The sequence below is a fragment of the Dermacentor variabilis genome, chromosome 4 (assembly GCF_050947875.1).
Source record: "Dermacentor variabilis isolate Ectoservices chromosome 4, ASM5094787v1, whole genome shotgun sequence".
NCBI classification, from domain to species: domain Eukaryota; kingdom Metazoa; phylum Arthropoda; class Arachnida; order Ixodida; family Ixodidae; genus Dermacentor; species Dermacentor variabilis.
Genome location: NC_134571.1, coordinates 200965421 through 201109599, shown reverse-complemented (window position 1 = coordinate 201109599; position 144179 = coordinate 200965421). Strand labels below are relative to the sequence as shown.

At 47.2% G+C, this 144179-nt stretch overlaps 1 protein-coding gene across 2 annotated transcripts; it reads left to right on the top strand.

Moving 5' to 3' along the window:
* The first annotated feature begins 26598 nt into the window (after window positions 1-26598).
* On the top strand, window positions 26599-69676 carry LOC142578130 (uncharacterized). 2 transcript variants are annotated; one of them, XM_075687534.1, is made up of 5 exons: window positions 26599-26661; window positions 27638-27755; window positions 45364-45450; window positions 65902-66000; window positions 69566-69676. In XM_075687534.1, exons 1-5 carry the CDS (start codon window positions 26614-26616, stop codon window positions 69571-69573), a joined length of 360 nt encoding a protein of 119 aa, XP_075543649.1. In that variant the 5' UTR covers window positions 26599-26613; the 3' UTR covers window positions 69574-69676. The 2 variants fall into 2 exon arrangements, with proteins under 2 accessions (XP_075543649.1, XP_075543650.1); XM_075687535.1 differs by lacking the exon at window positions 26599-26661 and adding an exon at window positions 26866-26913.
* Window positions 69677-144179: the final 74503 nt, after the last annotated feature.

The window sequence follows — 144179 nt, the reverse complement described above, 5'->3', positions numbered from 1 at the left end:
ACACATTGCAGTGCTGTAGAGTATCAAAGGAAGAAAAAATGCCGTAAGTTGGCATTTTGGCCTTCTGTACAACAAAAATTAAGAACCAATCAATTACATCCACAAGTACAAAAGAACTACAAGAAACGGGGGTTAAAGGCACGTATACATTATGATAACAGGTGTAGATGGTGAGAATTCTAAGAGAAAGAACTATTAAAAACTAGGTACTAAAGACACATATTAATTATAATAGCAGAAATATTTGCAAAGAATTTGAAGAGACAAAAAGAATGTCTGTTCAAATCACTCCACCCCAACATTCATCCATGGCTCGATAAGTGATCACAGATGGTGATGCTGTTTGAATAGATGGTAGGTGAGCCACAGCTGTGAAATAGGTAGAACATGTAGAGGGGTCACCAAAGGTTGCACGCTGGTTGCACAGCAGGTTTGATCTCCGGAGTCACTCGAAACTGATGCGTTGAGCCTGGTTATACGTCGTTCGCAAGAGGCCTGGTCCGAGTGTGCGGCATGGCTTGGGTAAAATTTCGAGGCAACCTGAAAAAACACAGATCCATATATTTAAGCACCAAAATATTCTGTACCACAGGGCAAATCTGAAGTTTACCATCTGCAAATAGCAGATGATGAAAACAGACACAAGTCACCAGAGTCAAGGCATATAAATGTGCAAAAGTGTAAATGAATGTGAAGAGCAGCTTATAGGATTGAATCCTTCATTTCGTCTTTTGTGGATCAATAATAGTATCTTAAATAAAGTCAAGTGTACATGACCCTCCCTATTTGTGTAAGTAGCCTATTCCATGCCAGGTGTTCCAACCTGGCACACGACCACTTGGAATTTCTTTTTGAAAACTGAGGGCCCTTCAATACAGAACAAATCTCAATTTCACGCAATACTTAAAGCAAAAAAATTTTTACTGGCATAAACATTATGTCAAATTTTGTGTAACGCACCAAAGTATGCATCATAAAATGGCATAGCCAAAAATTTGGTTCCTTCATTAAGAGGGCCCAATTTTTAACGACAATGAAGAGAGGCCTCATACCAAAAACTTAACTGCTTATTAGCCACTGCTCAGTTTATTACGGCTGATTAAAAATGGACAAAATAGCTTATTAACTTTATTTTCACAGAAGTGACCTACAGCAAAACCTGCAAATTTCTGCAATCCATATGTTTAGGACTTGTGCTGCGTGCAAGAATGGTAACAGAAAGATGCATTATGCAGCAGTGCAGAGAGAGGAGGATAAACTTGGAAAAGAAGTCAGTTTTGGTGTACGTTTATCGGCCTACTTACCATTGAGGCAGCCCTAGTAAACTTATGCCAAATACCATGCATGAGAGTACATTGTATTGTTTTTTTAAATTGGTAAAGCGTTATCAAAGTAGTCTTTGTGTTAAGCAAGAAAAAGAAAATTGTACAAGTGGTCTCTTGTAGTTTCAAAATTTACATCGTATTTCGTCTAATACACATAGCCTCTTGGCAGCTAAGACAAAATGCACGGACTTGAGAATCCCTGCACAGATAGCAGGGAGTCTAAACTGCTTCGAAGGGACTTCTTTCATTGCTGAGTGACTACAAGCCATTTCACTCAAAAAGACGCCACTTAATTACACGTATTTACCTGAATCTCTCTGTCGGCTGTCAGCCTGCTGGCATCATCACTAAGGCTGCCAACTCTTTAGTGGACGTAGTCGGGACATGGTGTCGGCAGGATGCAGTGGCAGAAGCCACCAAAGGCTCCCAACTCCCTAGTGGACGTAGTCAGGACAGGGTGGTGGTAGGACACAGGAGTAGGAGCCGCCAGAGTGTACCTGCAACAAATTTGCACAAATGTTCTTAGTCCTACCATGTCACGATTTCCAATAAAAATTGAGCTGTCTGTGTAACACGGCTACCAATACAAATAAAGGTAAACAGTTAGGTCCTACGACACAACTACAAGCCCGACAAAAAAGAAACGGTACTTATGTTTATGAAAATCTAAACAATGAAAAAAAAAAATGTGCAACCGATTTGTGCGTGGAAGCTCGGTTGAAACCTGAGCTCATACCATCAAGTGATCTGCTAGTCAACTGCAAGCCTGCCACCTTAAAATGTCATTGTAAATTCTTTTACATGCATTATTTTAAGCTGCATTATTACAAGTTCAAAATCTCTTAATATAAGTAAATCACAAAGCTAATTAATTTAACGCATTCCAGTGGTGGTTAATGCAACAAAGTGCAAGCTCGGAATGAAGCTGGCCAAACTGGGCTGTGAAAAATAACAATTTGGTTCTCTACATCTTGTTTTCCTGGCTTTCGCTCTAGCAATGGAATATACAAGAATTTTGACATTCCTGATATTTCACCCTGTTAATTTTTATGCCATAATACTTCAGCAAGAGCAATAATGCTTTCTTTTAACTGTAAATGGTGATAGAACAGGAAAATTCATTGGAGGCAACGTTCTGAGAAGAAAAATCTCCTTCTCTTTGTCGAACTATTGGCTCCAGCGAACTTTGTTCTATGGCTCTTCATCAGTTCAAGTCTGTCTTCCTGTGTACCTCTGTACTTTCAATGTTATGTGAATGAAATTGTAATAACGGATCATTAGTAAATGTAGCTGATGAGGAACTTGGGCTTGTTGGTAGATAATGACAGAGTAACTGCACAACATAGAGATACAAACAAGGGAGGCTTGTGTGTGTTGTCTCCTCCAGCCATGTCTACCCTTTGGGCAATTACTCTGTCTCAATGTAAAACTGTTACCCTTTGCACAATAATAGTGAAATGCATAAAGACAGGAAAGTGGACACAAAAGTTACAACAAATAGCATCATGTGCTAATGAAATATGCGAAATTGCCTGCTACGATTTGTCTCACCCATAACGTGCTGGATAAGATGGCACCTTCTGGCTGCTGCCATTTCTTGGATACCTAAAATAAAATACATTTCAAAATTTAAAAAAATACACAGGACAACAGCAGTAGCCGAGGACATAACGCAGTGTTTAGTGCAAGAAGGTAAACTAATCTCTGATATCCCCGCAGGGGCGTCTGCGCAAGCAGGCGTTTGGTGTGTTGCGACACCACGTACACGAGCACACGAGGGTTGGACCCTCCCGCGTGTAGCCGAGCGCGGCTTAGCCGTGTCTGAGGAAAGGGGGATCCTGGGGGTTGAGCTGATGCTGGGCGTTTCCATATTCGGTCATAGTGACGGCCATAACCATATTCGGTTATAGTGACGGCGTACGACTGGCGTCGTGCAGACCTGTATGCAAGCGCTTCCGCGTCCCCTCGTTGGGCTCCGTCGTGGGCGGTCGGCGCTGTTGCCGAAAATATACAATTTTTCATGGAAACTTCTTTCTCCTCCCTTGCTGATCGTCTTCAGAAACGAGGGCGCACCGAAGATGTCTTCAAGTTTTTCGGACGCCAAACCCAGAATTTTCCCCGTTTTCACGTTATTCATTCTGAAAAGCCAAACAAAGTAGTCCGAAACATCTCACCATTCCTTGTTTCAAAATCCCTGACTGATGTTTTTGGTCCAGGTTACAAGCTGTCGAGGATGGCAAGCGGCGACCTCCTCTTGGAGCTCCGCGACGTAAAACAATATGAGAAACAACCGCAACTAGTGTCATTCGGGGAGACCCCTATAACAGTAACCCCACACCGTACAATGAACACCACCCGTGGTGGTGTGTCAGATGATGATTTGCTTGAGCTGACTGAAGCAGAACTCCTGGAGGGCTTCAGCGAACAAAATGTGATCAATGTCAAAAGAATTAAAATGAGGCGGGATGGTAAAGAGATTCAGACGAAGCACCTAATTACTTTTGGATCAAGTATCTTGCCCGAGTCAATCGAGGCCGGGTACATCAAGCTCCGTGTTAGGCCGTACGTGCCAAATCCACTCAGATGTTTCAAATGCCAGCGTTTTGGCCACAGTTCGCAGAGCTGCCGAGGCCGCCAAACTTGTGCGAAATGCAGCGCGCATGAACACTCCTCTGAAGATTGTGAGAATTCTTTCCACTGTGTAAATTGTGATGGCGAGCATGCCGCATATGTTGCATACCTTCCTAAGACCAGCTTTGCCGAAGTGGCGCGTCAGGGGGCAGCGTCACAACGGCCTCCGGTGGCTGTTCGACCCACAAGCCGTGAGTCGGCAGTTACGCCATCTGCCCCCGCGGCGGTTGCAGCTAGCGCTGCTCCGTCTACCCAGCAGACGGGGCCACCGACCCCGAAGGTGAGCGCAGCCGAGGCTGCCCCACCCTCCCTGGCCCCTTCCAGCGCTGGCAACAGCCGGCGCAGCGAAATTCCTCAGGGAGCCCCATCGACCTCCGGGCTGGTGGGCGCAGGGGTCTTGCCCTCCAAGGCGGGACTCTCTCTGAAAACTTCTGGCTCGCAAGAGCACGTGTCCGGCGCCTTATAAGAGGCAATGGGCACAAAACCTATCCTCAAGGCGCACCAAGCGCCTAAGGAGCGGCGAGGCTCCCTCGAACGCTCCAGAAAGAGCAAAGCTCCCGTTACAGGGCCTCGAAAGGGCTCTGTAATTTAATCACTGTAATTTCCATAATCACTACTTCTGTTTCTGTACACACAGCACCTATTATCTCCCAATATGGATACACAAATAATTCAATGGAACGTCAGAGGTCTTCTCAGAAACCTTGATGATGTGCAGGAACTTATACAAAAACACAATCCAAAAGTGCTGTGTTTACAGGAAACACATTTAAAAAACAAACACACAAACTTTCTTCGACAGTATCTAACTTTTCGCAAAGATCGCGATGATGCCGTCGCATCATCGGGCGGTGTTGCCATAGTCACTCATAGAAGTATAGCGTGCCAACCTTTACAGCTACAAACGCCCCTTGAAGCAGTGGCGGTTCGAGCTGTCCTACTAAACAAACTCATCACCATTTGCTCGCTTTACATACCCCCGCATTACCAACCAAACAAACATGAATTTTAGTCCTTGATAGATCAATTGCCAGAACCCTATGTTGTTCTTGGATATCTCAATGCGCACAGCAGCCTGTGGGGAGACTCTCGTATTGATGCGCGAGGTGGCCTCGTTGAACAGTTCCTTTTTTCGTCCGGTGCGTGTCTGCTCAATAAGAAGACACCCACATATTATTCTCTCGCAAACAGAACATTTTCTTCAATTGACCTCAGCCTAGTTACCCCTTGTATACTGTCTGAACTCGAATGGGAAGTTACCAAGAATCCTTACGGAAGCGACCACTTCCCCATACTGCTAAAAAGACATAAAGAAAAAGAATGTCTACCACAGGCTCCTAGGTGGAAGATCGATACAGCCGACTGGGAGAAGTTCCGAAACTTAACTAATATCTCATGGAATGACATGTCTAGTTTAGGAATTGATGCTGCTGTGCAGTGTCTCATAGCCTTCATTATAGATATTGCATATAAATGCATATCAGAAGTAAATGGCTTGGCATGTAAACGGCGGGTCCCGTGGTGGAACGAAGATTGCAGGATCGCTCGTAAGAAACAAAACAAAGCGTGGGGATGCTACGCGCTTCTCCCATTGCAGAGAATCTAGTCAACTTTAAGGAAGTAAAATCCCAAGGCAGCAGAACCCGCCGACTGGCCAGAAGAGAAAGCTGGCAGAAGTATTTATCGAGCATTAACTGGTTTACAGACGAGGCCAAAGTGGAACAGGGTAAATAGAATTAGAGGGCGACAAACATATTCACTCCCTCTGGTAAATACACAGGGCGATACACTGAAAGATCAGGCAGACTCACTTGCGGAGCATTTTCAGAGCGTGTCAAGTTCAAGCAATTATTCGCAATCTTTTCTCATATATAAACAAATAGAAGAACGTAAGCCATTAACAAGAAAAAGTCGAGAGAATGAGCCTTACAACCGTCCTTTCAGTATAGCCGAATTGAGAGCTGCCTTGAGCGCATGCAAGAGCTCCGCACCAGGATCTGATAGAATCATGTACGAAATGCTGAAAGACTTAGACAATGACACGCAAGTGACACTACTTACACTTTTCAACACTATCTGGGACGCAGGGTACCTTGCGACCGCATGGAAAGAAGCTATTGTGGTCCCCGTTTTAAAACAAGGCAAAGATCCTTCCTCAGTGGCAAGCTACCGCCCGATAGCCCTCACAAGTTGCATGTGTAAGGTATTTGAAAAAATGATAAATCGGCGACTGATCCATTTCCTTGAACAGAACAAAATGCTTGATCCCTATCAGTGTGACTTCCGAGAAGGGCGCTCCACAACCCACCATGTTGTACGTATTGAAGGAAATATCCGGGACGCATTTATACATAAACAGTTCTTCCTCTCAATATTTCTCGATATGAAAAAGGCGTATGACACAACGTGGCGATACGGGATCTTGCGAGACTTATCGGAAATGGGCATTCATGGTAATATGCCCACCCTAATAAAAAGCTACTTGTCCAATCGTACCTTCCAGGTGAAAATCGGCAATGTGCTGTCCCGTCCTTTTACACAAGAAACTGGTGTAGCCCAGGGAGGCGTGCTCAGTTGCACACTTTTTATTGTTAAGATGACAACGCTTCGTGCTTCCTTACCACCGGCCATTTTGTATTCCGTCTATGTGGACGACATTCAAATAGGCTTCAAATCCTGTAACCTCGCAGTATGCGAGAGACAGGTACAGCATGGTTTGAACAAGGTGTCTGAGTGGGCAGAGAAAAATGGTTTTAAAATCAATCCTCAAAAGAGTTCTTGTGTGCTGTTCACAAGGAAGAGAGGTCTGGTACCGGATCCTTGCTTGGAAATATGTGGACATCAGATACCTGTAAACAAAGAGCACAAATTTCTAGGTGTTATACTCGACAATAAACTTACCTTCGTCCCACACATTAAACGTCTTAAAAAAAAGTGTCTGACAACAATGAACCTAATGAAACTTCTATCCCAGACTACGTGGGGTAGTTACAGGAAGTGCCTAATGAACCTCTATAAGAGCCTCATCCTGTCGCGATTAGATTATGGTGCCGTGGTGTATAACTCTGCCGCCCCGAGCGCGCTAAAGATGCTAGATGCTGTTCACCATCTAGGTATCCGCTTAGCCACGGGCGCTTTCAGAACAAGCCCGATTGAAAGCTTATATGCCGAATCCAATGAATGGTCTCTCCACCTACAGAGGTCATACATAAGCGTTACATATTTCCTTAAAGTACGCTCTAATCCTGAACATCCATGTTTTGATACCGTTACAGATATGACGTGCGCAACACTTTTCAGCAACCGTCCCTCCATAAGACAGCCTTTTTCACTGCGTGTAAAGGAGCTTAGCAATGAAATGCATGTCCCACTCCTCGAGCATCGCTTAATGCACACAATCAAGCTCTTACCTCCTTGGAAGTGGCAGGTGATACAATGTGACATATCCTTTATAAAAGTTACAAAGCACGCTCCTGAGGCTGAAATAAGAATGCATTTCCTAGAACTTCAGTACAAACACTCCTGCGCAGATTTCTACACAGACGCTTCGAAGTCAAATGCCGGGGTATCCTATGCAGCCGTCGGCCCATCCTTCTCGGAATCCGATGTACTACATCCGGAAACAAGCATCTTTACGGCCGAGGCCTACGCATTACTCTCTGCCGTGAAGCATATAAGAAGATCAAAACTTTCAAAAGCAGCGATCTATACAGACTCCCTAAGCATCGTGAAGGCCTTAATGTCACTCTACAAACATAAAAATCCCGTATTCAATGAACTGTATTCAGTATTATGTAAAGCGTACTCATCTAACCAGAAAATCATAATATGCTGGCTCCCTGGCCATAGGGGAATCGAAGGTAACGTTCTCGCGGACGAGACGACCACGTCAATCACATCGCAAGCTGTTAACCCTACCGCTGAGGTGCCTGTCACAGACCTGAGGCCTTTCTTACGAAATAAACTGCGAAATCACTGGCAGTGCACGTGGGACGCGCAAACAAATAACAAACTGCACGCTATAAAGCCCCAGTTAGGTTTTTGGCGCTCCCCAACAAAATGTCGGCGAACAGATGTCCTATTCTGTCGCCTCAGAACAGGACACACATTTGGGACCCATCATTTTCTACTTACTGGAAGTGAACCTCCAACCTGTGGTAGATGCGGTGAGAGGCTGACCGTCCTCCATGTCCTCTTGGAGTGTCGGAAAGCCGAACCTGAAAGAATCAAAGATTTTCCGCTTGCATACCGTAATTACATCCCTCTACACCCGGCTATGTTTCTTGGTAAGGAACCGCTATTTAACACCAAGGTAGTCCTCGACTTCTTAAAGGATGTAGTTCTACACGTTATAAGCCCATTAAATTCGTAGAGCATCCTAGCTCCAGAGGATGCCGCTGCGATAATTGTTTTGTATAGCACATGCCTCCAGGCCCTTGTGCTTCAAGCGCTCTAAGGAGGTAGTAGTGCTCCAGCATTTCTTATAATCTGATGTATTTTACCTATCGTATCATTCTTTTTATATGCACCTAAATGTTCATAGTACAAGCCACACATCATCGCCATAATTTTATTATACAGATTTTATGCACTTTAGAGCGTATATTTTAAGGCCCCTTTACAGCCACGTCACACTAATTTCACAGTAGTAATATTTACACAGCAAACTCATTACCACATACATGGCGCCCTTTGGTCATACCTGGCCCTCGCGCCATAAAACCCCATACATCATCATCATTATCATCAATCTCTGATACACGGCAGACGAAATTTCCTTTATTAAGTTAGTAGAAAAATACACCACACTTCATTTCATTCAATACTGTCAGCGTTTCTTGGTACAAGAAAAAAGGTATTTCTGTATGGAAGCAGCAAAATAATAAATGGCCTTCTACTTTCACAAAATATGCTCCAGCGACTAAGCCAACTACTGCAGTATATACTTAAAATTGTTGTATGCACATTACAATAGCCAAGACAGGATAAACTTGGATTCATATGCAGCTCACTGGAAGGTACAACTTTGCAATCAACTCATTTCTGCTTGGCAACTATACGCACTAACATAAAACTACAAATAAAAGGACCATGTTTTCATAAAACACCGCACTCAATATGAAAAATCAAGTAGCAATATTACAATTTCACCACATAACACAGCCACGTTTTGTAAGCCTAGTAGGATTTACTATATAAATGTTGCAGCATATTCATGCTTTTAAATATTTACAACCGTGAAAATAAAGATTACGTAAAAATAATACATTATATATAGGCTTAGATTGTCAGCTAATGTGTTTTGTGTTTTCTACTAACAGCCAAATGCACATAAAATTTGTTCTGTTTCAGCGCTTTGAAAGCGCTGTGTCTGTTCACTTGTGCATGCAGCCGCTTCACCACTCTTAAAATATCTGTGCTGCCACATCGCCTGACACTTCCAAACAGCGTTGTAGCGCTTTTATTATTCGCAGTAATATACTTAAAGCGCTAGTAAATCTTCAGAATACACAAGCTGTCGTTTCGACTACCTGTCTTCGCCAGCGAAACTCACACAGGTGCTAGTATTGTATCTACACTTCAAGTTACACCATACTTGATATTCTACGGATTTTTCGATGCGACAGACCGCTCGTCACTAGAGTCGTTAAGAATGGTGTTTCTCCTGGCAGTACATCTTTGCAATAATTTCAGATGCTCTCCTGAGGCTTCCGTCTGCCAGTAGCATTTTCGCATACGTACGCGCACGCATGCCTAAGAAACATCTGTGAACTGCCGAGAGAAACGTGGCGCAAAATGTAGCCATACCGGAAGGGCCGAGTACGCGCCGTTAGTAAACTCGAAACAAAACCTGATATGCTTACCTGAGATGTTAAGAGAAATATGGCACAGGTCACAGGTCCCCGCTGGTAGTGGTTCGTATGCATCTGGTCGTCTCTGTCCGTTGCGATCTCCCATATCACAATGAAAGATGCAGTGCAAACCGCAGCACTTCGAGCGCTTGTGACGGTCTGGCGAGCTGCACTTGCTCGATGTCGGCAAAGACGAAATCGGCGATACGCTGCTGCTGGCGGCCGTCCCCTCGTCGCAATCACACGGCACGGACAGAAGCTCCCACCGTAACTTGCCGCAACGCTTGGTTGCAGTCGCCCCTAACGCAGCGATTTCAGAACCACTCAACGACAACGTAGTCGCGCGTGATGCAGCGCAACTTCAAAATGGCGTCATGCTATTGACGGCTTCGGCTTTGGATCATTTTGTATCTGCACAACTGAGCAAAACAGTTGAGCTAGTTTCGGTTTTGTTTCCTCGCGTTGAAATAAAAACTGGTTTGCTCACTGATAATTTTACGTCACTTAAGTAATGTTCACGAATGAAACAGCCATGAATTTAACACGCGTGTTGAAATGCCCGCTACGTTCACTTGGCAGAAGCAAAATTTGCTCGTCCGAGCGTGGTTGCGTTTGAAATATCTATCGGTGGGCTGTCGGAGCATGCTCGAAGTGTGAAGATGCGGTGTAATTGTCCTTAATTTGCCTAGCTATAACAGTGCGGCTGCCCTTGATTTCTGTCGAGTGCAGTTTGCTCTGATGTGAGGTAGAGCTACAAAGCCGCCCATGTTACTGAATGATCTAGTGCACTTGAAGCTGCCAGAACTACGGTATTTCCTCCACAAGTTCTTGCGACTGTGTGCCGCTGTCACCAAATGCGAGCGTAGTCATTTGGCGGAGATTTAGCAGCACATTTTCTAGAACTATCGTTCGCCGCTCTCTCAAGACATGGAGAAGCAGCGTGGTTGGTCCTTAGTAAAATTTTCTATTTATTGCGAATTTTGCCATAGCAATTATATGGACACAACTGCCGAAATAGATCTGTCGGTGTTGCCGTGAGCTTACGTATCAAGTCAAGTGCGATAAGGTCCTATCCTGCGCCGTTGGCTGTGACTTGAGTTGAGTTGTTTTAGGCTACTGGTGGGATTAGCCTTGCCGGCAATTGCTCCACCGTGGCGACACTTAAAATAAATAAATCACATAATCAGACACAGACCTCCCAATTACAAATGGTCACTCCTCAGTTCACCATGTGGAAGCCAAATCCGTGTCCTGTAGGTAATTTAACAGAAGGCGAGAGACCTCCTTCCTACACATTCGGTTCCCGCGCGGGAAAACAATGTCCTGAAGAGAGCTGTGAGGAAGTCCTGTGTTCTTGAGGGACCCGAATAACACCCTCCTTTCCGCGTTATACACAATACAGCACATTAGGTAATGTTCTATGTCACTGCACACACCAGACGTTGAACATAATGGTGATAACGCCAGGCCAGTCTTATACTTCCACGCAGGGGTACGAGCAGAGCCCGTGCGAATGCGGAGCAGTAAGGTGGCTTGGTTTCTTTTGAGACCCTTGATCACACATGGCTTGTGAGGTGAGCTCCACAAAGAACTGAAGTGGCACGACACCGCTTCTCTGAAGAGTCTCTTGTCTTCTTGAGGCACTTTTCTCAAAGGATTCCCAGACAGCGCTCTATGGGCGAGGCTGTCCGCCATCTGGTTGCCTATGATACGTATGTGTGATGGCACCCATTGGAATCGTATGGAGAAGCCTTTGACACGGAGATTTTGCACCGAACGTAGGGAGCTTAGAGATAAGGGCCTGCTTTAAACCATTGGGTTGAGGCATAACAGTGCGAAAGTAAACACGGGTGCTTGTGTTTGCGTGTGTGTGCATCTGTTAAATCCTTTAGTCTTAATTTTCTTCCCTTGGGTTTCATAAGTATGAGGCACACCATATTGAAATAATTTTGAATTCCTGGTGCTCCTTAACATTGGCAGAATGCACGGTACACAAGAATTTTTTCGATCATGCCCCCATCGAACTGTTACCGCCTCGGCCGCCATTGAACCCGCATACTCGAGCTCAAGATCGGGGTGCCATAGCTGCGGGCTACCGCGGCTGGTTTATTTATTTTTATTGAAATCACACTTCGATGTTTTATTTGTACGAATGTACTTTTCGCAGTTGTTCTACTTTTGCATGATGCCGAATGGTGTTTTGTCGTTTGCGGGGTTAAACGAACGAAGTTTAATACACAAGAAAGGGGCTGTCAGCACGTTCTTCATCATTGCTCTGATATTTTAGTATTAACAAAGTCATGAGTTCCTGACGAGTTGTGTGACTTTAAAATTTCCCGACACAGCTATGTTAGTATATGAGGTATAGTTCATATGGAACAGGAGACTAGAATTGAACGTAGCAGTGCACACACGCAAAGCACTATTGTGTGAAGCAACACCTGCAAAATTTTTCCAAGCAACCTATAAATTATGCGTGTGAGAGTAAAGAATGTGAAAAACTGGCACGCTGTCGCTTTCTTAAGCAGCTTTCTTGCTGTGCGGCGTGACGCATGCGAAATAAAAAGAAAAGGTTGCCTGTTATTCGCGTATTCTTGCGATTGTGACCTGACGCAACCTGGCGCGGGCGCACGTATTCTCCCTGTTCTTAACAAATTGTTGCTGTGCGACATGACGTCCGCGCCAATCGTCTGCAAGTACTGCACGGCGTTGGCATGACAGAAATATGCTTGCCACTGGGGCAGAACAAAACCTTTTTTTTCGAGAACTTTCATTTTTATATTGTTCGAGCACACCAGAGATCTGGTATTTGCGATCATCGAATACATACACACATACATGTGGCCCGTTATATCATTAAACGTGTTTGACGTAGCTCTTGCAAGGTCGACCCCATCGAAGTAGATTAAGCTGCTTCATTTAATAAATGAGACATATATATATTTTTGAAGCTGCTCTGCCGTTCAAATGTTGGGCATATCCTGTTTAATGAGATGAAGATTTGGTTTAGTGGTGGAGCAGCCGATTAAATCTACACGGTACCCTTCCAGCTGTCATTCGTGTTGTCACGTTGTAATGATGGTGAAAAACATAGTAGCAAAAACTGAATTAGGAAACTAACTTTTTACTGGGTGAACCTGTGCCCAGAAAACAGGTTAAACTCCAAGCACAACGATAGCGGCGAGCACAGTCGGCGATCGTCGAAAATCTCATCTGCGGTTCAAGGGTGTGGTCTTCTATGCTTGAGTCGTCGAAAGTTCCGGCGTAATTGCTGGTGCCCGCGTGCCGTCCACAAAGCACTACAGATGTCGAGTTGCACATATAAACAGGGGTTCATTACGTAAAACAATGCCTAAATTTTGTTATTCCGATCCTGCAATCAGCACTCCTCGATTGGTCAAAAACTTTTTTGGATCACCCCCACCTAACGTGTCTGTCATCGACGTCACGAAAACCACGATAACTCCCCATCTGATATGATATGCCGTGTAGACACTGAATATGCATGATTTGACCAAATAAAAGAAAACTTATTTCTGATTGGACGCCTTTCGCCATTAGCCCTCGGCTATTGATGAAAAGTTTTCTGGCTGCACCCACTTCAGCTGCTTTGACGCGACATCACAAAAGCGCAAAAATCACCACGTCAAAGTGACGTGTACGCGTTAAAGATACATTTATGTGCCGCACAATACTGAATTTTCTTTTGAATACCAGCAGGCTGCCCCGTTTCGCAAGGAATAAAAGATGACTGCAGCCGATCGCTCAGGCACTGGCTACTCGCACCTGCCGGAGCGCATGAGTTTATTTGCCTATAATAAAACTTCTTGCGCGGCAGTGTAACGTTTTCGAGCACTTTTGGCACGTTGATGACCTCGTTCTACCAACTATTCTTTGCTGAGAATCCATTTGAGCGTCATTCTTAAGCTTCCGTTGCACGCCGCCGCGATTTTCGATGAGCCACCGCAAGCTAAGTAAGGGAAAGCAGACCAATCGCAGACGCTGGCACCACCCTCTTCATCCGGTTCTCGATTATCAGTGCAGTTGCTCGGCCCCAGCGAATTCTCTCCACTTGAGCGTACTCCTCGCCTCTTATCAGCCAACTAGATAACACAAGCCGCTTTGTGTAGGCAATGTTATTCGTTGTTCAAGCAAACAAGAGTGACCTCCTATGAACGAGCAGTGTTCAATTTTTCTGTTCAGACAACCGTGCGGGTGCCCGCCCGATGCTTGCGTCGGCGGCTACGCAAATTTGACGTCAGGAGATTCGATTAAAACATATTGGAATAGTTTTACGTTATAGGGGAGCTATAGCGTAAAAATATTCCAAACTTTTCTATTCCAATCCTGCAAGCGGCCCTCCGCGATTGGCCAAATGCTTTTTTTGACCATCCCCACTTCACTTGTCTGCCACGCGAGGTCACGAAAACCGCGATAGCTCCTCATCTGATATGACGTGTACACACGCATTATTCATGATTTCTCCAAGGAAAAGAAAAATATTTACTTCTGATTCGACGCCTTTCCGTCATTAGCCCTCGGCTATTGGTGAAATGTTTTCCGGCTGCACCCCCTTCACCTGCCTGTCACGCGACGTCACAAAACCGCTAAAACTCACAGCGTCAAAGTGACGTGTACGCGTTAAAGATGCATTAATATGCAACAGAAAACCGAAAGCCCCGTTCCGAAAGGAATAAAAGATGGCTGCCGCCGATTGCTCAGGCACGGTCTACTCGCACCTGCCGGAGACCATAGGTTTATTTCTCTATAATAAAAATTTTGCGTGGCCGTGTAACGTTTTCAAGCACTTTTGGCACGTTTACAACCTCGCTCTGCCAACTCTTGCTGAGGATCCGTTTTAGCGATATTGCCTTTCGCTGCACGCTGCCGCAATTTGCAGAAGCAGCCGCCACCTAAGAAAGGGAAAGCGGACCAATCACAGGTGCCGGCACCACCCTCTTCATCCGGTTATCTATGTTCAGTGCGCTGGCTCGGCCCCGTTGAAACCCTCTCCACTTGAGCGTGCTCCTCGCCTCATGGCAGCCAATTACAAACGAAAAACACTCATTGTAGGCAATGTTATTCGTTTTGAAAGCAAAGGAAAGTGACCTCCCATAAACTAAGAGAGTGTTTAATTGGGCTGTTGGGGCAACGCTGCGGGTCACTGACCCATGCTTTCGTCGGCGGTTACGCAAGTTTGACGTCAGAAGATTGGAATATATTGGAATAGCTTTAGGTTATAGGGCCCAGGCCGCCAGATTACAGACGGTTCAGTGACAACGGACAATGGATAGTGTGATATTGCATTAGTGACGTCGTGCGGTGACGCACCAGCGAAGCCGTGAAGCTTGTGCCGTTATCGTATCGACCAGCTTGAGCGCAGATAAGGGCGCCACTTCACCTCCTTAAAGAAAGCACGCTCGAAACAATCTGTTCTTTTCTTACTGGCTTATCTGCTGTCCTGGCGTGAGTTAGAACCATCGATAATATTCGAGACGCTTCCGATGCATGTAGGGACGTCGTGCGCCGGGCGATAACGTTTGGTAGCGGGTGAAAGGCGGTGAGAGAGAGACAAAAGGGAAGGAAAGACAGGGAGGTTAGCCAGTGTAAATATCGGCTGGCTACCCTGTGCTGGAGAAAGGGGTTAAGGAAATAAAAGGAGAAGGAAGAGAAAAAAAGCAAGAAAAATGCACACAGTAACGCGATGTTACGCGCAACAATAGTCAAAGGCGTTCGCACAATTCACATGTCCTTAAGAACTTGAGCAAAGCCCTTAAGGCCTTGAGTGCCTAAACCCGTCTGGACCAGTGTCCTAGAACTTTCTCTTCTGTGAAGGGGCGATTGTCCAGTTTTTCGAGCATGGTAACGAGCACTTTTCTTTGCAAATTGTAACGTGGACAGTTACAGAGGAGGTGCGCGATCGTCTCTTCGCAGCCGCAGGTGTAGCAAGTAGGGCTGTCGGCCATTCCAATGCGGAAGGAATAGGAGTTCGTGAATGCCTCGCCGAGCCATAGGCGGCACAGAAGTGTTGCTTTCGCTCGTGGCAACCCTGGTGGAAGACGGAGTTGCAAACTTGGATCGAATCTGTGAAGACGTGTGTTCGTGAATTCACTAGCTTGCGTTCGAGGGAGCGAAGACTTTTGGCTGCATCTGTTCTTGACAGTGGTATGGGTACAATCTGGGCACCATCATGGGCCGACCGGGCAGCGTCATCCGCACTGTCATATTCCGAAATTCCGCAGTGACCCGGTATCCACTGGTAGATGATGTTGTGTTCCTTATCGATTGCGTAACGGTGGAGTAGTCAGATGTCTGCGACTAATTGAACATTTGGTCCGTTGTTGAAAGGGGACAGCCGGCACTGGAGAGCTGCCTTTGAATCACAAAAGATGGACCATGAATGTGGTGATTTGGACCTATAAGCTCATGAGCAGTACGGATAGCTGCAAGTTCTGCAGCCGTCCATGATGTAACGTGAGACGTCTTGAATTTGATAGTGACAGATTGAGCGCGAAGTACCACTGCTCCAGCTGAACTTTTACAGGAGACAGAACCGTCCGTGTAAACGTGGGTGCGTTCGTTGTGCTTTTCATGTAAGAATGAAAGGACGGTTTCTTTGAGGGCGAAAGATGACATCTCCGTTTTCTTTTTGATGCCGGGAATAACAAGAAGGGCCTGGAGCTGATGCAAGCACCACAGCGGCAGAGATGGTCGTGCTGCAGGTGTGAAGTTTGACGGTAAACTTCCGTGGTTGGCGGCAATAATTCTGCTAAATGCTGAACGAGGTCGAGCGGCAGGAAGGGAAGCGCGATGATGCGATGGAAGTCGGGCGAAGTGCCTGATGTGCACCCTTAAGGAGTCGACATGAATATAAGTATTGATAGGGTGGTCATGCGCTATGGCTATTGTTGCTGCCATTGATGCACACCTGGGAAGGCCAAGAAAAATACGCAGAGCTTGAGCTTTTACAGATTGGAGGGCCCGGAGATTGGTCTTACCGGTCCCACCTAGTGCAGGTAAGCTGTAGCGTAGAAGACCCAAGAACAGTGCGTTATAGAGTTGGAGCATTGCACTCACGGACGCACCCCATGACTTTCCTGCAAGAAATCTGATCACGTCTGTTATGATCACTAGTTTCCTTTTCAGATAAGAGACGTGAGGACTGCAGGAGACGTTTCGATCTATTATTACTCCTAGAAAACGGTGTGTCTTCTCGTAGGCAATAGGCTGTCCATTAATTCTTACAACGTATTGTCTTATTGCTTTGCGCGTGAAAGCGACCATAGAGCACTTCTGGGAGGACACCTCCAAACCTCGTGCTCGAAGATAGCTGGATGTTAGTGTGGCCGCTTTTTGCAGTCTGGCGAGCACCTGTGGACGCGTCGCTCCTGATGACCAAATGCATATATCGTCTGCATAGATGGACACATGGACGGATTGTGGAAGGGTGTGAACCATGTCGATCAGCACGAGGTTAAATAGCGTGGAGCTCAAGACTCCGCCTTGTGGTACTCCGCGGTAGGTGTTGTGTTGTGTTGTGACGATGCGCCATCCTCTGTTTGCACGAAGAATGACCTGTCTGTCAAGTAGCTGAATATCCATCGAAACACAAGTCCCCCTAGGCCGACATCGCCCAAGGCGTCCAGGACGGCTCGATGTGTTACGTTGTCATAGGCGCCTTTAACGTCCAGGAACATCGCCACTGACAGTCTCCTTAGGCTGTTTTATGTTGAACAGACGAGCCAAGATCTATGACGTAATCTACTGAAGAGCGTCCGTGTCGGAAGCCTGCCATAGCGTCAGGGTATATCTTGTAGTGTTCTAGATAGCACTCTAGACATTTCAGCACCATCATTTCCATCACTTTTCCTAGACAACTGGCCAGAGCAATGGGATGGTAAGACGCCACATCTAGGGATGATTTACCTGGTTTGAGCAGAGGCACAAGGCGGCAGGACTTCCATGCAGCCGGAAGCACTCCTTCCCGCCATGAATTGTTTTACACCTCTAGAAGAGCATGCCGGGCTGTTTGACCGAGCTTGCCAAGAGCTGCGTAAGTCACCCCGTCAGGCCCAGGCGATGAGGAACGTCTACACGCTGCCAACGCCGCTTGTAACTCATCGATGGAAAACAGATTGTCCATACGAGAATCCTGCGAGATCGGAACGTCAAGGGGGTCATGTACGGGAAACGAGGATGGTAGACCCGCTACCCTTAAACAGGAATCTTCCGCTACGTCGATCTCTCGGCGACCTTGACAGAGAGCCAGGCATTTGAAGGGGTGGCGTTGTTGTGGTGATGTTCGAAGACCGCGCACCGTTCTCGATATATGTGATAGGGGTGTATGTCGATCAAGGGAATCACAAAAAGTCTTCCATCTCAGAGACTGCAGGGAGTTGATCCGACGCTGCATCTTCTTCTCTATGCGTCTCGCTTCCCTTAGGTCGTAGATGGACTTGGTGCGCCTGTACCTTCGTTCCGCGCGACGGCGAAATGCTCGAAGCCGCTCCAATTCTGCTTGGAATTCAGAAAATTTAGGAATAGGCCTAAAAATTCTTGTGGCTTCTCGAGCAGCGTCGTTAATGAGCTCCTCGATGTTGCCAGGTGGACATTGTTGGATCTTTTGGCAATTCTTCTCCATGAGCAACGTGTATTTAGGCCAGCCGATGCGTTGAAGGACTGTGGTAGTGTGTGACTTGCGTATGCCATCGATCTTAACGTACGTTGGAACGTGGTCACTACCATGTGTTTCGTTGTCCGGAAACCATTTCACACTGGCACTGAGGCTTCTTGAAACAAAAGTTAAGTCCAGGCAGCTACTGTATGTCAATCCCCGCAGAAACGTGGCACTGCCATCATTTAGGCAGTAGAGTTCATGGTCCGACGCGAAGCATAGTACATATTTTCCTCGACAATCCATCTTCAAGCTTCGTCATAGCGGGTGATGCGCATTGAAATTGCCGGTAAGAATCCATGGTCCAGGTGTCGCTGTTAAAATTGTACTTAGTCTTGAGTTGTCAAATCAACTCAAGGGTGAAATGTAGGAACCTGCCAGCTTGAGTGAAACGTTCTTGCATTTTATAGCCAAACATACGTACTGATTGTCGTCATCAAGTGCCACTGGGTGTAAAAGATAAGTGAAATCGCATCTGACGTAGACGATGACTTTGCTGCGGTCGGTGTAGGTGGCAGACATGAAAGCTTCATATCCTGTTAGGCGGAAGGCGCTCTCAATGTTTGGCTCACAAATGAGAATGATTGGAAATTTGTGCTTGATAACAAACGGACGAAAGTCCGAAATGCGGGATTTAGGGCCTCTGGCATTCCACTGGAAGATGAACGCTTCCTTGACTTCTTTAAGGAAGGAGTGCTGAGGAGCAGCCATGGTGCTTCTCAAGACCGGACAGTACCGGATTCAGAGCATTCAGTATTTCAAGTGCACCTCGAGCCGCCGGGGTGTGTATGGCAGTCAGTAGTACTCGTAGCGTGTTCATAAGGGCCTCTGTCATGATGACGACTTGTTTGTCGTCGTCTGGGCTGCTACCAGAAGGTGAAGCATAATTCGGTGTGCATGGTACATCTTGCTGCTCCGCTGGTTCGTCTAGCCTTGGCAATGGTTGCCACTCCTCGCATGAGGCAATGTTATTCGAGACTTTCTGCTTAGGAACCTCGTGCTAGTATTCCCAGTTGTCTGTGGAAGTTTGTGGACTGTCAGTGGACGCGGCGCATCTTCAGCAATAGCAGTGCGTTTCCTAGATCCCCGATGATGTGAACGCCGACGTCGCACTTTAGCGGCAGCCTCCCTGTGTGACGAACCACCTCTGACCATTTGCCTCAAGACTTTAAGCTCATTTTTCACACGTGGGCAATTCTTTGAATATGCATCATGAGAGCCTTGACAATTGGCGCACTTTTGGTTTTCTGCACGACATGCATGGGAGCTGTGCGACCCAGAGCATCGTGAGCACACGGCACCATTTGTGCAAACAGCACTAAGGTGCCCTAACTTTTGACACTTCCGGCACTGAAGCGGTCTTGGAACAAAAGGCCGTACTACCCGTCGGAAGTGCCCGACTATGACATGTGACGGTAGGCTGTGTCCTTTAAGTGTTAGCTTCACACAGTGCGAATTCCCCAGGCGTCGGGCTTGCAATATGGCAATTCCCTCTGTTGCTGGCTTAATGAGTATATGTAGGTCAGCATCGCTGATGGAATTGTCGACGTCGTACACCACACCGGCCGTAGAGTAACGATCGTCTTGTTTGTAGCAGCGTACGTTGACGCTGTCCAGCACCTTCACGTTACTGAGAACGTCTAGTGCGCTGCGGTTTGTGACATATATAGCGAGAATGTTCTTTCGGGCGTTGATCCTTATATCTTTGATCTGAGCCGGAACAAGCGCCTCGAGCGATACAGATCTAGCTTGACGGTTGAGCCGGTTTAGGTTGTCGCTAGCAGCCACAGGCACAAATAAAATTGTGTGGTCCGATGACTTTCGCCTCAGGACCATAGTTGTCTTACTTGTGGAAAGAGATGTCCTGACGAGTCTTCTGTTTGCTTTGCGCATTGCTACGGGCACGAAGTCACTGTCATCCGAGGTTTCATCACTAGTCGTTGAATAGATCACAGTGTCCTCGCTGTCGGTGTCACTCGGGCGACTAGACCACTTTCTCGGAGGGGCCGCTGTTGACGTGGAAGGACTCGGCACCCCTCCAGGTGACTCCACGTCCATCGCCGTAGTTAAGGGAACGGAGTCTCCCACAAAGTAGCTTGAAATTAGCACAGACAGAAAAGCAGCGTTCCACACAGCACACTTCGTCGTCGTCGAATTCCATCTCATAGAAAGGCGGTGACCGTAGAAAGAAAACTAGTAGATGTGTAAATGCCCTCCCCTTACAACGCATAGTCCCGATGCTGACGAAACAAATACGAAAGCGAATAGAAAACCACCAGAAGTAAAGAAAAAACAACCAGGCAACGAGGAAACAAAGTCCCAAAGTTCGTCAGCGGGAGCCGAAAGGCCTAAGGCGCATAACAAGGACTATGTCAGGTTCGGAGTGGCGCCGCTGTAATTTTCAATATGCCATCTGGCACGACCTCGTATGCCAGTGCGCCAATACATCGGATGATCTTGCAAGGTCCGCAATTGCGTCGCAAAAGATTCTCACTAAGCCCTCGTCGGCGTATCGGAGTGCAGCTCCAAACATGGTCGCGGGGCTTGTACTCTGCGTAGCGTCATCGAACATTGTATTGCCGACTTTCAGTCCTGTGCTGGTTATTGATGCGCCGGCGGATGAGCAGTCGAGCTTCTTCGGCGCACCGGAGATAGGCCGCGACGTCGAGGTTGTCTTCCTCGGTGAAGCTCGGTAGCGTGGCATCGAGAGTCAGTTTCTTCCTTAAACCAGCTTCAATGCCGTAATCTGTGTTTTTTCTAGCACCGCCGTGTTACAAGCGAAGCTTATCTAGGGAAGCATCACATCCCAGGTATTTTGTTCGACGTCGACGTACATGAATATCATGTCGACGAGGGTCTTGTTCAGGCGCTCTATAGCGCCATTCGTCTGCGGGTGGTAGGCAGTTGCCCTGCGATTTGTCTGGCTATATTGCACGACAGCTTGCGTAAGCTCCGCCGTAAAAGCAGTTCCTCTGTCGGTAATCGGCACTTCTAAGGCAGCATGTCGTAACATGATGCTTTCCAAAAAGAATTTCGCCACTTTGGCCGCAGGAACTTTGGAGAGGGCTTTCGTTTCTGCGTTGCGGCTAATGTAGTCGGTAGCCTCGACGATCCACTTATTACCATCTGTTTACTTCTTAAATTACGAAAAAAGTCCATTCCTATCTCATAGAATGGTCGGCAAGGCGGCTCGATCTGCTTCAGCAATCCCGCGGGCCTTGTCTGTGGTGTCGTGCGTAATTGGCAGTCTTTACATATCCTGACGAAGTAGGCAACTCGGCGGTGAGGCGCGGCCAGTAATACCTTTACTGCATTCTCGATAGCCTCCGGGACCACCCGACGTGCAGAGTGGCCGGATCGCTATGTAGGCCGTGCAGTACCCCTGTGTGCAGTGCATAGAGAAACACAATGTAGTTGGTGTGGACTTGTGAGAAGTACTTTACGAGTACGCCGTTTTGCAAGGAAAACGAAAGAAATTCTCGCCAAAATGCCCTAGGGAGAACGTCAGTATTACCTTCTAAGTACTCCACGAGGTCCTTTAGTTCCGGGTCTGCTCATTGCTGTTCAGCGGTGTTCTGTGCTTATTGTTCCCAGAAAGGCGTCGTCATCCTCGTCGTTTTGCGGCAGTGGGTCAGTGGGGGCCTGTGATAAGCAGTTGGTATCAGCGTGCTTCAGGCTCGACTTTTAGACGACAGTGATATTAAAGCCCTTAGTTTCTCGACACTCCTTCGTGCGAGGCGTCCTGAAGGGTCCTTTAATTTGCCAGCATACAGATGGCATGATTGTCGCTTACGACTTCGAAGGGCCTGCTCTACAGGTAAGGGCGGAATTTCGTAGTAGCCCAAATGTTATCAAGTGATTTTTCAATCTTTGATTAACTAGCTTCTACTTTCGACAGTAACCGCCTAGCGTAATCAATAACCCTTTCAAATTCATCTTTGGGCAAAGACGGCATTGAGGCCTACGGTACTCGTATAGGTGTGGGTTTCGATGTCGGCGTCTTCATCGAAGTGGACGAGCACCAGTGCAGACTGCAGGCTTCGTAAGCTGTTCGAATGATTCAATTTGCGGCGTTTGTGTGAAAAGTCTGACCAAGCATCTATAATAACCACACCGTAAGTAATCTTCACACACCCTTTTTGTCAGCGGGTGGTGGAAAGTCAGCAATGGCAGATGTCTTCTGCGTATGAGGGTGTACTCCAGATTCGCTGATGACGTTGGCCAAGAATACCAGCTCGTCGTAAGCGAAGCGGCACTTTTCGGGCTTCAGAGTGAGCGTTGACGACTTGACGGAATCTAGTACTGTCCCAAGCCGCCTAAGGTGATCGTCGAAATTTCTGGCGAAGGCAACAACGTCCTCTAGGTATACGAGAGAGGTCTGCCACTTTGACCCTACTTACACCATGTCCATCACACACTGGGACATTGCAGGTGTCGAACACAGTCAGAATGGCATGACGTTGAACATTTAGAGGCCGTCCACCGTCATTAAGGTGGTCTTCCTGCGATGCCAGTCGCCAACATATATTGCCAGAAGCCAGCCATTGCGTCTCCTATCGGTGGGAGCGCGTATAAGTCCTTCTTCGTGGTCTTGTTCAGGCGACGATAATCTGCGCATAAACGCAGGGTTTCATCCTTTTATCTTCGCCAAAACTATGGCTGACTTCCACGGGCTTCTCGATTTCGTCGCGTAGCATATCATCGAGTTGTAAATTTATGACTTCTCGTTCCCGCGTCTAAACTTGGCATGATGTCTGGCGCAGTGGCCGAGCGCATTCGTCGATTACAATGCGATGCCTAGCAGCTAGTGTTTGTCTAATCCTCGATGACATCGAAAAGCAGTCTTTGTATCATTGAAGAAGACTTCTGAGCTGTTGCCGGTTACTCATAGAGAGAATCGGTTTATGTCGAATGCTGGTTCACGAACCAGCATTCGACATAAACCGATTCATCATCTGCTGTCGAGGCATCATCTGCTGTCGAGGCAGATGCGGCATAATCCGAGAAGAGAAACGAATTGCTAGTTTCCACAATTTCCTCTATATATACGATAGCCGTGCCCTTGCTCAGGTGCTTGTACTCCTGGTTGAAGTTTGTCAGCAGTAATTTCGCTTTTCCTCCAAGCAGCCGAGTGATTCCTCTTGGGCCGGAAATTTGGTGGTCTTGGAGTAGGTGTTGGTTGCCTTCGATGATACTTTCTACGTCTTCAGGTGTCTTTGGTGCCGACGAAAATGATGATACAGGTGCGAGACAGGATGTAGACACTCTTCAAGCAAACTGGAAGCATGGTGACTCAGAGAGCTCTCTGACGATAGCACATGTTCTTCGTATAGCCTTGTCGACTTGGGCTTCAGGTGGTTGACTGCACCGTGATGGCTCAGGAAGTCCATGTCGAGAATTATGTTTAGCGAACACTGTTGGAAGACAACGAACATCGCAGTTTAGGTCCGGTCATGAACAGGAGCTCGTGACAAACAGATTCCGTTCAGCATTCTAGTCAATTGAATATTCTAGACGGCTCCTTGTGCTTTGCATGACAACACGAGGCACTGGTTCTGTCATTTCAGCTCTTCGCTTAGCCTTGATCATCATCATCATCATCATGCTTTATTTTCCTCCCGACATACGCATGGTGTCGTGGTGGTCTTCCTGGAAGTCTCCGACAGAAGTCCTTGGTTCGGCGGTAATTCTTGCCGCCTGGGATCAGCTCTATGATCCGTGGCGACGTGGACGATATCTTAACGGCTAGAGCTTGCAGGAGGTTTCACTTACACAACGAAGCATCTCCACCACACGTCACATTGTAGTAACGGCGCAAGACAAAGTAGCGAATACTGTGAATGACTAAACTCTTTACTCTTCCAACCTGTACCCATAAAAGCAGGTTACATTGAAAGCAAACGATTGCGGTGAGCACGGTTGCCGAGCGTCGAAAATCTCATCTGTGGGTGAAGCGTGTCGGATTGTATGACTCGTCCGAGGTTCCAGCGTAACCACTGGCGCCCGCGTGCCTTCCAGAAAACACTACACGATTTGAGTCACGAATACAATCAAATTAAACAAGGTTCGGTCTCAATGGACAACGGATAAAACCATAGATAATATTCGAGAAGCTTCCGATACCTGCAGGGGCGTCCTGCGCCGAGCAATAACGTTTAACATTTCTAAGCCGGTGAAATGCCGTCACCGGACGACGAAAACGAGTACACGTGTCAATATTCTCCTCTGTGAAACAGATATCTCCTCTTTCTTTAGCAGTCATACTTCAATGCTTCCTGTGAAGCGAAAGCTACTCTTCGTTCGGAAAAATTCGTCCCGGACCAGGACGAATTTTTCTTCAACTATGAGGCTTTTCTTTCGAGGGACCCGTATTGGTTTCCTTTGTAGCAATTGCTACGAACGGGTGGATGTCTGATTTTCCCTTTATTCACTACTCTTTGTTCTATAAGACACAAATCGCAAATCATCTAAAAACAGCCAGAGACCAAGCATCTTTGTGTATTGATAGTTGGGGCCAAGTTTAAAGTGAACATTTCGTTGCCTACCATCCCATGAAGAAAAAAATGGCAATCGTAACGTTGAGAGACAGGAAGGCAGGGGCGGATTAGAGAGCGAAGGGTAGACGATATTGTAGTTGACAATAAAAATGAAGAAATTGAGCTGAGCCGGCCACATGTGTCACAGATAGCGGCTGTTCTATCATATTTAAAGAATGCGCGGCAAGAGGACGTAAACGCTGTGGGAGATGGCAGAGACTTAGGTGGTGGTATAAAATCAGATAATTTGCACGCATAAATAGGATGACGGTAATTGAAGATCGTTGGGAGATACGTTCGCCCTGCTCTAGGTATAAAAATGGGGTGGTGATGATGGAGAACATAGGTCAAAATATTTCCACACACAATCATTAGGTAAGTACTACACTATTCCAAATACATTTTGAATCCGCTGAGATCACGCCAGGAAAATATGCAACCTCCAAGTTAAAACTGCGGTAAAAAGGGTTAAGGTAGCGGCGCCACAGGTGCTCAGAGCAAACGCGAAGACGTATATATTTTCTGCTCTTATTTGAGCCGAAGTGAAGGCGGCCATTCAATATTTTTCGTATAACGTTCATTATTCCTGAAAAGTATGTTAAAAGGTGATTTTTCAGCATGTTCTGCCCTGCTAAACGTAAATCCTCAAATAATAGTAATGACACTTGCAATGCTCCGTTATGCCTTGGGACAGCATTTTATAGAATCGCTAAATGTTTTTGTGAATGCTGTCAAAATAAACAGGACCACCTGCCTGTGATATTGGCTGAAAGTGCATTTGTCCCGGGAATACAAGACCAGAACCGCAGTATCATGCACAATTACCATCACCCCAAAATGCTGGTACACTAAATATATGAGAAGCAGATTGAATTTGTGGATAAGCAGAAAAAGATGGAAAACTGGAAAGACGTGTGCCTTCAAATACTTCCTATTTTACCAGTCGTACTCGTAGCAGTGTGCTGGGCTAAATGTTCTGTTGCGCGAGCAGAGCAAAAGTCTACATGTAGACAGCATCTGACGCGCTGACTAAGGTGCACCTTGAAGTGTCTGATAATCTGAAGCATGTGCTCTAATACTGCTCGCAACTTTTTAGTGCAATAATACTGCAGTTGCACACATGCAGATGTGAGTCATCTTTAATATAATGTCGTAAAGACAGACACATCGATTACTATTCTGCGACTCAAGAGTGGGGATCACTATGCTTATTTTATAACAATGTATAGAGGTGAACATTTTATTAGCATACTTCACAATGGGATGTATTTGGGAATATGCTGTGTTCCTATGCTGTATTTGACAGCTGAAGCCAGAACTTTGCCTAAAGTCTATTTTTGCAGTCCAGGTAAATTTCCAGGGAGGTGGGATGGTTCAGAAAAAGAACCATAAATTTATAACAAACAATGATATGCGCGCTGGCGAAATAGATTGTTTCCTGCTGCACTGCGTCATACGTAAAAATTTTTCATGCAGGAGACTGAAACTTTAGGCCAATCCATGTTTCACCAGCGTAAAGACAAAGGGTGATACATTTTTTACGTCACTGCAGATGCTGCCATTCATAATTATGCACGCACATAACACTGTATAAAATGAAGGAGATTCTGTGGTCTTCGGCCCACCTGAACTGGCGAATACAGGTAAGAGCTTCCACAGAACTGGTGCTTGCCGCGGCGTAGTAAAGTATCGGCGCTACTTTTAGTAGGCTGACGCTGCTGTGTTCGAAATAGTTATAGATAATACTTGCGCTATGATTGTTCACGAGCTTGTAATCAATTATTTTTTTTACTCAGAATAGGTCAAACGCGTGGGATATCCGGGCGCTATATGTAGCTCATCTTTGCGTGCTTAGAAAACACATGGAATTGTGCCGACAGAAGCGCACAATAAATGTAACTACCTTTTTTTTTTTAAAAAAACCCAGTCCTATAAGTACGTCTAATGTGTGTTGCTGCTTAAGTTTTCGCGAGAATTAACTGCCATACAAGGATAAAAAATGCGTGGTGTAGACTCTGCAAGCATGAGTTTCAACACATTGAGTTCTGCATGGCTGCGCGGCCACTGCTTAGGTGAAATATCGTTGAATATCAGAATATATGTTGAACTACTTGTCCTGATTCGCTCAGCCGTGTTCGGCCCCCGTCCGTCATGGTCATGGCACCGGCACCCTTCATGGGAGAGCGTTTCTTCGCCGGTTTCTCCTCAAGAACGGAACGCCAGCGACGTTAGCCTATGCTCTTAGCGTCTGTGGCGTCCATATTTCGAAGAAAAGCTTGCGAGAAAATGTTTTGTCCCGAAAGGCACCGGGGTCATGATGGGGACGGGACAATGCGCATCACGGCTTTGCGACACAGATATTGTATTTCGTGTGTGTGCTAACACCACGTCACTGCTTCGCGGCGTCACGTGACTTACTTACATGTCTTGAAATCTATTTGCTAACGAAGTTGTTTGTCCTAGTGATGTTTCTGTTGCTGATGTTGTTTGTGATTGTGCTCTGTTTGTGTTTAAATTGCTGCCTGCGGACAATGAATTTTGCATTGGCTCTGCTCTCTTGAACAAGAACGGCCTGTATTCTTTTCGGAAAACTTATTTCCTATCTGAAATTTTTTGCAGCTATCAAGTCCGATATATTCAGCAGCGTTTATTCGCTTCTCCACATTCCTGCACGTCATGAGTTTAAAGTGTCTAGCCCTGTGTTCTCTCGTGGTCATCATTTTTATCGTGAATACAAGTAAGTATGGTTTAAGCTTCGAGCATGCATACATTACACCTGGTACTTACAATTTGACAGATTCTTATGACGTGGACTGCCTATATTTGCTTCCATATATGAACGTAGATGTACATATGTATGTAATTTTATGTTGATATGTAGGTATGAACCCACTAGCCTTGAAAAGTTTGTCTCCTCACCTGACGTTTTTCTCGATTGGTATTTTAACGCTTTTATTGCGAAGAATGAAGGTACCTGTGGAATCTTTGTAGACAGTTGCTAAGATATTCGAGCATCCTTCCTGTAGACGGATTGCTTCCATGACTGTTCTTATTTATAGTTCATGGAACGCCTTTGCGTAGTCTATGGGAGCCATATAGCCACGTGAAAGCTTTCGAATGCTATTCGCTGCACACATTGAAGTATCTCCGCTATTAGACTGACAAGAATTAGGAGTCAGGATAAATGGCGAACATCTCCGCAAGATAAGATCCCCTTCAGCAGCGCTGGAGTCTTGAAACAAACGGTTGAGGACCTTAACAGACAAACTGCAATTGTAAGCTTAAAGAATATTATTATTATTATTATTATTATTATTATTATTATTATTATTATTATTATAAGACAAAGTTAAAGTTCAATAGTCTGGCAAGGGAACGAAAATTCTCTATTGGCAGGCAGCCTCGAGAATGTATGCAAGAGTACGTTTACCTCGGCCGATCATTTACAGGGAACCATTGTCACGAAAAGAAAAATTAAAAAGAATAAACCAAGGTTGTTGCGCATACGGCAGTCATTCTCTAATGAAGTGCGGGAGCTCACCGCTATCCGTGAAGAGAAAGGTGTGCAATAATTGCTTTGTAATGGCGCTAGCATATTGGGCGGAGTCTTGAAGAATAACAAGGAAAATTGAGAAGTTAAGGACGGCGCAACAAGCGATGTTCCGCAATTACAGGTGAAGTTTAAGCTTCCTCCATTTTTTTGCGAAAGCATCAAATGTCCAATTGGGCGAAAAATCCAGTGTCTACAGCAGCGACATGGCCCCTCAATTCACTTTGGCTGCGACGCTCGTCACGTGCGCGCTTCGACAAAGAAGAGCGGGCGAAACGAAACACCTGCTGCCGCTAGCGAGGGAGTGATTGTGAAGAGGAAGAGGTGCTATTTTTCGCACCCCTTTAGGGAGCATGACTCAGCGCCTCGCGGCGGCGCGCTCAGTGTTGCGCGAGGGGAGAGGGTATCGGCGCGACGCCACGTCATCCTCGCTCTCGGAAGCCTGTGTTATCGGCGCTTTCCTTTCCCGCACAAGTTCTTGCCAGCGTTCTAACTCGCCTCCGTAATCGCTATGAAGAAATTACTGTATAAAAACAGAATGAATATGAAAGGAAAAAGTCTACCGAACCTACGACCCCACGGTCAGAAGCTGAGTGTCTCACCCAGTGGGTTCAGCGAGCGATTGCAAGCTTGTACTCAGTGATATCATGCAACTTGGGAACGTGGAAATGTCCATTGCCAAAGCCTGGCGTGGCGAAAGCGGTGGCGGTGACGTCAAAATCACCGTGGATTACTCGGGAGCATCCCCATTAAATTCGACGGCAGTAGGGCAATATAGCATGATGTCACCGTTCGAAGTGCACCGGCCTTGTGCTATTAGTGTTGAATTCCAATGGCAGATCACGAGCGCTCGGCTACATCACGAACGGAGCGCATGGTTCCGACTGAGATCGCTCTCGTCATATCTGCGAACGGAATCCGTGGACTCTCGCGGGTGCACTTCGTACACAGAAATCAACCGAGAGGGCGCTAGAGTAGAGCTGGATCGGGTAGGCGTCATCACCATCCATCTGGATCATCCCGCCATTCCGTGCGTTTGTTTTTCTTTTGTGTCAGAATAACCTTCACTGGACTTGGGAACTTATAGTACCTGAGTCGGAGATGTCACTATCCAGGAGCAGGAACGAAAACGCACGGGCCGATGTAGCGTCCATGTTTTCCATGTCGCCCATAGCTGCCTGCGACCGGAAACAGGCGACCGTGACAGGAAGCAGAGGCGGGTGAAGGAAATACGCCACGCGGACTTCCGGTCGAATCTGCGGATGCTGGTGGAGCAAATATTTTTGCTCCGCGCAGAGCGATCCGAATCGGTGTCTGCTCCCAATCAGCCATTGGAACATGCAACCAACGCAGAGGAGGAAAACTTGATCTGGATCTACCATTGGAATTCAATAGAGAAGACGTTGTCTAAGCGCCTCCAAGCGCTCACTGGCCGGTGACCGTATGCATACATGACAGGAGCATGGCAGAGTGGAAAGACGACGCGAGAAACTCGTTTGGACCTTTGCACCACGTCGAATGTCCACAGTGCCCTCTGGAGCTCCCTGCGCGCCACCACCTTACCCTTTTGACAGCTGTAATTGTCCGTGATCACCCGCAAAACATTTCAGAAATTGCAGTTATTATTCTACCTGCGTGCAAATCCAGAGGGAAGCTAGATAGAATAGAAGAACGGAGGGGGGAGAGGAGGCAGATAACGGGCAGTGGTGGTGGTGGAACAAGTGGTGTGGGTAGAAGCGACGCAGGTCTTGCCACTCTTCACTCGCAGTACCACTCAGGGGGGGGGGGGGGTGGCGTGAGCGGAAAAAGACGTGAGAAGGCAAGGAAACGGTTGCGCGCAAACTGAAGGTAAGGTACGGAACGCTTCTGCTATTTCCGAAAAATAAACATGTACATTTGGCAAGTGGACAACTTACGGAGTTCGTGCAGAAGCAGAGCCGCTTTAAAACGCGGCCACACGACCAATCAAGAATTCTGTGCCCGCCGCGGTAGTTTTGCGGTTATGGAATTGGTCGAGGTCGCGGGTTTGATCCCGACCGCGGCAGCCACATTTCGACGGGGCCGAAATAAAAAAAACGCACGTGCATTTAGCTTTAGGGACAGGTTAAAGAACACAATGGAGTCAAAATTAATCCGGAGTTCGCCGCTACGACGTGCCTTATTATCCGGTTGTGGTTTTTGCACGTACAGCCCCATCGTTTAATTAAAGTTGAATACTTCTACCACGACGGGATGTGCCATGTGAGGCAATGAATCTGGCGAACCCTGATATGGTCATGAACAATGGCGCACAAGAACGCCTCAAGTAAACACGTGTCCCTATGGGGTGTTCTGTGTGCTACGCAAACAAACAGCAGTGTCACAAGCAAGGTAGCGTTTATCATAAACCCACCACTCTCGTGTTGAACTAAACGTTGAAAAAATTAAACATTCGGTGTCAGCACCCCCGCTAATTATCGTCAATCAAAGCAAACAGCACAGAAAGCTTCGCTTACGTCGATTCCTACAGTGCGTGGGATCCGCATAATGTTCGTTCAATGAGCCATGTGGCGCTTTCGCATCAAAAATGCGTTATTAGGAAATCTGAAACTAAAGACACCTTCGGCTGGTCGTTTCGGATAGACCAGTCTCATGAGCAGCAGCGTTGTATTGGACTGCTTGAAAGAGGGTGTGCGCCTTGCGTTCGGCAGGTTCTTTTCGATCGCTCTGCTCTCGCGTCGATGCCTCTCGGGCGCTCCCACCCCTGTCGCCGGAGCAGTCGTTGAGGTTGAGAACCTTTCCTGCTACGTCATCACAATACAGCGTCGCCGCTATTGGTGATGGTCCGCTGTAAACTAGGCCAGTGCACGTTGGAGTCTCAAGAAACGCTTGTTCACCGGCGCGTGCGCGGTTGTAAAGCGCGTCGAGCCGAGTTTCGCCGTAGCCTGCAATTTGACCTTCATTTGACTACAGCTGCGCCGTAGCCTTAGCAACGCGCTGCACCGCGCTGCGCCGCCACCGGCTTGGCGCGTGCGCTCTCCTCAACTGGGTCGCCGCCTGACCACGTGACTCGCCGCAAGGCTGGCGAAAAGGAGTGCCGCGCTCGCCTAGTCAGTGCGAGCTTGGCCATAAATGAGAGTTAGGCTGGGCCGTCTTTTCTGAGCGTTGCGCGGGAGCGGGATGATTTGAGCCGTCGTCGCCAAGTGGCGTGTGACCACCCGCGGATATCGCCCGGCGAACTGTTCGCTGAAGAGGGTCCGGAATGCAAAAGGCGTCGCAGCATGGCGATCATTGTAGGAACCGCGTTCGCGCCTTCTCCGTTCGTGCTTCGACGTTGCGCATGTTCGCGGCGTGGTGTCTGCATGTCTCTGTGGCACAACAGGCGTCGCACCGGTGAAGGATGCGTGCCTACCCAAACCTAGGGCTCTATAACGTAAAACTATTCCAATATGTTTTATTCCAATCTCCTGACGTCAGATTTGCGGAACCGCCGACGCAAGCACCGGGCGGTCACCCGCAGGGTTGTCTGAACAGACCAATCAAACGCTCTCCTTGTTCACAGGAGGTCACTTTTGTTTGTTTGACAAACGAATAACATTGCCTACACTGAGTGACTTGTTTTGTCTAATTGGCTGACAAGAGGCGAGGAGCACTCTCAAGTGGAGGGGGATTAGATGGGGCCGAGCCACTGCAATGAAAATGGATAAGTGGATGAAGAGGATGGTGCCGGCGTCTGCGATTTGTCCGCTTTCCCTTACTTTGCTTGCGGTGGCTGGTCGAAAATCGCGTAGACATGCAAAGGAAGGTTAAGAAGGCTGCTAAAACGAATCCTCAGCGAAAAAGAGTTGGCAACACGAGGTAGTAAATGTGCCAAAGGTGTTCGAAAACGTTACAATGCCACGTAACAGCTTTATTGTATGTAAATAAACCCATAGTTTCCCGCAGGAAAGAGTACGTAGCCAGTGCCTGAGCGATCAGCGGCATCCATTTTTTATTCCTTATGGAACGGGGCAGCCTGCGGCTAGTCAGAAAAAAAGTTCATATTTGTTCGGCATTTTTATACATTTTTAACGCATACACGTCACTTTGACGAGTGAGTTTTCGCGGTTTTGTGACGTGGCGTAACAAGGAATGAAGTGCGTGCAGACCTAAAACTTTTGACCAATATTGGAGGTCTAATGGCGAAAAGGCGTCGAATTAGAAATAACTATTTTTTTTCTTCAGTCCAATCAGCCATAATAAGTTTGTACACGTCATATCAGATGGGCAGCTATCGCAGTTTTCGTGACGTCGTGTGAGAGACAGACAAAGTGGAGGTTTTCCAAAAAGTTTTTGACAAGTCGCGGAGGGCTGATTTCAGAATTGTAATAGAAACGTTTGGAAGAGCTTTACGTCATATCGCCCCTGCTCCTGTATTTTGTAAGAAGGCGGGTTCCCATACGTGGCTGCTGACGTCAATCAAGAAGGGTGTTTGGATCTTTGCGCTTCTTCATAGTGTCACTGTGTATACTTATTGACGAAGTTCAATAAACAGGCCGTAATAAGCAAGATTGGGCTTTGGAATTTCAATAACAATTACGTACTTCCGGAAGAAACCGGCTGTCCTCTCCTCACGCTCGGCCGCGACCGCCCCCGCAGCAATTAATATTTACCTTCCCTGCTTATTAGTGTCGTAGCTGATGGGGCTCGCTAATTTCGACTAGTTTTGAATGCTTAACTAGCGTCGAACCAGGTGAAACTTAAGGTCAGCCCACATGCACGCTTGCCAGCGCGCGTTCGCTCGTGCCCGCTCCTTGTTAGACGCCATGGCAGACTGATAGCGCTTCAAAAATGAGGAAGCTGGATGTGGCTATTATCCGTCGGCCAAGCTGGTGAAGGACAAAGCCGGTCCGTACCACGTAGCAATGTCATACTTTAGCATATGAGCGCGAGCGCTCACTAAAGCGCCATCGTGTACAAAGCAAACTGTGCGCATACGCACTACATTTGCATGTAGCAGCGGTCCCTTACGTAGAGTCGATACCGTGGCCGCCGCGAGGTACCGCGATGAGTCCACTGTCTAAGCGCGCTGCAGCTCCCCTGAGGACTAAAACCCCTCCATCTACGCGCCGCCGCCGCTTTGGCTAAGTAGCGCCAACCTTTGATGTGCGCTGCCTTTTGCCCTCACACCAGTTCCGGTTACGGCATTTCCGGTTCCGCCATTTCCGCTTTCTGCAGATGCGCTGCTGGAATTTCCGCTGCGAGTGCTTTATTATACGATGGCTGCTGTTGGACGCTCACAGGTGCTTATCAGCTGCAGCAGCGGGCGCCAACCTGAGTAGCTCGCTCTAGGCCCTCCACCTACGTGCAGGCGTAGCCCGTGTTCGTCTACGCGTTTGTTGAGTGGACGCTGCGCCCGCACGGCTTGTCTATCGTCCATTTTTGCTGACAAGGCGCGGAGAGCCATGTGCCGGTGCGTCACTTCCCCTCAGAACATGAAGCTGAAGCCTCGTAAGTTACACTTGACGCCGGAAGCTAAGGCGGGGCTTGCGAGAGGAGCACGGAAAAGGAGGGTAGCTTGGCGGTAGTTAACCTGGTTGGCCAAAACGTGCATGGAGGGGCATTACTGAGGACAACCGCGTTGGGCTTACGTTTGACGCGCCGTAGGCGCCGAACTGGGATGTATTTTCATCTATTAATATCCAAAATTAAATTTGAACTGCGCGGCACGGTTACATTTAGCAGGCGGAGCGCTGTGCGCGCGCCCCGCTTCGTCGTGACCTTCGCAATGCAAGGCATTGAAGAAGGCACCGGAGCACAGCTGATTTCATTGCTAATGACTCCGCTTCTGCTGAACACATTGAAATATTTAATGCGCCAAAGCATTTCTGAAACAGCCTATATTACCCTTAAAATTCATTTCTCTTCTTCGATAAAGAGTGGTCTGGCGCCCCTTTAAATAAAAGGGGTAGCTAAAAAGACAGTTCTCAGTTCATTTTATGATTAATCTCTGTTCAGCTTTCTGGGGGGGGGGGGGAATTGGAGGACGCTTAAGCTTTGACTTTTTCGCGTTCAATGAACCCTGACTGCATCTCGCGCTTTCCGGCAACTGTGGCTTATGTAACTGTAATGTTTACCCAGAAACGCTGGCGGCGTGCGCTATGCACGAAGGCGAGCTTTCTAGTAGAAACGCGGCCTCTTGCGTAGGTCATTCGCGTAGGTGGTGCCCAGAGCCACGCAAAAAAAAAATCATAATTTTTAGGTTACTGCTATTGCTTCCCACTTTTAATAATAAGTGTGAGAAGACTTATCATAAAAGGCCTGCGCTGTCGGTGTTTTGTTTCATGACATTTGTCTGTGGGCTGTCATTCTTAAAGTTCCAAGCAATCACTTTGCCAAGGATGTAAGAAAAAGTATGAGCAACCTTAGCAATAGGATGGTGTGGCCATATAACTCGCATATACCACGTGACATATAGGAAGGCGTGGTGTAAGCATATACTTAAGTACATACGACAACCTCGCCGGCGCCGACGCCGACACCAGATTTTATGCAACACGGGACCTTTAACACTATCGCATTAATAATGAAGTTTCTGTATTCGGATGGGAGATAAACGCATTTAAACAAATCGGGTAGCAGAATTTTACCACTAAATTACAGACCCTTTGCCTTAACTAGCACGGCCCGCAAAATAATGGAGCATATATTATACCCAAAGGTTTTTCACTTCTTTGAATCTGATGTTCTTTTCACTTCATCACAACATGGCGTCCGACGTTCGTTTTCCTGCGAAACGCAACTTCTTATTTTCGCACATTCACTACATGCTACATACTAGACAGAGGTTCTCGTGCTGATTGCTTTTTCTTTGTGTTTTGCAGGCGTTTGACAAACCCTAAATCGTTGCTGTATAAACTATCCTTGGTTACCTTGATCCATCATCATCATGCTACATTGGCTCTAGTGTTTTCTTACTAATCGCTTGCAGTGTGTTACTATTCAACCCGAATATTCCAAGTGGTCTAAGTTTTCTACCAGCTTGGACCACTAGGTATTCGCTCTTGGTGGCGATGCCGTCGTGCTCGTAACATGTTCGTCATTCGAGCTTCGTCATGTCACTCGCCATGCCGCCGTCGTCGCCCCTTCCACGCCGACCCAGCGGCTCAAGTTGTCTTCTAGGACTGCCACTTGGTATGTGCTCGTAGTCGTGATGCCGTCGAGGTCGTCGCATCTTAGTCATTCGAGTTTCGTCACCAGAATTTCGCCATGCCGTGGTCGTCACACAGTCGGCATGCGTTCTTTGTGTTGTCCGGCTCTAGTTCTGATGCCGCGGTTTTCGTTGTAATGTCGTCCCTCTAACTTGGCCATCCGACTCTAGTCATTCTGTCGTCGTCACGCCGCCGTAGTCATACAGTCTTCGTGATACAGTTGTCACGCCAACGTCTTCATGCATTCATCTTCAAGTAATTGTCATCATACCCTTGCCTCCCTATCCTCGTCACGGCGCCGTCGTCATACAGTCTTTATGAAGCAACTGTCGTCAAGCAAGCGTCGGCATACAAACGTCTTCATTAAATTGCCTTCATAGCCTTGTGGTTCCATTGTCGTCATTGCGCCATCGTCATAAAGTTGTTGTGATGCCATCGTGGTCGTTCTATGATCGTCATTGTAACTTCCTCATCCGACTCTCGTCATGCCATCGTGGTCACGCCATCGTCCTCACACAGTCGTCGTCATGCTGTTGTCAGGCCGTCCTCGTCACCCTATAGTTTTACCGTTGTTATCACTCCAATAACGTCATCTTATTGTCCTCATGCCGTCGTCGTCATACCGAATTCGTTCCATCAACGTCAATAGTTCGTTATTCTGTCGTAATCATGCGTTCGTCATTCCAGCATGATTATGCCGCCGTTGTCTGGTCATCCTCGTATCGCGTCTTCGGCAGTGACTGTCTTGCATTCGTTGTCACACCGTCGTCATAGGTTCGTCGTGATCGGGCCATAATCGTCATTTTCGCGTTGTCATACCGTCGTCGTCATACACTTGTCGTCATCCCATTATCATAATGTGATCATCGCCATGCTGCCATCGTTACACCATCGTCATCATTTCAGAATCGTGATCTTATTGTATCGTGCGACCGTTGTCGTTGAGTCAACGTCATTTTTTATCCGTCATTGCATCGTCATTATTGCGTCGTCGTCGTGCAGTCATCGTGATGCCGTCATGCTCATGGGCGACCTTGGCAAGCATGTGCCACAGTAAAACTCACTGATGCAAGAGACAACGCATGCCGCATAAATCCGAAGTAACGTAACTCTCAGAACAACCGCCTAACATGTTATAGTATCAACATGAATTCAGCAATATCTGATGTCACTACCTTGCTGGAATGCTAATCGCATTACTTTCGACAGTCATGGTGAGATGGTTTTCACCGCATCGTTTTTCTAATTGAAGGTAATGACTTGCCCAACTCTCTTGAATAATGTACTTATATCGATACGACTGCGTTATTTACCGCGAAGTCCGTGACTTCAGTGATAAGCCGGCCTTACAAAGCGATTTTAATTCTGTCGTAATAAAGCGCAAAACTTGTAAAATGGAACTTAACCATATGATATTTAAGCTAACGCGCATTTCACGTCAGAATGTTTATCTTTCCTCTGCATCGTAACATAAGTACTTGGGAGATCTCATAATTGCTAGTTTGACTTGGGAATCTCCAATTGATTTGATAATCAGTAATACTAACGGTATATTAGGTTGAACATCTGTAAAGGAAGTCTCTAAAACTACTCATTTAGGTCTATAGAGCACTTTCTGAATCATATTTTGAATATGCAGCTTCAGTATGAGACCACAACCAAGCTAACTTATCTCAAGCCCTTGAACTTGTCCAGAATAAAGAAAGTGACTTTATCCCTTCCTATTCCAACTGCACAGCCAGTGTAACATAAATGAAAAAAAGCTTATCATTGCCTTCATTGTCACTACGCCGAAAGCCGTCCCATCGTTCTCTTTTCCATAAATTTAAGCTAGTTGCCATTGCTCAGGTCTTCAAATTTTTCTGCGGGAAAAACTGGGGTACACCAGTTCATCCTATGTTGCAGCTGTACAGGGTTTTGTTTCTCGGACTCCTACGTTACAGCCTACCAGTGTTGTGAAATGCATGCAAGACGAACTTTCGCGCCTTCGAGAGCATACAAAGTCAAGCCCTACGCACGTGTTTAGGGCTGCCTCGGTGCACCTCAACAGAAGCAACAATCGCCATCGCGGGAGACCATATGATCGAGACACATGTAGCTGTCGACTCTCTCAGAGCGCACATTCGCCATCTGTCAAGGATCCCCAACCATCATTTGGCCTCCCTACCAGCCGAGAGACATCAAGCGACCTTTTCACGAGTGATTAGCGCTCATCAAGAGTGCATACCGGCATCTTTTACACCGGCGGCGAAGCCTTCCTCTCCCCTGTGGTGCCTGCGACAGCCTCAAGTGAATTTTACTATTCCTGGAATTACAAAAAAGTCCGATCATGCAGCTCCGGCTCTGAAGCAGCTTACGCTGCTATTACTGCACCAGAGGTATCATGACCACATTCATATATATACCGATGGTTTGACTTCACCTACCAGCTCAAGTGCCGCATTCGTCGATCCAGCCAAGAACGTTACAGTTAAATTCAAATTGTCGCACACGACTACATCTACATCGGCAGAATTTGCAGCTCTCCATGCCACTATGATGTACATCACGGAAGAGCCAACAGAGAAATGGGTCGTATTTTGTGACTCTGAGGCATCCCTTCACAACATCAGGTCTGCATTACGTCACAGAACTTACGAGCAGATGACATCTGACACCAGGGAACTGCGCCACCATGCTCTAGAAAGAGGACACCACATTATATTTCAGTGGATTCCTGCTCACTGTGGCATCGTCGGCAACAACCTGGCTGACAAGGCTGCCCGGTGTGCCCGCGAAGATACCAAGACGCGCCCAACACCTTTGGCGAGGTCGGACGCTGCCAGAGAACTTCGCCTACTTGCTCGCAAGAAGTCACAAGATCTCTGGATTTCAAGTGCCTTCAATTGCAGATTACGCAAACTGGACCCCACGCTACAGCTACAACTGCCATCTAGCCTTTTCCGCTGCGAAACAACCTTGTTGTGTCGCTTGTGGCTGAGAGTGGCGTTCACGAACGCATACTCCTACCGTATGGGAATGGCCGAGAGCCCGATGTGCGACTCCTGTGGGTGCGTGGAGACCATCGAGCACCTATTGCATACCTGCCCTCGCTACGATGTCCAACTCCTCTCTCTGCGGGCAACTTTACGCCGACTGGACTCGAGACCGTTCACCGAGTCGAAGGTACTCGCTCGGACCGTGGCCACACGCGTCACTGGCTCAGAAAGCGATTCGTGCACTAGTGCAGTACTTGAAGTGGACGGGCTTAAGAGATCGTTTATAGTGTCCTTGTGTATGGTGTCCCTCCCACACGTACTAAGTGCTTACTCTCTCCCTTTCTTCCTCTATATCTACCCCTTTCCCCACCCCCAGTGTAGGGTAGCAAACCGGATGCTCTTCTGGTTGACCTCCCTGCCTTTCCTACCCTTGTTTTCTCTCCCTGTCTTACAATCACACGTAATTTCACAACCACCCACCTATTGCGCGTATCGGGTTGACGACAAAACAAAGTCGGTTGCATCCGCCTGGAACTACATACCGGCTTTTACTGCATCTATCGCCGAGAGGGCGCTCATTTGGAGATGTTCATTTCATTTCGTTCTTTATTTGATTGGAAAAGACGAAGAATTAGCTCTTGTGCGGAAGCTCCTTTTTCACTGCTCTAATTTTAAGAGTATTCTTGCGTGTTTTTCGGAGGCGCGGCTACAAAGACCTTCGACGATAGAAGCGGAGTCAGCTAGACGTCCGAAGGAGACATACGTCACAGCGTCAAGCGCTCCGAGCAAGCGCAATCACCTCATGAGCGACACGGGCAACGAGGACACGCTGACGTACTACTATGCTTCAGAAGAAGATCTGTCGGATAACGGTGATTACTTGACAGTTGTGGGACAAAAACGAAAGAGCAGAATCGTCACTGCTTCCTCGTCTTCAACAAGGACGAAGGCGATGGCAAAGAACAATGACACGGCTCATATTACCCTCTTCTTGGCGGAGACGCCGACCGATGACCTGAATCGGCTAAACAGGCAAGCCATATCTGTCACACTGGAGGCTCCTGTTCCGAATGAGATTACGGATGTGAGAATTAACACCTGTAAGAACATTGTCGCGGTCGACGTCAAGACCAGAGCAGCGCTGGATATCGTCAGTGCAGTTAACTTGTTGGGCAAGATAAATGTTCGCAACATAATACCATGGGATAGTAATACTTGATCAGGTGTGATTTATGATGTCGATGAGTCAAACAATGACAACAATCTGCCTATTTCGGTTAAACGCGCCACAGCAGATGTAACTATGATTGAGATCCGTCGCCTAGGAGATTCAGGCTGTGTGAAGCTAACCTTCAAGAGAGGAACTTGGCGTCACACGTGAAAGTTGGATTTTTTCGTCATCCAGTGCGCCGTTCGTTCCAAGACTACTTCAGTGCCGTAATTGTTTGAAGGTCGGGCATGTCAGCGGCGTATGCAAAAATTTGACCGTGTGCCCAAAATGTTCTGAGCAGCACAGCACTGATGCTTGCCGTGCGACTGCTTTCAAGTGTGCCACTTGCTCTGGTCCTTATGGAGCATTGTTGAAAGAGTGCTCGAGCCACAAAACAGAGCTGAAAGTTCTGAAACAAATGGTGAGAGAAAACTCAATGCACAGAGAGGTCATCGCTAAAATGCGACGACGTCGTGCCCACCTCAGACGATCTTCTTCTGCTAGAAATACTGATATCGTCGCAAGAAAGATGCTACTTGTTGCAGTTGGCGCTCCCAAGGCAATCAAGCACACTAACAATATGGTGTCTGGTGACGCAGTGAATACGTCCACTGCAAACATCTGGCTTGCACTTCCGACACTAAATCTGTCAGCAGTACAAAGATTGACGGTGGACGACCAACGTACCAATGACGGCACATATCGCGTGCGAGGTCAACACAAGCAGGTAATCGCTATAAGCAAGTCTCTAATGAAAGTCATTCACGTGTTGATAAATGACATGCCGACGCCATCTGCTCGGGGTGCACTGACAGTTCTGGACGGTCTGGATCCGGATCTTGCGAGCCTCAAATAGCAAGCACAATGGCTCTACCGCATCAGCCGTTCTTTAGAAAAGTCAAGGAAGTGCCTATTAAGCAATGGAATACCCGTGAACTGAAATACCGTATTGCTGATTTTGGCTATTACGTTTTCATCAATAGATTCCCCATTATTGTCGTCTGTGAACCGAACCTTCAGAAACCTGTCCGAATCTCAGTGTATGAACCTTATGTGTCATCGACTTGTAATAACATTAGCAAGGTGATGATCTACATACAGTGTGAACTGACTTGCGTTGTTCATCCTGTGCGGCCATATGAAAGTAATGAGTATGTCTGTTTGACCGTGAAAAAACACACTCTTGAGTTTACTCTATTGGGCGCTTACCATTCTCCATCAAGGCGTTTCGACAGACAGAGACTGAGAGACATTATAGATGTGACTCCTGGTTCATGGATTGTTGTTGGGGACTTTAACGCACATCATTCACTTCGGGTAAGCATCAAGGTAAATTTCAAAGGAAGACACCTGGTTTCATTTGCCTGAGACAACGAACTTTGTTGTCTTAAACGATGACAGTCCCACGTTTCTGCGCTGCAGAATGTACAGTAGTTGTATAGACTTAGCTTTTGTCTCGCTATGCCACACTCGCTGCGTCCATTGGTTCGCAGACATAAAAACTCATGGAAGCGACCACATTCCTAAAGCCTAAACCTAAAGATAAATGGCCTAGCGAAATCCGTTCCATCAAATTTTACACAAAGAATAGATTGGCCTATGTTTAAATCACTTAGGGAAGATGTATGCCACGAAGGCTTTTCGTCCACACTGGGAATTCAGGTTGCCAAAGCTTTGCAGGATGCTATGCGTTCATTGCGGCCATTGGAGAAATACACAAATTTTGATTCGGAAATACAGAGCCTCAGTGCAATCCTCCGGCGTGCGGAACAATGGTACAGACGGACTAAATCGGTTTACGGCCGTAGAGAGGCTTGACGCACACACAAAAAAAATTCAGCATCGCCTCGCTGTACTGCAAAATGAATGCTGGAAATATTTTTGTCAGTCTCTAAATCCGCGTAGACCTCTTTCTGCTGTCTGGAGAACAGTCCGCGGACTTCGAACAGCTCCTCAACACAGCCATCCATTTAAATCTGTAGCCCTACATGAATGACGCCGAGAAGTCGATGTAACCGAAGATTACTGCACCAGGATTGCGGGTCCGACATTCCAGCCTTGCACACCTATTGCTATTGTCTCCCCTTGCTCCCAAGATTATTGTACGGACACTCTTTCCTGCATCGAAGAACTGAAGGCCACACTTGTTGGATGCAGTGGATCTTCGTCACCAGGACCCGATGGCATCACATGCTGTGCGCTTGCAAACCTTGGTCAAGAGGCCAGAGATGCACTTCTTGGCCTATACAACACATCACGGCGTGACGGCCCGGCCCCTATCACGTGGAAATCCAGTCGCCTTGTTCCAATCCTCAAGCTTGGCAAATTTTCCTGGGAATTGTCATCATACCGTCCAATCGCACTGGCCAGCTGTGCCGGCAACGTAATGGAGAGAATGATCCCTACATGGTTAGAATAGTACTTGGAATTTTACAGCGGCTATCCAGAGGTAATTGCTGGCTTTCGATGCGAACGCTCATCAATAGATAGCGTTATTGACCTTGTAACATATGTACAGCACCAGAAACATCTGAAGCAAATCACTGCGGCCTTATTCCTTGATATCAAAAGTGCGTACGACAATGTAGATAATCATGCAATTCTGGAGGCTTTAGAAGCTGTAGGGATTGGTGGACACGCCTTTCTCTGGATATGCAGCCATTTGAATAGAACATTTTCACTGAAGACGGACCAACGCCGTCTAGCTATACCAGTCGTGATGTACCGCAAGATGGAGTACTCAGCCCTACTCAGTTCAACCTGGTGCTCGTTGGTCTCGCCGATTCGTTACCGCAAGCGGTACAGCTCTCCGTATATGCAGACGGCATTCGCATATGGGCTTGAGAAGTGACATGTGTACATGTCCGCGCACGACTTCAGTACTTCAGAAGGCTTCAACGGCCGTGTCAGCATAGCTAAGAAGGCAATGCCTGGAGCTTTCACCCGAGCAATGTGCACTCGTTGCTTTTACTGGGAAAGCGATGGCCCTGTGTGGTTTGCGTATTATTGATCGAACTGTATAATACACACGAGCACACACATCTCCTGGCGTCATCAATCATAGAGACGTGTGTTGGAGCCCTCACGTCTCGTACATGACAAAGCATTTGGTCACCATTAGGCAGCTTCTTGCGTTTCGCGGCCGGCAGTCTTGGGGTGCAGCAATACCATCAATGTTGCAACTATATAAAGCGCTGCTTTCGGGCTCCCTGTGGAACAGCTTACCTGTACTAGGAAATAGTTGCACTAGAAATATCCGAAAGCTCCATAGTGTGCAAGCACAAGCACACACACTCAGAACTTGTCTCGGTCTCCCAAAAACTATGTGATCGATTGCGGCAGTGGCCATTGCTAGGGACGCTCCTTTGAGAGTTTACAATGATACCCGAGATGCCCGGAGAGCACACATCGGACACCGGACTCGGATTCTCTAACACCATCTTGTTCGCCTGCCAGCAAAGAGGCTACATTAAACTTTTGCCAAAAGTATTGCGAGACGTGATATTACCATCACAATTTACGCCTGCTACACAATTATCAGACCTACTGTGGTATCTGCGCCGCCCGCAAGTGCAATTAACAATTCCAGGCATCAGGAAGAAAGCTGGAGCGCCGTTGCAAGCTTTGAAGCAAGCAACTATGGAACACATTCACAACGTGCACAGGTTCCGGCAACATGTCTACACAGATGGTTCGCTAAAAATCAACAGCTTTGCTGTTGCAGGCATCATCCCGGCAAAATCTGAAGAAATCAAAATGAAAAAATTCAAGTGTGACTACATCGACGTGTACCGAACTTGCGGCACTTCGTGCTGCATTTGATTTCATTATTCAGGAACCACCACAACAATGGACAGCCTTTAGCGACTCCAAGGTAGCCCCTCAGTGCATACAAAGCCCTATGCACGGCGGACTCAATGAACAACTGGCCTCAGAAATTCGACAGATATATCATCGCAGCCACGACAAAGGACACAACATAATCTTTCAGTGGCTTCCAGGACAATACAGCGTCAGCGGGAATGACCACGTCGACAAAGCCGCCCGATCTGCACATGAAAGTGGTCAACGTGCCTTGATTCCGCTTTAGGGAAAAGACGCTGCGGCTGGGCTGTGATTGATGTCCCGTGAATGTACTTTGCCCCTGTCGGACTGGAACGTTTTCACCATGTGTGGCTTGCATTTGTTGTTTCAGGACATACGGATGCATCCACCGACTGGGTTACCACGACGTCAACAGACCATGCTGTACCGTCTGTGGCTAGGCGTTGCATTTACGAACTCATATGCTTTCGTTATTGGAATGGCCAACAGCCCCAGTTGCGACACAGGTGACACAGGCAACAGCGATGAGACGTTCGCATACATTATCTGTGTGTGCCCGCGATATAGTGCCAAGAGACAAGTGGTGTGCAGGGTACTGGACCAGTTGGAAAATCGTCCACTATCATAAGAACATCCGCGCTGAAGGCCTTACTCGCGTTACTAAGGTTCCTGCGGTCTACGGGCCTTCACGACAGACTTCAAGAACGCCGCCTCCTACCGCTCTAGTATACACCGTTTGTTCGTGCTCGTCTCTCTCTCTCTCTCTCTCTCTACATATATATATATATATATATATATATATATATATATATATATATATATATATATATATATATATATATATATATATATATATATCCCCCTTCCGCGCTCTGTCTCTACTTGCACCCAAACAGAACTACCTCTGGTCAACCTCCCTACATTTCTATGGATCCTCTTCCCTCTCTCTTTATTTCATTGTTTCCTTTGTGACGATGACGCGTCATTTTTTTTTTCGTTCTATATGTATCGTTTACATATGTTCACGCGGCGCACGTTCACTGCGCATTCAAAAGCGCGCGTCTTTGACATCGTTAACTGTCGTCATTTTCTTTCTTTTTTAAAGACTGACTGCACTACTCTTCCTTTTTGTCGTGCCATCTTTACCGTTTGCTGTGGTAGGTGCTTGCAGCATTTTCTTTTATTTTTCATTTTTTGGCCCTTGTAGACGGACGCCTCGGTTTTAATTTTGAATTGCTTTTTCAATTGTAACCACACTGCCCTCATTAGAGCTACGCCGATTGAGGGTATTTGTAATAAATAAATAAATAAATAAATAAATAAATAAATAAATAAATAAATCTGTTGGCCTACAACGGCTATCTCGTTCTAGCGCGTGAAAGTTCTAGAAGCTGCAAGATAGTATGCCCCATCCGTGAATATCAAATTATTGTGTTGCAGTTTCGAAACCTATTTGAGTCAACATGAGTCAGTTTTTACCTTTATTGAGTTGGAATGCTTGTGCTAAAGTTAAAAATCCGCACATTTGAGTGTACTACTAGGTTTGCCGGTGGTAGGTGAGAATTTTCTAAGCGATATTTACGTATCTCATGGCATTGTCTCTCGATGTGCAGTGGTGTCATCGACTTCCATAGCATGCAAGCCTGGCCAGAAGCCTTTCTGTATTGGAAATCCTGGCATGCCGGACAATTGCACCTGTGGTGAGAACTTCATTGCATTCCCCGTGTTATCGCGGAATGTAGTGCCATCGAATTTCGAGCGATAACTGCATTGGTCATGCACAATCATGCTTTACACAGGGCGGTATTTATTCATAGTGCGAGACAGCTGTTAAGCCTTAATGGTTTTATTATCCACGTCGCGCGCTGAAGACGATGACGCTGGTCATGATGATGAATATATACGGATGAAGAAGTTAAAGGGGTGAAATAATGCTCACACAATTTCCACCGCGCGTGGAAGCAGCCAACCTGGCCGCTGGTTATGGCTGGAAACGCCGTATGAAAGGCTTTAAACGTGGAACATGCACAGTCTCTGTGGCACGGCGGCGGCCGTCCAAAGGCGGAACAACTGCAGTGACACGATAGTTAACTGGCGAAGTCTGTTCGCGAACAATTTAGGGCCCGATAAAACGGGACTGAAATTTCTCGCACAATCCAGGAGCGCGAACTAGGGTCCACAGTAACACTTCGTCCCCAGGGTGGAAGGAAACGACACGGTGAAATGCGTCATAGCGAATTTTGCAGTCTTGTTGACTGGTGTCGGTGTTGAGGCGGGCACGTTGGCAACACCGGGCAATGCGCGAAACGAACTGCTCACACACTGATGTGGACGAAGGCAGGGGACACCGAAGAAAGAAATGTCGAAGGTAGCGATAGGTTGGCGACCATACACAAGGAAAAAGGGCGAGTACCCCGTAGTGCGTTGGACGGCCGTGTTGGATGCTAAAGTGATGAATGGTAGAATGGCATCCCAATTGGTGTGGTCAGGGTTGATGTACATAGATATGTCGGACAGCGTGCGATGAAAGCGCTCTGTTAGACCATTAGTTTGAGGGTGGTAGCTGGAAGTCGTTTTATGGATGGTATTGGACGCACGGAGAACATCGTCGAGAAGTTTAGAGAGAAAGGTCCTGCCGCGGTCACTCAGAAGGACACGTGGAGCTCCGTGCCGTAAAAAGAGGGCTTCCAAGAAAAAGGCCGCAACCTCCTCTGCGGATCCCGAAGATAGTGCGGCTGTTTCAGCGTACCGTGTCAAGTGGTGTACAGCTGTGAAGATCCATCGTTTATCGCCAGTGGTTAAGGGTAGTGGTCCATAGAGGTCGATACCAACGACTGCGAAAGGAGTTTCAGGACATGGGACAGGTTAGAGCAGTCCAGCCGGAGGTGAGGCCAGTCGTTTGCGGTGTTGGCAGAGCGAACAGGAAGCCACGTATTTCGCAACGCTGGTTGCAAGTCCAGGCCAAGAGAAGCGGCTGCGAATTCGCTCGTAGGTTTTATGGAAACCAAAGTGGCCGGCAGTGGGATCGTCATGAAACGTCTCCAATATCTGGCCTCGAAATTATCGGGGAACGACAGGAACCCAACGGTGTCCTTCGGGATGAAACACTTATCGGTATAATATCGAATTTTCGATCTTGAAGTTCTTCGACTGCCGACGGAGCCGAGCGTTACGTTGGCGAGATGATCTGCGAATGCGCTCCATAACGGAGTGGCAGTAGGAGTCATTACGTTGGCTAGAGGCAAACGTATGAGAATGGCTGGAAGGGAGCCGGTTGAGAGCTGCGAGCGAAAGGAATGCAGGCGACGCGTCCTGCGGTTTCCTCGCGGAAGGTGGTGCAGCGTTTGAAGACGGTGGTAAGGGACAACGAGAGAGAGCATCGGCATCGTGGTGTTTCTTTCCAGACTTGTAGGTGACGTCGAAGTCGTATTCTTGTAAACGAAGTATCCAAGACGTCCCGTTAAGTTCTTTAGCGTCGCCAACCAGCACAAGGCGTGGTGATCAGTAACGACCGTAAAGTGGCGGCCGCGCAGGTAAGGCCGAAATTTTTGGACGGACCAAACAACGGCGAGACACTCTTGCTCGGTAATCGTATAATTTTTCTCTGCAGCTGTTAGCGTGAGACTTGCGTATGCAACCACACGTTCTTCAGAATTTTGCTGACGTTGCAGAAGGACAGCGCCGATACCGTGTCCGCTGGCGTCAGTATGTAGAAGAGTGGGTGCGGTGTTGTCGAAATGACAAAGTACAGGTTCGGACGTGAGGGCACCCTTGAGGGCGTCAAAAGCAGTTTGGCATTCGTCCGACCATACGTAGGGAGCTCCAGAAGGAAGGAGTTGATGGAGCGGTGCCGCAATGGTGGCAAAGTTACGTATGAAGCGCCGGAAATACGAAGCTAGGCCAAGGAAGCTACGCAAGTCTTTGGCGCGTTGAGGCCTGGGAAAGCGGAGGACAGCGGTAATCTTGTCGGGGTCGGGTGGAAGGCCCTCCTTGCTGACGGTGTGTCCGAGCACTTTAATGTTTTTGCTGGCGAAGTGGCACTTTTTTGTATAGCTGAAGGCCGCTAGCTGAGAGGCATGTCAGGATTCATCGAGACGCTGCAAGTGCTGATGGAAGGTCGACGAAAATATGATGTCGTCAAGGTAGCATAAGCAAGTCTTCCACTTTAGGCCCCGTAGTACGGTGTCAATCATCCGCTAAAATGTGGCGGGAGCATTACACAGGCCGAAAGGCATTACGTCAAATTCGTAAAGTCCATCGGGTGTGGCAAAGGCGGTTTTCTCTTTATTTGCTTCGTGCATGGGTATCTGCCAGTATCCGGAGCGTAGATCAAGGCTGGAGAAATACTCCGCGCCTTGCAATGAATCTAACGCATCATCGATTCGGGGCACTGGATATATATCTTTGCGGGTTATTCGTTCAAGGCACGGTAGTCTACGCACAATCGCACTGATCGCACTGATCCACCTTTCTTACGCACCAAAACGACAGGTGACGACTAAGGGCTTGAGGATGGGCGGATTATGCTACGTTTCAGCATGTCGGCAATGTGGGTATCGATGATCTGGCGTTCAGCGGAAGAAACACGATATGGTCTCCGCCGCACAATGGAAGTTCCATCTGTGTGTATGCGATGAGCCGTCGAAGAAGTCTGTCCCAGAAGAGGAGAGTGGGCGTCGAAGGAGTCTTTATGCTTGGATAACAATGCCAGTAACTCCCCCGTCTGCTGTGGCGTTAGATTGGAGCTGATGGTACTAGCGAGAACCGAAGCAGGGACCGGATTCGTAGCTGTGGGTGGCTGTGAAAGCGCAGTAGTCGAGGTAAGCACTGAGACAGGTTGAGTGTCCAAGACGCACATGAGAAGGGCGCCTTGAGAAAGCCGGACTGGCTCATTGGTTGCGTTGAGTACAGCCAAAGTGGCCGTGCCGTTGGTGAAGCGAACAAGGCTAGGTGCCAGAGCAATCCCTTTGGATAAGCAACGGGCTGACGGTACAACTAAAACGTCACCATCGGTGACGTCAGAGTTAACTACAAGGAGTTGTTCGCGGCCAGGGGGCCTCATACAATCGTCAGCAGTTCGTAAGCGAAGGCGCGGTTCGTGCACGTCATCGGAATTGTTGGTCTCTGTCAAGTTAACGCGGCGTTGACGGCACGAGATGAAAGCAGATGCCGAAGAGAGAAAGTCCCACCCTAGTATAAGCATGTGACCACAGGAAGTGAGTACTGCGAATTGGATATGGTTGCGTATCTCGTCGATCGAAACTCTAACGGTGCATTGCGCCGATGGCCGAATGACATTATTTGCACCGTGAAGAAGAGCTCCACTGTAAGGTGTAGTAACTTTGCGTAGACGAGAGCACAAGCCAGCGTGAATAATAGAAATAGCTGCTCCCGTATCAATCAACGCTACGACTGGTACACCTACTACGCAAAAGAATAAATTATTGCCCGGGCACGCTGGAGGAATTGCAGTCTGTGCGAGCCATGCAGCTTTCCTGCATGGCTCGCACCATCTCCACCATCTAGTGTTCCGATCGGTAGTCAGGAGTGTGGGTGGCCGGTTGCAGGGGTGATGTCGAGCGTCGGAGAGGGGAGGGCGAGCGGTGGCGCCCTGGACGGTAGTTGCGAGGCGCTTCGGGAGGTGGAGAAAGGGAACGTGGGGAGAGCCGGCGCTGGTAAGGACTCGCAGGAAGTAACGGGTCTCTCTCATAAATATCGTAGCCACGGCGTTCGTCCTGTTGTCGTCTTCAGCAAAAACGCGATATGTGCCCGCGAATACCACAATAATAACAAATGGGGCGGGGCGTAGGTCGGGTAGTGTAAAATGCTCTGGCAGGCGGACGGTGTGGTAGAGTCGCCAGATGGCTGGGGGCAGTAGCAGGAGCAGGAGGCGCTGTCCGAACGAACGCTGGTTGCATAGCCGCAACCTGAGCATACGAGGTGGATGGCGAAGGAAGGCCACAGCTCGCAGCGCATGTCATGGAGGACAGCTCCTCTTTGATGATGTCGCGCAAGCCAGGAACCGAAGGTTGAGGCTGGAGAACAGGAGGACTGAGCAGGCCACACGCTTGGAGCTCTTCGCGCATGAGAGTGCGAATCAGTATACGTAGGTCGGTATCCGCCGAAGGAGGCGCGTCACCGGCGGCAGGTTGTAAACGGATGGCCTGAAGTGCGTCCAGGTGTTGGCAAGTCGCGATCACATCGTTAACTGTATTTGGAGTTTTGATCGCCAGTGCGTTGAACGCGACTTGGGCAATGCCCTTTAGGATATGACGAACACGATCAGATTCCGTCATCGTGGCGTTAACACGGCCACAAAGACCGAGGAAGTCCTCGATATAAGAGGTGTATGTTTCTCCGGGAAGTTGCGTGCGTCCATCAAGCTTGTTCTTGGTGACCTCAGAGCGGACGTTGGGAGCACCAAAATCTGCCGAAGCTCGTGTTTGAATGCCGCCCAGTCAAGCACGGTGCTCTCGTGGTTGAGAAACCAAGTCCTGAAAACGTCAGTGAGGTAGAATGCGACGTTGCGAAGCTTGTGCATATCATCCCACCGGTTAGACTCACTCACGCGGTCATAATTGTCCAGCCAGTCATCAACGTCGTCACTACGAAGGCCAGCGAACACGGTGGGGTCGCGCTGCTGCGTGCTGACGCTCCATGAAGGAACGGCCGGTGGGGCAGTGACGGTGACGCCGGAGGCTCCTGGAGGATGTTCTTGGAGCATCCTGGCGGAAAGGCGGAGCAAACGGCGGCCTGAACGAAGCTCCAGGGAAAGTCTAAGGCGTAGAGGACCAAGGGATCGAAAGCAGCCTCCACCATTTGCGAGACAGCTGTTAAGCCTCAACGGTTTTATTATGCAGGTCGCGCGCTGCAGACGATGACGCTGGCCATGATGATGAACTTACGCATGAACAGCGCATGGAACTTACGTAGGTGGACGGCAGATGGCGCTGCTCAACCAGGAAGTGGTGTTTGAGCGAGGGAAGCTCGCAGTAAAATTGAGTATGAAGAACGACTGAGGAACATGGAAGAAAGTAAATGGGCTGGGAGAGTGTTGAGGTATCTGTACAGGAAAAATAGATTCACAGTAGAGGAAAAGAACTAGGAAGCTTACCAGCAAGTATGCGGCCTGTACGGTGGGCAACAAAGAACGTCAAGCGGAAAGTCAGAGGCCGAAATAATCTTTTGCGTGGCGGCAATGGAAAATAAACCTGCCATGAGTAACTACTTAAGAGGAAAAAACGAAATCAGGAAAGAAACAATTTATGATAACTCAAAGGGAAGCTTAATACTTTTCGAAGCGAGATGGGATGCCTTAGAACACGCACCTATAAGGCGAGATATATAAGAAGGAAGAAGAGGCATGTACTTGCTGCGGTAAAGCTAGCGAAACTATGGAGCATCTTTTATTATAATGTGAAGACGTCTACCCAGCGGTCGATTTAGGCACCACTGGCCTCCTTGAAGCCTTTGGGTTCAGCGAGAGCAGTGGAAAACTAAACATGTCCGCAATAGGGATTAGTAAGAGGCGATTGGAGGATTGGTGGAATAAAAATAGGGAAACGACAAAACACGGAGACCTACGAAAGAACAGTCCGCAATAGGGGATCGGAACATTTGGTTGTGGGAGTTGATAGTGTTTGTTTTTCTTTTTTTATGGTTTAGCCCACCGCCCCGTTCCAAAGGGGACGCTCATAACATCCATCCATCCATCCATCCATCCATCCATCCATCCATCCATCCATCCAGAGAAAGTGCAGTTTTTTAGAGCAAAATGCAACATGGCTGTTTTTCACCGGTAGCGTACGCTGGTACGCACCGTGCTCGCCCTGCCGGCTATGCGGCGTGCCCCAATGCCTTGGCTGCCTCGTAGCTGGTGCGTTATAATTGCCAGGAGAACAAAGAGCCTCTACTGACGCCCATACAAACAAGCCACAAGTGAGTGAACAGATCTTACGCCTTTATTGGCAGAAGAGAAGCAGTGTACATTCTCGTGCAATAGCAGGAATAAAATTTGCATGTCATGATACGCTGAAATAATTGACGCGAGCTCGTAAAAGGCTCACCGTCGTCGTCGCACATGGCTGTCTGGTAACGAGCGACAACCAGCAGCGCGATCAGGTTTGACAGTGTCCTACCTGTTCACAGCGACAGTCGCCGTTAAAGATGAGAAATTTGCATTGCGAAGCAATCGGGTGACGCTGACATCTGCTGCCGCAGCCAGCACAAAGATATTGACTACCCGGGATTTGAGCGTCAACTCCGTTCCAACCTGCACTTTTCTTTCGGGAGCCGCTAATGTGTGGCTCACACTTGTTGTCCCACTTTGTCTCAATATGGACAAGTCGGCTTCTCAGGCATCATCTTCGGTAGCCACTTTTGCGGGCCTTTCCACGCGTGTGGCTATTTTCTTCATACACTTTGAACGATGTAAGCACGTATGCTGGTCTCCGTTCTCAGCAAATCACGGCAGAGGAAGGCCACAAGCAAAATTTGCCCATGGCTGCAGCAAGAAAGAGCTAACGGAGAGCGCCAGTTACGGTGCCTGTATACTTGGAGTCTATGTCGCTGCGCGGACTGCACGAGCAAATGCTTACCTCGAGAGACTGCTTCTCAATGCAACTGACCAGGCCACACATCCCAGAAACGTAACACGGCGACCACAACCAAGTGGGGCAGCATAAGCAGATTCTGCAATCAATCACACCAGTGTAGCTTGCGCAAAGACACAGGCTATTGATGAAGAAGAGTCATCAACGAGACTAAGAATATGGGAATGAGAAAGCTTGCATTCAAGAAAGAAGCCACTCTGCTCTGCAAGCACTGAAGCAATGGAGAGATACACTAGAAAATACTGCTAAAGATATGTTATGCTACTACACAATGACTGTATTAAGTATGAACGAGGAATTGACTGACCTTTATGTTTGAATGAGGAAGATTGATTTCTAACGAGAATGGGCAATGAAGAAACTTGCATCTATAGAAAAAAATTACACTTGGTACAAATGGAATTGACATGGCCAGGAAGCTGATTAAGGGCAAACTGACGGAACTATATTGACCAGCGTCGTCCATGCTTGGTGAGAAGTTGCAAATGCACCTGAAAAGGAAGAATTTATAGAAAGCCCTTTTTGAGTTACCTGGATGACTCGGCCATTGTGCGTGCTAGTGGAGTGGTGGCTGAAGCTCTTTTTAGTCTTGACACATCCCTCCGTAGACTTGATATCTCATCCAAATTCTTCTGCATACGCTTCTTTGTTCGTGGTGTAAAAGCCTTGCAAATTCGGCTCTAGCTCCTTCCTGTTGGTGTAGATAGGAGCTCCTGTGATGACCAAGATGTGCTTCGCACTGATTCTGTTCGGGCAGAACAGTGACACATGACATACAGCACAGATTAGTCAAACTAATGTAGTGTTTTCTTTTATGTTCGAACCAATTATGCTGAAACATAAATGTGAAAAATCATTCATATCGTCTGCTGCAGTCAAATAACGTGTATCTCAAGACTACCAAGCCAATATCAAGCACATTTATTTCTGAACCAGCTGTTGTTTACCTTGTAGTAGCAGCTAAAGTCTATACAATGACCTTGTTGTAGCGAACAACAGCTTCTCAATAGTGCCTGGAGTGTGTAACTTTATACTGGTGCTGTCCTCATTAGTGCATGTCTGCAAGAGAAATTTTGACTGCATCAGAAATTGAAAAAAAGCACAATTTTGTAACATGAAAGGCAAAAAGGTGTAACATATATATTGTAATGGTTTGCCACTACAGAACACATGCAAATGTGCACTGTTTGCTCTAGGGTGCTTAAGCAACATGTTAAATAAATATTGCTACTGTCCATAAAATTGATGTGTGCCTAACTACAATGCATGTCAACAGCTTAAGTATTATTACGATCACAAATGAGAACATTTTTGTCTGCTCTAGTATGCACTAGAAGAGATCACACTGCTGGTTTCTCTAATAACTGCATGAGAGACATGAAGCTATTAGAACTGATCCATTATTTTTCTACATCAACGTGATGCGCCGCTTCACTACGCCAAAAATAAATGCCCTGTGGTAAGCCAAACAACAGCACGAGCATTTAGAACTAACAAGCACGAAATATGGTTGAATTATCATGCTTGCAACTGTTTATTACATTAAATTCTGTACTTTCACTTCATTTTACCAAAAGGTTGTTCGGTTTTGTGGACGCGGACTCGAAAAAAAAAAATCACACACACACACACACAAATACACACACACACACACACACACACACAAACACACCTAAAATGTCATTACCAGAGTTCTCTATAGGAAACAGCAACGGAGGGTCCTGACTCCCCATATGTAATGCAGGATCTAGTTCGTTAACCTGTCTCCGCCTGTAAGTTAATGTGACGAATATTATATAATGATTCAAGCAGCGGTGTTAAACGACTCACCGTTATTGTCGATGTTACGCTTGCGCGTAACAGGTAGCTTTGTCGCGCAAATATTGGTTTTGTCATGCTTGCCAGTCATTTTCAATACGTAATTCACAAATAAGGGCCTAAGCAAAAGCTTTTCTTGCTGCCCTGGTAGCGCACCCACGAGAACTTTACTTTCTAGGACCATCTCAGTGGCCTTAGCCACGGCTTCTGTGAGAAGCTCATAAATTATTCTTACGCCGAGAACAATGTCAATAAACCAGTCACGGCCAAATTCCTTCTTTTGATCAAAAATTCAGTGTGACCACATTTCTGGCATCATTCGAATCATATTATCATGTAAGAATTTTCAATTCTTCAGTGAGTTTTCTTAAGTTTACAGAATGTGGACTCTGCGAGAACTCTCTACACGGGTATCACATGTGAAAACCAGCTGGCTCATGTCTAGCTTATTCGGAAAGCACTTATCCAGCGAATTCAGAAAAAGATGCACCATGTAAAACATTATGGGAACAATGAAAGAAATGCAGCCAACTATCACGGCGTACTGACGTCGAGAATAAATATCCAGCCGTCCACATTGTAAGTCGTTTTACTCAAATCGTTGGGACATATCATTCAATGTTCCAGCGTAGTTTCATTCACAAGTGCTCAAACATATTGCAAAGTGTTCACTTGGCTTACATCTGGCGGGAAGCGCACTACAGCAAAAGTAGTCAAACAACACTCAATGCACGCAAGGCTGCGAGCAAGCTTACTGGCCCACATTCTCCACGAATTACAATAAAAAAAGTGTGGGAGGCGGCGAAAAGTGGTAGCCGCCGCAGCCACGGTTTATTTAGGCGAGGCAGCCATGATACCGCTAGATATCGGAAGCAGCCGACACCGCAGCCGCTCAGGTAGAGCGCGCTAGAGTGTGCTACCAGCGTGTAAGCCCTCTTCTTCGCTCGCTTCGGGGGTGATAGTCGCGACGCTACAAAATAACAGTAAAAAAAGAAAACAACTCAATGGCCTTTCACTTTGTGAAGAAAGATGGCCAGCGAAGCTTTGTATGTGGGCCTCTTAACGGCGAACTGCACCTCAACCGCTGGTCGGCCCGGTATTGCACTATCTTCGGGATCAGCCTTATCTTCGGGATGTCTTGTGCCTGCACACGGACACGATCCTGGGCGAACTGGCTTTTATAGCTGTGAAGTTCCTTACCTATTTCTGTTTCTTAATTTCTTAGTTAATTGTATCTCCATATTGATTCAATGCTAATGCATTACCGCCGACAGTCATCCTGAGGCGGGTTCTTCCGCAGTTATTGTGTTGTAATTTGGAAGCCAATAGCAGGCTCAGCATGATCAAGACGGATAAATCGGAATAATGCGGCATTTCTTCGACAGGAGATTCTGCGCCGCGCCAGACATCGAGCGCTCCACTGTCAACGAACCATAAATTGAGCTATATTCGGTGGACATCAGGAGCGCTTGGCATCGCAAATAACTAGATTTGCCAAAGGCAGTACGCTGGAGCATCACCCGTAGGTTCTGCCACGTCACACCTGACAGTCACATGCATTTGTCACCGGTGTATATCGACACTGAGACGGAGTGCAGAAATTCATTAATCACACCTATCATTGCGAGATGAGATAGCGTTCGACGAAAAAGTTTGCCTTGTGGAATACAGCGTGCCGCACAGTAGTCTGCTGTACATTCAATGGGCATTTAGAGTTTAAAAGCTTAGCGACTCTGTGGATGCGGCACCGTTTCTCATATCCCCCTGTGTAAAGATCAATGACGCTAACTCTCCATGGACACCTCTAGGGAATATATGTAATTGTCGCCAGGCTTTCTGCAACAATTTGTGCAAGAATTACTCCAGGTGGAATAAACGAGAAATGAGGGGCTTGGTTAAGCAAGGGGCCCAATTTTTAATAATTATATCATATGAAGCTAACAAACAAAGACACTAAGGACAGCATCGGGGAAATTACTTGTTCTTAATAACTGAACTAAAGAAATCATACAATAACGGCAATGAAAGTGGACGAAAAAAGAACTTGCCGCAGTATCAAGTGTCACATTGTCTATACTTGTACGTATTTCGCTAACGCGATTGGCTTAAGAGGCAGAACGTCATAACGTCACTGTCTAGGATTTAGCAAAACTACAATGTGACTCCGCTTCCAATGTGTACGAACAGTGGCATACTCTCACAATCAATTGAACAATGAAGGAGTGCTACCTTTGTTCTTGGTGCAGAATAGGCAAAGAGCCGAGTAAGTGATGCCGTCGGGTCCAGTTGAACTTGAGCCTGTAAAAGAAGAAATCACGCCTTTAAGTTAACGGTGATCGTCATGTGAAGGCGATCATCTGCAGTCTTGTGACGGGCATAATTGCTTTGGTGCTGTGGCCGCCGTCGCGCGTCCTGCGAGAATTCGGCGAAAATCTTGAGATACCTCCACTTCTTTGCGACTTCTATGCCCAGCTAGGCCGTGAGAGAGGCACTGCTGCTATTGTGGCGATGGCAGGGCACGAACCAAAGAAAGTGGCGAACTTGGATTTCTTCTAAATGTCAGCAGCTTGCACGGGGAGTGGGAGCCAGTTTCTGACAAAGTTTTCCTATCAATATCAGCGCGACGTCATACGGCTTACACTATCTTGCATAACACAAACCCGGAATGTTTTGCTATATTTGTTGGAGTACTTTGCGTTATTTCAAAGCGAATGTTTCTTCCCTGCTGTCCCAACTTTTCGGGTGTTAGCTGCTGCTTTTTCCCCATTAATTCAACAATTATTTCGGCCACCTGGTATGTGACAGTGGGTATTGTTGTGCCATTACCACAAGCCCGGATTCCGAATCTGCAAGATGGAGAATTTTCCTGCGAGCGCCCTTTGGACAAACCCGGGGCTGCGCCGAAAGGCACAGCGCCCTAATTCTCCCTTGACAAGTCAAGATGCTGAGCCGTCAGGCAGTGGTGTCCTCCGGAGAAGCATCGGCGGGCAACATGTTCAAACGTGTCGCCAAGTGCCAGACAGCCCGGCGCCGTACCTCCCCTTCCCTGGAGGTCACCGCGCCCGCCAGTTTTGAACGGGGTGGCCAGCGTGGTCGCTGGTTGGACCCCTCCGTCGACCGTCGAGTGCTCACTTTGTATTGGGCCGTTTGAGTGACAATGGTTTCTGGGGGCTTATAAGCCGCGGCGCGCCGCCTGGAAAACCGGATCCGCCGACCCACCGGGAGCAGAGTGCCGCTCTCGACTGGAGTGAGATGTGTCACGCGTTTTCGCCGGACGTCGCCGTGCGGGAACAGTCGCGTTTGCTGTGAGCTCTCGGCCCCAGTGCCGATCCCTTCATGTCCGGTATAATGACCTGTATATAGTGTATAAAGTCCCTTTTGTTATTCTCACCGACGCCTGACTCGGAGTCTTCGCTACCAACGCTCTGTCACGAAACGGGTGACGAGCGCTACGGGACCACCTCAAAGTCGTAACAGTGGATGGCAGCTACGGGATTGACCGGCATCAGCTACCTCGGCGCGGTGAGTGCATGAAGTTTACCTCAAACACCAGACTTTCTCTGACACAGGTTATAGTAGCTTAGGGAAGGATTTGGTGTTGCATTGTGATAACCTTGTGTGTTTCAAGCCTAGTAAGAGTGTTTTGAAAACCAGGGGATGCTGAGGGGGTAAACAGGGCAGTGTGTGAAATACTTGCATATGTCTTACTAGTAGCATTATAGTAGCGTACGGCAGGTATATTCAAAAAGGGTAAACAGCAGGAGGACAGTGTGAACGATGGAGAAGTACAAGGTGAAGGAACTTCTCGAAATTTGTGAGGAGTTGGGCATTGAGTTGGGCTCAACCAAAAGAAAGAATGCGATCCTTGAGGTCATGAGGACTGGGGACGTAACGGCTGAGGAAGCCGCAGAGGCCTTGGCGGGTATCAATGAACGTCGGGAAAGGGAGGAGAAGGAACGTTGCGAAGAGGAAAGGAAAGAAAAGGAACGTCGGGAGTGGCAGGCAGAAAAGGAACGTCGGGAGTTGCAGGCAGAAAAGGAACGTCGGGAGTTGCAGGCAGAAAAGGAACGTCGGGAGTTGCAGGCAGAAAGGGAACGTCGCGAGCACGAGCTTAAAATGAAAGAGTTGGAGACTCGAAACAGCTCGCCGGCGCCTAGTCTCACATTCTAATGTTCCGAGAATACGCGATCAACTTCCACCCTTTGTCGTCGGAGAGGATATGGCCAAATACCTCGTGAAATTTGAGCACGTGTGCGAACGGAATAGCATTGAGCGATCCCTCTGGGCACAGAATCTGTTAGCCTTGCTTCCTGGGGAGGCATCAGACGTAATAACTTGCTTATCGAAAGAGGCGTTTGAGAGCTACAGTGATGTGAAGGAAGCGCTACTGCGGAAGTACAAATTGTCGCCCGAAGCTTTCCGGCAGAGGTTCCGGTATGCAAAAAAGGGCAAGGAGTCGAATGTTGACTTCGCGTTTCGTCTAAAAGCCGACTTGGTGGAATGGCTGAAGGGCGAAGAGGTTTACGACGACCGCGACAAAATTGTCGAATGCATCGCGTTGGAGCAGTTCTACCGTTGCATTGATGAGGATGTCCGGCTCTGGCTGCAAGATAGGCTAAAGGAGGTTAAGCTAAACAAGGCAGCAGAATTAGCGGAAGAGTATTACACCCGCCGCAGCTTGCACAGCAAGGCAGTGCGCGTAGAAAAAGCAGATAGGAGAGATGGGTTTTCCGGAAAGCCCGAAAAACGGAAATGTTACAATTGCAAAAAGCAAGGGCACATCGCTGCGAACTGCCCAGAGAAAGTTGCTTTTGCAACAAAACAGCGAAACGATACGACGCGTTCTTTTGAAAAACGGAAACCGTTAACCTGCTACAATTGCAAAAAGCAAGGGCACATCGCTGCAAGCTGCCCAGAGAGAATTGCTTTTGCAACAATACAGGAAACTCACAAAAACATACGTCTATTGGAGCCCTATGTGCAGGAAATTAAGATAAACGGTAAGAAGTGCCGTGCACTTCGGGACTCTGCAGCAACTATGGACGTTGTTCACCCGTCTTTCGTCTCCTCGAGTGATTTTACGGGAGAGTGTACTAGGATACGGCAAGTGGCCGAGGAGGAGAGTGTCTGTTTACCGATCGCAACGGTTATCATTGAAGGAAAGTTTGGGAAACTTAACACCGAAGCCGCTGTGTCAGCCGCCCTCCCGGAGCACTTTTCCTACCTCTTCTCAAATAACTCGGAGCAGCTGCTGAAGGATCAGGGCAAATCATTCTTTGCCGACGTGGCGTACTTGGCGCTCACGCGATCCAAAGCGCTCCCGCTGTCGAGGGAACTTGACTTTGCGTCGGTGAGCGAAAGGCGGTGCGGCACACGGACTGATCAAGGTAACTTGAGTGGCGAGCAGTCACGGGAGAGGCAGAGCTCGGAGGCTGGCCTAGGCGAGCGGGTCCTGGAAGTGAGTGGGAGTGACGCGTGCAGTGCTAGCCGCGATGTAGACGCGACGCCGCAATTAGGCGACGCGGGCTCCACACTCGCTCCGGTTTCCGCCAGCTGGCAGGAGCAGGCGGCAGTTGAAAGAGAAACTCTGATTCGCGAGCAACAGGAAGACTGTTCACTAGCCGATCTGAGGAAGAGCGTCAAACGGGGAGTGAAAAAAAAGTGGGTTTCATTTGGTAAGGAATCTGGCTTATTGTACCGCCGCTACACGGATAAGCAGGGTCGCAAATATAAGCAGCTTCGGATTCCGCGAAAATATCGCCGGGAAAAATGAATGACCTCATTTGCTTCCTCAGTAGTATGTTTTCGGTCCAAGTGATTTCAAGGGGACCATTCTATTTGTCATTGTTATTGCTGATTATTAATTGTTCCTTATCTTTTGGTGTGTTGTTCATTTGAAAAAGGGTTGTTTGAGCCTTGTATACTAGATCGTACACCTGCCTCTTGTTGCGGCGGAAGCAAAAAGGGGGATAGCAATTCAGTTAGGCTGATTTGGATTATAGCCTTGTCTGGTGTTTGACGGGAGACAGAGGGCACTTGTTCGTGTTGGGTGTTGCCTTTTGCCGGTCGGTTTTGCAAGCTGCAGAACGACCAATCGGGACCAGTGGCGAGAAGCAAGGGCTTAGGAACGACCCGAGCGGAGCTGGTTGAGGTGCCTTGGCGACAACGCGGTGAGCCGAGCTCCTGTCCTGGCGAGTGGGACCTGGGCACGTGAAGTGACCTGGCGTCCCGACACTGGACGTAAACTTGGACGAGCCTGACGAACGTGCGCGCCTGGCATCCGAGCCACGTGGAGGCAGCTCGTCTTCCCGGCGCCTTATCTGAGGGCGGGGATGCTGTTGTGCCATTACCACAAGCCCGGATTCCGAATCTGCAAGATGGAGAATTTTCCTGCGAGCGCCCTTTGGACAAACCCGGGGCTGCGCCGAAAGGCACAGCGCCCTAATTCTCCCTTGACAAGTCAAAATGCTGAGCCGTCAGGCAGTGGTGTCCTCCGGAGAAGCATCGGCGGGCAACATGTTCAAACGTGTCGCCAAGTGCCAGACAGCCCGGCGCCGTACCTCCCCTTCCCTGGAGGTCACCGCGCCCGCCAGTTTTGAACGGGGTGGCCAGCGTGGTCGCTGGTTGGACCCCTCCGTCGACCGTCGAGTGCTCACTTTGTATTGGGCCGTTTGAGTGACAATGGTTTCTGGGGGCTTATAAGCCGCGGCGCGCCGCCTGGAAAACCGGATCCGCCGACCCACCGGGAGCAGAGTGCCGCTCTCGACTGGAGTGAGATGTGTCACGCGTTTTCGCCGGACGTCGCCGTGCGAGAACAGTCGCGTTTGCTGTGAGCTCTCGGCCCCAGTGCCGATCCCTTCATGTCCTGTATAATGACCTGTATATAGTGTATAAAGTCCCTTTTGTTATTCTCACCGACGCCTGACTCGGAGTCTTCGCTACCAACGCTCTGTCACGAAACGGGTGACGAGCGCTACGGGACCACCTCAAAGTCGTAACAGTATGCGTTGGGCACTTGTTGCTGGCTGCTGCTAAGAATGATTTCCATCCAGGATATAGCGCATACCCGTACCGCATTAGTAGCTCATCCGAAGGATGCGAGTCTTGTACATCTGATTTCCTGGGAATAGTGCAGACCAGTACTGTAACAACGGCAAGGCTAGATGGTGCAGGCTGGCAGATGATCTACGCAGCTGCAGGCGTGAGCTCGAATACACACTTTCTTCGTCCCGTCGTTGAACTCATCCTTTCGGCTTCAGTTCGACGCCTTCATTTCCACCGTCCCTGTATTGGTCTTGCCATGCCATGACGTCAAGATGTTGTCGTCATGGCGTCATCGCCATGCATTTGCTATTGCAGCGTCGTCATACATTTGCCGTCATGCGGTCCTTGTCACACTGTTCTCTTCACACTATTGTAACCATTTTAGCATCGTTATCCCATCGTCATCAAGCCGTGGTCATAATACCATTGCCGCCATCTCTCTGTCTTCATGCTATCGTCGTTATATCACTGTCACCATTTCTTCACCGTCAACGCATTTTCATCATGCCAGCGTCACTATACCGTCGTGGTCGTTTCATCGTCGTGATTTTATCATAGTGATGCGAGTGTCGTCATGTCGTCGTAGTTCCATCGTCGGCGTACTTTCATTGTGATGCCGTTGTTATCGCTCCATCATCGCCACTTTGCCGTAATGGTTCTAGCGTTCCAGTTAAGATGGCTGGCCACCAACAACACGCCGCAGCCAGCGTCTCCGATCCCTTCTTCGTCCTTTCTCTTTATTCATCCTTCCGTAACAATATGTCACATCTCCAAGAAAAGTTCCTGAACCATCATTGAGGTTGTTGTCGCCTTGGAAGATAATGGTAGTTTGTTCGAAGAACCAACCTGACATTTCTAACGCTATATACGGGAAATTTAGCAGTAAATAAGGTACAGAAATTCTGAGATTTGTCAACTAATGCGTGAGCATTGTTTGGCTCCGCTGTGACTTCGCTTTTTCTTAGTATTGCCTGCTAGATTTTTCTAGCTGATGCGCGTCTGCCGATGGCCATTCCGAGGGCAAAAATGGGCTTAAGCTATAGTCGGCAATTGTCAGATTTTCTCGCCGTATCCGGCCGCTTAATGAAACCATATCACTTTAGCCAGCCCTACTGGCACGAGAGCGCTTGACGAAGCATAGCAGTCGCAAGGGAACGCCAGCGGCCGCAATAGCGCGTAAGGCATTGCGTGAAGGGAGAGTGCATCGCCGTGTTAACATGTCACCCTCGCTGTCACTCCCGCAAGCCTGTGCTATGCGCGCCTTCCTTGTCTACGCCAGCTCTTGCCTGCGATGTGACTGCACCCACTGAAAACCCGCCAAGCGTCTCGACACACTCGCTTGCCCTAAAGGTGTTCATAACTCGAAGGACGCTCTGCAGCGTTTAATCAGACATTGAACCACCCCAAAATCTCACGTTAGCCCACCTCCAAATTGTAAGTTGGTCCATCCTCTAAATTTTAGTAGGTCCACCCCCAAATTTTATTCGGGCTACGCGCCACACCAAAACTTAAATTTGACCTGCCTCTAAATTTCTGTTGGCTCGCATGCAGACTTGAAGCTGGCTCACTCCCAAAGTTGAGGTTTCCCAGCCCCAAATTTCAAATTGGGCTGTCCCCAAAGTTATGTTTTCCCACCCCCAAACTTAAGTTGGTCCACCACCACGTTTCAAGTTGACGCACCCCAAATTTAAAGTGGGCCCAAATTTAAGGTGGGTTCGCTTAGGTCCAAATTTCAAGTTGGGCCATCCCTAAATTTAAGTTCACCACATGCAAATTTAAGTTGGGCTACCCTCAAACTTCAAGTTAGCACATCCCCAAATTTCATGTCGACCCACACCCGAATTTCAGTTGGTTCACCCCTATTTTAAGCTTCTCCATTTATTTTCTAAGGAACCCTAGTTATCCGTATGGGTATTCTTTTATTTTCTTTCATTAAATGCTACCAAACATCTAGATTTACACTATCATAACCATTAAATATCTGGAAATCACGAATTTTTTGCAAGATATTACACTATTCGGAGCCAGGGCAGGGGGGACCACTAAAGTATGCTTAGGCACTAATATTAGAAGACACATGACAAAATAGCCTAGATAAGCTCGAAGGCGTGGGAAATAAAATATGACGACTAAGTAGAAATGTAACCGTCCAGAAAATTATTGTCAAGTGACATATTGTTCAAGTGTTCTACATATTCCTACACGTAATGCGACGGTAATTCATTCAGCACAGGGAGTTCGTAAAGCTTACGTGCATCAATGTCTTGCCGACAAAATGTAGTTTAATGCGATAGGAATTAAATGGACACTCCAAGTGCATTTCTGCCGTCGGCGTCGCCTTGAGGCTCCGTATAAGTAAAGGCGATAACAGCGTCGCGGCACGCCCTACGCTGTAAGTGCGTGTGCAAGCGTGCGAGGGGAGCCAACCATCGCGGCTCAATCTCGCCCGCGCGAAAAGGACGAATGGGAAGAGGAAGCGCGCCATCTTCTCGCGCGCGTGCGAGGTACCCAACGTTGTGAGGCGCCTGGGGGAGGAGAGGCAGGGTTGCGGCGTTCTCTCCGGCTGCAACTGCGCATGTGCATGGCGGCTGAGAGCGATCGCGCGGCCGTATCTAAAGAGCGATCTGCTTTGGGGGCAAAGTGTATGTACTACGTCGGCGGCTCGTAGCATTGTGCGTGCAGGCTGTCCTCGGCGCTTGCTTTGCGTTGAAGCGATAGACAGCACGAATGTCGCTTCGCCCGCCATTGCTGGTGCGTCTCCTCACGCCAGCGTTTGGGCAACGAGTGTCTGCAGTCACTGAGCGTGATGAGTTCATGTTTGCAGTGCGCGGACACCATGCTTATTAATTTATTTAACGTACGAATGTTTATAGGTTCATACGCCCGATAAATAATTATCTTTAGTTCATATGGCTGTCTGCTAACTTTCTATTGGGGGCGAGCTCCAGCCCTAGAAGAGCTCGCGCCACCGTCGGCGTGACGTGGCATGAGGGATCACGTGGACACAGCGGCCGTGTAGGCTGCTTCGGAAGTGCCGCAGCGAGATGAAAACGAAAGTTTACATTCCCACCTGCGCTGCGGTTCTAATTAAGTGGTGAGGCTTCACCGCCTTGGGTGTCTGCTTGGCAACATTTGAAAGTAGTATGATTCGTTGGTGGCTTTGGAGGCGTGCAGCATGGTAGGCTTGGTGCCGCAGTGCCGGACGTACGCAACGGAGCCCGGTCTCAGCCTTATTCACAGGTAGCCGCATGACAAGGAGCTGCGTGAAGCTTAACTCGCGAAACTTAAGATTCGGCAGACAGCCATCGGCTACAACTCGTATATGCAGTAAGCACAGACGCAAGGGAGATTTCTGCTACGGCGCCGGCACTGCGATGTTCGGTGAGTAGCAGAAAACGCGCACTGAGACGCTCGCGTGCGCCCGCTGCCCGGCTAATGTCATGACGGTTTGGTCTAGGAACTTGTTGATGCTTGACACTGGCAAGTTCACTCTAACGGAAAGGGATTTGTAAGACACACATTAAACAAAGGGATGGCATATGGTCAGGCTTGCGTTATGAATTAGTGCACTGGATTACGAAAAAAGAAGCAGAGAGAAATCGCATGCTGAGAAGACCAATAAGCATACAGTGTGACGCAACTTTAGAAATAATATTGAAATGTCCAAGAATTTAGAAGACAAAAAAAGGTTCAATCGTCGTGACGGCACATCACAGTCGCCGTGGGCGTCGAAGTCTCTATAACGAAATTATTTTTGAACAGTTCTCATAGCGTCCATGCATCAGTGGTTGCTATTGTACTGTCAAATGCTCATATGCTGCGCCCTAATGCTCACGGCACGGTGCGAAAACGCGCTCACAGCGAGAGCAAAACATTATGCGCGGACATGCATGCAGACGCGCAGTCGGTCACTGCGAACCCGTGCTATCGCTGCATTCAGGCTTCATTCTGTTATGCTCCATTTGGTTATACAGAGAGCCCACCATAAGAACATATTTCACATAGTTTACTCTCAGCGTTTGCCTACCTTTCACGGAAGAAGCCGGTTAGGGAGACTCCATCGCGGCGACCGCGCGCAGTGGCGTTCACTGTACGTATTCTGTAAAGAGATGGCGTCTGTAAACAATACTGTGCTTTCAGTTTGCCCAAGAATATTGTATCGACAGTCAGAAACTTCCCTCAATTTCAGAGTACTTACATAAATGTCCAGGAGGGCTGCCGCGTGGTGTTGTTACTGAGCGCCATAAGCGAAACCTATGAGGAGCGCGCCGCGTGATCGCTCATACAACGCAAGGGAGGCGCTTCCGACAGATGGCGACTCCGTAATCCTCGCCCCCAATACCAATCAATGTTTCGCCTTTCAGGCGAAACTGCGCTTTTTTTAATTGTTGGCTCAATATCGCGCATTTCGAATGATTATTTGGCTGTCCTATTTATATCGTTTCAAAACACCTCTGACCGCCTTACATGAATATGAAGCTGCAAAAACATTATGTTGGAAGATTTGACATTAACATAGGCCACCCGAGCAAGCATGGTGAAATTTTGATAGTGGGCTTAACTTAGCACTGACGGCCTCAATGTCCAGTGAGATCAGAATACATACGCTGTTTTCAAAAAATATTATTTATTATAATGCCTGCATATTCCGAACTAACCGTGTTAATTATTTTTCAGTTGCCAATGGCACTCCATGCCCCCCACCGGGTACATCATGTCCTAATGGCAAGCCCCCGAGTTGCACCGACGGTCAATATGCGTGCTTATGCCAATGCTGTGAGTACATCAACTACGTGTTAAGGTGAAGAAAATCTTGAGATTCACAAGAAGGAGAATCGTGCGCAATACTTTTTCAGTAGATATGAAAGCTGGTTTGCGAGTGTTAAGCAAACGCTGCAAAAAGTTGCAGCCATGTGGTCTATGTTAATTAAAGCAGCGCCGCAACATTTTTCGAGCACGGTAAGACACAAGACATCCATGTACACCCGAGCCAGATATTACCCACTTCCATGCAGCGGAGAACGTATAATGTCACTGTGAAGATCAGTCATGCTTTCCTACAGCTTTGTCAAACCCCCGCCATCTAAATTGCACATTATAACAGTATGGTGCCCTCACGCGACTATTGGGTAGATCTGTGAAAACGTCACGATTAATAAGAGCTTTATGAGTGGCCACAAAGGTTTCTACAACGTTAACAATGTTCATGCTACTTTACGTAATCAAAATTGAAGAGATACCACTGCTTTCAAAGCACCGATATAAAAATTCAATTTTAAAGTTCCGGTATTCAGCGGACGTCCTCTGTTCTAGCTAGTTGTGCCGGCTCCTCCGCAGCGAGAGATCGTGTCGTCGCTGAAATTTTCATACCTGCTCCAGCGATGACGATGCTGTTCCAGTGAGTTTTGCGTCTGTGTAGAATTTTTGTACTCAGAGACTCACTTGAACGCAAACTTACGTGCACTGCAAACGCGACATTGGTCACGTTCACACTGGCACATGGCACTACGCGTGGGCCGCAGAGGAAACCTTACGCAGGCCCTTTGAACAAATTCTATAATATTTCATGCCACAACAAGCGCCATAATGCTCGCCGATGAGGCACACAAAATATAGTGCGGAAACCATAAGGGCAGGGACAGCCTTTGAGGTCAGCTTCTTATAAGTGCGAAAACGGCAAGTAGTTGCGTCTACGTGAACATCCAAATCCGAATTTAAACTTAGTGCTGCAGTGACGTTCAGTGTTCGGAGCATTGGGGACACAGCCCCACTCCGCCGCAGCCTCCACAGTGCGAGACGCGGAAGGAGGAGCGGGAGCACCGCGGAACGGTCGAAGGGCAATAAAGGATGTACGGAAGGCATTGAAATAAGTTTTGCTGTAAAAGATTTGTGAAATAGTATTTTTATGCACAATATTTAAAGGGGTGCAGGGGCCATTACTGGCGTGAAGCGTATAATTTAGACAGTATTCAATTTGTCGTGTGAACAATGTAAACCAATTTACACGTATAGCAGTGTTTTGTATGCCTACACATAAGACCTTTACATTCCTCGAAATAGTTGGTTGAATTGTCAACATTAAGCCCTTAGCAAGATCAGATTTTTAACATTGTAATTACGAAATTGAAATTACAGGCGGCAACAAAAATAGCATTTAATAGCGTTATGAGCTATTTTTCTTGATGAACAGACTACGTTCAGTCTAAATGCTCGAAGCCCGATGAAACGGTACTTATTTATAGCAGGCAAGGCAGGAGAGATCAGATGCGCTGCTACAGTTCAACCCTTTTTGCAGCGTGAATCAGCCACGTACCAAGGACTGCCGATTCTCCTGGTTGACTGGCGCTTCGGTCGGAGTGTTGTCATAGAAGAGCTTGAGCCACTCTACATGAACAGCCTCACGACCACGGCGGCGTTGATAAAGAGGCGGAGAGACATACTGTACAACATATTTCATGGGAGAGGTTTGCCCGACCGCACGGTATCTGGAGTCAAATTCACATCCAGAACAGAGGGTCAGAAAGCAAAATTGAGCAGTCAGTGGGAGAAGGATGGGGCTTCTGGTGGTACTGAGCTGCGGTCGAAAGGGAAAGGGCGAGAAGCCAGCATCGCACAGTATGCTGCGCAACGCTCCGTTAAGCCGTTCGTCTTCAAGTGGTATGGGCTATTAGTGTTGTGTACGGTTTTGCACTCTTTCGGAAACAACGGTTAAAAGATAACACTGAAGAGCACGCCTTCTATCACCAAGAAGTTCTCGAACTTCTCCGTGACGAAGAGTGAAGTGGCGCAGTGCGAATGATGGAATGATGAGTGGCGCGGTTTCATTGTGCGGTGAGAGGTGATAAACTGCAGCGATAATCCAGTGGTTGCCGGAACTGGTACACGTAAGTGGACCTTAACAGTCTGTCCCGACCCAATCAAAGGGACGGGCTCAAGGAGGTTTAATGCAAAGCTGTTTCGATGGCCAGATTAAGAAAGCGGCTGCGATGGCAACGCACCGAATTGATGAACTCACTTGCGGCTCTGACAGTTGAGACAGGAGCGGACGTACTTGCCAGAGAACGTGTGCCTTCGACGCAGTTGCCAGGCCACTGATATCAGAGCAGAAGGCAGGTGTAGATGACGTGGCATAATAGGAGACATCGCGTCTTTCACGAAGATAGTTACCATTGCAGAGGAAGTGGTTGTGAATAGCAGTAAGATGTGCCTGCCGCGGTATATAGTCCCAGTTGCCGGAAAAGCTGTAGATCGTGCGAGGAAGTGTGAAAGGGAAGCGACCTATGGGTCTTCGCTCTCCTCAGATCACATTCTCTTGAAGGTAATGTATTGGCAGAACAAAGTTGAAGGGGTAAGAACTGCTGCCGCGAGATGAAATCGCTGAAGGAGGATATCGCTGAGCGCGGTGTACATGGTAGGTGCCAGCTATTTGCGACATGCGAGAGAGTCTAGAAATTATCTGTGACGACATCCACTGAAACGAAGCAAAACTTCTCTCTCATAATATATAACATCGACTAAAACAAAGCCATTTGTTGAGTTTAACTATAAATGGCGACAGGCGCCTCACAGTGTGAAGAAAAATTTGGAACCGGCACTATTCCTGCTGCTCTGGAGTGCTCATTCTTAATCGGGACTCCGGACTTGTTTTCCGTATTGCTGAATCTCTAGCTGCAGTGTTAGCCTTACGCAAGGTAAATTCATCAATATCGACGGTAGTCAATAAAAGACCCTTTATTATTGTGTTCATATCATAAAAGAAAGCCAAACCAAACTAAACCAATCGTTCTCATTACATATCGAAGAAAAGTTAATTTAGACCACCCCCGCAACTGAGAAAGCGGTGTGCCAAAACGCAAAGAAGGCGCGGACGTCAACTGTATGCAGTACAGAAATGTGGAGCGGGCGTTCATTAATTATTTTAGCTACTGTTGCAGCTGCTAGTGATGCAAATCCTGCCTTTTTGGGTCTCTGAAAATCTTTCCTGCATTGCCTTTTTCCTGTGTAGTGCTCGCATACGATATTATTTTCGCTGCAATGAACACTAGGTATAAAAAGGTGTCTGAGAGGTAGAATTCAGGAGTACCGGCAGTCTTACAGACCAAAGCTGTAATCATCGCGGCTTAATGAGAATGCTTTTCTTTGTAAATTCTGGCAACAGTTCTTAGGATTCCATAGATCAGACTGGCTGCCATGAAACATACTCTAGAAGTGAGCCGAAAACAACTGTTGCTGTAAAAGTCAGCAAGTACGCACAGTGATCATCAGCTACTTTTTAAGTTGTTGCAACTCGTCAGAACCGTGACCTCACCCCACTGACCCATGCATTTTTTTGTTGCTGCAGCTGCATAAGGATCCACAATACGATACAGGGGATTACCGCTCTCAGCTGGCTACTTTGGACAATGAAATAAGTCTTGCTGTGCTAATAAAAGTTTGTTTTCGAAATGCCCTTTTGTCGTTAGCTGAACTTCTGCATTCAATTTTAATCTAATAAAATGTTACACTTTAACGCTCAAAATGCCCTGGTCAATGGTATCAATGTTAAAAAAACGCAACAAATAAGCCAACCTGTACACTATATGTTACGATGGAATCCTTCAAGAATTTTGCACATTCAAAGCACTTATTGAAATGCATGTGAAGTGAAGCTATCGTTAAGCGGATGAATTATTGCTTTATAAAGTAAATAGGGTAGGTGCAATTGTCTTTACTTTTGTTCTTTACAACGTATCCTCTCAAGCAATGTTTACGGATCGCGAAGTCACAACTGGCGCCTGCGAACTGGTTTGGAGTCCCGAAATTGGCTGGTTGGCAACAACTTTATTTGTAGTCCTGCAGAGCTTTCGCCGACTTGGCCTTAGGTTTCCCACGTAGGGACGTCGACGTGTTGCCTCGCCGCCGCCTCGCGGGCCTGCTGGACGGCCCAGAGTTGGTCGCTGAGGCTGGGGCTGCACAAGGCAGCGGCCCACCGCGGTGGAAGGGTTCCGGAGTTAGCACCGTGCGGATTTTCATTACACTCATGTGAGTTAAAGTGACTATGTCCCGACATTGGCATCAGGATTATTACAAGGTTCTATTAACACTCATGGCGCAATTAACTGCATAATGCGTTTAGCTTTCCTTTCCTTAACATCATTCTATCCATCCATCCATCCATCCATCCATCCCATTACGCCGACCAAGTTGCCTTCCATAGTTCTATCCTGACCCAGCGGCCCTAGTTATCTAACAGATTCGACCACAAGGTAAGCGCTCGTTGTCGTGATGCCTTCCTAGTCGTTACATAACGATTATTCCAGCTTTTTGACCCGAAACTGTTCATGTCGTCGTAACAGCATCGTCATCACACAGTCGTCATGTGTTCGTTGTCAGACCACTATTTTGAAGTCTCTCGTTATGATGCCGATCCAGTTGTAACAGTTGTCTTATGGCTTGGGTCACTAGGTTGGTGTTCGGGGTCATGATACTGTCGTGGTCACTGCGTCGTCGTCATTCTAGCTTTGTCACGCGAGATTCATCCTGCCGTCGTCATCACGCCATCACTATCACACCGTCGCGATCGTCACGCTGTAACATTATAATTGTTACGACTTCAATAACATCATTCCATTATCGTCACGCAGTCGTCGTTACACCGCCTTCCTAGTTGCATCGACATAAGTGTTCCTTCATCATCTTGTTGTAATCATGCTGCCGTCATTCATTCGTAAATATGTCGCCCTTGTCATGCAGTCATCGTGAGACAATTGTAATGCTGTCGTATCGCGCCATCACCTATACTCCAGCTTCGTCATCCGACTCTCATCCCGCCGTCGTCTTCACACAATTGTTGTCATGGAGGTTACGCCATACAATTACGGTAACGCCATTGTCATCATACAGTCATAGTGATTCGATTGCCCTCATGCCGTTGTCATGCCATCGTCGTCCGTGCATCGTCACCATGTATCGTTGTCATACTGTCGCCGCGAAGCCATCATGGTCGTTTCATCATCATCACTGCCGATATCCGACTTTCGTCATGGTGTCGTCGTCACACTGTTGTCGTCCGTTCAGTATCGTTATCGCATTGTTCTAAGACTGTCGTCTTCATTGCACCTTCGTCGATCCATCAACGTCATTCCTTTGTCGTCATTTTTTGTTATCATGTGGTTGTCATTAAATTGTGATTATGCCAGCGTCATCATCTCATCGTCGTCAATGAGTCGTCGTCAAACAGACTCGTTCATGCATTGGTTTCACATCGTCGTCGTCATACCGTCTTGGTCGTGCCATCGTCGTCATTAACGCTTCTTCATTCGGCTGTAATCATACCCTCATCGTCACACAATCGGCATTATCTCATTGTCGTCATGTCGCGGTCAATGTTGTCATTATACCATCTAGGCAATTTAAATAATTATATTTCATTGTCGTCATGCCGTCGACGTTACAAACCTTTGTCGTTTACTCATATCATTCTTTCTTCGTTATTCCATCGTGACTGCGTCGGCGTCATGCAGTCGTCGTCATTCCTCAATGCTTGTAGGATACCTGTGCAAGCGAGGGCCATAGCAAAGTGGGGCAATATTGGAGTTCGTCGCATATAGCGGAAGCAACGAAAGTCATAATTAGCACTACACGAGCTAAATAAACTTCAATTTACGTATGTAATCCGTCGCTACATTGCACGATTGCTATTCGCATCAACCCCGACAGGCATCATGCTACAAGTTCAGTCAATTTTCCATCCATCCATCCATCCATCCATCCATCCTCTTAGTCGACCCAGGGGCCCAAGTTGTCTACAGCGTGTCTACAGTTGTGTACAGCATTGTCATGCCATCTTCTGTTGTCATACCGTCGTCTTCTCCCATAATGCTCACGGGAGAGCTCGGCAAGCGAGTGCATAGAAATGTCGACTTATACCACATACAGGGTATGTCGCATGTAGCCGAAGCAACGGAAGTCTCAGAATGACCGCTACAAACTTGAAATAAAAAGATGACTTCGGTTATGGGGTGTGCCTAAGCTTGAATGCAAATCCTATTACCGGCGCAGACACCTTTAGATAGATTCTGTAGTAATTATATCCTTTATAAATGTTCGCTTCAGTTTCAATTTAAGATGCAGGCGCCTGAGTCAGGGTCAATGAGGTCGCGGATATCGACAGGGTGGCATGAAAAGCAACCTGCGTCTTGGTGCAATGGTCCATATTTGTAGTGCACAACAAACGAGTATTCTTGAAGCCATATAGTGCCCAGTAGCCGAGAAGTCCAGACAGATCCTTGAGCGATGAGAGCCAGCAGAGGGCATGAAGGCCTGTAATCACATAAAAGATCGGCCATACAAGTAAGGTGTAAATTTGCTGACAGCCCACGCTAAAACCAGGCACTCACGTTCAGCGATGGAAAGTTCCATTCGGACCATGAAGCAAGGCGACTAGCGTATGCGATGACGCGTTTCTTGCCGTGCTGTTTTTTTTTTTGCCAAGGACACCCTCAATTCCATGACCACTCGCATCGGTGCGAAGTTCTCTAGGAGATGAGGGGCCGAAATGGGCTAATATTGGTGGTGTAGTGAGTAGACGGATGACGGCAGTAAATGAAGCTGCTTGTGCGGGCCCCCACGTGAAAGGAACTTCCTTCTTCATCAGTTCAGTGAGAGTGCGGGCGATGTCCGCGAAGTTCCAGACAAAGCGACGAAATAGGAACGTAATCCCATGAGTCTCCGGATGTCTTTGGCTGTGCACGGCACGGGAAATTGGTGCACTGCTCGCAGCTAGTTGAACAACTGCAGCACGGACGAGGTGGCCGAACATAATTATTTGACGTCGCCCGAAACGGCACTTGGCGAAGTTCAGCTGAACATTCGCTAGTCAAAGAGGGCAAGAACGGCTGATAAACGGGTGATGTGTTGCCAAACGTAGGCGAGTAGACAGGACATAGTCCAAATAGCAAGGAGAGATAGACCACTTATATCCCCGCAACAGAGAGGCCACCATATATACGTTCGAAAGTTGCTGGAGCAATACACATTCCTAAAAGCATGACCTTGAATTGGCACAGAACATGTGGCGTAATAAATGCACTTTCTGCGCCGTTCACAGGGTCGACTAAAATCTGTCAATATGCGGACCGAAGGTCGGTGGTATGGTATGAAAAAACTTTATTGATGTCCTGTGGATCGTGAGTCTTCACGAAGCGGGCGCTCCCACGTGGGAACCGGGAAGCCGAGCCTCTCGGCCGCGTCGTGGGCCTGCTGGACAGCCCAGAGTTGGTCAGCCAGAGGAGGGCTGTGGAGAACCGGCTCCCATTTGGCCGAGCTGTTATAGATGATAGAGTGTGACCGGACATACCGCCAGAGCATGTGTTCTAACGTGGCTATTTCTCAACAATCGCGGCAAGCACCATTGGTATTGCAACGGAGGTGTTCGCCTAGCAGCACTAGTTATAGGTTGTAGCGCTAGGCCTAAACAGGTCGTCGCTATATCGTAACGGGAAGCAAGCACACGTCGTCGTCTTCTTTTCTTGCACCAGCACACCAGCACCAGCACACTGCCCAGTGCCTTCAGTACAATCACTCCCCACCGAAAGAGTAGCCATCCTGGCGACCTAAGGACAGGAGAACACAGGGGGATCATGGCACTGCTTGAGCCTGGAGACGTGGACAATTTCCTGGCCCCAACGACGCTGGTCGGAAGGCGTTTCGATTGGCTCGATGAGGTAGTTGACCGCGGATGTTTGTTTCAGTACCCGATAAGGACCGTGGTACTTGGAGAGCAGCTTGGAGGAAAGGCCTGGAGGAGTAGAGGGCACCCACAACCAGACCAGCGAGCCAGGCGCAAAGCACGTAGCCGTAGTGGATGAATTGTGACGAAGCTTTTGGCGACACTGGTCCTGGGATGTGAACGAACGAGCGAGCTGGCGACATTCTTCGGCGTAAGCAGCCGCTCTAGGAACAGTCGTCCATTCCGAAGCATCTGGCTGGTAAGTTAGAATCGTGTCGTTAGTGGATGAAGGTTCGTGCCCGTAAAGGAGAAAGAAAGGGGAGAACCCAGTGGTGCTTTGCGTGGCGGTATTGTAAGCGTAGGTGACGAAAGGTAGAATGCGATCCAAATGCGAGTGGTCACATGAAGCATCCATGGCGAACATGTCACCAAGGGTGCGGTTGAGACGTTCTGTCATCCCATTAGTTTGAGGATGATATGCTGTGGTAGTGCGGTGAATGATTAGACACTCCTTTAGCAATGCTGAAAGTACGTCAGAGAGGAAAGCGCGATCGCGGTCGCTCAGTAATTCTCGAGGTGCTCCTTGGCGTAAAATCAGGTTTTGTAGCATAAAACTTTTGCTGTGGCAGATGCTAGGGCTGAAGTTTCAGCGTACCGCTTGATGTGGTCAATAGCAACAATAAACCAGTGGTTGCCGCTTGGTGTGTTGGAAAGCGGACCGTATAGGTCAGTACCGACGCGGTCGAAAGCGCGCGCGGGGCATGGTAAAGGTTGCAAGGGACCGGGGGAAAGTTGAGGTGGCGTCTTGCGTCGTTGGCATATGTGGCATGACCGGACATACTGGCGAACGAAACGGTACATACGGCGCCAGTAGTACCGAAGCTGGAGGCGAGAGTATGTCTTTAATACAGCAGCGTGGCCGCATCGTGGGTCATCGTGAAACGTGGCGCAGATGTCGGAGCGGAGGTGTCGGGGTATAACAAGCAGTCACTTACGGCCGCTCGAATTGTAGTTGCGGCGGTACAGCAGGTCATCCCGAATGATGAAGTGCGCGGCTTGGCGGCGAAGCGTCCGAGAGATCGGTGCTGGCGACTGGCTAGGCAGGAAGTCAATAAGCGAAGAGATCCATGGGTCTTTGCGCTGCTCTGATGGCATGACGGAAATGTTGAGGGCGAAGGCACCGCAGGTGGAAATAGACGAGTGGAGGGGACCGGGATAGAGCGTCTTCGTCTCAATGCTTTCGTCCTGAGCGATAAACAACGGAGATGTCCTACTCTTGTAGGCGGAATGCCTAACGGGCAAGCCGACCAGTTGGATCTTTTAGTGAAGATAACCAGCATAAGGCACGATGGTCGGTCACGATGTCATATGGACGCCCATACACATAAGGACGAAATTTGCCGATAGCCCAAATGATGGCCAGACATTCTTTCTCAGTAACCGAGTAGTTCGCCTCGGCTTTGGTAAGGGTGCGGCTGGCATACGCGACGACGTACTCTTCGAAGCTATCCTTGCGTTGTGAAAGAACAGCGCCGAGCCCGACACCACTAGCGTACGCATGGATCTCAGTTGGAGCAGAGGGATCGAAGCGTCGCAGTACTGGAGGCGAGGTCAGAACGCGTCGCAGTTCTTGGAATGCGTCATCGCACGGCGGGGACCAGGCTGAGAGGTCAGAACCGCCGGCGAGAAGCTGCGTCAAGGGGGCGATGATAGAGGCAAAGTTACGGACGAAGCGTCGGAAATATGAGCACAGGCCAATCAAGCTGCGAAGCTCTTTCATGGTGGTTGGTTTAGGGAACTCGTATACGGCGCAAAGTTTTGTGGGGTCCGGGAGGATACCGTCCTTTGAACCTACATGGCCGAGAATAGTAAGCGTGCGAGCGCCGAAGTGGTATTTCTTCAATCTTAGTTGCAGTCCTGCAGTGGAGAGGCACGCAAGTACTTGCTCGAGGCGGCTGAGGTGCGACGCAAAATCGGTGGAAAAAACCACAATGTCATCTAAATAACAGAGGCACGTTTTCCACTTCAGCCCTCGAAAAATGGTGTCCATCATTCGCTCGAAAGTGGCAGGCGCGTTGCAGAGACCGAACGGCATGACAGTAAATTCATATAGCCCATCAGGCGTTACGAAGGCTGTCTTTTGGCGATCGGCCTCTGCCATTGGCACTTGCCAGTACCCGGAGTGTAAATCCAGTGAGGAAAAGAATTCAGCTCCCTGCAGACAGTCTAAGGTATCGTCGATGCGCAGCAGAGGATAGACATCTTTGCGCGTTATTCGGTTAAGGCGGCAATAGTCGACGCAGAACCGAATGGAGCCATCTTTTTTTTAACGAGGACAACCGGAGATGCCCAGGGGCTGTTAGAGGGCTGGATGATGCCTCGCTCCAGCATGTCGTCAACGTGCTGGTCGATGATACGGCGTTCAGCAGCCGACACACGATACGGACGCTGGCGCAATGGTGTTTTTGACCGGTGTCGATACGGTGAACGTCTGCGGACGCTTGGCCCAAGAATGGTTGGTCAATCTCAAATGAGGAACGAAAACGTTGGAGGAGCTTGATGATTTCGGTGTGCTGCGCAGTTGTGAGTTCTTTGTCGACGGCACGAGCGAAGACGTCTACAGGGGCATCAGTCGCGGCGGGAGGAGTGACGGAACAAATCGGAAGTGATGGCGTATCACCAAACATGGTGGCCGGGAGAACGCTATCGAAACCTTCGGCGGTACCCAGGCACTCGCCGCGGAGTAGGGATGATGGGCAGGCGGACAGATTGCACATGTAAAGGGCAGCAGAACCGTCGCAAAAAGTGACGACAGCAAACGAAAGCAGAAAGTTCCGACGGCGCGCACAAGTGGCCGTCGGTGTAAACAGAACAGATAAGTTCGCTGCAGAGTTACATGACACAGGAACGAGAGCGGCGAAGAAAGATCTGATATCGATGTCAGAGGCGGCAACAACTTTAGGAGAAGAATGGTTGTCAGGGTCGAAGGACGGCACTGAGTTCGGCACGAGCGCAGTCGATAAGAGCTTGAGTGACAGATAGGAAATTCCATCCAAGAATAACTTCGTGTGAGGAACGAGATAGGACGACAAATTCTATAACATACATAACGCTTTGAATGACAACCCGGGCTCTGCCCGACGCTGAAGGCTGAATGCGATGCGAGGTTGCCGTACGCAGAGAAAGAGAGGTAAGGGGAATGGTCACTTTGCTCCAATTGCGGCAAAGCTTCTCACTAATAATAGAAACGGCGGCTCCGGTGTCGATAAGTGCGTGTACGGTGACGCCATCTACGGACAGTTCAATTTCGTTCGCCGGGGCAGAATGAGGCCTTGAAATGTTCGACGTAAACGCAGTTCTTGCCTCTGGAACTGCGACTGTTAGTTTTCCTCTCGGGCTGGGCTGGGTCGGTGAACCATCGGGGAAATGGATCGGCGACGTGGCTTCGGAAGGTAACCGGCGTGCATCGAAAGGGAGGCGACTGTAAGATGAGTCCAGAGGAAGGTTAGATGGGTCCTGACGCGGAAGTCGAGCAGGCCTGTAGCTTAAGGCGCCCCCACTGTCAGGTAAACGGGGGCTGCGACGGCGGCAGAATCGTGCTACGTGGTCCGGAAAATGGCAGAAATAGCATATTGGTCGGTTGTCAGGTGTACGCCACGGGTTGACGACAGGGGCTCCAGCGGCCGAGTAAGGGACGACAATTGGGCGTGAAGGCGGCGGCGGCACATGGAAGGTGCCAGAGGCCCGGTAGGCATCAGGAGCCGGAGGAGCGTAAGGCCGGGCGACAACGTCAGCGTACGTTAGCGCTCCAGCTGCAGGCTGCGGAGGAGAGGCACATGGCAGCGCCGCGGCAACTTGCGTCTGAATGACGGGGCGAAGCGAAGGAGCCAAGGTTGGCGACGGCTCGGGTGTGCTGTTCGCCAGAGAGAGTTGGCGTGCGACTTCCTGATGGATGAACTGCTTTATCTCCGGCATTAAAGCAGAGATGTCGGCAGCGTCGCGGCCGAAATCCAACGGAGATAGATCCGCGGTGTCCTGCTGAGCAGCGCGTGTTGATGCACGCTGCTTCCGCAGCTCCTCGTACTGCTGACAAAGCTGTATGACCTCGGCAATCGTTCGCGGACTCTTCGCGACGAGCATCTGGAAGGCATGGTCATCGATGCCTTTCATGACGTGCTTGATCTTGTCAGCTTCGTCCATAGATGAGTTGACGCGCTTGCATAGCGAGAGCATGTCTTCAATGTAACTGGTGAAGGTCTCCTCCTGGCGTTGAGCGCGACCACGCAAGCGTTGCTCAGCGCGAAGCCGGCGAACGGCGGGACGGTCGAAGACCTCTGCCAAAGTTGTCGTGAAAGCCGACCAGGTGGTAAAATCGGCTTCATGATTGCGGAACCATTGGTTTGCCACGTCGGTCAAGTAAAAGATGACATTTGTTAGCTTGGCCCATCGTCCCACTTGTTATAGGCGCTTACGGGGTCATATTCGGCGAGCCAGTTTTCTACGTCGTGGTCGTCTGTGCCGCTAAATATAGCGGGGTCGCGCTGCCGGATGACGCTAGAACAGACGATGGTGGGGGGCACGGGAGCAGCAGCCTGGGGCGGTCCCGGTTCATCCATTGCAACAGCTGGTGGTAGCGTTCGACTGCGGAGTTCCAGGATGTGGAAGAGAAACTCAGCAGCTCCACCAAATGCAACGGGGGTGTTCGCCTAGCAGCATTAGTTATAGGTTGTAGCGCTAGGCCTAAACAGCTTGTCGCTATATCGTAGCGGGAAGCAAGCACACCTCGTCGTCTTCTTCTCTTGCACCAGCACACCAGCATCATGCCCACTGCCCAGTGCCTTCAGTACAGTATAAGTATCCGGATAAATTTTATGTGAGAGACACGGATTGGGATACGTATTCGTTTGTAGTAGACACGTTAATGCTTGAGCTCAATTAAGCCGCGGATGAGGAATGAAGTAGGTTCTACGGCTGAGATGGTAGTGTTTAGTAATCTCGTAGTAAGTGGAGCGCGTGTTCCTGTTCTCTGGGGAGTCTGCTTCCGATTGGTCGAGGGTAGTGTGGTGGGCAAGTTCACGCACAGCCCCGTGATCGGACTCGTTGAGGTCGGGAGGAGCACCCTTTATCTGACCCTGATGGGGGGAAACCTATAAATGAAGTGGTACGTAATTGCCTTGCCCCCAAGAAGTCTGAGGGCCTGTTTTGAAACAGTGCCCTTTTCAAATGACTGCAGACCTTGAATCACTATAGATGACAACCCGTGAGCTATCCAGCAGGGCTAGTGCAATAGCCATTTGTTCAGCGATTTCCAAGTCCGTCGTGCGAACCGAGGCAGCATTGGTGATTCCTTGCCGACCATCGACTGTGACGATGTGAACGCCCGACGTCCCTTACGTGAAGCGGCATCCAGAAAGCTGACCTGTCACTTATCACTGTGCATTTGCCTAAGGAGGTTGGGCACCCTTGCCCTTGCACTATGAAGCCAGTTGAGTGCATCGTTGATGCGAGGCAAAGGGTAGACGTATTTAAGCGTTACTTTGTTTAAACTATGATAATCAACGCAGAGGCGCCAGCTGTCGTCCTTCTTTTTCACGAAAACTACAAGGGAGGCCAACGGGCTAGATGAAGGTTCGATGATGTCTTTTGTAATCATTTTGACGACCTGGTTCTGGATGACTTGACATTCGGGTTGGGATACGGGGTATGTATGCCGGCGTATATGGTTGGGCGTCACCAGTGTTGACTCGATGAGTCACGACAGATATTTGGCCCAGAGGGCGACCATCAAAATCAGATATCTCACGATAGGACATCAGGACGCAGCAGAGATGCTGAGCTTGCGCCTGGGACAGGCCGGGAGCGATGATTATGTTTATGCAGTCGAGAGACGAAAGAAAGAAGTTGGCAGAGCGAGAAGGTAGCGAAACATCTCAATCCAAGAGGCATTCTTGCAGGGATCAAGCGCGGAATGGTGGCCAACGACATGCCTTGCGAGACAATCTTAGTCATTCATAACCTGGGATAACCTTAGCGATTCATTAATAAGAGACATTGTCTTCTGAATGCTCATAGAAAGCAGCGTAACCCTTCTGTATTTGTAATGCTAGGGTCCTTTGGAAAAGATATGAAAGTAAAAAAACAAGGTTGCTAAGGAAATATACTTGTTAGCATTGGGCCCTAAGTTACAACATAACCCGAAAGAAATGTGGAAGTGTTTAAAAACAATTCGAAAAGAATGAGTTGGCATCCCGAGCTTAAAAAAACGGTAGTGCATTTCTTACTGATGACTTCAATAAAGCTTCTTGCTTCAATCTTTATTTCCAGTCTTCTTTCACAACTCCCTGTCATAATGAATTACTGCGTATTTCCCACAATGTGTTCGAACCTATGCTGGAACTGGTCGTGACACACGGTGGTATACTTAAGTTACTTGACAATATAAATGCTTCTTCTGCAAGTGGTCCTGCGAGTATACCTTCTTATGTGTTAAAGGCTTGTTCTGACATAATCGCCCACTATCTGGTTATTATTTTTGAGAAATCGTTGAGTACCTCTCGTTACCTAAGGAGCGGAAAGTTACAAATGTGGTTTCAATCCATAAATGTGGCCCAAAAATATTGTCTCCAACCACAGGCCAATTTCGCTAACGAGTATGTGTAGTAAAACAATGGAGCACATAGTATACAGTGCCATAATAAAACATCTAGAAAAGAATAAATTTTTTACCGAATAATAGCCTGGTTTTAAATCTGGTCGTTCTTGTTCGACACAGCACCTAGAATTCATCCACGATCTTTTTCATTCATTTGATCTCGGTGTACAGACCTAATGTGTATTTCTAGATTTTAGAAAGGCATTTGATCCTGTTCCCCATGTTTTGTTGTTACATAAGCTATCTTCCCTTTGGATCTCTCCTTCATTGCTTGATTGGATTAGGTGTTATCTACAAGAACGCATGCAACGTGTTGTAATTAATGGCTCACAATCTGATTATATTGGTGTTACTTTGGGAGTTATCCAGGGATCTGTTTTGGGGCCATTGCTGTTTTTGGTCTACATCAATGACATTGTTCAGGTTGTGTCATGCGAAGTGCGTCTGTATGCCGATGATTGTGTGATTTATCACTGCATTATGTCTGCCACTGAATACGAGTACTTGCAACGCAATTGGGACTGTATAACACGCTGATGTGTTAGGTGGCAAATGACTTTGAACCCCAGTAAGTGTCAATACGTCTCCTTTACTCGTAAAGAAGATCCATATCTGTTTATTTATACATTATACAACGTCCAGCTATCGCGAGTAACTGAGTATAATATGTTGGTGTTTATTTCTGATCCAATTTAACTTGCACTAAGCACGTTGAATATGTTACAGCGAAAGCCTGTGAAAAACTAAATTTTATTAAAAGCAACTTCCGGTTAGCTCCTCCCAAAATTAACGAACTACTTTAATTTTCGGACGTAAGACCCATATTAGAGTATGCCTGTACGGCCTGGGAACCGCAAATCAAAACTGTCTAATATGCTCGAGAATGTACAAAACCGCGCAGCCCGTCTTGTCTGTAATAATTATGACTTTACTTGTAGCATTACTGCACTTAAGGATAACTTGGGGTGGGAATCATTAAGCAGACGCAGAGAAAACATGAGATTAGAAATGCCTTTTAAAATTTATTTCGGCATGATTAAAATAGATAAAGAAACTTATCTTTTAGTTCCTCGTTTCTTATCTCACAGAAGTGACCACTCTTCAAAAATAAGAGAAATTATTTGTACAACAAACGTCTTCAAGCATTCGTTTTTTCCACACAGAATATCACAGTTCAATCAGCTACCGCAGGAAATTGCTGATTGTCGCACTGAAGCATCGTTCGCAGCATTTCTGTTGAATCTATAGCACCTTGAACGTTTCTATCGCTGTGTTATTTTTGGTTGATCAGTGTAGTATTTTATCGAGCTTATGTAACACTGTGTATTCCCCCCTTAAATAATGCCTTCAGGCGCTGAAGGTTCTTGAAATAAATAAACAGGCTGATGTTTAGAAGGAGAACGACCACGGTATCGTCAGCAATGGAAACAATGGTGTTTGGCAAAGACGACATTGTGGGCTAACAGAATGTTCATAACCAGTGACAAGACATAGTCGCCATCGGAAATACCTTGTGAAGACACCAAAGGAACGCATGTAGCAGCTTGAGGCGGCAAGCGAACGGGATGGTGAGAGCATAATCGTGGTGTTATTTCGCCTGGAATATCAGGAAGATGAGGCAGCTCAAGCTCAAAAGCACCGGTCGCACAATCAATGAGGCCAGAATGACTGGACAAAAAATCTAACCTGAGGAATAGGTGAAGGGGGCACTTCTGAATGACGGCAAAGACGGCGTTCACCCATCTATCTATCGTTCCGTAACAATATATATTGTGGACGATATTTGGTAATATCATTGTCGTGATTTGTACATAGAACTATTCAACTTGTGTGAGCGCTGTTTGTGCACAAAGGCGTCTTCATTTGTACATACTATTCATTATCATCTTCTGTCTCGTATGGTGCGTCAGCTTTGTCCGGAACGGCTACTCTTTAATAAAAGCATCACAACGGTCGGCGTACCGCAAGGGGTGGAGTGTACTTTGATTCTCACGTCTTCTTGCTGTTTCAATACACCTCGGGCTCCGGTACGGTCATCATTTGCTCTCGCAAAAGAAGTGATGGCAGAAAACAATCCGTCAACCAGATATACTACCACCTCCACTCAGCCACGTAGGCCTATACATGGACCGTGAAGGCCAAACAACGTAGTCCTCCCGTATTTGCCGGCATTCGCAGGAACGACGTGGACGATTGTCTCGAGCACTACAACAGAGCAAGCGACGTCAACCATTGGGACGACACGCACAAAATACGGTATGCCGCTTTTTACCTCAATGAATATGCCAAGACTTGGTCCTTTAACCACGAAAGTCACTTTACAGGCTGGTCAACATTCACGCAGCAATTTCGCCAGATATTGGGCATGTCCTTTAGACGCTTCGAAGTCGCAAAACAGAAGCTGGGAACACCCATAAAAGAACCGGAAGGGTCGTATACATCCTATACTAAGGACGTCCTGGCTCTCTGCCACCGTGCACAGGGTGACATGGCGGAAGCTGACCGCGTTCGCCACATACTGAAGGGCATCAACTCAGTCACAGGGGTGAATCTCCGCATGGCTGCCATTGGCTGTGTTCGAGCAGACGCTTTTTCGACGCTAGCGCCAAGCCAAAACTCTGTCTTCAGTTACGGCCCGAACAGCAGGCGACGCAGAAGTAAAATGGCGGTGCACACGATTGTTTACGTTGTCATTGCAACAGGAACAGCAGCAGCGCGGCGCCTCCTCTGTCAAACGTTTTTCTTTTCTTATTGTTTTTTTTATGCCAACCCATTCCGCTCACTTTCCCAATGCCGCGCGCGCCGCTTACTTTTCTTTTTGTTTTCACCTGTATGCGGCGCGTTTTTTTTTATCGCGCGCGCGCACGCGCTACGGCGCACCACGCGTCAGCTCGCAAGCAATGCGCATGCTGCGCAGCGCATTGGCATTGCTTGCGAGCTGGCACGTGGTGCGCCGTGGGCTATGCGTTGGCACGCACGCAGTCTTGCTCATACTGGCTCATACTTATACGAGCATGTTCCGGGACACAAAATATTTCTCTTCCAACACTACAGATCTTTGGTCTCGCTTTATTGACTTCGTTTCAGAAAACAAAGATTTTTCTTATAACGTGGTGTAATACACGCAAAAAAATGAGCAAGAGTGAAAGGTGCATGACATATACAAGAGTACTAAGCAGAAAAGTTCACAGACGGTGAAATAACAAAAAAAGCAATAGAAAACGTGAAGGCCGTTTCATGTGCACACACATAAAAAACAAGATTTTTATATAACGCCCTCACGACCGAAATGTAGACGAGCTTCTGATATATGCACTAAGAGATTGCACAAAACTGGACGACGTGTATGACATAGTCATAACAACTATAGGAAGGGAAAACTCACTGGTAATGGCAAAAGCAATGACTCGCAAAATACGTAAAAATAGAATAAAATGCTAACCTTGCTTCGTTGATAGCCATACCAAAAAAAAAAAAACAACTTACTTTTAATCCTGCACGAAAGTATATGAAATGCGTGGCATTTTCATCACTACTGAACAAACGGAATTAATAATAATATTTGGGGTTTTACGTGCCAAAACCACTTTCTGATTATGAGGCACGCCGTAGTGGAGGACTCCGGAAATTTTGACCACTTGGGGTTCTTTAACGTGCACCTAAATCTAAGCACACGGGTGTTTTCGCCTCCATCGAAATGCGGCCGCCGTGGCCGGGATTCGATCCCGCGACCTCGTGCTCAGCAGCCCAACACCATAGCCACTGAGCAACCACGGCGGGTTTAACAAATGGAAAAAGACATGGCAGAACAAAAATCAGATTGTACTAAAAGCTGTAATACACATTATCACATTATTTTGCACTTGGCCACAATTTGAGTAACGGTGGCAAGGGGGAACAGAAGGTAGTCGGCTTTTGCAGCAGCACATAGAAAAAATTCGTAGAAAAGCCTATTCCTCAATTAAAGAACAGGTAAAATAAGCCAACAACACGACATTTCTTTCGCCCCGAATGCAATGCTCAGGAGTAAAATTACGTCGCTTAACGTACTAAGTCGTACCTACTGGCCACTCCTTTGCATAATAAACACGAACTGCAAAAATCTGCATGTAGGACATTTGCAATGCTCATGGTTTCCAGAAGGAAAAAAAGCGTATCATGCTTACACATGAAGGTTGATCGCGCGCTTTTCCCATCGGCGATTACTGAGATAATACACAAACACGAAGAGTAATTTTTCAGCGGTTAGTACGTTTGTAGAACGTGACACACAGAAAGAGCACTGAGGGTGGAATAAAAAGCTGGGCAAGTTACCGAAATTGCAGAATGAGACTTTGCACAGAAAAGCACAAGTTATAGACCAGGTGACAATTAAGAGGAACATCTATTTGTCAGCTTTCTCTATCGGCAAGGGGGAAGTGTAGCACACTCAAGGCGCGACGACGTCCGGAGGCTCATGGTCATGGAGCACACACATGGACAGGGCTGTGTTCGGGTACATGCGCCTTCTGATGTCTTTGGGTCTGTGCGCTGACCTCTTGTCTTTAGGCACCAGCAACAACCTTGCAGGGCTTGTTTTTGAGGTATTCGTGCACCACTGCACGATGCACGAGCGGTGCGAGTCGTGAAACGGGTGAAACATTGCGGAGCACAAGCACACAGCTACCGAGGACCACGAAACTGATGAAACTACCCACGCCGGTCAACTCACAGCAGCGCACGCTTCCCGATAACAGCAGATAACGAAACATGAAACGTCATGCAGCGGGCTAAGCTGGCACCGGGCCGGCAGGGCTGCATGGCGCGCGCGCGGAAACAGTCGAAGGCGAGGGAGTTGCAAGAGAGTTACGAGAGAGGGCTAAGGGAGGAATTAAGGGGAAGGGCTCGGCCACCTGGATCGCCGCGCGTGCGCGCGATGATCTACGAGGCCATGCAAAGGAAACTGACTTTCAGCGTCGCCCTCCTCATAGATGGCGCCAATAACCTCTGCCACCAAAAGTCCCTTGATAATTTGAAAGTACTGCCACTCTTTGAACTCTACAGCCACCGCGCGACATCCTCGCGATCTCCTCGCGTGCTTCTTGCCCCTTGCGCACTCCCCCCGCGGAAATCAGTTTGTCTCCGTTTTTCTGCACGACGATTGGTCTCCCTGCCGTAGCCCTTAAAAACGCGCGGATCTTGCGTTTTCCTTTTTTTTTCCTTTTTCGTTCGCGCCATCTTTCTCCTCAGCTCGGCTGGCTCGCCGCTTAAGCTCCGCGTAGCGAACGTTGTATTGATCTGTGTAGTTTTTGATCTGTGTCCTAGCGCTATGCGTGTTGTTGCGCATATAACTTCACCAAGAAGCCTGAAGATGGTTAGGCTGTTTTTATGATACCACAAGGAAAGGGTAACGGCTTGCGCAGGAAGCAGTGGCTGCATAACATTGGCCGCAAGTACTTTGTTCGGACAAAGAACAGCGTTGTTTGCGAGGTGAGGCGTCTTATTGCTCGTAGCAAAACATCTGTAATGCGTCGTTTCTTTAAATTCTTCTGGCCTGCTCACCAGTGTTTTTGTTGCGGCAATTTGTACGCTGCCTAAAAATGCGGTTGTCCCAAGTATGCTCAGTATTCTTCAGCGGCTCCATCACCTGCATCACCTCGCACGTCGCCAACTGTTGGTATTCAGTTGGAAACGCAGCACTATAGATTTTGCTTTCCGCTGTGAACAATTATCTGCGAAGATACAGCCTCTCGATCGCACTTTTCGTGATTGTTAGGATCCGTTGCCTGTTTTACTGAAAATTGAAATGGCGGCTTGTAGAGGAGCTATTATTTCTAGCTTACGTCGATCTGTGCGTCCGTCAGACACAATGAATGCAAGCCCTGAAAAAAATTTGGAACAAGTATACCCGTGGTATTGCAGGTGATGAGCGCTAGCTAGTGCCACATTGCGTTTCTTTAAGGCGAAGGCCTTTAAATCTCTGTTTCAAGGTCTCGCTGTCAGCAGAAAATATCACGTGACACAAGGAAGGCCAGAGGCGGCCCAAAGCATGTCCACCTCTGCAAAAGGAATGCTTAGCCAACTTAATTAATGATTCATTAGTGCTTGAAATAAGGTGGATTAGAACGGGTAAAGGTGGATTAGAGTGTATTATGGGGATTAACGTGCATTAGAGTGAATTAGGAAATATTAAGGTGGATTAAGATGCATTAATATGGAATAAGGTGTATGAAAGAGGATTAAGGTGATGACGGGGATGAAGGCAGATTAGGGATGATTATTGTCGCGCATTAAGAATAATACACCGTAATCCTCCTTAATGCACCCTATTCCTACTTCATTCAAAATTATTGACCATAATCTACGATAATCATGCTTAACGCACCACAATCCACCTTCATAGACTCCATAATACCCTAATCTTCCTTTTTAATCAACCATAATCCTCCCTAATGACCGTAATCTACCTTCATCCACCTTCACCGACCTTCATCCATCCTAATTTTTCGTCACTCGCATTGATCCACCCTAACCCACCATAATCCTCCCTAATGCACTTTATACCACTTTCATCGACTGTAAACCACCTTAATCTGCCTTAATTTATATTGATTCAATCACTAATCAATTATTACTTTGCTAATCAATAATCATCTCTTATACACGGCTGCACATGCTTTGGTTCGCTTTCAGGCTTCCTTCGGTCACGTGATATTTTCTGTAGCTCCCAACGCAACCTTGAAACAGAGAGATAAGGCTTTCGGTTAATAAGCCACATACAGAGGGATGTGCCAAAAGAAACACTAGATCTGCCGCACAAAGTAGAGCATCTCATCATGTGGCAGAAAAATTGCTAAAGTATAGAACTCGCCTCAAATCTCCTTTTACATCACTATACCCCGTTCATACGGCTTTAAGAAAGGACCAGCCTACGCATAAAGGTTGCCTTCCGCATTATCAGTGCTTTTATCAGCATTTCTCAAAATTTTCAACACCACTGGGGCGCGCAACTGGCCCAAAATAACACGCCTCCATGGAATTCTGCGGCCCGTCCGTGGGAGCCCAGGAGAAAAAGCGTGGCGTGCGCAACTGGCGGGGGAGGAGAATCGAGGAGGAAAGCGCCGCGAGGAGGAGAGTGTCGCTACTTTCAAGTTATCAAGGGGCTTTACTGCCACCGAAGCCGGGGAGTTTCCCATCGCGGACTCAGTCGCCTTCAATGCTTTCGTCATTCTGATAGGCGACGTCGCCGCCTATCTCCAGCGCGCCAAAGAAGCCCGACAACTCGCCCGCCTCCGCATGAAGAACCAGCAGAGCACCAACGACTGGCGCTGCAATCTTTGACGACGCTACGTGGAGTATGAACCCTTCGAGCGCGTTTGCTTGGGACCTTAATACATGGACGAGAATTCAATGAGAAACTTTTATTATGTTATTTCGGACCTTAGAACATCATCATGCGTATTGGCGCACTGCACTATGAGGTTGTGCCAGACGGCGTTTTGCAATCACAGCAGCGCCAGGCACGACCTGAAGTGGTCCACGTGGCGCATCATAAGCCTTTCTTCGCCCGCTGACGAACTTTGTTATTTTGCTGTTTCTTTACTACCGGTATTCTTGTTTTTCGCATTTTTATTTCTTTGAAGCATGAGGGCGATGCTTTCCTTTAGAGGGCAGTATTGACACCTGTACTTGCTTATCTTTAACCGGTGACCGCTTTTCACCTGCTAACAGAGTGAAACATTCGTTGTCTGTTGTCACTTAGGCTTGCTTAATCTGATTACATCGGTGACGCGAATTCTGTAGTACTTTCTGCAAGACGCGCAGGCACCAGGGATTACTGTGGAATATTCGATCACTCATGTACTCGCATAAAAAGCGATGCACTTTACCTGCAGATCACATATCGACGATCGCCGACTGCGCTGGCCGCTACCGTTGTGCTTCGAGTGTCGCTTGTTTTTGGGGGCACAGGTTCGCCCAATGGAAAGTGGTTTCGTGATTCACAGTTATGCTAATGCCCATTTCGCCGTCACACAATCTGACAATATATCTAAACAGCCCTCTTTTGGTTTTGGTTTTGAAAGCAAATCGTAGTGTTTCTTATAGTAATCTTGACGTAATAGTTCTGCGGAAACCCACAAGGTTGAGAGAAGTAATTAATAAAGGGAAAATCAGACTTCCACCCTCTCGTAGCAATTGCTACAAAGCAAACCCACACGGGTTCCTCGAAAGATAAGCCTCGCGGTTGAAGAAAAATTCGTCCTGGCCCGGGACTCGATATCGGGACCACCGCCTTTCCGGGGCAGCCGCTCAACCATCTGAGCTAACCAGGCGGCTAGCAGATGGCAGGGCGAAGTGGAATTTGCCAACAACTCGAAGCAAAGGCAAGAGTTTGACGTAATAGTTCTGCGAAAACTCGCAAGGTGGAGAGAAGTAATTAATAAGAAGTAAGTCTATTGTTGCAGTCCAGGTAAATTTCCAGGGAGGTGGGATGATTCAGAAACAGAACAACTTTATGACAAACAATGATATGCGTGGTGGCAAAATATATTGTTTCCTTCTATACTATGTCATACGCACGAATTTTTCATGCACAAGACTACAACTTTAGGTCAATCCATGTTTTCGCATCGTAAAGACAAAGGGTGATACATTTTTTACGTCATTGCAGATGCTGCCACTCGCAGTTATGCACGAACATAACGCTGTATAAAATGAAGGAGATTCTGAGGGGCTCGGCCACCTGAAATGGTGAATACAGGTAGAAGATTCTACGAAACTGGCCCTTGTCGCGGCGTGGAAAATATCGGTGCTACTTTCAATAGTCTGACGCTGCCGTGTTCTGAATCATCATCATCATCATCATCATCATCATCATCATCCTAGTTACGCCCACTGCAGGGCAAAGGCCTCTCCCATACTTCTCCAACTACCCCGGTAATGTACTAATTGTGGCCATGTTGTCCCTGCAAACGTCTTAATCTCATCCGCCCACCTAACTTTCTGCCGCCCCCTGCTAGGCATCCCTTCCCTTGGAATCCAGTCCGTAACCCTTAGTGACCATCGGTTATCTTCCCTCCTCATTACATGTGCGGCTCATGCCCATTTATTTGTCTTGATTTCAACTAAGATGTCGTTTACCCGCGTTTGTTGCCTCACCCAATCTGCTCTTTTCTTATCCCTTAACGTCACACCCATCATTCTTCTTTCCATAGCTCGTTGCGTCGTCCTCAATTTCAGCAGAACCCTTTTCGTAAACCTCCAGGTCTCTGCCCCATATGTGAGTACTGGTAACACACAGCTGTTATACACTTTCCTTTTGAGGGATAGTGGCAACCTGCTGTTCATGATTTGAGAATGCCTGCCAAACGCACCCCAGCCCTTTCTTATTCTTCTGGTTATTTCAGTCTCATGATCCGGATCCGTGGTCACTACCAGCCCTAAGTAGATGTATTCCCTTACCCCTTCCAGTGCTTCGCTACCTATCGTAAACTGCTGTTCTCTTCCGAGCCTGTTAAACAATACTTTAGTTTTCTGCAGATTATTTTCAGACCCACCCTTCTGCTTTGCCTCTCCAGGTCAGTGAGCATGCATTGCAATTGGTCTCCTGAGTTACTAAGCAAGGCAATATCATCAGCGAATCGCAAGTTGCTAAGGTATTCTCCATCAACTTTTATCCCCAATTCTTCCCACTCCAGGCCTCTGAATACCTCCCGCAAACATGCTGTGAATAGCATTGGAGATATCGTATCTCCCTGTCTGACGCCTTTCTTTATAGGGATTTTGTTGCTTTCTTTGTGGAGGACTACGGTGGCTGTGGAGCCGCTCTAGATATCTTCCAGTATCTTTACATATGGCTCATCTACACTCTGATTCCGTAATGCCTCCATGACTGCTGAGGTTTCGACTGAATCAAACGCTTTCTCGTAATCAATGAAAGCTATATATAAGGGTTGGTTATATTCTGCACATTTCTCTATCAGTTGTTTTATAGTGTGAATATGGTCTATTGTTGAGTAGCCTTTACGGATTCCTGCCTGGTCCTTTGGTTGACAGAAGTCTAAGGTGTTCCTGATTCTATTTGCGATTACCTTAGTAAATACTTTGTAGGCAACGGACAGTAAGCTGATCGGTCTATAATTTTTCAAGTCTTTGGCGTCCCCTTTCTTATGGATTAGGATTATGTTAGCGTTCTTCCAAGATTCCGGTACGCTCGAGGTTATGAGGCATTGCGTATACAGGGTGGCCAGTTTCTCTAGAACAATCTGACCACCATCCTTCAACAAATCTGCTGTTACCTGATCCTCCCCAGCTGCCTTCCCCCTTTGCATAGCTCCTAAGGCTTTCTTTACTTCTTCTGGCGTTACCTGTGGGATTTCTAATTCCTCTAGGTTATTCTCTTTTCCACTATCGTCGTGGGTGCCACTGGTACTATATAAATCTCTATAGAACTCCTCAGCCACTTGAACTATCTCATCCATATTAGTAACGATATTGCCGGCTTTGTCTCTTAACGCACACATCTGATTCTTGCCTATTCCTAGTTTCTTCTTCACTGTTTTTAGCCTTCCTCCGTTCCTGAGAGCCTGTTCAATTCTATCCATATTATAGTTCCTGATGTCCGCTGTCTTACGCTTGTTGATTAACTTAGAAAGTTCTGCCAGTTCTATTCTAGCTGTAGGGTTAGAGGCTTTCATACATTGGCGTTTCTTGATCAGATCTTTCGTCTCCTGCGATAGCTTACTGGTTTCCTGTCTAACGGCGTTACCACCGACTTCTATTGCGCACTCCTTAATGGTGCCCATGAGATAGTCGGTCATTGCTTCAACACTAAGGTCCTTTTCCTGAGTTAAAGCCGAATACCTGTTCTGTAGCTTGATCCGGAATTACTCTAGTTTCCCTCTTACCGCTAACTCATTGATTGGCTTCTTGTGTACCAGTTTCTTCCGTTCCCTCCTCAAGTCTAGGCTAATTCGAGTTCTTACCATCCTATGGTCACTGCAGCGTACCTTGCCGAGCACGTCTACATCTTGTATGATGCCAGGGTTCGCGCAGAGTATGAAGTCGATTTCATTTCTAGTCTCACCATTCGGGCTCCTCCACGTCCACTTTCGACTAACCCGCTTGCGGAAAAAGGTGTTCATCATCCCCATATTATTCTGTTCTGCAAACTCTACTAATAATTCTCCTCTGCTATTCCTAGAGCCTATGCCATATTCCCCCACTGACTTGTCTCCAGCCTGCTTCTTGCCAACCCTGGCATTGAAGTCGCCCATCAGTATAGTGTATTTTGTTTTGACTTTACCCATCGCCGATTCCAAGTCTTCATAAAAGCTTTCGACTTCCTGGTCATCATGACTGCATGTAGGGGCATAGACTTGTACCACCTTCAATTTGTACCTCTTATTAAGTTTCACAACAAGACCTGCCACCTTCTCGTTAATGCTATAGAATTCCCGTATGTTACCAGCTATTTCCTTATTAATCAGGAATCCGACTCCTAGTTCTCGTCTCTCCGCTAAGCCCCGGTAACACAGTACATGCCCGCTTTTTAGCACTGTATATGCTTCTTTTGTCCTCCTAACCTCACTGAGCCCTATTATATCCCATTTACTACCCTCTAATTCCTCCAATAACACTGCTAGACTCGCCTCACTAGATAGCGTTCTAACGTTAAACGTTGCCAGGTTCAGATTCCAATGGCGGCCTGTCCGGAGCCAGGTATTCTTAGCGCCATCTGCAGCGTCACAGATCTGACCGCCGCCGTGGTCAGTTGCTCGCGGCTGCTGGGGACTGAGGGCCGGGGTTTGATTGTTGTATTCATATAGGAGGTTGTGGCCAAGTACTGCACCAGGGTGGCCAATCCTGCTCTGGTGAGAGAGTGCGTTACCGGTTCTGGTCACCGGGATCAGGCCGCACTCCGGGCCTGTTTCTGCAATTTTCTCAACACACGTTTTTTTTTTGTATTTTCCGGTGGAGAATTGCGCGGCACCGGGATTTGAATCACGGTCCTCTTGCACTGGAGACGGATACTCTACCGTCCACGCAGGAGTTAAATTAAAAATTGGATTATGGTGTTTTGCGTGACAAAACCACTTTCTGATTATGCACGCCGTAGTGGAGGACTCCGAAAATTTCGACCACCTGGGGTTCTTTAACGTGCACCTAAATCTAAGCACACGGGTATTTTCGCATTTCGCCCCCATCGAAATGAGGCCGCCGTGGCCGGGGTCCGATCCCGCGACCTCGTGCTCAGCAGTCTGACACCATAACCACTGAGCAACCACGGCGGGTCTCGCAGGAGTTGTACGCCTCATTTAACCTACAGTGGTGCCCTATTCGATCAGTCAAGGTGGACCAATCTGAGCTCGGTTATACCGCAGGGATGGCACTCGGCTAGAGAACCTAGTATTTATGACCTGCACATGTGTGGCCACACATAATTGAGGATATATAATTTTTTTTAGGAGGGTTTCCGTACAGTGATACAAGGAAGGAAAATACATTAAAAGAAAGAAAAAAAAAGGGGGCAAAAAAGGAACATAACATGTGATTTGAACTCGTGAACCTTGAATGTTGCCCGGAAAGGTAGCTCAGTCGGTTGGTTCGTCAAGCCAACGGTTACCTTCAAGCGCCAAAGCTCCTGCTCCGAGCCTCATACATATGTGGAAAGGGACTGATGTTGTCCGCGGCAGTCGATGTTGTCCGCGGCATCGTCAGCACGAGACCACCACCAGGCACCTTACTGAGATGTAGAGAGCTTCGCGGCCGGAACGAAGTCTCTCCTCTTCGCCGGCCAAGGGTGGAAAACGCGCTTTCTGATCGCTCAAAGTTGCGCGGACATTGTATAGCTCTAGCGTCTAGGAAAAAGCTTAAACAGGTGCGAGGGCGGCACGCATAGCGTGGGAAGCTAGCCGCCGGAATAGCTATCTCATGTACTGCTGCTGGCGAGGGCGAAATACCTTCGTGGAATTATAATAACCCTAATAGGACTTCTTTCAAAGAAAAAAAAAGAAAAGAAAAAAAAAGGGAAACGGCTCAGAAGGCTATACTGCGAGAGCTATGACTGATACTTTTTTATATATATGTATTCATCTCATCTATGGGATCGCATGCGGGCGCTGTTGGTTTTTAAAGCGCAACCGTGGTAGGGAAACGGAAGGCGATATAAGCATGCGTGTCCATGATACGCACACGACAAACTGCCTCACAATATTTAGAATTTATATATATATATACACACACAAAAGCCAATATAGGCTGCTCGACACTATCTCGCGCGTGTTTTTATAGCGACGTACATCAGAACTGACTCGTTGTTCCACAACAACCATTTCCTGAGTGATCGCCAGATATATGCCGAATAACTTCCTGTCATTCAATAAGAATGTCTCTCTTTCATGCAGCCTACCAATTCGCGCTGTCTCGGTTTAGTCAAAACAATTTATCATTCGAGGCGCACTTGCCAAGTTTGCCTCCAATTAAAACTGCCTGCGATGCCTATAGTGCAGCTCTTGTCTCACTCAACGTACACAGCTCTATATACGTGCATCCGCTGCAATGCTTTCCGTTGTATCAGCAATTTCAATGTCATGGCCGATCATGTAAGCAAAAGTAGCTGTTTACTATTTACAATATCCAGAATTGATCAAACGTGAAGTTGTCACCGGCATTCTGAGCGGTTGGAAGGCATAATTTCTTGGAAAAATGGCCGCCAGAGGAGCAGCGTGAACTCGAGCGGCTTTATAGACTAGGAAAACTGCCTTAAAATATTTAGACTTGAGGAGAAGCTTCGTTAATAAACTATAACACGGCAGTCGTATACGACGAGAGAAAATATTGCGACGTGGCAAATTCCCTTGAAATAAATCTGGTTTGCGAGAGAAATGCTTGTGTGTATCGAATCTCTTAAAAGATGATGGGGGGAAATATGCGCTCACCGAGAGGGCATCGTCAGCACGAGACCACCACCAGGCACCTTACTGAGATGTAGAGAGCTTCGCGGCCGGAACGAAGTCTCCCTTCTCCGCCGGCCAAGGGTGGAAAACGCGCTTTCCGATCGCTCAAGGTTGCGCGGACATTGTATAACTCCAGCGTCTAGGAAAAAGCTAAAACAGGTGCGAGGGCGGCACGCATAGCGTGGGAAGCTAGCCGCCGGAATAGCTATCTCATGTACTGCTGCTGGCGAGGGCGATATACCTTCGTGTAATTATAATAACCCTATTAGGACTTCTTTCAAAGAAAAAAAAAAGAAAAGAAAAAAAAGGGAAACGGCTCAGAAGGCTATACTGCGAGAGCTATGACTGATACTTTTCTATATATATGTATTCATCTCATCTATGGGATCGCATGCGCGTGCTGTTGGTTTTAAAGCGCAACCGTGGTAGGGAAACGGAAGGCGATATAAGCATGCGCGTCCATGATACGCACACGACAAACTGCCTTACAATATTTAGAATTGATATATATATATACACACACAAAAGCCAATATAGGCTGCTCGACACTATCTCGCGCGTTTTTTTATAGCGACATACATCAGAACTGACTCGTCGTTCCACAACAACAATTTCCTGAGTGATCGCCAGATATATGCCGAATAACTTCCTGTCATTCAATATGCATGTCTCTCTTTCATGCAGCCTACCAATTCGCGCTGTCTCGGTTTAGACCAAACAATTTATCATTCGAGGCGCACTTGCGAAGTTTGCCTCCAATTAAAACTGCCTGCGATGCCTATAGTGCAGCTCTTATCTCACTCAACATACACAGCTCTATATACGTGCATCCGGTGCAGCGCTTTCCGTCGTATCAGCAATTTCAATGTCATGGCCGATCATGTAAGCAAAAGTAGCTGTTTACTATTTACAATATCCAGAATTGATCAAACGTGAAGTTGTCACCGGCATTCTGAGTGGTTGGAAGGCATAATTTCTTGGAAAAATGGCCGCCAGAGGAGCAGCGTGAACTCGAGCGGCTTTATAGACTAGGAAAACTGCCTTAAAATATTTAGACTTGAGGGGAAGCTTCGTTAACAAACTATAACACGGCAATCAGCACTCGTATACGACGAGAGAAATTATTGAGACGTGGAAAATTCCCTTGAAATTAATCTGGTTTGCGAGACAAATGCTTGTATGTATTGAATCTCTTAAAAGATGATGGGGGAAATATGCGCTCACCGAGAGGGCATCGTCAGCACGAGACCACCACCAGGCACCTTATTGAGATGTAGAGAGCTTCGCGGCCGGAACGAAGTCTCCCCTCTCCGCCGGCCCAGGGTGGAATACGCGCTTTCCGATCGCTCAAGGTTGCGCGGACATTGTATAGCTCTAGCGTCTAGGAAAAAGCTTAAACAGGTGCGAGGGCGGCACGCATAGCGTGGGAAGCTAGCCGCCGGAATAGCTATCTCGCGTACTGCTGCTGGCGAGGGCGAAATACCTTCGTGTAATTACAATAACCTTAATAGAACTTCTTTCAAAGAAAAAAAAAGAAAAAAAGGGAGACGGCTCAGAAGGCTATACTGCGAGAGCTGTGACTGATACTTTTCTATATATACGTATTCATCTCATCTATGGGATCGCATGCGCGCGCTGTTGGTTTTAAAGCGCAACCGTGGTAGGGAAACGGAAGGCGATATAAGCATGCGCGTCCATGATACGCACACGACAAACTGCCTTACAATATTTAGAATTGATATATATATACACACACAAAAGCCAATATAGGCTGCTCGACACTATCTCGCGCGTTTTTTATAGCGACGTACATCAGAACTGACTCGTCGTTCCACAACAACCATTTCCTGAGTGATCGCCAGATATATGCCGAATAACTTCCTGTCATTCAATAAGAATGTCTCTCTTTCATGCAGCCTACCAATTCGCGCTGTCTCGGTTTAGACAAAACAATTTATCATTCGAGGCGCACTTGCCAAGTTTGCCTCCAATTAAAACTGCCTGCGATGCCTATAGTGCAGCTCTTATCTCACTCAACATACACAGCTCTATATACGAGCATCCGGTGCAGTGCTTTCCGTTGTATCAGCAATTTCAATGTCATGGCCGATTATGTAAGCAAAAGTAGCTGTTTACTGTTTACAATATCCAGAATTGATCAAACATGAAGTTGTCACCGGCATTCTGAGTGGTTGGAAGGCATTTTTTCTTGGAAAAATGGCCCCCAGAGGAGCAGCGTGAACTCGAGCGGCATTATAGACTAGGAAAACTGCCTTAAAATATTTAGACTTGAGGGGAAGCTTCGTTAACAAACTATAACACGGCAATCAGCACTCGTATACGACGAGAGAAATTATTGAGACGTGGGAAATTCCCTTGAAATAAATCTGGTTTGCGAGAGAAATGCTTGTATGTATCGAATCTCCTAAAAGATGATGGGGGGAAATATGCGCTCACCGAGAGGGCATCGTCAGCACGAGACCACCACCAGGCACCTTACTGAGATGTAGAGAGCTTCGCGGCCGGAACGAAGTCTCCCCTCTCCGCCGGCCAAGTGTGGAAAACGCGCTTTCCGATCGCTCAAGGTTGCGCGGACATTGTATAGCTCTAGCGTCTAGGAAAAAGCTTGAACAGGTGCGAGGGCGGCACGCATAGCGTGGGAAGCTAGCCGCCGGAATAGCTATCTCATGTACTGCTGCTGGCGAGGGCGAAATACCTTCGTGGAATTATAATAACCCTAATAGGACTTCTTTCAAAGAAAAAAAAAAGAAAAAAAGGGAAACGGCTCAGAAGGCTGTACTGCGAGAACTATGACTGATACTTTTCTATATATATGTATTCATCTCATCTATGGGATCGCATGCGCGCGCTGTTGGTGTTAAAGCGCAACCGTGGTAGGGAAACGGAAGGCGATATAAGCATGCGTGTCCATGATACGCACACGACAAACTGCCTTAAAATATTTAGAATTGATATATATATACACACACAAAAGCCAATATAGGCTGCTCGACACTATCTCGCGCGTTTTTTATAGCGACGTACATCAGAACTGACTCGTCGTTCCACAGCAACCATTTCCTGAGTGATCGCTAGATATATGCCGAATAACTTCCTGTCATTCAATAAGAATGTCTCTCTTTCATGCAGCCTACCAATTCGCGCTGTCTCGGTTTAGACAAAACAATTTATCATTCGAGGCGCACTTGCCAAGTTTGCCTCCAATTAAAACTGCCTGCGATGCCTATAGTGCAGCTCTTATCTCACTCAACATACACAGCTCTATATACGTGCATCCGGTGCAATGCTTTCCGTTGTATCAGCAATTTCAGTCATGGCCGATCATGTAAGCAAAAGTAGCTGTTTACTATTTACAATATCCAGAATTGATCAAACGTGAAGTTGTCACCGGCATTCTGAGTGGTTGGAAGGCATAATTTCTTGGAAAAATGGCCGCCAGAGGAGCAGCGTGAAATCGAGCGGCTTTATAGACTAGGAAAACTGCCTTAAAATATTTAGACTTGAGGAGAAGCTTCGTTAACAAACTATAACACGGCATCAGCACTCGTATACGACGAGAGAAATTATTGAGACGTGGAAAATTCCCTTGAAATAAATCTGGTTTGCGAGACAAATGCTTGTATGTATCGAATCTCTTAAAAGATGAAGGGGGGAAATATGCGCTCACCGAGAGGGCATCGTCAGCACGAGACCACCACCAGGCACCTTACTGAGATGTAGAGACCTTCGCGGGCGGAACGAAGTCTCCCCTCTCCGCCGGCCAAGGTTGGAAAACGCGCTTTCCGATCGCTCAAGGTTGCGCGGACATTGTATAGCTCTAGCATCTAGGAAAATCTTAAACAGGTGCGAGGGCGGCACGCATAGCGTGGGAATCTAGCCGCCGGAATAGCTATCTCATGTACTGCTGCTGGCGAGGGCGAAATACCTTCGTGGAATTATAATAACCCTAATAGGGCTTCTTTCAAAGAAAAAAAAAGAAAAAAAGGGAAACGGCTCAGAAGGCTATACTGCGAGAACTATGACTGATACTTTTCTATATATATGTATTCATCTCATCTATGGGATCGCATGCGCGCGCTGTTGGTGTTAAAGCGCAACCGTGGTAGGGAAACGGAAGGCGATATAAGCATGCGTGTCCATGATACGCACACGACAAACTGCCTTACAATATTTAGAATTGATATATATATACACACACAAAAGCCAATATAGGCTGCTCGACACTATCTCGCGCGTTTTTTATAGCGACGTACATCAGAACTGACTCGTCGTTCCACAACAACCATTTCCTGAGTGATCGCCAGATATATGCCGAATAACTTCCTGTCATTCAATAAGAATGTCTCTCTTTCATGCAGCCTACCAATTCGCGCTGTCTCGGTTTAGACAAAACAATTTATCATTTGAGGCGCACTTGCCAAGTTTGCCTCCAATTAAAACTGCCTGCGATGCCTATAGTGCAGCTCTTATCTCACTCAACATACACAGCTCTATATACGTGCATCCGGTGCAATGCTTTCCGTTGTATCAGCAATTTCAATCATGGCCGATCATGTAAGCAAAAGTAGCTGTTTACTATTTACAATATCCAGAATTGATCAAACGTGAAGTTGTCACCGGCATTCTGAGTGGTTGGAAGGCATAATTTCTTGGAAAAATGGCCGCCAGAGGAGCAGCGTGAAATCGAGCGGCTTTATAGACTAGGAAAACTGCCTTAAAATATTTAGACTTGAGGAGAAGCTTCGTTAACAAACTATAACACGGCATCAGCACTCGTATACGACGAGAGAAATTATTGAGACGTGGAAAATTCCCTTGAAATAAATCTGGTTTGCGAGACAAATGCTTGTATGTATCGAATCTCCTAAAAGATGATGGGGGGGAAATATGCGCTGACCGAGAGGGCATCGTCAGCACGAGACCACCACCAGGCACCTTACTGAGATGTAGAGAGCTTCGCGGCCGGAACGAAGTCTCCCCTCTCCGCCGGCCAAGGGTGGAAAACGCGCTTTCCGATCGCTCAAGGTTGCGCGGACATTGTATAGCTCTAGCGTCTAGGAAAAAGCTTAAACAGGTGCGAGGGCGGCACGCATAGCGTGGGCAGCTAGCCGCCGGAATAGCTATCTCAAGTACTGCTGCTTGCGAGGGCGAAATACCTTCGTGTAATTATAATAACCCTAATAGGACTTCTTTCAAAAAAAATCTTGAGTGGAAGCTTCGTTAACAAACTATAACACGGCAATGAGCACTAAATAGTCTAAATAGTTCTAATAGTTCTAAATAGTCTAAATAGTCTAAATAGTTCTAAATAGTCATAGATAAATTAATGCTTGAGCTGTGATTGTTCCCGTACTTGCCATCAATTATTTGCTCAGCTCAGAATAGGTCAAAAGTGTGCGATATCAGTGCGCTACATGTAGCTGATCTTTGCGAGCTTAGAAAACACATGGAATTGAGTTGACTGAAGCGCACAATAAAATTTAATTACCATTGTTTTTAAATTCTAGTCCTATAAGTATGTGCAATGTGCGTTGCTGCTTAAGTTCTCGCGAGAAATAAACTGCCACGTAGCATTTTTTCTGTAGCATATCTTTTATAACTCTTCGTGTGTTATAACTAAGAGAGGCATTCTAGCTCATGAAAACTTTGAAAGCCAACCTTCTTTGTCCATCTTCCCTGACATTACGGACCGTGACTGCTGGCTGGGTGGATGCTGCTGCTGTTTTGCCGAATAGCTCGCGCAAAGGACAGTACTCCCATCTTTACTACGAGCATAGGTGTCCGGGCCGTTGGCCTTGTTTTTTACGAAATCGTTCGGGGATAAAGGAAATGATACCTGAATATTTTCATTGCAAGGAATTATTGCCATCAAGAACACATTTATTTTTATGAAAGTGATCTTTTCTAACATTACTATGCCTACATTTCCAGTCATTAGGCCACAATTGCGCGTAGACATTTATTGCGGCAACGCCAATTACATCTTCGAGATGATTGCCGCGTAATGATGAGGATTTCCAAACTATGACACATACCGGCAATGGGGGATCGGCAGTGAAGTGGGCGGTACATTTAAATTAAATGAAAAGAAATGATGCAATCAAAGACAATATAAGGGTTGTCGCATTTCACAGCGCGGGTGTACGAGTGCACATGTGAATACGTCTGTTTACGCTAAACTCGCAGGAATGAAGCACGAAAATTTATAGTCTTTCATTAACCACGTCACGAATGCTTCGCTTCATATAACTCCTAAAAATGTTTGTTGGATCTGCATATATTTTATGAACTGTTTATGTGGCTTGAGTGCACTGAAAAAAAGAAACTTGCTGAGAGACTGTGCAGGGGAGCACTTCGTGGTGTGAATGGCATTTTAGCACACATTTCACTCTTAAGCAGAACTGAGGCAAACATTGTGAAGGAATTCGGCGCTGCTCTTTTTACCGCGTGCACGAAACTACTTCTTCTAGAAATGCCATAGTCAGCTGTTATAGAAGAAGACCACTGAGTGGATTTGCACCCAGATTTCTTTCATTGTTTATGATCGGATGTTCTTTGTGAAGGAAAGACGCAAGTGATGAGATCCTCATCAAAAGCCATACTACGGTAACTTAACGAAGGCAGATAATGTGGTAAGAACGAATGGGCCACACGTTTAGAAATATGATACCAACTTGATTCAGTACTTACATGGAAACATGAAATTGTGCAGCTGCCTGACATCGTGGCTAGTTGTTACATAAATAGACGTCTAAGGACATCACACAAGGATAAAAAGTGGACAGTGCGGCCTACGCAAGTACGAGTTTACACATATTGAATTCTGCATGGCTGCTGGGCCATGCAGAATTTCAGATTATATGTTGAGCTGTTTCGCCTGATTTACACAGCTGTGTTCCGCCCGGTTCCGTCGCCGTCATGGCATCAGCACCCTTCAGGGCGGAGTGCTTCCTCGCAGGTTTCCTCCTCAAACGCAGGATGCCGGCGACGCTGGCCTATGCTCTTAGCGTCTTCGACGTCCAGATTTTGAAGAAAATGCTGGCGAGATAGCGTTTTCTCTTCAAGGGCGCCGGTGCCATGGTGCTGACGGGACAATGCGGATTACGGCTGTGTGATTCAGGCCTTGAAGTGCCTTTGCGTACTGACACGACGTCATTGCTTTACGGCGTTGCGTGATTTACTTACATGTCTACAAAGCTATTTGCTAAGGAAGTTACTTTTCCTAGTGATGTTTCTTTTGCGGATCTTGTTTGTGATTTTGTTCTGTTTATGTACAAACTGCTGTGTGCGGCTAATGAATTCTGCATTGGCTCTGCTCTGCTTAGCATGAACGGCCTGTATGGTTTACGGATAACTTATTTCCTATCTAAATTTTATTTTGCAGCTATCAAGGGCGATATATTCAACAGCGTTTAGTCCCTCCTCCATTTTCCTGCACGTCATGAGTATCAAGTGTCTAGCCGTCTGCTCTATCGTAGTCATCTTCTTTATTGTGAATACAAGTAAGGTTAAAGCTTGGAGCATGCACACATAACACCTAGTACTGAAATTTCGACAGAATTATATGACGTGAAGTGCCTATATTTCCATGCATCTATGAAACTATATTAGATATACACATGCATGTAATTTTATGTTGACAGATAGGTATATATGCCCATTAACTTTGAAGAGACTGTCTGACCTGATTGGCGCCTGACCCCTTTCTTGATCGGTATTTTAGCGCTTTTCTTGTGACGAATTAAGCTAGCTGTGGAACCTTTATAGATATTTGCTAATATATTCAGGCATGCTTGTTGTGCACTTTGACTGCGGAATACTTGAATGACTATTCGTATTTGAACAACGTAAAACGCCTGTTCGTAGTCTATGGAAGTCATATAGACATACGCTCTAAAAAAGTTTACACCCTTTGGGTTGTATTTTGTCCCGAAACAATAATCGTCATATGTCTTGCCCGCATTTCCTTTCTTTAGCGGTGCGAGCTCGCTACTTCCTAGTCACGATCGGCTTGCGCGTTATCAGCTTGACACAGCATTCTCAAAGTAGCGAGCGCCGAGTTTTCAAGATAGGAAACGCAAGCAAGGCAGATGACGATTACAGTGGGGGACAAGATAAGCCTCAAACAGTGTAAACTTCTTTTAGAGTGCATGAGAGCTTTCGAATGCTATTCGCTGCACGTAATGAAGAAGTATCTTAGCTATTAGACTGGTAAGAATTAGGAGTGTGGATCAAGGGCGAATATCTCAGGAAGATGATGTCCTCTTTAGCAACGCTGAAGTATTGCAACAAATGATTGAGGAACTTAGAAGGCAAAGTGCAAGTGTAGGATGAAATATTATTATTATTAGAAGGCAAAGTTAACGTTCAATAGCCTGACGAGGGAACGATAATTCATGATTGGCAAGTAGTCTCTAGATTGGCAAGTAGTCTCTAGTCTCTAGTCTCTAGAAAGAATGGTTGCTGCATAAAGGGCAGTCGTAATCTAAACAAGTGCGGGAGATCACCGCTATCCTTGAAAAGAAAGATGCAGAATAATTACTTTCTAATGTCACTAACATATTTGGCGGAATCTTGAAGAATAACAAGAAAAAATGAGAAGTTAGGGACCGCGCAACGAGCGATGGAAGGAAAAATATCAGGCATAACTTCAAGAAACAGGGAGACAGCGGGGTGGATTAGGCAGAAAACGTTGTCAGCGCATATTTTGTATACAGGGTTGAGAATAAAAGGAAAAGGCGCAGCTGGGCGGGACATGTATTGTGCAGTACCGGTAATCTGTAGTGTACTAGAGTCACAGAATGGTTCCAAAGAGGAGTGCAGTCGAGGAAGACCGAGAACTAATTGTTGTGACGAAATTAGAAAATTTGTAGATATCACATCGTTGCGTGGTCACAAGAGAGGATATAAATATAGATCGCTGAGACTGGCCTTCGTCCTGCTATGGACATAAATAGGCCGAAGATGATGATGTCCACTGGCTGGCAGCATGAGATGTTTATCTTGTCACAACATATATTTGTGTTTCTGGCTATAAACCACAGGGGCTAGCACTGCGCTCGTGTCGTATTTGTTTTTCGTCCCTTCATATCGTGCTATAATTCGTCAGTATTAAATATCAATTCGCCGAACATTCAGTACTTATTTGATGTCGATTCAGATGCCGTACTCCGACAGAAGTTGCTACTTAAACGTGAGCAAGAAACAGTTTCTTGCTCAATGATCAGAAATCTATTGTGTTCAGCAAAGAACTTAATCGGCGCAATAGGCTCCTTGAACAATGGCTTCATTTTTTTACGCGTGAGGATCTATGCTCCACTTTGAAGATTCGCGATGCAGGCATTGGCACATGAGGGTTTTCGCTCGCGATAAAGTTCGCACAGCGGCAAGAATGTTTCAGCGGAGCCGCTGTCACGGCGCATTATGTCACGGCACCTTGATAAGAATAGCTGAGTTGCGCTGCAGATGACGTCATCGGCACAGCTGGCGCAGTGCAACTCGTACAGGTAGCGCGGTTGGGAGCGAATGGCTTCAGCGCCCGGCATGAACTGGCGTCGCGAGAGGCACGTAATCATTCTCTACCACGCTTGGAAAGAACAGTCAGTGCTTCATCGTTCTGAAGCAGCAGGGACTCAGCGGGTCCTTCTTGTGATCTTCAAGCTCAACTGCGAGCTAGAATGTCGGTAACCATATAAACAATGACGGTAATCAGATAAACATGGACAGCAGAAATGAAAGAAAGTACGCCCACGCGACGTAATCGTTCATTAGGTGGAATGAGGGTCGTGTTAATGCGATGACATTAAGTGCCCCATGTTGCAAAAAAAAGAAGAAAACTGGTGTCACCATCCGGCTTCGGCGCCGACCTTCTTGTGAGCGAAACTTCATTACAAATCACGCATACCGAATTATGCAGGCCCTCCGCATGGCGCACGGGCGTTACTGAACTAATTGTATTTCTGAAAGTAAAATGTGCCAGAAAATTTCTGAACTACAACTTAGAACCTACTGTGGGCAAATGTGTGGGCGCAGGTAAGCCAGGCGTACTAAGGAATCACCCAAGACAGAGGGGAACGAATTTAAACACGGACCACTGGCATGAGACCAGACACATAAACATAATTACAGGTAGTACATTTAACAGATTTGTCGCGCTAGTCACTAAACTCAATTCAAGTACTCTACCACTCACAGTTCCAATGGTGGTAGAGTCAAGCCACAGCGGTGGGGTAGCGTTGGCTGTGGCGCAGCTCAGCCGAAAGTCGGTATGACAGCGACGGAAGCAGGAGAGCAGCCTGGACTCGGCGGGTGAGGAACGGCGGTGAACGCCGTAGTGCGACCTATCTCGGGAACACAGGAGCCGGGGCGCAGCCCGGTCTCGAGAAGGCAGCACGTCGATGAACGCCGCAATACAGCCCGCTTCGGAAACGTCAGGAGCCGGGGCGAAGCCAGGTAGGCTTCAAGGACAGCACTGTAAGCCGGGGCGAAGTCCGGTTCCGTAGGGGCAGGACCGGGGACGTCGGGACCCGGCCCGCTGCTCGATCCGCAGTGCCCGGCGAGAGCTTCTCTTGCTGTCCCGCTCCGCTCAGCTTGTAGGCCCCGTCGATCGAGTGGATCTCGTGGGACCCGCGCAACATTCACGCACGCGCACTTTTCGGCCCCACACACCGACACAAGCACCGAAAGCCCTCGCATTTCCCCTCTCGGCCCCGCACACTGAGCGCAAGCTTCTAATTGCCGTCCTCTTATCACACTTACCCGGTTCAAAAGCAATGAGGCAGCGATCGAGGTAAGATCGGATAGACTCAAATAGTACATGATGCAAAATGAGTGAAGGGTTCAACAGTTTGGGTGTCTGTAATCTGTCAACACGCACTTGCACATGTAGCCGTGAACAGACTACTGAGTGACACTAGATAGTCGGCTCAGATAGTCTGCACCAACATTTTCGGATCCTCGAATATATTCTACGCGAAAGTCATTGTCCATCAGCAGTGAAATCCAGCATAGTATCCGAGTTTCGACTTGTCGTGCAGAGTTGATATATCTGAGTGGTTGATGGTCACAATGCACGATAAAAGGGCGACTCTAAAGGTATTTATATGGAACTTTTGCACGCCCTACACGATGGCGAGGCGTTCTCTCTCAATGGCCGAATAAGTCGCTTCACATGGTGGGAGTTTTCTGCTAGCGTAGGATACCGGATACAACTGTCCGTGGTGTTTTTGTAGCAGAACGGCTCCTAGACTTCGTGACGATGCGTTTGTACGCAAAACAAAAGGTTTTTGAAGACTGGGCGCGTTTAATAAAGGATGGCGCGAGAAAGTAAGCTTGAGTCGCTCACACGCACCCTCGTGGACGTTGCACCAGTCGAGTTTATTTGGGCTCGCTTTTCTTGTGAGCTCTGTGAGAGGATGGGCGAGCTCTGAATAGTTGGGAACGAATATTCGATAGCATCCAGAGAGTCCGAGGAAGGCTCGATGTTCTTTCTTTTTTTCGGGTCGCTTTGCAGAAACAATATTGTTCGATGTATCTTTCAGTGGTTGCAATATGCCTTGTCCTACAACATTACGAAGGAAACCTGTCGTCGGGGGCCTATTTCACTCTTCTTTGGTACGACAGTGAGATGTGCCGCTTGTACACGGTGAAAGATTCGACATAATGTGGCCAGATGTTCTTCCCAAGTGGTAGTTGCGACGAGAACATCGTCAAAGTAATAGTAGATGTTGGTAATATCACCAACCACCTCCCTCATTACTCAATTGAAGATAGCAGGCGCAGTTTTAATGCTGAACGGCATGAATCAGAACTGATACAGGCCCGAGTCACAGGAAAATGCTGTAAGTTCCTTGGGCGAACGAACTTCGAAAAGTATCGCCGTCCAGTGAGTTGTACAAACATCTCGTCAGGACGTGGTATTGGTTTTGAGTCTGGAACCAGAACGCTATTCAGTTGACGAACGTCAACACATAGGCATATCGTGCCGTCCCTTTCTTTAACAGCCACAATCGGTGCTTGCGGAGCATATGTCGATTTTTCTATGATGCCAAGACGTAAGATTTCTTCTACCTCGTTTTCAACTGTTTTTTTCACAGCAAATGACATTGGGTATTGATGGACGTGTATGGTCGTGTCTGTCGTTAATTTGAGCCGGCACTGTAAAAAATCTGTCTGCCCTGGTAGGTGAGAAAACATGTCTTCATAGGTGAAAGAAGCGCCTCGATTTTGTTTCGTTGGGCACCACTTAGCCCAGAACACATGATCACATCTCTCGATGTCTGCGTTCGCACGAGTGGAGCATGAAGTGAATTCTCCGCGTGTTGAACGTTGAGTGTCCCGACTGTCGTCAGAGCGGCAGCTGCCACCAGTGTGGGATCCCTGTCTGTCCTTTACTCATACTTTTTGAGCATGTTGATATGGAAGACAGTGGTTACATGGTAAAGATATACAGCATAGCCTAAAGAACTCTTCATGTCGACCACATTGAAAGGACCTTTTCAGTTAACATGAGTTTGTTAGAATCCGCCGGCAAGCGCTTGAGCACTTCGTCGCCAACGACTAATGTTCGCTTCGATCGCCTTGCGATCATACCAGCTCTAATGGCTAAGGTGTGAGTTGGCAAGTTCTTGAGGTGCAATATCACAGGTTCGTTGCAGTTGTTCTCTCAGTTCAACTATGTATTCGTATGCTGACTCTGTCAGGTCATGCCAACTTGGGTTTGTCCACAAGTCCTTCAGAATTGTCATTGGGCGATGAACATATCCGCTCTATAATAACTCGAAAGGCGAGTACCCGGTACTCCTTTGTGGCATTTCTCGATAAGCAAAAAAAAGGGCTCCTAGGTAACGATCCAAATTCTTTGGGCATTCTTGGCGCATGCGACTGAGTATGCGTTTCAAAGCGTCATTGGAACGCTCAACTAGCCCGTTTGCCACGGGGTGATATGGAGTGGTTGGTAATTGTTTAAACGACAGTAGTCGACTGAATTCTTTAGTGACCGATGACATAAAGCTTGTCCCACGTTCACTGATAATTTCACATTGCAAACCCGCTCGCGAAAACAATTCCATTATGACTTCTGCCACCAGTTTGCTCTCAATAGAGGGCAGTGCGATAGCGTCCGGGTACTTTGTCGCAAAATAAACAATGGTAAGGAGGTAACAAACGCGAGTTAATAACATCTTATTTGAAATCAAGAAAAAAATGGGCATGGGCAGGACATGTAATGAGGAGGGAAGATAACCGATAGTCACTAAGCGTTACGGACTGGATTCCAAGGGAAGGGAAGCTTAGAAGGGGGTGGCAGAAAGTTAGGTAGGCGGATGAGATTACGTTTGCAGAGGCAACATGGCCACAATTAGTACATGACCGGGGTAGTTGGAGAAGTATGGGAGAGGCCGTTGCCCTGCAGTGGGCGTAACCAGGCTGCTGCTGCTGATGATGATGATGAACAAAGATTTATTTGTTGCCCTTGTAAGATGCTGGAGACAAAGAACCGACGACGTCGATGCCCATACGGGAAAAGGGAGTTTCGATGACTAGCATTTTGCCAAGTGCGGCACGGCCGACAAGTTGTCAAGGAACAGTCCGCTGACAAACGTCGCAAGACTTCACTTGTCACTTGGTTTCAGACTGGAATTCTGGCAGTAAAATTCATTGAGAGTACGGTCAGTTGTCTGAGATATCTCTTGGTGTCACGCGAGGATTCCCTAGTGTGCGAGTTTCAGAACCGTCTGTCTCACCTGTATAGGTACTACTAGATGTTCCAATTCATTCTGAGATAGCAGTTCGTGTCTCTTGTATAAGATTCGATCAGATAAGAAATAACATATGTTGCGATTATCTACAACCATAGTATTGTCCACAATTTTGTAACAACGTCGTAGAGACGCGCCATTCCTTTGGAATTCCTCGAGAGTGACCTTATCTATAGCTGTAGTGGCGGCTTTTAATGCCGGTAGGCTGAAGGCAGGGCGTGTTCTTTCTGCCATTGAAGCACTTTCCTTCGGGAATTCCTCTCGATCGTCTTGGACACTCGCAGATTCTCGCGCACATGTCGCCAACACCGTTGGCTGCTGTCCCCAGTAAGGTTGGGTACCGAACGACTGGCTGGGTCGTTCATGCTTCCCACGATACCATGGAAATGGCTAATTTCATGTAGTGGCCGAGCCTCCAGTAAGATTCGCTACTCTGCAAGACGGACCCGTTTAGTGTTCCCGAGCACCACGCCAAAAAGGGGGTTCTGCATGCATTTAGCCCGCAGGAGAACCGTGAGGAACGCCACGTCTATAAGACGATTTCCCCCGGCAAGTAATGTATGTACAGTCCGGTCCAACAAGAAAACTGCATTTCTAGTTGCCGTAAACTTCTGTCTTGGAAGAGGTGTCTCTCCTACAACTACAATGTTGCAGCCAGTATTTCAACGTACTGTTAAAGCCTTGCGCGCGAGAAATCCTTTTCGCTATTGGGAAAGTTCTGAGTTCAGAAGCGGTCCAATTACGTGTCGACGTCGTATTCACAACTGGGATGGTTTCGCCGCTTTCAAGCACTAGTACACCAGTATCGCTTGCTTTTTCGGTCGACAACATGCATGAAGCTTATCGCTTTTCTTGCGTCTTTCGTGTTTCGCCAGAAGAACCGATCTTGCCACTCTACCAGCCAGTTGCTGACTGGTTTTTTCTCGTCCGAGACCAACACTCGGATGCGCGATGACCTGTCTTGTTACACAAGAAGCATTGAATGTGACCTTTAGGCGTTCTCTTCGTGGAATATGCCGTACGACAGATCTCTGCTGCATTGTCCTTATACAACTTGTCCTTGCACAGACTGGAAAGACCTTGGGCCTCTAAGAAGCAGTCAGCGTGTTGAGCCAGCATGCCCAGTTTCTTGCAACTTCTCTCTTTGAAAATTACCCGCAGTGCAGGCGAGCACCCTTTCATGAACCGCTCTGCAATGATTACGTCGCGAAGGGCGTCGTACATCTTCCCAACATTCGCTAGCTCCATCCATCGATCGAAATGACCCACTATGCGAGGGGCATAATGGAGGTTGGTTTCTTTTTGCCCTGGTCTCGCTTTGCGAAATTTCTTGCGGGACCCATCGGCGGTATGCCGAAATCGCAGCAACAGCGTAGAGTTGAGCTGATCATAGTCAGAGGCGGCAGCGGAGTCGATTAGTGACAGACAAAGCTTGTCCTGCCAGGTAGAAACTGAGCGATAGGGCCCATTTACTTCGAAGCCAGTCTTCAAACGTAGTAAGCAGTAGTACGTAGTAGATATACGTCGTAGATATACGTCGTAGTAGTATACGTCGATATAGTACATCGAAACGATATATGTCCAAACGTAGTAGATATACGTCGAGATCATCCCGCGCTGGATTAAACGGTGGCAATAATTTGTGCAGACTACAGCCACCCATTGCCGCTGATACAGAGTCGTCTCCGCCCATGGGTACTCTACTATCTCGTGCATTAGAACTGATTGCCTGTTCTTGAACCTTGAGCTCCAGCTGCAAAACACGCTCCTCTGCTTGTAACCGTTTTTCCTGCACGCGCTGATTGTCACGTGCTTGCGCGCAGAGATCCCTTTCGACTGCGCATTCGCGTTCACACACTCGTGGAAAGCGGCACCAGCTGAGCCCATGTACTTGCCGATCGCGTGTAGCCTGTTGATATTCATGGGTTATTCCCGTACGTCTTGCTGTCGGCAAGATGTTAAAGCCGATCCTGGTAGACTTGCCAAAATTGTGGGCAAATATGTGGGCGCAGGCAAGCCAGCCGTACTAAGGAATCATCCAAGACAGCGGGGAACGAATTTATACACAGACCGCAGACATGAGACTAGACACATAAAGATAACAGATAGTACATTTAAAAGGTTTACCTGGCTAGCCACTAAGCTCAATTCAAGTTCTGTACCACTCACAGTTCCGATGGTGGTACACTGTAAACGAAAATAAACCGACCTGAGAGTTTTTAACAGGTGATGTGCCCTAAAACCTCCCCTCCTCAAATATTTACTCCGATGTATGGGAGCAAAACAGCGTCATTCCCTCGTTTCACTCCGCTGGCTAGCTGCGGGAGTATTAAGGCGGCATGATGCGAATTTACTCCGCTACAAAATCTTGTTCTCCCGTGAAACCCCGACAGGGAGTTTTAAAAAACTCCCCTCCACCGGAACAGGTTCGTCACGCTGTGCGCCTTACCAGCGAGCGGGCGCGTTCGGCGGAGCCGGCAGTGCTCATGGCTGATGGTTTGTTTACATCTGTGAAGTGTCGTTCCGTGACAGCGTTTCGTCAATTTGTTTCCCGTATTTCCTTCCAGAAAGTGTTATAGGCATGCCTGAAGCTCACTGTTTCATTGCTTCAAGTACTTTAGCTCTGACCACTTCGCTGACAACGATGAATGCAAGAGCAACGTTTTCAAGTGCGGAAAAAGGCTTAGGCATACCTCGAAGTTGCTCACTGGCTCGTGATGTCGCCTCAGGTTCTGACTATGTTTTCGTGCTGCGGGACCCTGGCTTGTGTTCTTCAGTACGTGAAAAGCGACTTTTATGTCCTTTTGGGTACATACTGACAACGTCCGGTGTAATGTATGAAAGGACCGCGTAGCAATGGCAACAGCAGCCATATAGTCGAGCCACAGCGGTGAGGTAGCTTTGGCTGGAGCGTAGCTCAGCCGCAGGTTGCTATCACATTGAGGGGAGCCGGGGCGCAGCCTGGCCTCGGCGGGTGAGGAATGGCGATGAACGCCATTGTGTGGTCAATATCGGCAACACAGGAGCCAGGGCGAAGCCCGGCCACGGCAGGATCCGCCAGGTAGCCTTTGAAGACAGCGCTGTAAGCCGTGGCGAAGCCCGGTTCACCAGGGGAAGGACCGGGGACGTCGGGATCTGGCCCGCTGCTCGATCCGCAGTGCCCGGCGAGAGCTTCTCTTGCTTTTCCGCTCCGCTCAGCTTGTCGGCCCCTTCGCTCCAGCCGATCTCGTGGGACCCGCGCAGCATTCACGCGCACACTCGTGCTTCGGCCCCACACACCGACACAAACACCGAAAGCCCGGGCATTTCCCTTCTCGGCCCCGCACACCGAGCGCAAGCTTCTAATTGCCGTCTTCTTACCACACCTATAGACGGGATAGCATCGGATTTTCAGTTGAGTACACGAGAAAACATAATTCTATTACGCGGAAACTCAAACACTTAAAGGCGAACCTTAAGCCTCCTCATATTTTTTTATGCAAAAGTATCAAATGTCCCATTGAACGAAAAAGCCGGCGTCTACAGCAGTGATATGGAGCCTAAATTCCTTCTGGTTGCGACGCCAGGTCATATGCGCGCCTCGACAGGGAAGGGCGACCCTAAGGGAACACCTGCTGGCGCGCGCGCGAGAGAGAGTGTTCGGGAAGTTGCAGAGGCGCCATTTTCAGCAAGCATTTAGGGACAATGAGTCGGCGCCATCCGAGGCGCGCCAGGTCTTCCATGAGGGAGAGGGCGTCGCCGCCACGCCACACACTCTCGCTGTCGGTATCCTGTGTTATGGCGCGTTCCTTGTCCGCGCAAGATCTTGCCTGCGTTCTAACTTCGCCTCGGCAGTCGCTATAAAGTAATTATTGTATAAAAGAGCAGAATTTATTTGGAAAGGAAAAGCGTTGGCCGTAACGAGTTTCGAACATACGGCACCAAGCTCAGAAGCTGAGTGTTTCACCCAGTGGGCCAAATGAACGCGTCCTAGATAGCAGATCTGTGAACTATGCCCAATGGCATGATGTAGTTTGGGACCAGAATTACATTGCCAAACTCGGCGTGGCAAAAACGGACACCTCAAAATCACCGTGGCTTACACGGGAGCGTCCTCATCCGATTCTATGGCAGTCGTGCAAGCTTAGCGCCACAGATCAAAATGCACAGACCTTGTGGTGTCAAGAAGGCGCTGGCCAAGCGTATCGACGTGCTCGCTTGCCCGTGAGGAGTTCATAACTAGAAATACCGCTTAGCGGCGTTCAATTGCACATTAATTGTTTCGCACTCACTACTCATAAACGCTTAGGCGTCCTCGGATTTTTTTTTCATACTAGAGCACATTATGCAGAAAAAAAAACAAGTGACATACAAGAACGATCAAATTACTCACACTGGCTGATGGAACAAGATAGTCTATTTTCGGGTAATTCTGCCCAAGGCAGTTTTGTATGTGTTTACATATATTGATTTATTTCGATCTGCATTTAGAGCGCCTCGAGGAGGAGAAGGAAATAACTTTATTGCGTGCCCTGTGAGTTCGTGGGAAGGGCCGAAGGCTCCGCCTAGGTGACGGCCAGGAGTTTGTGGGTCCTGGCAGCATCCTCGGCCCGCTGGACGGCCCATAGTTGATCCTCGGGGGCGGGGCTGACCAGCGCGGCCTCCCAGCTTGTGCGAAGGCTGTTACATGAGGCAGCGTTCTCGTTATTCTTACATAGTTCTCGGTATTCCCATAATATATGCTCCGGAGTGACTCTGCATTCACATGTGTTGCATTTGTCCGTTTGATATATATCCGGATATATGTGTGTGAGCGCAGGATTCAGACATGTCCTAGTTTGTAACTGCCGCCATGCGACAGACCACATTTTTGTAAATTTTGGGTGAGGTCGCGGGAATATGCCCCTCTGTAACCTACAATGTTGCGTGATGCCTTATATGTGGACATTCTGTCCTCCCACTCCTTCTCATTTACCGCACCGTCACGTCCGGAGGGTGTCGAGGCGTCACTTGCTACTGCTGCTCGGTCCGTAAGCCCTCGAGCCGCGTCGTGTGCCGCGTTGTTGTTGCCGCTCTCCGCGAGGGTGTGAGCGGGGGTCCATGTTATGTATATCTTGCGTAGTGCCTCCGGGGAGATCTGGCCATTGGCAAAGTTTCTTATTGCCGTGTGAGAGTTGCTGAATATCACGGTTGCGTTAGTCTGAGCTACTGCGAGCGCTATGGCTACTTCTTTCGCTCTCTCATTACTTGTGGTGCTTATCGCCGCGCACGTCTTACACTGTTTCTCGCTATCGATTACGGCTGCCGTAAACTCCCCTCTGCGACTGTATCGAGACGCGTCTACGGAATTTCTTCTGTATCTGCTCCGCTCTGTTCCCTCGTCAGTCCTTATTGTGTTCTGGGTGCATGTTCTTTGGTATGGGGGGTATTACCATTGCTTCCTTCGTCTCTCTAGGGATGTCGACCTTGACACGGTGTTGAGTGTCGTAACCTATGTCTAGTCTCTCTAGAATGTGTCTACCTGCTCTAGTCTTAGACAGGCGTTCATATTGTGCCGTACATTGCGCTCCAATGAGCTCATCTATCGTGTTGTGTAGGCCTAATTGCAGCCACTTGTCCGTGCTGGCGTTGATCAGTAGCCCTATGGCTAGTTTGTATATTTTCCGAATGAGGCATTATAGTTTCTTCTTTTCCGCGACCTTCAATTTCAAGTACGACGCTACGTATACTATTCTACTTATTACGAAGGCCTGTATTAACCTGATCGTGTTTTCCTCTCTCATACCGCTATCTCTGTTTGCTATCCTCCTGATTAGCCTCATGATTTGCGCTACAGTTCCCTCCAGTCTTCTGAGGGTTTCTCCGTTTTGACCTTGGCTTCCATGAGGAGCCCCGATACCCTGTTCCTGTCTACATTGGGTATGGGTTTCCCATCGGCCGTCTTTAACTGTATCTCCTCTCTATGGGTGAGATCTTCCCTGTAGTTGCCTGGCTTGCGACCTTTGCGAGTCGGTCTGTAAAACAACAGCTCCGATTTCTCTTCCGAGCAGGTTAGCCCTGTCCCCTCTAGATATTGTTCGGTTGTTTCGACCGCTGTTTGAAGCGTTTGTTCTATCTTCCCGTCACTGCCGTTTCTCAGCCATAGGGTGATATCGTCAGCGTATAATGTATTATTGAGTCTCTCGATTTCTTGTAGCTTGGCTGGCAGCCCGACTAGTGCCAGATTGAATACCATCGGTGATAAGACCGAGCCCTGTGGCGTACCTGTGCTGCCTATCTCGAGTTCCTCCGAAATTAGGTCCGCTATCGTGATCTTTGCCTTTCTGCCCGTTAGGAAATTGCGTACGCAATCGTACGTCCGTTTTCCCAGTCCCAATTCTCCTACTATATCAAGTGTTGTTGCACGTGTTACGTTCTCGAAGGCCTTTTTTAGGTGCAACCAGAGAATCACCTTTGTCGATCTGACCGAATCTTCCATGATTTGACGTTTTAGTTGTAACAAAGCGTCCTGTAATGAGAGATTTCTCCTGAATCCTATCATCATGGGTGGACGCGTCCTAATCCTCGAGGTAGGTGGTTCTTTTCGCTAGGACCACGTGCTCCATGAGTTTTCCCACGTAAGAAGCGAGAGACATGGGTCTCAAGTTCTCGATCTGCAGTCACTTGCCCGGTTTAAGTCTTAACACGATTTGTGCCGTCTTCCATTGCTGCGGAATCTGCCCTGCCTCCTAGCATTCCTTAGTATATTCTGTTAACTTAGTCATAGACTCATCGTCCAGGTTCATCAGCGTTTTATTCGTTACCCCGTCTAGTCCGGGTGCCGACTTGGTATCGAGTGTCTGTAGGGCAGCCTTTACCTCTGACTCGCCGATTTTGTTGTCTAATTCGTCATTTGCCTGCCCTGTTTGGTCAGGGTGTATGACGGGCATCGCTTGCGAGATGTATCTTTGCTCAATTTCCTTGAGCAAGTCCTGCTCTGTCCCTGGGTACGCTTGTATTAGGAAATTTATGTTTTGCCTATGTGCCGACTTGGTCCTATTCGGGTCTAACAAATATCGTAGGATGTTCCACGTTTTTGCCATTCTTATCCGACTGTCCATGTCGTTGTATTTTTCCTCCCACTGTTGTTTGCATAGCTGCTGGGCGTACTGTTCTATATCCCTGTTCAATTTGGCTATCTTTCTACGAAGAGTCCGGTTGTGTTTTTGTGTTTTCCCTCTCCGTTGCAATCCTGCCTTAGCTTCACACATGTGCAGAAGCTTATTGTCTACGTTCTCTAAATGCGCTTCCCGCGGGACCATTCTCGTAGCTACCGCTACAGCTCCCTTTAATTTTTCGGTCCATTTCTCAATATCTTGTGTAGTGTCGTCGGCCTCCTCCCTTATTTTCCTGAATTTGTCCCAGTCGACAACCTTAAGTTGTGCACCCTTGGTCTTGCATGGTCATGCCATTACCGTTACTTTTAGTATATTGTGATCACTTCCAAAATTGTGTTGCATATTTGTCCACTCCTTGCCGCGTATGTTCTTCGTGAATGTTAAATCTGGCGTAGCATCCGCGCAAACGCTGGTACATAGTCTCGTGGGAGCCGATGGATCGATCAGGAGGGTCCGGCCTTCCTGTTGCGCGTCTAGCCAGAGATTCCTGCCATTTTGAGTTTCGATTCTGCAGCCCCATGCCCCGTGTTGGGCGTCAAAATCGCCATCGATCACTACCGCTCGGTTGTCCGCTATGGCTAGGTTTTTTTTAAAGAGGTTTCGAAATTTATGGTGTCTGCATTTTGGACTGCTATAAATATTTAGTACAAGGAGACTATTCCTCGCTTTCCGCATGGGTATGAGTTCTGGAAGAATGTGATCGACTGAATTTTCTTAAAATGCGACGGAAAACGCCTCAGGGCATACAGAGGTATTGGATGAGGGTGAGTAAGGATGATTAAATCATTGAAAAAAAAGATTTGCTGATCTAATGACGACCAAGAGGGATCGATACTGTGTTACCTGTGTCCACGCAGTGTAATGGCTCAGATTATGCGGCGAGAGTCCCGCTGCTGCGAGGTGCCGGAGCCTCGTCGGTTTCAGTGCAGGGCAAACCCACGGCAGGTGGTGGATGTCGGCTTCAACATTTCGCGACTTGCAGAGTGGACACTCAGGGCGAGGATATGGCGGGCGAAATTCGGCCACTTCCTAGTCACGGTAGGAGTGAGGGCAACCCCGATCAGGATCCTCCGAAGCGCAACCCCCTCTACACGGGTAAGACCGCGGGTGAGGTTTACCGCACGCGGAGGTATGAGGGCACGTGTGCGGCGCCGGAGATGCTCCTTTCTTGTTAAGAGGAGGGTGGCATCATTTAGGTGAAAGAGCTGAGGCAGTGACGATGGAGAGGTGGCCAGACGAGTCGCAGAATCCGCACGGCTTTGGAAGCCTAGAACGTCGCGTGGGATCCACTCGGCAGATATTGGCTGCGGGATGCGTACCACCAGAAGATGTATCTGTTGACATATTTCAGGGCTGCGACTAAGGCGTCGCAGAAGCCGCGTCGCCTGAAGGTCATCAGTGCGGATTACGATGCAGGCCGTGGGGACCATGGGAAAGGCGGCCAAAGAGCCCAATGCTTCTCGAACAGCAAGGAGCTCAGCACAAAAGGAGGAAGGAGGCTCTTGGATTTGAAACCGGGTCGTCTTATTAAGGGCCACTGCAATAAATTGCAGTAGTCATTTCATTGTCCTGAATGCTTGCATCAACGTAAAGCACGTTGGAGCCAAGCGCCTGGTAGGTATCTTGAGGTACAATTCGGTCACGAAGCGATGCTGCCGCGTGAGTTGATATCGGGCGACGTAGTTCAGTTGGCTTGTTATCGCTCAGCTGTACAAAACTCCAGGTAGGAAGAACTGGCGACGGTGGTGGTAGAAGGGAGTACGAGAAAGCGTAAGCTCTGAGAGCACACCTTGCGTGTGAAAGGATGGCCTTAAGCCTGCGAGCATCACGTCGCTGTTTCATCAGGTCATCCAGTGTGTTCAGCTGTGCATTTTCTTGCAGAGCCACGATCGAGGTGATGCGGGGAAGGCAAGTGATGACCCTCATTGCCTCGCGATTAGCAGCTTCAAGGCGATCCCATTGTGTCATCGTAAAATGCTGGAATTGGGCTTGATTGACTTAACCTCCATGTCGTGTTGCACGACCAAGGGATTTCGCTTTAACAACGTCGTTAGCGCCTTCTTCTCCCCTTTTGCAGTACCAAAGGACTTGTATCCCGACAATTTTGCCAGCCCGTGCGTTTCCTGCATGATTATAATATTTGTGTTTCCTTTGTATTTAAAGTGTTGTTGCAGAATGTATTGTTTTTGATTGTATCTACAATGCCATTGCCAAATCTTATATCTATTTCGTCTGTCCATGGAGGCGTTACAGGTTCTCCAATCCCTCGGCGGGTACCAGGGACCTACTGTACGGCTTGATGGCCATCTTAACCGGTCCTCACTACTTGTATGCGGTCCCTATATTGCTAGTTTCGCTTCGAAGTCAGCCATCATTTGTTGCACTTGCTGTAATACTGCCCTTACTAGCACCTCTATCTTTGCCTTAAGCCTCACTTCGAGTTGTTCTAGTTTAGTTTCCAATTTGGTTTCGTTCTGTTTGATGCTGGCTTCGATTTTCTCCTCAACTTCCTCCTGTCTTTCTTGGAGCGTGGTGGCTGGCTTGGGTTTCTTTACTCCGGTTTCAACTGGAGCGTTCTCAGTTTCACGTTTAATGGGGGTGAGTGCTACGTCTTCTTCCATTGCTGTGTCTTTTTTCTCCCTTATAACTTGCGAGGTTTCCTCAGTGCGTGGCACTTTCCCGCTCCTCAAACGGTCGTTCTCCTCCAAGAGTTTTCTAATTTCATCCATAAACTCAACATTGCTCTGCGTGGTCTGCGCCAATTCTTTCTATAGCGTTTTGGCTCTATGTTGAAAAACAGCCTCTGCCTCCGCACGCGCCCGGAAGCCGCGTCCGCCGAGCTCACCTGTAAGGGTCCTGCGGTGCCGTTGACGTTGGTCTTTCCTTTTGGGCTCCGGGATCCTCCTCCCTCCTGTGGTCTGGGAGATCAGGTATTACTGGTCTTGGGTCTGGATCTCCATCTGGACCGAGATCTCGATCTGGTTCTGTTGTAGGACATCGAGCGGCCCCTTCTCTTGCCTGAAGCTTGGAGAAGTCTTCCAGTCCGGATCCGTGCCTCGTCCGATGTTTTGACCGTTGTCTCCAGTCTTCCCGTCCTGGCCCGCACAGCCTTTCAGCTTCCCTTTCGTAGTACATCGCTTCTTCTTCCTCTCGTCTGGATGGCTCCCAGCAGTGCCTCTTTACCAAGTACGGTAGCTTGTATCTGGCATTACATCAGCGATCCACCGTAGGGTGGCCTTTGCCGCAGAGCTGGCACTTCGCTTCGCACTCGTGGTCCTCTGGCGGGTTCTCCATCCCGCAGCCTCTGCATATCCTGCTATTCGAATTCGGGCACACGTAGGCTCTCTGACCGAGGTGTCCGCAATTGTAGGACACGTCTAATTGCTTCCGGTATAGGGAGCACTTGACCGGTGCCCTTCCGTATCTCACGTAGTTTGGGACGTGATGCCAGTCGAAAAAGATGATGACGTTCGTGGTGTTTCCCATCCTTTTGGCCATGAGGACCGTCGGATTCCTTGGTGTTTCTAGCATCTCCACTATTTCTCTAGGAGACACCTCGTGCATTATTCCTCTTATCACTCCCTTAGATGTACTCTCCGGAGCCGACTCGTACGCGTTGGCTCTGAACTCCTTATCTCCCACCATCAGTCGAGTGATAGTCTTGTATTTTTCAGCGTGCTCCTCCGATGGCGTGCTGATCACTAGAATGTTCTGTTTGTAGTTGGCACGCACCGCGTCATCTTCCGATTCCTTCCTGGGGATTCAAGCGGCGTTGGCGACGCAGCATTCTAGGCGACTGATCCCATGGTCGGCGGCCTTCACACTAAGAAAAAATCTTTTCGAAGTCTGGACTCGCCACGCATAGGACACACTTTGTGGGAGACACCCGAACTCTCTTTCGACAGAGAGTCCCGAGGCTATCTGTGCTCGATACAAGGTGGTTACGTGACTCCACACACAATAGTCATGCAACTCTCTTGTAGTAGTCTCCTAACCCTCTCAAAAGAGCCACACGACTAGTGCTGAGGAAGTCCGTTAACTATTCTGCATGAGTCAGACGACTCAAGATAAAGGGTCACATGACCACTGCGGAAGGATTTGGGTAACTCTTCTAGATGAGTCTGATGACTCCAGCCGTGTGTGTCAAGTTACCCTTAGTGCGTGGTGCAGGACTCTTGTAAATAGAGTAAAATAACTAATCCATGTAAGTCGTTTGACTCTCGGATGGCAGGATCGAGCCGCTTTTCAAAATGTGTCACCAACTTTTGCTGTAAGTACACACGACTACGGCTAGTTCTCAAGATGACTACTGTGAAAAGGCAACATATACGAAAGAACCTATAGCAAGCTTGCCAGAAAGGACATGGCAGGTTAGCAACAAAAAGTTAACATTTCATCACCCTTTGTTGTCTTCTGGAAAATTCCGATGTATTAGCACAGAATCACCATGAAAGCAAGAAAGCAAGACAGTTCTCATTACTATTAAATTGGAATCAATAGCTAACCAAGCAAAACAATCTTAAATAAAGATCCAATATGTAGCCTGCAGGTGCATATGCATGACACTGCAATGCAACTCGGAACCATAATGAGACCCCAAAATATTATGTAATTCATGTAGAAGTTCAATTCAGCGCTGCACAAGTCTCTAATGTCAAAACATTTATAAGTTAAACCTATTTCACTGTTCTTCGAGACATGTTTTTATTTAGAACTTACGATTTAACATTTTAAGCAAGTAAGCTACACATAACAAATAAAAAAGGCTGCACTTATGTACAAAAGAGACCCAGATAATCAAGTGCAATAAAAACAATATTCCAACTTAGATTACATAATCTATGCGTTATACTATGCTCGCTGAAAACAACTGGTTGGCAATTGATAATCCAATCTAAAAGTAAAAACAGCTGTCTCACGTTATGGTTCTCTTGTTGGCACTTTTCCCCCACAACTTGTGCGTGTTAGCGTCAGTTGAAAATTGATCTGAAAAATACCACATTAAAATGTTGTGCATCAATTTTATTCTGTCATACAACATGCAACAGTGTATAAAAGCTTCACCCCCACAGATAATATTACAAAAATAAATACAGCAACATTTATGCTAATTGTTTATTTATGTTGACAAACATACTTTTCCAAGACGAAGTATAATAGCTGACACAGACAATTTCACAGATTGCAATAACCACTAATACAAAAGATGCCATAATACAAACACGCTGACAAAATATGTAGCACAGATAGCTGTATTTTGTTACGGCGAAGATAGCACATGAATAATGAGGGCAAGGGAGGAAGCAGAACACATAAACTACACCCAGCTGCATGCACGCACCTGTACATATACACATAGTGCACAAAGATCCAAAAGAAACAGAGGAAGATGTGAGGAAGGCTTCTTTTACTCATCACAAGTCATCCTGTAAGAGCACATTATGCACTGGCTGTAATCTATCCTCAGCACATACATGAATAAGTTTCATTAGGTGCAATCACTCATACAATGTTCTTGTGATTGTCCTTAGTCCAATCTTTAACTTAGCAAGCATGACTGAGTTACGTAAAGCCTCCCTGCGGCTTGGCACATATACAGAAAGAAGTGTTTCTATAAACACTGGAGGTCATGGAAGGATGACTGACACATACCTCTTTTAATTTTTTTGTCTTTGTCTTTATGATTATCTACCACAGTAGTTTTTTGTAGAGTGAAACACATCCAGATAATACATTGTGGGCAACAAAGTGTGAATACCTGTTCTTGATTTCTACCTTTCTCTGGTGTCCCGCCAAGGTAAGATTGGTGCAAAAAATTGTCTTCCCAATGTATGCGTTCCCACAAAACAAAACAGGAGCAGATGATAAGCCACATTAATGGTGTGTGAAATAAAATATCTGTTCTTAACTTACCACTGCCATTCCAATTTGGTGCAATTTTCTGCTTTGTTGTGTACTCTAGCACAGGTGCTACGCAGTTGACTTGGTGCCCAAAGCAACTCTCACACCATAGCAGGATGTCAATTTTGTTTTTCAAATTCTAAGCGAAACTCTGGTTATGGGGGCAATTGCAAACATAGTTTTGCTTTGTATCTTCATTATGTTGTAGAGCAGGGTAGAAAGCAAGAACAGATATTTCTAATTTGGGTTCCCGCTGTGCATTGCATGGATATGTTTCAATGAATGGTAAAACTATTTGGTAGATAATCATGAAAGAGAATTAAGCTCGAAGTCTACCAAATCAGTAACTGGGAATTTTATGTGTAATTGAAATTTTGTGATTCCCAGTGATGAAGAAACAGTTTTGAGAATATGTGCCAAGGCCGCTAAGTCACTCATGCTCACAAAGGAAACAATAAAAACAAGCAAGATTACAAGAAGTTCAAACTTGCAACCTAAAGTGACACCTCACATGACTGATTTATGTAGCATAAATTACTGAGCATAAATTACGTCTGGCGCATAATCTGCTTGTACAAGATGACGAACAATAAGTTACTGCTGCTTTCTCTCTGGGGCATTTGGCTTTTCTGAACACATGCACATTGTGTGGCACAGCTGCGTGGATGTAGCTGGGCACAGCTGTTCTTCAGCATGAATCTGTTTTTATGCTCCTGTACTATTATTTATTTATTTATTTGTAAAATACCTTACAAGGCCCCTTCTTGGGGATTGAGTAAGGGGGCCATACAATCAATTACATACAATTAACAACAATAACAAATGAAAACAGCAGCCAAGTGCACAGCCTAAAAGTCATGAAACATATTAGCTACATAAAGCTGCATATGATTACAATAAAAAGGAACAATATAAGTTAGTAACAACGTATAACACTGCAAGTGTTATACGTTGTTATCGTTGTAATTGATAATTAGCAAATAGCCTAACTATTGGGTTGATCAGCTCCATTTTAAACAAAACATACTGACAGATTGCCCTGTTTATCGCTAACAAAGAGATGGGTAAATCATTTCAGATTTCAAGAAACAGCGGTGGAACAGAAGAAATGCTGAAGACAGAAAATATACAATGACCAGTACCTTTTTAGAGCGCAGCTCTTTGGCGTCCGTTCCTGGGTTTCGCGTCGTCGTCGGCCTCGTAACCAGCTCCGCCCCCCTTTCATCCCCCCAGCGCTAGCAGCGACCGACTGATACCGCTGGATGCCGCTGACGCCGCTAGAGAGTCAAGATAACGTGACTGCATAGAACACCGTCGCCGCCATGCAGAAAGAGGAGGAAAGGGTCCCCCCCCCCTGTTCTTGTGTGGCGGATAGGGTGCTCTTCAGTTGCCGACGCGCCGGTTATTTCACGTAGGCCCCGGCACGTCGACGAATACGTGACCACCTTCCCACGGCTAGACCTGGTTCTTAGCGCTGCGGAAGCGAGGGTATCATATTGTTTGTGTCGGCATCGGCGGCGTTGTCCCTGAAACCAACTCCGCAGCTGGCGTTGACTCACTATCGGCGTCAGCGGCATCAGTCAGTCGCTGCTATCTCTTCCCTCCTCCCTTTATCGTGTTGTCCGCTTGCTGCGCGCGCTTCTGCCCGCATCGTTTGCCGCTGGGTGTACACGCCGCCCCCCTCCCCCCTCTTCCTGCGAGTCTCCGGTTGTCAAAGCGCCGGCTCGAACTTAATTCCTTTCTTCGCTCCTCCTCCAATGCAACCCCTGTGCGGTGGCAATCAGAGAGCCAGATCAGTGGCGGCGGATCTGTATATGTGCACCGCCCGAGCCGAAACTGCCGCTGCCGTTCGCCCTGTGCGGTGGCAATCAGAGAGCCAGATCGGTGGCGGCGGATCTGTATATGTGCACCGCCCGAGCCGAAATTGCCGCTGCCGTTCGCCACTGCGAAATTATCTGCCAGTTCTTTCTGAGCCATGAGCGAGACGACCGATGGAAGTCCTCCGTCTGCTGCTGCTGCTGCTGCTGCTGCTGCTGCTGCTGCTAAACGAGCTGCCAGAGCACAGGCCCAGCGCCGTCGCCGTCAGAATCCAGAGGTGCGTGCCGCCGAAGTAGAAGCTTACCTAGTGGAGTTCTTGTGAAAGGAATACGTGTGAAAAATAAAAAAAAATTCTGTGATAGCGCATACATGTGTTGCTCGATTTCTTTGCCTCAATCTATCGAAAAGGTGAAACAGCTTATCTGCTGCGGTCAAATTTCGCATTAGGAAGTAACGTAATCGTCGGTAATTTTTTATTAAATGCCATGTACTAGCTCTTTCTCCAATGAATACCATTATTACCAAAAATTGTAGCCTGAAAAAATAATTGGGAAATATTTACAAAAGTGGCAGAGATTAAAACTGCATGTTAATTTCAAATGTCTTCTTAAACAAGATCACGATACTTGAAGTTTCATTAATTTCAGCAAAATTCTGACATTCCATTATTGAAGCTAGTCAGTGCTGAAGGTATTGTTAGTTTGTAGGAGTCCTCAGACTGGCAGCTCTGAAATATTTGTCACCATACTTGGTGGAACATGCTTTGCTCTTTGAGATATTACTTTGCCAAAGCCTCCTGTAAGCCTTGTGGGACAATTCTGTGTGGAAGAGAAATCTATTTGATCATTACTTTTTGGGTATGTGTATCTCAGAACTGGTGCTAGTCTGAGTTCTTACAAAGTAGACGTTATTGAGTACTGTAATTCTAATGCCTGCCACTGCTATAAATTTCTGTTAGTGAAAATTGTCGCACTGTCATGAAGCAGTTATGTTCAATAATTAGTGGCAGTCACCGCTGAAACACTCAGTACAAAACACAAAACAAATATATGGAGTCAAAATATAAATGTGCAACAAAGTTATAATCAAGTCTACATTTCACAGAACTGTCTTTTTTCTGTTAGTGTGCCAATACCAATTGCACATTCACAAACATTTTAGTATTGCACTTCTGGCAAATGCAGGAAAATTCACCGTCTTTAACAGAAGCTGTTGGGAAGACAGCCCAGATTCGCTTCGACAAAAGGACTTGCCCTAAACTTTGCGTCGCTATGTTGTAGGTCACTGTAGCAAGGGGAACGTTTTGAATATTACTCAAAATATTTTTATTATTTGTACTCGAGGTTTGAAAAGAGAGCCAATTGTAGAGTTCTTCATGCAGATTTCATATATTACATTAGTTTTTGTTTAGCTGCTTCTTGAGTTATGCCCTACACAATGGCAAAATACATAGTGATATTTGCGGGCACTTTCTTGTGTATTCAATTTTCACAAAAAGAAGTGTGCTGCAGCTAACTCAGCTCCCTGTAGACTGCAAGGTGCCGATATCTATTCAAACAGCATGTAAAGTTACTAGAAGCATGCAAGATAGCAGGCAGGCAGGCAAGCCTGCCTACTAATCTTGCATACCTCTGATGTACTCTGAAAAAAAAATTATTGAGAATACTTCAATAATTTTTTTCTCATAATAGCATGAGAATGACCTTGTGCACTTATAATTGTTCTATACAAATGAAATTTGGCATACATACTCTTCAAGATATGCAGAATACCGATATCTAATTGAAATTGCAATCTGTAAAAATTATTTAAAGTGGCCTAATATATTTTTGCATAGTTCCAGTAATTGTACAAGCTGTTTGGATAGGTATCGCTACTTTGCGGTATACAACTAGCTAAATAAGATACAGCATGAAACTATTTGCGGAACTTTTTACATACGAAAGTGCCCATAAAAATATATTGCCACTATGTAGGACATAACTTAAGAACACCAGCTATACAAAAACCAATGGCAATTCAAATCTACATAAAACTCCCCATGAATTGCAGCACATTCATATCTCTAGTACAAATAATTTTAAAAAGTTGTTTCGAGGAGCCTTTCCCCTTAATAAGTGGGTGTCAATGTTTCTAGCAAAGGGTTAGAAAATGCCTTGAGGCATACCATAGGGAGCTTTATAATAGCACATGCACGGATGTGCCTAAAAAGCCACATGCCCTGCTTGCATTCCTTAGACATTTTCTGCATTCTGTTGTATGTCACCGTTCGCATCCCTTAACACTGACGGCGCAAAACCAAAAAACAGCCTATTAATACACTGAATTTTTAGCCTGTAAAGGAGTTGTATGCGAATGGGGAAAGCCAACTCTAGCATGAGAATAAACAAATATTTGTTCTCGCATTAACGAAACCTGTCAAAATATAATCTCGCAAATCTGGAAATTAATGCACAAAGAACCTTGCTGATTGTTACATTAGTGTCCCGAACAAGATCTTTTGACGTTTATAATTCCTAGTTTAATTCACTTTCCTCTAGTAACTGGGCTCTGGCCTAAAATACTCAGTGTAGGAGACTAACCCAGGCGTGGAAGCCGATATTTCAATGTGAAATAGACATTCATCACCCAGCCACATGGCACTGCTACATCATCAGAAGAAGCATGCATCCATGGACATATAGTCTGTAAAATTATTTTTATATGATCTGTAGTGTTACTCTTGCACTAACAAATTCTGAAAATTAGGAAATACATCTGCTATTTAGAGCACTGCTGCAAACATGTGTTTGAGAAATGCAATACTCAAAAGGTGCAATACAACCGATGTGTGCAGGAAACCTATGGTGCCTTTGACATTCGTCAGTGTGGCAAATAAGCACTGAGAAATGCCAAGGGTATTATAGCTTTCATGTCTCAAACCTAGTATGCGAGTACCAGTATCTTTGCAGTGAAAGGAAGTCACATTATTACCAGACCTATGAGGGGAAGCCATGTTTCTCTAGTTCAATATTTCCTGTCTTGTGCTCCTATATCCTCGAGTTTTTCAAAAATAACGGGTGCTTGAAATAAGTACTCTATATTGCTCTTAAATTTATCCTGCACCAGAGCCCATGTTATGTTACATTTCTTGAACACATTGCAGTGCTGTAGATTATCAAAGGAAGAAAAAATGCCGTAAGTTGGCATTTTGGCCTTCTGTACAACAAGAATTAAGAACCTATCAATTACATCCACAAGTACAAAAGAACTACAAGAAACGGGGGTTAAAGGCAGGTGTACATTATAATAACAGGAGTAGATGGTGAGAATTCTAAGAGAAAGGAACTATTAAAAACTAGGTGCTAAAGACACATATGACTTATAATAGCAGAAATATTTGCAAAGAATTTGAAGAGACAAATAGAATGTCTGTTCAAATCACTCCACCCCAACATTCATCCATGGCTCGATAAGTGATCACAGATGGTGATGCTGTTTGAATAGATGGTAGGTGAGGCACAGCTGTGAAATAGGTAGAACATGTAGAGGGGTCACTAAAGGTTGAACGCTGGTTGCACAGCAGGTTTGATCTCCGGAGTCACTCGAAACTGATGCGTTGAGCCTGGTTATACGTCGTTCGCAAGAGGCCTGGTCCGAGTGTGCGGCATGGCTTGGGTAAAATTTCGAGGCAACCTGAAAAACACAGATCCATATATTTAAGCACCAAAATATTCTGTACCACAGGGCAAATCTGAAGTTTACCATCTGCAAATAGCAGATGATGAAAACAGATACAAGTCACCAGAGTCAAGGTATGTAAATGTGCAAAAGTGTAAATGAATGTGAAGAGCAGCTTACAGGATTGAATCCTTCATTTTGTCTTTTGTGGATCAATAATAGTATCTTAACATAAAGTCAAGTGTACATGACCCTCCCTATTTGTGTAAGTAGCCCATTCCATGCCAGCTGTTCCAACCTGGCACACGAGCACTTGGAATTTCTTTTTCAAATCTGAGGGCCCTTCAATATAGAACAAATCTCAATTTCACGCAATACTTAAAGCAAAAAAAAATTTACTGGCATAAACATTATGTCAAATTTTGTGTAACGCACCAAAGTATGCATCATAAAATGGCATAGCCAAAAATTTGGTTCCTTCATTAAGAGGGCCCAATTTTTAACGACAATGAAGAGAGGCCTCATACAAAAAACTTAACTGCTTATTAGCCACTGCTCAGTTTATTATGGCTGATTAAAAATGGACAAAATAGCTTATTAACTTTATTTTCACAGAAGTGACCTACAGCAAAAGCTGCAAATTTATGCAATCCATGTGTTTAGGACTTGTGCTGCGTGCAAGAATGGTACCAGAAAGATAAATTATGCAGCAGTGCAGAGAGAGGAGGATAAACTTGGAAAAGAAGTCAGTTTTGGTGTACGTTTATCGGCCTACTTACCATTGAGGCAGCCCTAGTAAACTTATGCCAATTACCATGTATGAGAGTACATTGTATTGTTTTTTAAATTGGTAAAGCGTTATTAAAGTAGTCTTTGTGTTAAGCAAGAAAAAGAAAATTGTACAAGTGGTCTCTTGTAGTTTCAAAATTTGCATCGCATTTCGTCTAATACACATAGCCTCTTGGCAGCTAAGACAAAATGCACGGACTTGAGCATCCCTGCACAGATAGCAGGGAGTCTAAACTGCTTCGAAGGGACTTCTTTCATTGCTGAGTGACTACAAGCCATTTCACTCAAAAAGACGCCACTTAATTACAGGTATTTACCTGAATCTTTCTGTCGGCTGTCAGCCTGCTGGCATCATCACTAAGGCTGCCAACTCCCTAGTGGACGTAGTCGGGACATGGTGGCGGCAGGATGCAGTGGCAGAAGCCACCAAAGGCTCCCAACTCCCTAGTGGACGTAGTCAGGACAGGGTGGTGGTAGGACACAGGAGTAGGAGCCGCCAGAGTGTACCTGCAACAAATTTGCACAAATGTTCTTAGTCCTACCATGTCACGATTTCCAATAAAAATTGAGCTGTCTGTGTAACACGGCTACCAATACAAATAAAGGTAAACAGTTAGGTCCTACGACACAACTACAAGCCAGACAAAAAAGAAACAGTACTTATGTTTATGAAAATCTAAACAATGAAAAAGAAATGTGCAACCGATTTGTGCGTGGAAGCTCGGTTGAAACCTGAGCTCATACCATCAATGATCTGCTAGTCAACTGCAAGCCTGCCACCTTAAAATGTCATTGTAAATTCTTTTACATGCATTATTTTAAGCTGCATTAATACAAGTTCAAAATCTCTTAATTTAAGTAAATCCCAAAGCTAATTAATTTAACGCGTTCCAGTGGTCGTTAATGCAACAAAGTGCAAGCTCGGAATGAAGCTGGCCAAACTGGGCTGTGAAAAATAACAATTTGGTTCTCTACATCTTGTTTTCCTGGCTTTCGCTCTAGCAATGGAATATACAAGAATTTTGACATTCCTCATATTTCACCCTGTTAATTTTTATGCCATAATACTGCAGCAAGAGCAATAATGCATTCTTTTAACCGTAAATAGTGATAGAACAAGAAAATTCATTGGAGCCAGCGTTCTGAGAAGAAAAATCTCCTTCTCTTTGTCGAAATATTGGCTCCAGCGAACTTTGTTGTTCTATGGCTCTTCATCAGTTCAAGTCTGTCTTCCTGTGTACCTCTGTACTTTCAATGTTATGTGAATGAAATTGTAATAACGGATCATTAGTAAATGTAGCTGATGAGGAACTTGGGCTTGTTGGTAGATAATGACAGAGTAACTGCACAACATAGAGATGCAAACAAGGGAGGCTTGTGTGTGTTGTCTCCTCCAGCCATGTCTACTCTTTGGGCAATTACTCTGTCTCAATGTAAAACTGTTACCCTTTGCACAATAATAGTAAAATGCATAAAGACAGGAAAGTGGACACAAAAATTACAACAAATAGCATCATATGCTAATGAAATATGCGAAAGTGCCTGCTACGATTTGTCTCACCCATAAAGTGCTGGATAAGATGGCAACTTCTGGCTGCTGCCATTTCTTGAATACCTAAAATAAAATACATTTCAAAATTTAAAAAATACACAGGACAACAGCAGTAGCCGAGGACATAACGCAGTGTTTAGTGCAAGAAGGTAAACTAATCTCTGATATCCCCGCAGGGGCGTCTGCGCAAGCAGGCGTTTGGTGTGTTGCGACACCACGTACCCGAGCACACGAGGGTTGGACCCTCCCGCGTGTAGCCGAGCGCGGCTTAGCCGTGTCTGGGGAAAGGGGGATCCTGGGGGTTGAGCTGATGCTGGGCGTTTGGACCTTTAAGGCCCCCCGGCGGAGGCAACACACCCCTTTGGCCTCTGCTTCACATAGACGGCACCCCCGGACTGACCCACCCGGGGGAAATTGGCAGTCGCCTTTTCCTGTCTCTCCCTCCTTCAATCTTCGCCTTTATCTCTCAATTTTTGGCCTTTCCTGTCTCCTTCTCTCTTCTTTTTACTTCTTTTCTCCTGGCGGCAAGGGTTACCCCTGTGTGGCTATCCAACCTTGGGTACACCATATTCGGTTATAGTGACGGCGTACGACTGGCGTCGTGCAGACCTGTATGCAAGCGCTGCCGCGTCCCCTCGTTGGGCTCCGTGGTGGGCGGTCGGCGCTGTGGCCGAAAATATACAATTTTTCATGGAAACTTCTTTCCCCTCCCTTGCTGATCGTCTTCAGAAACGAGGGCGCACCGAAGATGTCTTCAAGTTTTTTGGACGCCAAACCCAGAATTTTCCCCGTTTTCACGTTATTCATTCTGAAAAGCCAAACAAAGTAGTCCGAAACATCTCACCATTCCTTGTTTCAAAATCCCTGACTGATGTTTTTGGTCCAGGTTACAAGGTGTCGAGGATGGCAAGCGGCGACCTCCTCTTGGAGCTCCGCGACGTAAAACAATATGAGAAACAACCGCAACTAGTGTCATTCGGGGAGACCCCTATAACAGTAACCCCACACCGTACAATGAACACCACCCGTGGTGTTGTGTCAGATGATGATTTGCTTGAGCTGACTGAAGCAGAACTCCTGGAGGGCTTCAGCGAACAAAATGTGATCAATGTCGAAAGAATTAAAATGAGGCGGGATGGTAAAGAGATTCAGACGAAGCACCTAATAATTACTTTTGGATCAAGTATCTTGCCCGAGTCAATCGAGGCCGGGTACATCAAGCTCCGTGTTAGGCCGTACGTGCCAAATCCACTCAGATGTTTCAAATGCCAGCGTTTTGGTCACAGTTCGCAGAGCTGCCGAGGCCGCCAAACTTGTGCGAAATGCAGCGCGCATGAACACTCCTCTGAAGCTTGTGAGAATTCTTTCCACTGTGTAAATTGTGATGGCGAGCATGCCGCATACGTTGCATACCTTCCTAAGGCCAGCTTTGCCGAAGTGGCGCGTCAGGGGGCAGCGTCACAACGGCCTCCGGTGGCTGTTCGACCCACAAGCCGTGAGTCGGCAGTTACGCCATCTGCCCCCGCGGCGGTTGCAGCTAGCGCTGCTCCGTCTACCCAGCAGACGGGGCCACAGACCCCGAAGGTGAGCGCAGCCGAGGCTGCCCCACCCTCCCTGCCCCCTTCCAGTGCTGGCAACAGCCGGCGCAGCCAAATTCCTCAGGGAGTCCCATCGACCTCCGGGCCGGTGGGCGCAGGGGTCTTGCCCTCCAAGGCGGGACTCTCTCTGAAAACTTCTGGCTCGCAAGAGCACGTGTCCGGCGCCTCATAAGAGGCAATGGGCACTACACCTATCCTCAAGGCGCACCAAGCGCCCAAGGAGCGGCGAGGCTCCCTCGAACGCTCCAGAAAGAGCAAAACTCCCGTTACAGGGCCTCGAAAGGGCTCTGTAATTTAATCACTGTAATTTCCATAATCACAACTTCTGTTTCTGTACACACAGCACCTATTATCTCCCAATATGGATACACAAATAATTCAATGGAACGTCAGAGGTCTTCTCAGAAACCTTGATGATGTGCAGGAACTTATACAAAAACACAATCCAAAAGTGCTGTGTTTACAGGAAACACATTTAAAAAACAAACACACAAACTTTCTTCGACAGTATCTAACTTTTCGCAAAGCTAGCGATGGTGCCGTCGCATCATCGGGCGGTGTTGCCATAGTCACTCATAGAAGTATAGCGTGACAACCTTTACAGCTACAAACGCCCCTTGAAGCAGTGGCGGTTTGAGCTGTTTTACTAAAGAAACTCATCACCATTTGCTCGCTTTACATACCCCCGCATTACCAACTAAACAAACATGAATTTCAGTCCTTGATAGATCAATTGCCAGAACCCTATGTTGTTCTTGGCGATCTCAATGCGCACAGCAGCCTGTGGGGAGACTCTCGTATTGATGCGTAAGGTCGCCTCGTTGAACAGTTCCTTTTTTCGTCCGGTGCGTGTCTGCTCAATAAGAAGACACCCACATATTATTCTCTCGCAAACAGAACATTTTCTTCAATTGACCTCAGCCTAGTTACCCCTTGTATGCTGTCTGAACTCGAATGGGAAGTTACCAAGAATCCTTACGGAAGCGACAACTTCCCCATACTGCTAAAAACACATAAAGAAAAAGAATGTCTACCACAGGCTCCTAGGTGGAAGATCGATACAGCCGACTGGGAGAAGTTCCGAAACTTAACTAATATCTCATGGAATGACATGTCTTGTATAGGAATTGATGCTGCTGTGCAGTATCTCACAGGCTTCATTATAGATATTGCATCTAAATGCATATCAGAAGTAAATGGCTTGGCATGTAAACGGCGGGTCCCGTGGTGGAACGAAGATTGCAGGATCGCTCGTAAGAAACAAAACAAAGCGTGGGGATGCTACGCGCTTCTCCCACTGCAGAGAATCTAGTCAACTTTAAGGAAGTAAAATCCAAATGCAGGAGAACCCGCCGACTGGCCAGAAGAGAAAGCTGGCAGAAGTATTTATCGAGCATTAACTCGTTTACAGACGAGGCCAAAGTGGAACAGGGTAAATAGAATTAGAGGGCGACAAACATATTCACTCCCTCTGGTGAATACACAGGGCGATACACTGCAAGATCAGGCAGACTCACTTGCGGAGCACTTTCAGAGCGTGTCAAGTTCAAGCAATTATTCGCAATCTTTTCTCATATATAAACAAATAGAAGAACGTAAGCCATTAACGAGAAAAAGTCGAGAGAATGAGCCTTACAACCGTCCTTTCAGTATAGCCGAATTGAGAGCTGCCTTGAGCGCATGCAAGAGCTCCGCACCAGGATCTGATAGAATCATGTACGAAATGCTGAAAAACTTACACAATGACACGCAAGTGACACTACTTACACTTTTCAACACTATCTGGGACGCAGGGTACCTTCCGACCGCATGGAAAGAAGCTATTGTGGTCCCCGTTTTAAAACAAGGCAAAGATCCTTCCTCAGTGGCAAGCTACCGCCCGATAGCCCTCACAAGTTGCATGTGTAAGGTATTTGAAAAAATGATAAACCGGCGACTGATCCATTTCCTTGAACAGAACAAAATGCTTGATCCCTATCAGTGTGGCTTCCGAGAAGGGCGCTCCACAACCGACCATCTTGTACGTATTGAAGGAAATATCCGGGATGCATTTATACATAAACAGTTCTTCCTCTCGATATTTCTCGATATGGAAAAGGCGTATGACACAACGTAGCGATACGGGATCTTGCGAGACTTATCGGAAATGGGCATTCATGGTAATATGCTCACCCTAATAAAAAGCTACTTGTCCAATCGCACCTTCCGGGTGAAAATCGGCAATGTGCTGTCCCGTCCTTTTACACAAGAAACTGGTGCAGCCCAGGGAGGCGTGCTCAGTTGCACACTTTTTATTGTTAAGATGACAACGCTTCGTGCTTCCTTACCACCGGCCATTTTGTATTCCGTCTATGTGGACGACATTCAAATAGGCTTCAAATCCTGTAACCTCGCAGTATGCGAGAGACAGGTACAGCATGGTTTGAACAAGGTGTCTGGGTGGGCAGAGAAAAATGGTTTTAAAATCAATCCTCAAAAGAGTTCTTGTGTGCTGTTTACAAGGAAGAGAGGTCTGGTACCGGATCCTTGCTTGGAAATATGTGGACATCAGATACCTGTAAACAAAGAGCACAAATTTCTAGGTGTTATACTCGACAATAAACTTACTTTCGTCCCACACATTAAACGTCTTAAAGAAAAGTGTCTGAAAACAATGAACCTAATGAAACTTCTATCCCAGACTACGTGGGGTAGTGACAGGAAGTGCCTAATGAACCTCTATAAGAGCCTCATCCTGTCGCGATTACATTATGGTGCCGTGGTATATAACTCTGCCGCCCCGAGCGCGCTAAGGATGCTAGATGCTGTTCACCATCTAGGTACCCGCTTAGCCACGGGCGCTTTCAGAACAAGCCCGATTGAAAGCTTATATGCCGAATCCAATGAATGGTCTCTCCACCTACAGAGATCATACATAAGCGTTACATATTTCCTTAAAGTACGCTCTAATCCTGAACATCCATGTTTTGATACCGTTACCGATATGACGTGCGCTACACTTTTCAGCAACCGTCCCTCCATAAGACAGCCTTTTTCGCTGCGTGTAAAGGAGCTTAGCAATGAAATGCATGTCCCACTCCTCGAGCATCGCTTAATGCACACAATCAAGCTCTTACCTCCTTGGGAGTGGCAGGTGATACAATGTGACATATCCTTTATAAAAGTTACAAAGCACGCTCCTGAGGCCGAAATAAGAATGCATTTCCTAGAACTTCAGTACAAACACTCCTGCGCAGATTTCTACACAGACGCTTCGAAGTCAAATGCCGGGGTATCCTATGCAGCCGTCGGCCCATCCTTCTCGGAATCCGATGTACTACATCCGGAAACAAGCATCTTTACGGCCGATGCCTACGCATTACTCTCTGCCGTGAAGCATATAAGATCAAAACTTTCAAAAGCAGCGATCTATACAGACTCGCTAAGCGTCGTGAAGGCCTTAATGTCACTCTACAAACATAAAAATCCCGTATTCAATGAACTGTATTCAGTATTATGTAAAGCGTACTCATCTAACCAGGAAATCATAATATGCTGGCTCCCTGGCCACAGGGGAATCGAAGGTAACGTTCTCGCAGACGAGATGGCCACGTCAATCACATCGCAAGCTGTTAACCCTACCGCTGAGGTGCCTGTCACAGACCTGAGGCCTTTCTTACGAAATAAACTGCGAAATCACTGGCACTGCACGTGGGACGCGCAAACAAATAACAAACTGCACGTTATAAAGCCCCAGTTAGGTTTTTCGCCCTCCCCAACAAAATGTCGGCGAACAGATGTCCTATTCTGTCGCCTCAGAATAGGACACACATTTGGGACCCATCATTTTCTACTTAGTGGAAGTGAACCTCCAACCTGTGGTAGATGCGGTGAGAGGCTGACCGTCCTCCATGTCCTCTTGGAGTGTCGGAAAGCCGAACCTGAAAGAATCAAAGATTTTACGCTTGCATACCGTAATTACATCCCTCTACACCCGGCTATGTTTCTTGGTAAGGAACCGCTATTTAACACCAAGGTAGTCCTCGACTTCTTAAAGGATGTAGTTCTACACGTTATAAGCCCATTAAATTCGTAGAGCGTCCTAGCTCCAGAGGATGCCGCTGCGATAATTGTTTTAAATAGCACATGCCTCCAGGCCCTTGTGCTTCAAGGGCTCTAAGGAGGTTGTAGTGCTCCAGCATTTCTTATAATCTGATGTATTTTACCTATCGTATCATTCTTTTTATATGCATCTAAATGTTCATAGTACAAGCCACACATCATCGCCATAATTTTATTATACAGATTTTATGCACTTTAGAGCGTATATTTTAAGGCCCCTTTACAGCCACGTCACACTAATTTCACAGTAGTCATATTTACACAGCAAACTCATTACTACATACATGGCGCTCTTTGGTCATACCTGGCCCTTGCGCCATAAAACCCCATACATCATCATCATTATCATCAATCTCTGATACACGGCAGACGAAATTTCCTTTATTAAGTTAGTAGAAAAATACACCACACTTCATTTCATTCAATACTGTCAGCGTTTCTTGGTACAAGAAAAAAGGTATTTCTGTATGGAAGCAGCAAAATAATAAATGGCCTTCTACTTTCACAAAATATGCTGCAGTGACTAAGCCAACTACTGCAGTATATACTTAAAATTGTTGTATGCACATTACAATAGCCAAGACAGGATAAACTTGGATTCATATGCAGCTCACTGGAAGGTACAACTTTGCAATCAAGTCATTTCTGCTTGGCAACTATACGCACTAACATAAAACTACAAATAAAACGACCATGTTTTCATAAAACACCGCACTCAATATAAAAAATCAAGTAGCAATATTACAATTTCACCACATAACACAGCCACGTTTTGTAAGCCTAGTAGGATTTACTATATAAATGTTGCAGCATATTCATGCTTTTAAATATTTACAACCGTGAAAAATTTTTACGTAAAAATAATACATTATATATAGGCTTAGATTGTCAGCTAATGTGTTTTGTGTTTTCTACTTACAGCCAAATGCACATAAAATTTGTTGTTTCAGCGCTTTGAAAGCGCTGTGTCTGTTCACTTGTGCATTCAGCCGCTTCACCGCTCCTAAAATATCTGTGCTGCCACATCGCCTGACACTGCCAAACAGCGTTGTAGCGCTTTTAGTATTCGCGGTAATATACTTAAAGCGCTAGTAAATCTTCAGAATACACAAGCTGTCGTTTCGACTACCTGTCTTCGCCAGCGAAACTCACACTGGTGCTAGTATTGTATCTACACTTCAAGTTACACCGTACTTGATATTCTACGGATTTTTCGATGCGACAGACCGCTCGTCACTAGAGTCGTTAAGAATGGTGTTTCTCCTGGCAGTACATCTCTGCAATAATTTCAGATGCTCTCCTGAGGCTTCCGTCTGCCAGTAGTATTTTCGTATACGTACGCGCACGCATGCCTAAGAAACGTCTGTGAACTGCCAAGAGAAACGTGTCGCAAAATGTAGCCATACCGGAAGGGCCGAGTACGCGCCGTTTGTAAACTCGAAACAAAAGCTGATATGCTTACCTGAGACATTAAGAGAAATATGGCACAGGTCACAGGTCCCCGCTGGTAGTGGTTCGTATGCATCTGGTCGTCTCTGTCCGTTGCGATCTCCCATATCACAATGAAAGATGCAGTGCAAACCGTAGCACTTCGCGCGCTTGTGACGGTCTGGCGAGCTGCACTTGCTCGATGTCGGCAAAGACGAAATCGGCGATACGCTGCTGCTGGCGGCGGTCCCCTCGTCGCAATCACACAGCACGGACAGAAGCTCCTACCGTAACTTGCCGCAACGCTTGGTTGCAGTCACCCCTAACGCAGCGATTTCAGAACCACTCAACGACAACGTACTCGCGCGTGATGCAGCGCAACTTCAAAATGGCGTCATGCTATTGACGGCTTCGGCTTTGGATCATTTTGTATCTGCACAACTGAGCAAAACAGTTGCGCTAGTTTCTGTTTTGTTTCCTCGCGTTGAAATAAAAACTGGTTTGTTCACTGATAATTTTAAGTCACTTAAGTAATGTTCACGAATGAAACAGCCATGAATTTAACACGCGTGTTGAAATGCCCGCTACGTTCACTTGGCAGAAGCAAAATTTGCTCGTCCGAGCGTGGTTGCGTTTGAAATATCTATCGGTGGGCTGTCGGAGCATGCTCGAAGTGTGAAGACGCGGCGTAATTGTCCTTAATTTGCCTAGCTATAACGGTGCGGCTGCCCTTGATTTCTGTCGAGTGCAGTTTGCTCTGATGTGAGGTAGAGCTACAAAGCCGCCCATGTTACTGAATGATCTAGTGCACTTGAAGCTGCCAGAACTCCGGTATTTCCTCCACAAGTTCTTGCGACTGTGTGCCGCTGTCACCAAATGCGACCGTAGTCATTTGGCGGAGATTTAGCAGCACATTTTCTAGAACTATCGTTCACCGCTCTCTCAAGACATGGAGAAGCAGCGTGGCTGGTCCTTAGTAAAATTTTCTATTTATTGCGAATTTTGCCATAGCAATTATATGGACACAACTGCCGCAATAGATCTGTCGGTGTTGCCGTGAGCTTACGTATCAAGTCAAGTGCGATAAGGTCCTATCCTGCGCCGTTGGCTGTGACTTGAGTTGAGTTGTTGTAGGCTACTGGTGGGATTAGCCTTGCAGTTGCTGCCGGCAATTGCTCCACCGTGGCGACACTTAAAATAAATAAATCACATAATCAGACACAGACCTCCCAATTACAAATGGTCACTCCTCAGTTCACCATGTGGAAGCCAAATCCGTGTCCTGTAGGTAATTTAACAGAAGTCGAGAGACCTCCTTCCTACACAATCGGTTCCCGCGCGGGAAAACAATGTCCTGAAGAGAGCTGTGAGGAAGTCCTGTGTTCTTGAGGGACCCGAATAACACCCTCCTTTCCGCGTTATACACAATACAGCACATTAGGTAATGTTCTATGTCACCGCACACACCAGACGTTGAACATAATGGTGATAACGCCAGGCCAGTCTTATACTTCCACGCAGGGGTACGAGCAGAGCCCATGCGAATGCGGAGCAGTAAGGTGGCTTGGTTTCTTTTGAGACCCTTGATCACACATGGCTTGTGAGGTGAGCTCTACAAAGAACTGAAGTGGCACGACGCCGCTTCTCTGAAGAGTCTCTTGTCTTCTTGAGGCACTTTTCACAAAGGATTCCCAGACAGCGCTCTATGGGCGAGGCTGTCCGCCATCTCGTTGCCTATGATACCTATGTGTGATGGCACCCATTGGAATCGTATGGAGAAGCCTTTGACACGGAGATTTTGCACCGAACGTAGGGAGCTTAGAGATAAGGCATCAGTAGGGAACCCGTGCTCTAAAATTTGAAGGGCGGATTTCGAATCTGTAAGAATGACAACAGGTTGAGGCGTACAAAACCGTAGCTTTCTGAGAGCTGCCTCAATGGCAACGCTTTCTGCCGTTGTGGAGGACACGACTGCAGTGAAGCGAACGGACCAATCATACTTCAAAGAGAGAATGTGAAAAGCAGCTGCACTAGTTCCTCTGACCTTGTCCACAGAGCCATCAGTAAAAATTTGAAGATGACGTGTATATTCAGTTTCAAGATGTTCCAGTACGAGCGAACGCGTTGCCGCCAAAGGAGAACTCCGCTTAGCACGAACGTGAGGAACTGCCAACGAACAATCGAGGCTCGCAAAAGACCAAGGTGGTTTGAACCTCTTAGTTCGACCTCTAGCGTCAAGACCCAGGTAACTAAGAGTATTAAGGGCCAAGTACGCTCGGGACTCGGATCTCTTTCGAAGGCGCTGTAGAAGGGTTCGGCCGGCTGCCGTCTGTTTGAGGCGGCCAATTTGCATCAATAACCTTTGTGAAGCGACTAGACTAAGAGGGCTCGATACAGACTAAAAGTACTGCATTGTTTGGAGCAGTCTGCGGAACGCCAAGAGCCCTTCTTAGGCCCTTTCTGTGCAAAACCTCAAGCCGTTCCAGCTGTGATAGTGAGGGGGAAATTAAAGGGAGCTGGTACATTATTCGACTCGTCACTAGTGCATCGTGCAGCCTGATCATTGAAGAAGGGTGATTTCCCAATTGCTCACTTGCAACTCTACGGATCACATTGAAACGCGGAGATAGTGATGTCAGAATAGAGTCCACAGCTTGTCGCCACTGTAGGCGGTAGTCAATAATGACGCCCGAAAAGCGCTTGTGTTTCAATTGTCGAAGACAAGATTGATTAAGGTCTATCTTCAGCCGCGCATACCTTCTTCCTCTAGCTGGAAACATGATGAAGCCAGATTTTTCTACCGAGAGAGTCAACCCAACACCTTGAAGGTAATTTTGAACTGAAAGTAATGCCTGTCGAGCTATCAGAGCTAAACGCTTGCGAATGCGGAGCAGTAAGGTGGCTTGGTTTCTTTTGAGACCCTTGATCACACATGGCTTGTGAGGTGAGCTCTACAAAGAACTGAAGTGGCACGACACCGCTTCTCTGAAGAGTCTCTTGTCTTCTTGAGGCACTTTTCTCAAAGGATTCCCAGACAGCGCTCTATGGGCGAGGCTGTCCGCCATCTCGTTGCCTATGATACCTATGTGTGATGGCACCCATTGGAATCGTATGGAGAAGCCTTTGACACGGAGATTTTGCACCGAACGTAGGGAGCTTAGAGATAAGGCATCAGTAGGGAACCCGTGCTCTAAAATTTGAAGGGCGGATTTCGAATCTGTAAGAATGACAACAGGTTGAGGCGTACAAAACCGTAGCTTTCGATCCGGTTAACCAAAGACAAATGTCGTCCGTGTATATCGACATATGGACATGCCTGCAATGTTTTTGCACTTCAGCGGGAAGACCAGCCATTGCAACGTTAAAGAGCGTTGGGGAAAGAACACTTCCCTGAGGTACACCTCGCGATACCGCCCTTTCGGTGCTTGTGGTACTTCCTAATCGCACTTGAATTTTCCGATGATTGATAAATGAGTGAATGAATCGCAGTAGATAGCCCTGTACGCCCATGGCCTGCAAACTATTTAGTATTGAGCTCTGAAGGACGTTATCATAAGCCTAGTGTGAAACTAGTGTGGAAGGCCGAAAGCTCTATTATGTTCAATATGGCTTATCAAGTCCAAGACGCTATCTTGCGCGCTTAAACCTGTTCGGAATCCATTAATGCATGTTGGCAGAACCCTTCTATCTTCGAGCCACCAAGATAAACGCTTACTTGCCAGCTTCTCCATGAGCTTAGCCACGCACGACGTCAGTGATACAAGACGATACGAGGCCAAGTCTGTCATTTCTTTGCCGGGCTTCAGCACTGGGACAACGTGAGCCACCTTCCATGAAGGAGGAACGTCGCCAGTCTCCCACACTCGATTGAGATAGCTTAGGAGCATCTTCCGGTGTTCCAGAGGTAGGTTCTGCATCATCTGGTTGGTGATGCCGTCAGGACCTGGTGCACATCGACGCCGCAGGCTGCTGAGTGCTGTCTGTAGCTCTCGAAGTGTAAACGGGGCGTCCATCACAGACGTAGATGTTGCAGGCAGAGCGCAGGGATGAATTCCTGAACTTACACTTACAAATGCATCTGCAAATTCCTCTGCCGAGCACACGAGAGATTTCTGCTTGCGCAGTGCAAGCACTTCGAAAGGTTTACTAGGACGAGAATCTCCAGCAAGACTGTCAATGACTCGCCAAATTCTCGTCATCGGTGAGAAAACCGTCAAGCTAGCGCAGAAGGACGCCCACTGCGACCTACAGAGCTTGTTCGTATGGCGTCGAATGGCAGAGTTAAGCCTATTGAAGGTCGTCTTCAAGGATCTGTCGTCCTTCTTCCGCATCAGTTGTCGCTCCGCCCTTCTGCGTGCTGCGCAAAGGTTCCTGAGTTTTAAATCCGGAGTCGGAAAATGATTAGGCAACTTGACCGCTGTGGTAGCAGCCATCTTACCAGAAATCATTTTGTCTATGACATCACCAGAAACACATGCAAGTTGTTCCCTGTATTTGTCCCAATTAACGACATGGCTAATTTTAGAGCCGCGCATATGGAAGTCGGCAGTAAACACTAAAATTGGATAGTGATCACTTCCCATGCGGTCAGGTGCAGTTGACCACTTCACGCGGACGTCAGATGAATGCAAGGTTAGGTCTATGGATGTGGCTGAGGCTGGAGGCCGGAAGAAAGTCGGACTTCCGTCATTGGCCACGCACAGGTCCAAACTGTCGATAACTTCTACAAGTTTGCGTCCGCGGGAATCTGTGTTCCTGTCACCCCAGACAGAGTGATGGGCGTTGAAGTCCCCGCAGATAATTCGGGGCGCTGGGCAACGGTCACAAAGCTCCTGGAAAAACAAGTCCATTGCTACCTTCTTCCGCGGAGACATGTATACGGAGGCAACAGAAAGAGTTCGGAAGCCAAGCCGTATCCTCACAGCCGCTACCTCAATACTATCGGTGCAAAGATCGGTGACGTTCAAAGACACATGAGGAATCTCTCTTCGTATGTAAAGGGCGGCACTTCCCGCGGGAAATGACTTTATGCTGCAATTCGTATGGGCGACATATCCAGTCAACTATCTCCCGCTTGGTAGGCCAGCCTCCGAGAGGGCTAATACTGGAACACACGTATCATTCAGAAATAATTTAAGTTCTGCTAATCGACTTATAATCCCAGCACAGTTCCATTGCATAATAAACGGCACTTTTCGGTGTTTTTTTTGTTGCACGAGGTTGAAGAAGACTAGCCATATTATAAGGTAAAGGTCGCTGCGAAGGTGGTAATCATGGGCTCAAAGGAAAGAACGAGCTGAAGAAAGTTCTTCAGGGTTCCAGTCTCCATCGCTTGAACATATGAACGCAGGACTTCAAACAAAACTCGCAGAAGGTCGGACAGGTCCTGATTTTTGAGCTCCTTATTTTGCTGTACACACTTCCTCACAACTTCAACAACGATTGCGGACTGGGACCCACTCTTGGCCACTGCAGCTGGTTTCTTCATCTCTTTTGAGGCGAGGGAATGTCCTCCATGTTGTCGAGTCTGGCTGTGAAACTTGTCTGGCTGTCTGGCTGTCGAGTCTTGTCGCTGAGAAACTTGGACACTTTTTGCTGCAGCAGATCGAACGACCGACTCACTCACAGAGGACTTTGCCGTCTTGTTAGGCTGAGGTCGCTCACTGACGTTGCTGGTTACCACGCTACGAACTTCCGACTGTAACGCAGGGAAGTCAACTTCCGAATCTAACGCCGGAAACTCGTCACTTCCAGTTATCCGCTTCTCAGTAGGTTGTGGTTTGGGACCACTAATGAAGGGCACTCGGCGGTGTAAGGCGCTTACACGGAAGGGGCAGCCACCGAAACTCGCTGGATGGTCACCACCACAATTTGCGCAAGCAAAATCTGCCTTGCAGGCTTTGTAATCGTGGGCGCCACCGCATCGTTTGCAACGTTGATCTTTGATGCAGACTTTAGCTACATGCCCAAAGCGTTGGCACCTAAAGCATCGGGGAGGAGGTTCAACGAATTCTTTGACTGCATGCTTGGTAAAACCGAGGTCAATTTTTTCGGGGCGCTCGGTGTTAGGAGCAAACGTTATCACAACAGAGTTAGTAGGTTTCGCTGCCCATTCTTTTTCTTGAGTCTCCACCCAGCGCATGAGACGTTTCACGTGCAGAACACCTTGCGGTTTCAAGTAGTCAAGAAGGTCACTTTCCGAATACCACACTGGTACTCCCCTAATAACACATGTGTTAGTCATGTAGGAGTGGGGCAGCCGGGCTTTAACTCTCATGTCACCAATCTGAGAGCACCGGAGAAGAATGTCCACTTGCTCTTCCGTTGCGATATCTAAATAAAGAGCTCCTTGCGATGTGAAGCGGCTGCGAATCGGGGCAGATCCCAGTAGTACCTTAATGGCTTCGAAGAGCCTGATAGGGTTCCGCTCTCTCAAATCAACACCTTTCTCTGTTGTCAAAACTATCACTGGGATTCCGACCGTTCTTTGCTTCCGATGACTCACCACCTTGAAGCCGTCGCTGTCCACTTCCGCCATATCAGCCACTTCCTCGTCAGGGTCGACCATAGTTGTGTCGCCCCCACTGATCGATGATGACGCACTGGACTGCTTATCGTCCCTGATGTCTGGCAGCTCCACACCTTGCAAGGCCATGGCCGCCTCCGCCACGCTGGCTTCCTTCGGATGGCGCTGTCCCTTTAAAGATGCCGGCGCCGGAGCAGCCGTACTCTTCCCATAGGGACAGTACCGCCTTAAAGATGCGGCCGTCTTCCAAGGATATAAATAACTCACTTGATGAATAGCAAAACCTATGCAAAAATTACAGAGCTGAGGTGACAAAAGATCGAACAGCGTCGTCTTCCTCTTCCTCTCCATTGGCTGCGCGCGTTAAAGGAAGTGTGCGAGCTGAGATGTATAGTGCCTGGATGGGCGCCCCCAAGTATCTATTGGTGGTCGCGTGATAAAACGCGCGCAAGCCGGGGAAAGGACGCGCTAGTTTAGCACACTTCTCCTCTGGCCGTTGCGACAGGCCGGTCTGGCGCCACTCTCACTGTCTTGGAGATAATTTCCGGTGGGTGCAAAGCAAGGGGGGGGGGAGAGGGAGGGCGCTTTTATAGCGCCATTTCATGTTTCGCATACGCTTTGAAGGACGAGGCAGGAGAAGCGATCTGTCCGCTCTGTTCGCGCCCTTCATCACGCCGACGCTGTAACAGCGAGTGTTCACGGTCATTGAGTGAGATCTGTTCATGTTTGCACGTGCGCGTGCGACCCCGTGCTTGCTAATTTACGGAGTAAGCGATTGTTTACTGCAGTTTATTCAGGCGATGAAACTACGAACCTTGGTTCGTGCAGTTGTTCGTGCAGTGGTTCATGCAGCATTGGGGGAAAACTGCTACATTTTTATTTTTACATTTCTAGGGGGTTCAAAAGCAGTGCTGCGTACGCTAATATTTGTTTCTGGTCGGGGAACGCAACGCACTGCGGTAGCCCAGCGGCATTGGTGTTACGCTGCTGAGCTCGAGGTCACGGGTCCAATCACAACCGCAGCAGTCGCATTCCAATGGGGGCAGAATGCGAAAACGCGCGTATACTGTGCATTCCGTGCACGTTAAATAACTCGAGCTGCTGAAAATAGATCTGCAGTTTTCCATTACCGTGCGCCTCATAACAACATCTTGATTTTGGAACCTAAATCCTCAACATTTAATTTTACGTAGCGCAATTACATTTACAATCGACACTGTTGAGTGCACCTACTGAACTTATCTCGTTGCTGTGCTCTCTTTAGTAGCCAATGCTTTTTTTTTTAAGATTTACTTATGGTCAGAATCCAGTGTGACAAATCCGGGTCTTCCTTAGCATGGGAAGCCAGCTATCGCTTAAGCGTGTGAGAT

Excerpts from the sequence above, each read along its gene's own strand:
- LOC142578130 (XM_075687534.1), top strand. The coding sequence starts at position 26,614 with ATGAAGGAGATTCTGTGGTCTTCGGCCCACCTGAACTGGCGAATACAG. Across the intron at positions 26,662-27,637 it reads ACCTGAACTGGCGAATACAG|CTATCAAGTCCGATATATTC; the intron begins GTAAGAGCTTCC and ends AATTTTTTGCAG. Across the intron at positions 27,756-45,363 it reads CATTTTTATCGTGAATACAA|TGGTGTCATCGACTTCCATA; the intron begins GTAAGTATGGTT and ends CTCGATGTGCAG.